The sequence below is a fragment of the Rhamphochromis longiceps genome, linkage group LG19 (genome assembly GCF_057381845.1).
Source record: "Rhamphochromis longiceps isolate RC_006_pf linkage group LG19, R_longiceps_female_GT1.1, whole genome shotgun sequence".
In the NCBI taxonomy this organism is placed as follows: Eukaryota; Metazoa; Chordata; class Actinopteri; order Cichliformes; family Cichlidae; genus Rhamphochromis; species Rhamphochromis longiceps.
In genome coordinates this window covers 32973072-33108666 of record NC_140575.1, presented here as the reverse complement: position 1 = coordinate 33108666, position 135595 = coordinate 32973072, and the positions used below count along the sequence as shown (strand labels likewise).

General features: G+C 38.8%; 3 protein-coding genes and 3 long non-coding RNA genes across 21 annotated transcripts; 2 read left to right on the top strand and 4 right to left on the bottom strand.

The window, feature by feature from the left end:
* Positions 1 to 15857: 15857 nt before the first annotated feature.
* On the bottom strand, positions 15858 to 19706 carry LOC146647218 (uncharacterized). 13 transcript variants are annotated; one of them, XR_014908907.1, is made up of 8 exons: positions 19084 to 19706; positions 18512 to 18598; positions 16989 to 17132; positions 16820 to 16866; positions 16448 to 16721; positions 16297 to 16359; positions 16184 to 16201; positions 15858 to 16089 (listed from the first exon to the last, which is right to left on the bottom strand). It is a non-coding gene; the product is annotated as an uncharacterized LOC146647218 (long non-coding RNA). The 13 variants fall into 13 exon arrangements; XR_014908908.1 differs by having other exon boundaries at positions 18512 to 18594; XR_014908906.1 differs by having other exon boundaries at positions 18512 to 18609; positions 19084 to 19705.
* A 25963-nt stretch (positions 19707 to 45669) lies between these two features.
* Positions 45670 to 51939, bottom strand: LOC146647217 (uncharacterized). The gene is made up of 4 exons (XR_014908875.1): positions 51814 to 51939; positions 50415 to 50447; positions 46217 to 46376; positions 45670 to 45997 (listed from the first exon to the last, which is right to left on the bottom strand). It is a non-coding gene; the product is annotated as an uncharacterized LOC146647217 (long non-coding RNA).
* A 20395-nt stretch (positions 51940 to 72334) lies between these two features.
* Positions 72335 to 74068, bottom strand: LOC146647216 (uncharacterized). The gene is made up of 3 exons (XR_014908801.1): positions 73939 to 74068; positions 73805 to 73850; positions 72335 to 73393 (listed from the first exon to the last, which is right to left on the bottom strand). It is a non-coding gene; the product is annotated as an uncharacterized LOC146647216 (long non-coding RNA).
* Positions 74069 to 80019: 5951 nt separating this feature from the next.
* Positions 80020 to 103602, top strand: ccdc9b (coiled-coil domain containing 9B). Of its 4 annotated transcripts, none has more exons than XM_085391415.1 (14): positions 80020 to 80273; positions 83956 to 84063; positions 84159 to 84263; positions 84840 to 84995; positions 89758 to 89907; positions 92162 to 92224; positions 93667 to 93845; positions 95714 to 95763; positions 95848 to 95895; positions 95988 to 96084; positions 97861 to 97894; positions 97997 to 98600; positions 98710 to 98792; positions 99110 to 103602. In XM_085391415.1, exons 1-14 carry the CDS (start codon positions 80262 to 80264, stop codon positions 99134 to 99136), a joined length of 1716 nt encoding a protein of 571 aa, XP_085247541.1. In that variant the 5' UTR covers positions 80020 to 80261; the 3' UTR covers positions 99137 to 103602. The 4 variants fall into 4 exon arrangements, with proteins under 4 accessions (XP_085247541.1, XP_085247540.1, XP_085247542.1 ...); XM_085391414.1 differs by lacking the exon at positions 80020 to 80273 and adding an exon at positions 80447 to 80753; XM_085391416.1 differs by lacking the exon at positions 80020 to 80273 and adding an exon at positions 80617 to 83182.
* A 2561-nt stretch (positions 103603 to 106163) lies between these two features.
* Positions 106164 to 108496, bottom strand: LOC146647214 (uncharacterized). Its single transcript, XM_085391640.1, has one exon. It carries the CDS (start codon positions 107813 to 107815, stop codon positions 107162 to 107164), a length of 654 nt encoding a protein of 217 aa, XP_085247766.1. The 5' UTR covers positions 107816 to 108496; the 3' UTR covers positions 106164 to 107161.
* A 3696-nt stretch (positions 108497 to 112192) lies between these two features.
* plcb2 (phospholipase C, beta 2) lies at positions 112193 to 133465 on the top strand. The gene is made up of 32 exons (XM_085390746.1): positions 112193 to 112276; positions 112694 to 112771; positions 113975 to 114043; positions 114843 to 114983; positions 115358 to 115437; positions 115564 to 115617; positions 115703 to 115778; positions 115905 to 116005; positions 116679 to 116839; positions 116944 to 117090; positions 117178 to 117335; positions 118209 to 118291; positions 118398 to 118482; positions 119906 to 120140; positions 120222 to 120304; positions 120382 to 120478; positions 120575 to 120659; positions 120829 to 120953; positions 121214 to 121365; positions 121685 to 121849; positions 122544 to 122643; positions 122815 to 122919; positions 123123 to 123187; positions 123326 to 123416; positions 123544 to 123969; positions 124171 to 124354; positions 124834 to 124975; positions 127014 to 127078; positions 127628 to 127687; positions 127839 to 127896; positions 130396 to 130479; positions 132510 to 133465. Exons 1-32 carry the CDS (start codon positions 112193 to 112195, stop codon positions 132675 to 132677), a joined length of 3807 nt encoding a protein of 1268 aa, XP_085246872.1. The 3' UTR covers positions 132678 to 133465.
* Positions 133466 to 135595: the final 2130 nt, after the last annotated feature.

The following is a 135595-nucleotide window of genomic DNA, read 5'->3' as shown; positions in this document are numbered from 1 at the left end:
GATTTGTGCTTAATATAGTATTTCTGCTAAATTATAGTATTTCTGCTTTTTATAGGATTTGTGCTAAAACATAGTATTTCTACTAAATGTAGTATTTATGCTTAATCATAGTATTTCTATATATTTCTGCCTGGTCCCCAGGCAGCCAATCCTCTGTGAGGACTTAGACATTCAAATTTTCAAATCAGGTCCTGCACGGTTTCCCAGCCAATCATATATGTGTCCTGAGGCATTCAAATTTGCATATTGGGGACTTCATGGCTTCTAAGCCAGCCAATCATATCTGAGGGCTGAGGAATTCAAATCCACAAATCAGGGCCTGCACAGCTTCCCAGCCAGCCAATCATGTATGTGGGCTCCAGGTATTCAAATTTGCATATTGGGGAATTCGTGGCTTCTAAGTCAACAAGTCATCCGTGTCATATATCTCTAAAAATTCATATTTTAATGATAAATTGTCAACACTTGAAGATTCCCCCATCTCTTCTGAACAAAACGGTGTAAGAATGACCGTTCTAGCTCCTACGGTTAGGAAATTATGGTCATTTGTTTGAGGGGAGTCGTCATTATGAGAAATAGACTGCAATGATCCTGTGTCTCTCTGTGCTGCGTGTGTAAAAAGGATGCACCTGTTTTGGAGGGAAAGAGTGCACAGGCTCTCTGATTGGTGGATTCAAATTCAGCAGCTCCCAGGCTGACCTAGAAACTCACTTTTCTCTCCCTGTGTGTGTGTGTGTGTGTGTGTGTGTGTGTGTGTGTGTGTGTGTGTGTGTGTGTGTGACAGAGAGAGAGAGAGAGAGAGAGAAAGGCTTTTAATGGGATGATCTCATTCTAAGATTCAAATTCAATATATTTAGACTGGTTGACTGAATTGGATCTTGTGTGTGTGTCTCTCTGTGCATGTGTGTTTTCTTATGTGTACATATTTGTGATTGTGTGGCTGTTATAGATTTTTTTGCTGATTTTTTTCATTTAACAAGTATAGTTGAGGGACCTTCAGCATGTTCATCATTTTTTCAGCTGTCCATTTTTGCTTTTCCAATTTTTCTGTTTAAGTTATTACTATTGTGCTAAATCATACTATTTCTGCTATTTTATAAGATTTGTGCCAAATACCGTATTTCTGCCAAATATAGTATTTCTGATTAATTATAGTTTTTTCTACCAAATCATAGTACAGTATTTCTGCTTTTTATAGGGTTTGTGCTTAATATAGTATTTCTGCTTTTTATAGTATTTGTGCTAAATTATAGTATTTCTACCAAATTATAATATTTGTGCTAAAACATAGTCTTAATTTAAAATTACAATATTCATAGTTCATCACAGTGTCTCTGGTAAATCACAATATTTCTGCTCTGTTGTACTATTTTTCTAAATCATAGTGTTTCTGTAATGTTTAAGTATTTTTGGCTAAATATATTCTTTCTGTTATCTTATACTATTTCTCCTAAATTCTTGTATTTTTGAGAAGTTATCATGTTTCTGGTAAGTTACAATATTTCTGCTAAATTCTGCTATGCTATTGTATTTCTGCCAAGTATTATGTTTCCTCTAAGATATTGCAGTTCTGCTAAGTTATTCCATTTTAGCAAACTTCTTTTGCTTCTGCAAAGTTTTTACAATTTCTGCAACTTTTCAGCTTTTTCAGCTAGTTTTTGCATACAGCTTCAGCTTTAAGCATCCACACTGCATTTTCGCAGGAAATGCAAATTTTTCTAGTTCTAGTTGCTTCCGTACACTTTTCGCCGTTTAACTACTTCCACAATTTTTGTGCTATTTTCACCGTTCAAACTTTAAACTATTCAGCTATTTTTGCTAATTCCTGCTACGATTTTTGCTATTTTTAACTATTATACTTTTTAAAATATTAAGCTTTTTTCCTTTAATTTGTCCCATTGAAATGAATGGGAAACTTCTGCAATTCTGCTAAATTTTGCCTGTTTTTGAAACTTAACTACTTCCTCATATTTTCACCTAGAACAACCATTCAAATTTTAAAATGTTCACAAATTATTTGGCTATTCAGGTATGATTCAGCTTTTTCAAATCTTTTACTGTTTTACTTTTATGCCTCTTAAAGTTTTGAGTTGCAAAATTGTGATTTTTCACAAAATACATGTGTTGTTATGGTTGCTATGCTCTTGGCTTCCAGTGTGCCACTGAAGGTTTTGCAATTTTCACTTCATGTCCGAACAACTTCCTGCTACTTGCTCAATTTTCACTCAACTTCCACAAATTATACATCAAAACGTAGGTATTTTTGCTGGCTTTCAGAAAATGTCACCATCATTGTTGTGGGATTTATAGAATTTTTGCAAATCTCCTCAGACTAACACAAGGTCAGAAAACTCTCCATATAAAGTCAATGGAGAGCTTGTTCAAAATCACCGCTGGATTTCTGTAATGAGAGGCATATTCGAATCGTCATATCTCCTTAACGAAGCAAAGTTAAGACATGAGGCTTGTCCCCGAATATCTTCAGACACCCCTGACGCTCACAATTCAAGAATTTCTTTCTCACCTATTACCGTTCTGAAATGAGTTGGACTTGTTTGAGGGTAGGAAATTCGTCCTTCGCTCAGATTTCTTCAGATTTCAAACTGTGGAAATGAACCACTTTTTTCTCTCGTCATAACTTTTTGTTGGATTTCCACAGAGACCTGAAAATTTCCATGATTGTTCACCAAAGCCTGCTGTCTCTTACGGTGAAAGAATGATATCGATACTCCAAATAGATTTCGAGTTAGAAAGCGTTGTTTGAGGGCAAGTCAAGGCAGTTTTTGCTTCGCTCTACTCCGTTATGGTGCATTACAAGTCAAATATCTTTAATAATTCATATTTTAATGATAAATTGTAAACACTGGAAGATCCCCCCATCTCTTCTGAACAAAACGGTGTAAGAATGACCGCTCTAGCCCCTACGGTTTGGAAATTATGGTCATTTGTTTGAGGGGAGTCCTCACTATGAGAAATAGGCTGCAATAATCCTGTGCCTCTCTGTGCTGCGTGTGTAAAAAGAGGCACATGTTTTGGCGGGAAAAAGTACACAGGCTCTCTGATTGGTGGATTCAAATTCAGCAGCTCCCAGGCTGACCTAGAAACTTACTTCTCTCTCCCTGTGCATTTTTTTGCTGATTTTTTCATTTAACAAGTATATTTGAGGGACCCTCAGCATGTTCAGCATTTTTTCAGCTGTCCATTTTGCTTTTCCAATTTTTCTGTTTAACTTATTACTATTGTGCTAAATAATACTATTTCTGCTATTTTATAAGATTTGTGCCTAATATAGTATTTCTGCTAAATTACAATATTTCTGCTTTTTATACTATTTGTGCTAAAACATAGTATTTCTACTAAATGTAGTATTTATGCTTAATCATACTATTTCTGCTTTTTATGGGATTTGTGCCTAATATAGTATTTCTGCTTTTTATAGGATTTTTGCTCAAACATAGTATTTCTACTAAATGTAGTGTTTATGCTTAATCATCCTATTTCTGCTTTTTATAGGATTTGTGCTTAATATAGTATTTCTGCTAAATTATAGTATTTCTGCTTTTTATAGTATTTGTGCTAAAACATAGTATTTCTACTAAATGTAGTATTTATGCTTAATCATAGTATTTCTATATATTTCTGCCAGGTCCCCAGGCAGCCAATCCTCTGTGAGGACTGAGAAATTCAAATTTTCAAATCAGGGCCTGCACGGCTTCCCAGCCAATCATATATGTGTCCTGAGGCATTCAAATTTGCATATTGGGGCCTTCATGGCTTCTAAGCCAGCCAATCATATCTGAGGGCTGAGGAATTCAAATCCACAAATCAGGAACTGCACAGCTTCCCAGCCAGCCAATCATGTATGTGGGCTCCAGGTATTCAAATTTGCATATTGGGGAATTCGTGGTTTCTAAGTCAACAAGTCATCCATGTCATATATCTCTAAAAATTCATATTTTAATGATAAATTGTCAACACTTGAAGATTCCCCCATCTCTTCTGAACAAAACGGTGTAAGAATGACCGCTCTAGCCCCTATGGTTAGGAAATTATGGTCATTTGTTTGAGGGGAATCCTCACTATGTGAAATAAACTGAAAGAAGCAGGTCTATGTCTCTGTGCTGCGTGTGTAAAAAGAGGCACCTGTTTTGGCGGGAAAACGTAAACAGCCTCTCTGATTGGTGGATTCAAATTCAGCAGCTCCCAGGCTGACCTAGAAACTTAGTCCTCTCTCCCTGTGTGTGTGTGTGTGTGTGTGTGTGTGTGTGTGTGTGTGTGTGTGTGTGTGTGTGTGTGTTTAGTGGGAGAGAGAGGATCCTGCCCTTATTTGACAGCATGTCATTGTAGGATTTAAATTGAACATAGTTAGACTGGTTGACTGGATTAGAGCCTGTGTTTGTGTGTCCCTCTGTGCATTTGTGTTTCAATAAGTTATTACTATTCTGCTAAATCATAGTATTTCTGGTACTTTTCGGTACTTGTGCTAAATACAGTATTTCTGCTAAATCATACTATTTCTGCTTTTCATAGGATTTATGCCTAATATAGTATTTCTGCTAAATTATAGTATTTCTGCTTTTTATAGGATTTGTGCCTAACATAGTATTTCTGCTAAATTATAGTATTTCTGCTTTTTATACTATTTGTTATAAATTATAGTATTTCTGCTTTTTATAGGATTTGTGCTTAATATAGTATTTCTGCTAAATTATAGTTTTTCTTCTTTTTATAATATTTGTGCTAAAACATAGTATTTCTACTAAATGTAGTATTTATGCTTAATAATAGTATTTCTATATATTTCTGCCAGGTCCCCAGGCAGCCAATCCTCTGTGAGGACTGAGACATTCAAATTTTCAAATCAGGGCCTGCACAGTTTCCCAGCCAATCAAATAAGTGTCCTGAGGCATTCAAATTTGCATATTGGGGCCTTCGTGGCTTCTAAGCCAGCCAATCATATCTGAGGGCTGAGGAATTCAAATCCACAAATCAGGGCCTGCACGGCTTCCCAGCCAGCCAATCACATATGTGGTCTCAGGCATTCAAATTTGCATATTGGGGAATTCGTGGCTTCTAAGTCAACAAGTCATCCATGTCATATATCTCTAAAAATTCATATTTTAATATTAAATTGTCAACACTTGAAGATTCCCCCATCTCTTCTGAACAAAACGGTGTAAGAATGACCGTTCTAGCCCCTACGGTTAGGAAATTACGGTCATTTGTTTGAGGGGAGTCGTCACTATGAGAAATAGACTGCAAAAATCCTGTGTCTCTCTGTGCTGCTGCACCTGTTTTGGTGGGGAAAAGTGCACAGCCTCTCTGATTGGTGGATTCAAATTCACCAGCTCCCAGGCTGACCTAGAAACTTACTTCTCTCTCCCTGTGTGTGTGTGTGTGTGTGTGTGTGTGTGTGTGTGTGTGTGTGTGTGTGTGTGTGTGTGACAGAGAGAGAGAGAGAGAGAGAGAGAGAGAAAGGCTTTTAATGGGATGATCTCATTCTAAGATTTAAATTCAATATATTTAGACTGGTTGACTGAATTGGATCTTGTGTGTGGGTCTCTCTGTGCATGTGTGTTTCCTCATGTGTACATATTTGTGATTGTGTGGCTGTAATAAATTTTTTTGCAGATTTTTGTCATTTAACAAGTATATTTGAGGGACCCTCAGCATGTTCAGCATTTTTTCAGCTGTCCATTTTGCTTTTCCAATTTTTCTGTTTAACTTATTACTATTGTGCTAAATCATACTATTTCTGCTATTTTATAAGATTTGTGCTTAATATACTATTTCTGCTTTTATAGGATTTGTGCTTAATATAGTATTTCTGCTAAATGTAGTATTTATGCTTAATCATACTATTTCTGCTTTTCATAGTATTTGTGCTTAATATAGTATTTCTGCTAAATTTAGTATTTCTGATTAATTATAGTTTTTCTACTAAATCATAGTACAGTATTTCTGCTTTTTATGGGATTTGTGCTTAATATAGTATTTCTGCTAAATTATAGTATTTCTGCCAAATTATAATATTTGTGCTAAAACATAGTCTCAATTTAAAATTACAATATTCATAGTTCATCACAGTGTCTCTGGTAAATCACAATATTTCTGCTCTGTTGTACTATTTTTCTAAATCATAGTGTTTCTGTAATGTTTAAGTATTTTTGGCTAAATATATTCTTTCTGTTATCTTATACTATTTCTCCTAAATTCTTGTATTTTTGAGAAGTTATCATGTTTCTGGTAAGTTACAATATTTCTGCTAAATTCTGCTATGCTATTGTATTTCTGCCAAGTATTATGTTTCCTCTAAGATATTGCAGTTCTGCTAAGTTATTCCATTTTAGCAAACTTCCTTTGCTTCTGCAAAGTTTTTACAATTTCTGCAACTTTTCAGCTTTTTCAGCTAGTTTTTGCATACAGCTTCAGCTTTAAGCATCCACACTGCATTTTCGCAGGAAATGCAAATTTTTCTAGTTATATTTTATTCTGTATTCCGTACGTTTTTTGTAATCCTACTCCTTCAAAACCGTTCAACTTAGAAAAACCATTCAAACACCGTTAGATTCCTATTCTTTTGGACAACACTGCTTCTATTTTTCATATTTTTAACATTTATATTTTTAATTTTATTCAACTTTATTCAACAAAAACTTATAATGTATTTCAATGGGGAGACCCTTCAAATCCTCATTCAACTTACTCATTTTTAAACTCTTACTACTTCCACATACATTGACATAGAGCCACCATTCAAACTTTAAAACGAAGACAAGACATTCAACTATTCAACTTGTATTTATCTTTTCAATATCTATTATACTTTTTCTTCAGTTCCAGTTTAAGTTTCATGATGTTTTTTCACCCGTTTCAGAGTTTATAATGGGTGTGTATGGGACGGAATGTTGGGGCTAGAGTGAGGCAGCTCAACTGCTAGAGTGAGAGGAGCAAAAAAATTAATCTTAAAATCTTTTTTAAAACTGCTGCTGTGTCCGCAGCGTTTGCTCTACAGGTATGATTTTACCCTCAAAACGTAGCCATGGCTGTCCTCTTTCATCCAATGTGTTTACTATTGTCCTAGGTGTTATGGTTCTTTCATAAATGTCACCAATGCACAGCCTCCTCCCTCCAACTCTTCCATAGACTCTAATGTTAAAATGGCTCAGAAGGTTCGTTTGAAAATCAGAAGAGCATGGTGTTTTTACACTGTCACCACGTCCATATAATAAGCTCCACAGGCATGAAAACTGAGAATTAGGTAGACTAGACATTGCTGTCGCTCACGGTGAAAGAATTTTGTCAATACGACTTTTACTTTTCATTTGGGAGCGATTTGTTTCGGCCTGACTTTTCTGTTCATTTTAAGCAGCAAAAGTGAGGTGCATGTCTGTGTGCGTGTGTATGGAGCCATTGGGTGCGGTCACTATAGCAACCAGGCTCACACCTGCCTGCTTAACGAGCTCTGCCTGCCACTCTGCCAAGATTCATCTTAAACACTTCTCTTTCAACTGCTGCTGTGTCCACAGTGTTAAAGCCATCATTTTACCCTCAAAACGTCGCCATCGTTGTTCTTTTTCCAACATCTTGTCTTTCAAAGCTCAGAGATGTAAACTTTTTAAACTGTGTGGGTCCAAGTGGAGGGATAACATTTGAGTCATTCAGTGATTCAAAGAATATGACCTTTTAATATTCCTTCAGATGTTTTCTTTTTTGTTTTTAGTCTAAATTTCTTTTCTCATTTCTTAGATTTTTCTCATTTACATTTAAAACATTTTCAGCTATTTTCCAACTTCTTCTGTGTGGTTTTCAGCTTTTAGCAGTTCAGCACTTTTTTTTCCGGGTACAAATTTCTGTATTTTTCATCTCATTCAACATTTTTAACTTAAAATTCAGCAATTAATTCATTTCAGTGCATACATTCAGATTCAAGCATTCACACTGCAGTTTCTTCAGAAAATGCACTTTCTAGTTAGTGTGAATGCTTGAAAAGCATTCACAGTATTGTTCTTCTAATCTTTATTATTGTGTGGATGCTTTAAGCATCCACACTATTGAGTTCCTGTTTCTCTTTATTCTTTATACTTTATTCTAGTTGCTTCCGTACACTTTTCGCCGTTAAACTACTTCCACAATTTTCAGCCGATTTTCACCGTTCAAATTTTAAACTATTCTGCTATTTTTGCTAATTCCTGCTACGATTTTTGCTATTTTTAACTATTATACTTTTTAAAATATTAAGCTTTTTTCCTTTAATTTGTCCCATTGAAATGAATGGGAAACTTCTGCAATTCTGCTAAAATTTGCTTGTTTTTGAAACTTAACTACTTCCTCATATTTTCACCTAGAACAACCATTCAAATTTTAAAATGTTCACAAATTATTGGGCTATTCAGGTATGATTCAGCTTTTTCAAATCTTCTACTGTTTTACTTTTATGCCTCTTAAAGTTTTGAGTTGCAAAATTGTGATTTTTCACAAAATACATGCGTTGTTATGGTTGCTATGCTCTTGGCTTCCAGTGTGTCACTGAAGGTTTTGCAGTCTTCTCTTCATGTCCGAACAACTGTTTGCTACTTGCTCAATTTTCACTCAACTTCCACAAATTATACATCAAAACGTAGGTATTTTTGCTGGCTTTCAGGAAATGTCACTATCATTGTTGTGGGATTTATAGAATTTTCGCAAATCTCCTCAGACCAACACAATGTCAGAAAACTCTCCATATAAAGTCAATGGAGAGCTTGTTCAAAATCACCGCTGGATTTCTGTAATGAGAGGCATATTTGAATCGTCATATCTCCTTAACGAAGCAAAGTTAAGACATGAGGCTTGTCCCCGAATATCTTCAGACACCCCTGACGCTCACAATTCAAGAATTTCTTTCTCACCTATTACCGTTCTGAAATGAGTTGGACTTGTTTGAGGGTAGGAAATTCGTCCTTCGCTCAGATTTCTTCAGATTTCAAACTGTGGAAATGAACCACTTTTTTCTCTCGTCATAACTTTTTGTTGGATTTCCACAGAGACCTGAAAATTTCCATGATTGTTCACCAAAGCCTGCTGTCTCTTACGGTGAAAGAATGATATCGATACTCCAAATAGATTTCAAGTCACAAAGCGTTGTTTGAGGGCAAGTCAAGGCAGTTTTTGCTTCGCTCTACTCAGTTATGGTGCATTAGAAGTCAAATATCTTTAATAATTCATATTTTAATGATAAATTGTAAACACTGGAAGATTCCCCCATCTCTTCTGAACAAAACGGTGTAAGAATGACCGCTCTAGCCCCTACGGTTTGGAAATTATGGTCATTTGTTTGAGGGGAGTCCTCACTATGAGAAATAGGCTGCAATAATCCTGTGCCTCTCTGTGCTGCGTGTGTAAAAAGAGGCACATGTTTTGGCGGGAAAAAGTACACAGGCTCTCTGATTGGTGGATTCAAATTCAGCAGCTCCCAGGCTGACATAGAAACTTACTTCTCTCTCCCTGTGCATTTTTTTGCTGATTTTTTCATTTAACAAGTATATTTGAGGGACCCTCAGCATGTTCAGCATTTTTTCAGCTGTCCATTTTGCTTTTCCAATTTTTCTGTTTAACTTATTACTATTGTGCTAAATCATACTGTTTCTGCTATTTCATAAGATTTGTGCTTAATATAGTATTTCTGCTTTTAATAGGATTTGTGCTTAATATAGTATTTCTGCTTTTTATAGAATTTGTGCTTAATATAGTATTTCTGCTTTTTATATGATTTGTGCTTAATATAGTATTTCTGCTAAATTATAGTATTTCTGCTTTTTATAGTATTTGTGCTAAAACATAGTATTTCTACTAAATGTAGTATTTATGCTTAATCATACTATTTCTATATATTTCTGCCAGGTCCCCAGGCAGCCAATCCTCTGTGAGGACTGAGACATTCAAATTTTCAAATCAGGGCCTGCACGGTTTCCCAGCCAATCATATAAGTGTCCTGAGGCATTCAAATTTGCATATTGGGGCCTTCATGGCTTCTAAGCCAGCCAATCATATCTGAGGGCTGAGGAATTCAAATCCACAAATCAGGGCCTGCACAGCTTCCCAGCCAGCCAATCATATATGTGGCCTCAGGCATTCAAATTTGCATATTGGGGAATTCGTGGCTTCTAAGTCAACAAGTCATCCATGTCATATATCTCTAAGAATTCACATTTTCATGATAAATTGTCAACACTTGAAGATTCCCCCATCTCTTCTGAACAAAACGGTGTAAGAATGACCGTTCTAGCCCCTACGGTTAGGAAATTATGGTCATTTGTTTGAGGGGAGTCGTCACTATGAGAAATAGACTGCAATAATCCAGTGTCTCTCTCTGTGCTGCGTGTGTAAACAGAAGCACCCGTTTTGGTGGGGAAAAGTGCACAGGCTCTCTGATTGGTGGATTCAAATTCAGCAGCTCCCAGGCTGACCTAGAAACTTCTCTCTCCCTGTGTGTGTGTGTGTGTGTGTCTGTGTGTGACAGGGAGAGAGAGAGAGAGAGAGAGAGAGAAAGCCTTTTAATGGGATGATCTCATTGTAAGATTCAAATTCAATATATTTAGACTGGGTGACTGAATTTGATCTTGTGTGTGTGTCTCTCTGTGCATGTGTGTTTCCTTATGTGTACATATTTGTGATTGTTTGGCTGTTTTAGATTTTTTTGCTGATTTTTTTCATTTAACAAGTATAGTTGAGGGACCTTCAGCATGTTCAGCATTTTTTCAGCTGTCCATTTTGCTTTTCCAATTTTTCTGTTTAAGTTATTACTATTGTGCTAAATCATACTATTTCTGCTATTTCATAAGATTTCTGCTTAATATACTAGTTATGCTTTTTATAGGATTTGTGCTTAATATACTATTTCTGCTTTTTATAGGATTTATGCTTAATCATACTATTTCTATATATTTCTGCCAGGTCCCCAGGCAGCCAATCCTCTGTGAGGACTCAGACATTCAAATTTTCAAATCAGGGCCTGCACGGCTTCCCAGCCAATCATATATTGGTCCTGAGTCATTCAAATTTGCATATTGGGGCCTTCATGGCTTCTAAGTCAACAAGTCATCCATGTCATATATCTCTAAAAATTCACATTTTCATGATAAATTGTCAACACTTGAAGATTCCCCCATCTCTTCTGATCAAAACGGTGTAAGAATGACCGCTCTAGCCCCTACAGTTAGGAAATTATGGTCATTTGTTTGAGGGGAGTCCTCACTATGAGAAATAGACTGCAATAATCCTGTGCCTCTCTGTGCCGCGTGTGTAAAAAGATGCACCTGTTTTGGCGGGAAAACATAAACAGCCACTCTGATTGGTGGATTCAAATTCAGCAGCTCCCAGGCTGACCTAGAAACTTACTTCTCTCTCCCTGTGTGTGTGTGTGTGTGTGTGTGTGTGTGTGTGTGTGTGTGTGTGTGTGTGTGTGTGTGTGACAGAGAGAGAGAGAGAGAGAGAGAAAGCCTTTTAATGGGATGATCCCATTGTAAGATTCAAATTCAATATATTTAGACTGGTTGACTGAATTGGATCTTGTGTGTGTGTCTCTCTGTGCATGTGTGTTTCCTCATGTGTACATATTTGTAATTGTGTGGCTGTCATAAATTTTTTTGCAGATTTTTGTCATTTAACAAGTATATTTGAGGGAACCTCAGCATGTTCAGCATTTTTTCAGCTGTCCATTTTGCTTTTCCAATTTTTCTGTTTAACTTATTACTATTGTGCTAAATCACACTATTTCTGCTATTTTATAAGATTTGTGCTTAATATACTATTTCTGCTTTTATAGGATTTGTGCTTAATATAGTATTTCTGCTTTTTATAAGATTTGTGCTTAATATAGTATTTCTGCTAAATGTAGTATTTATGCTTAATCATACTATTTCTGCTTTTCATAGGATTTGTGCTTAATATAGTATATCTGCTAAATTTAGTATTTCTGATTAATTATAGTCTTTCTACTAAATCATAGTACAATATTTCTGCTTTTTATGGGATTTGTGCTAAAACAAAGTATTTCTACTAAATGTAGTATTTATGCTTAATCATACCATTTCTGCTTTTTATAGGATTTGTGCTTAATATAGTATTTCTGCTAAATTATAGTATTTCTGCCAAATTATAATATTTGTGCTAAAACATAGTCTTAATTTAAAATTACAATATTCATAGTTCATCACAGTGTCTCTGGTAAATCACAATATTTCTGCTCTGTTGTACTATTTTTCTAAATCATAGTGTTTCTGTAATGTTTAAGTATTTTTGGCTAAATATATTCTTTCTGTTATCTTATACTATTTCTCCTAAATTCTTGTATTTTTGAGAAGTTATCATATTTCTGGTAAGTTACAATATTTCTGCTAAATTCTGCTATGCTATTGTATTTCTGCCAAGTATTATGTTTCCTCTAAGATATTGCAGTTCTGCTAAGTTATTCCATTTTAGCAAACTTCTTTTGCTTCTGCAAAGTTTTTACAATTTCTGCAACTTTTCAGCTTTTTCAGCTACTTTTTGCATACAGCTTCAGCTTTAAGCATCCACACTGCATTTTCGCAGGAAATGCAAATTTTTCTAGTTAGTGTGAATGCTTGAAAAGCATTCACAGTATTGTTCTTCGAATCTTTATTATTATTCTATTTTATTATTATCTATTCCGTACGTTTTTTGTAATCCTACTCCTTCAAAACCGTTCAACTTAGAAAAACCATTCAAACACCGTTAGATTCCTATTCTTTTGGACAACACTGCTTCTATTTTTCTCATTTTTAACATTTATATTTTTAATTTTATTCAACTTTTTTCAACAAAAATTTATAATGTATTTCAATGGGGAGACCCTTCAAATTCTCATTCAACTTCCTCCTCTTTAAACTGTATCTACTTCCACATACATTGACATAGCACCACCATTCAAACTTTAAAACGAAGACAAGACATTCAACTATTCAACTTGTATTTATCTTTTCAATATCTATTATACTTTTTCTTCAGTTCCAGTTTAAGTTTCATGATGTTTTTTCACCCGTTTCAGAGTTTATAATGGGTGTGTATGGGACGGAATGTTGGGGCTAGAGTGAGGCAGCTCAACTGCTAGAGTGAGAGGAGCAAAAAAATTAATCTTAAAATCTTTTTTAAAACTGCTGCTGTGTCCGCAGCGTTTGCTCTACAGGTATGATTTTACCCTCAAAACGTAGCCATCGCTGTCCTCTTTCATCCAATGTGTTTACTATTGTCCTAGGTGTTATGGTTCTTTCGTAAATGTCACCAATGCACAGCCTCCTCCCTCCAACTCTTCCATAGACTCTAATGTTAAAATGGCTCAGAAGGTTCGTTTGAAAATCAGAAGAGCATGGTGTCTTTCCACTGTCACCACGTCCATATAATAAACTCCACAGACATGAAAACTGACAATTTGGTAGACTAGACATTGCTGTCACTCACGGTGAAAGAATTTTGTCAATACGACTTTTACTTTTCATTTGGGAACGATTTGTTTCGGCCTGACTTTTCTGTTCATTTTAAGCAGCAAAAGTGAGGCGCATGTCTGTGTACGTGTGTATGGAGCCATTGGGTGCGGTCACTATAGCAACCAGGCTCACACCTGCCTGCTTAACGAGCTCTGCCTGCCACTCTGCCAAGATTCATCTTAAACACTTCTCTTTCAACTGCTGCTGTGTCCACAGTGTTACAGCCATCATTTTACCCTCAAAATGTCGCCATCGTTGTTCTTTTTCCAACATCTTGTCTTTCAAAGCTCAGAGATGTAAACTTTTTAAACTGTGTGGGTCCAAGTGGAGGGATCACATTTTAGTCATTCAGTGATTCAAAGAATATGACCTTTTAATATTCTTTCAGATGTTTTCTGACTCTAAATGTTCTTTTCTCATTTCTTAGGTTTTTCTAATTTACAATTAAAACATTTTCAGCTTTTTTCCAACTTCTTCTTCTGTGTAACCTTCAGCTTTTAGCAGTTCAGCACTTTTGTTTTCAGATTAAATTTTCTTCTTTTTTTTAATCTCATTCAAGATTTTTAACTTAAATTCAGTAATTAATTCATTTCAGTGCATACATTCAGATTCAAGCATTCACACTGCAGTTTCTTCAGAAAATGCACTTTCTAGTTATATTTTATTATTTTTCCGTACGTTTTTTGAAAGCCTACTCCTTCAAAACCGTTCAACTTAGAAAAACCATTCAAACATCGTTAGATTCCTATTATTTTGGACATGACTGCTTCTATTTTTCTCATTTTTAACATTTATATTTTTAATTTTATTCAACTTTATTCAACAAAAATTTCCCATGTATTTCAATGGGGAGACCCTTCAAATTCTCATTCAACTTACTCATTTTTAAACTCTTACTACTTCCACATACATTGACATAGAGCCACCATTCAAACTTTAAAACGAAGACAAGACATTCAACTATTCAACTTGTATTTATCTTTTCAATATCTATTATACTTTTTCTTCAGTTCCAGTTTAAGTTTCATGATGTTTTTTCACCCGTTTCAGAGTTTATAATGGGTGTGTATGGGACGGAATGTTGGGGCTAGAGTGAGGCAGCTCAACTGCTAGAGTGAGAGGAGCAAAAAAATTAATCTTAAAATATTTTTTAAAACTGCTGCTGTGTCCACAGCGTTTGCTCTACAGGTATGATTTTACCCTCAAAACGTAGCCATGGCTGTCCTCTTTCATCCAATGTGTTTACTATTGTCCTAGGTGTTACGGTTCTTTCATAAATGTCACCAATGCACAGCCTCCTCCTTCCAACTCTTCCATAGACTCTAATGTTAAAATTGCTCAGAAGGTTCGTTTGAAAATCAGAAGAGCATGGTGTCTTTCCACTGTCACCACGTCCATATAATAAACTCCACAGGCATGAAAACTGAGAATTCAGTAGACTAGAAGCTGCTGTCGCTCACGGTGAAAGAATTTTGTCAATACGACTTGTACTTTTAATTTGGGAACGATTTGTTTCGGCCTGACTTTTCTGTTCATTTTAAGCAGCAAAAGTGAGGTGCATGTCTGTGTCGTGTGTATGGAGCCATTGGGTGCAGTCACTATAGCAACCAGGCTCACACCTGCCTGCTTAACTGCCAAAATTAATCTTAAACACTTCTCTTTCAACTGCTGCTGTGTCCACAGTGTTAAAGCCATCATTTTACCCTCAAAACGTCGCCATCGTTGTTCTTTTTCCAACATCTTGTCTTTCAAAGCTCAGAGATGTAAACTTTTTAAACTGTGTGGGTCCAAGTGGAGGGATCACATTTTAGTCATTCAGTGATTCAAAGAATATGACCTTTTAATATTCTTTCAGATGTTTTCTGACTCTAAATGTTCTTTTCTCATTTCTTAGGTTTTTCTAATTTACAATTAAAACATTTTCAGCTTTTTTCCAACTTCTTCTTCTGTGTAACCTTCAGCTTTTAGCAGTTCAGCACTTTTGTTTTCAGGTTAAATTCGGGTTTTTTTTTTTTATCTCATTCAAGGTTTTTAACTTAAATTCAGTAATTAATTCATTTCAGTGCATACATTCAGATTCAAGCATTCACACTGCAGTTTCTTCAGAAAATGCACTTTCTAGTTTATATTAGACTTACACACATTTTTAGTGCCTGGCTAACCTAAAATGTGTCCACACACGAGAAGATTACCATGAAGATAGAACACGTTCAAGTGCAAATGACTTGATATGATTATTGCCATTTTTAGTTTTTGTTTTTGAGAATGACTAATTGTTATCAAAGCCCATTGATTTATCAGCAAACATTATTGAATTTCAGAAAGGATCCAACAGTTGTAATTGTAATACTTATGTGAATAAACAAGACAGTCTTCTTTCTGTATTAGTTTATTAGAGATATATCTGTCATTTTGCAGTCATCAGATAATGCTGATTCAGTGAATTCTTCATAATTTATTTAGGACCTTGTCCGCCTCCTCTTCCTTGTCCGCCTCCTCTTCCTTGTCCGCCTCCTCTTCCTTGTCCGCCTCCTCTTCCTTGTCCGCCTCCTCTTCCACCTCCATGTCCATGTTCACCTCCTTTTCCATGCTTTTCCCCTTTCCCCTGTAAACAACCGTTAGAAAATTAAGTGATTAAAAACGTATTGTAACTCAGATGGCAGCAAACTTTCAATTCCAAAAGGCTTCTGAAGTTGTACCTTTCCTTTTCCTTCTCCCTGTAAGTGATAAAGACAAATAAACTCATGAATGCTACAATATTACAGAATCAACAGAGCAAAACAACAGAAAGCACATGTGAAACTTTTCTTACTCCTGATCCTTCTCCCTCTGATCCTGATCCTTCCTTCTCATGAGGACATTTCTCTTCCTTCTTCTGACAGGAGAAAATTGCTTTATAAGTACATGTTTATAATGCTGTTTGTCCCAGGTGTAGAACAATCAAATGAAATAAAAGTACTTACTTCAGCTGCAGCTATAGTTGGAAACAAAAAACAAAGTAAAAAAAAAAAAATTAGATAAAGAGAAACCAAGCTTGATATGTGACTTTGCAAAAGAACAGGATAGATGACTGCGATCATAAGGCCACAACCAAAATTGAAAGCAGCTTTCAATAACAGAATTTAACAGAAAGGCAACTGCACAAATGGCACAAACAACACATGATATTTTCAGCTTAATCAGAGACTCACGGTCACTCATTTTGTCTTTTTAACAAGCGTTGTAGAAATTCTTTTTCTAAAAGAAATACAAAAGTTGAGAAAAATGAAACACTCTTAAACGTTCTGTGTAATCATTACAAGGAGTCAACAGTAAATGCAATAAGTGCTGCGTACCTGATAAAGAAGGCAAAAACGTTTGTGTCTGTTGTCTGCTTTGATGCCTGTATTTAAAGGGAGAAGCATGAAGGATGAGGGTGTGTTTATGAGGCACCCACACCTGCTACTAATAGATGCAGGACAGGTAAAAAGGTAACTGGCAGTTCCACCTTAAAACATGCCTTACATGCTTGAGGGCAGGGCTGTAACGGCATGGTTGTATGAAAGGAAACTGGTCGAACGTCAGCATTATGGAACAGCCTTTGTTCTGCTGCGAAGTGCTAAAGACTCTCCATTCACAACAATTTTCAACAATTTTCTGCAATGTGTGCTGCAGAGAAAACACAATTATATATCTGTTTAAACCAAATGAGAAGAATCTGGGGAAGCTTTAATGCCACTGACTGCTATTACAAAGACGATTAAAACAATAATTATAATATTTGAATGTGTGACTCTTAAAGTGCACTCTGCAAGTAGCAGTAATTCTACAGGGTGGGCCATTTCTATGGATACAGCGTAATAACATGGGAATGGTTGGTGATATTAAAGTCCTGTTTGTGGCACATTAGTATATGTGAGGGGGCAAACTCCTCAAGATGGGTGGTGACCATGGTGGCCATTTAGCAGTCGGCCATCTTGGATACAACTTTTGTTTTTTTCAATAGGAAGAGGGCCATGTGACACATCAAACTTATTGGTAATGTCACAAGAAAAACAATGGTGTGCTTGGTTTCAACGTAAAGACAAAACACAAATGTGTGATGCTAATTATGAGGTATTAGACTTAAAGATAAAAATAAATCCCAACAACTCCTAGCCTGAGATCTATGTCCCCACCCTCACCTATGAGGTGTTCTGGGCATGTCCACCCTGGAGGAAACCCCGGAGCACACCAGTACATGCTGGAGAGATATCTCTCAGCATGCCTGGGAAGGGCTTGAATGGATTGGGAGGACTGGGCTTCTCTGCTTAGGCTACTGCCTAATGGATGGATTCATGGTGTATGGATGTTTTTTTCTTTCTATTTTTGCAGCTTAAGCTTGGCTGGCTTGTTTCACTTGCATCGAGAGCTCCTTCAACCGCATCCAAATAAAAGCAACAACACCTAATATAAATTCGAGGCATTTTATCTGCTTAATTAATAATTACATGCAGTAATCAAAGAATTGCCCGACCTGCCAGTGAAACAGCCCTTGAGTAAATTGTTTGATTGGGTCCTTTAAAAAGAGGGTGGCACATGTTATGGAGCTGACAACTTAAATCAAAGTTGAGAGTCTACACATTATGTGTATGTCCATTTTGTAACTATAATTGGAATATGTTTCAATAATGAGGTACTTGTGTCAGTGTCCAAATTACTATGGACCACACTGTATATTGGCACTATAATTCTTCTCTTTTTATGCATATTTAGGGTCTGCAGAGGTAAGTGGAGCTCTGAGAGAACAGAGATATCCGCATCTCTCAGCTTTTATGTCCTGTCATACCAGTTTTTTAGCTTCCACTGTCAGTTAAGACCATAATAATAAGACAACAATCCTGTTTTTGTCTGACAAACATGTCAAACCACTCATGGGCTTGACATGGCAAGGGCAATTTTGTTCTCTCATGAAGAACACAACACAGGGTGTGCTGACTGATTTCATCCTGCCAATCAAACTCAGACATAAAAACAGTGTGAGTGCAAACTTGGCATGATACACTCACATTCAAGCCGTTCCTCTCTGCATTCATGTCTTAAAGACGTTAGGGTGTGGCGGCGTCTTCATTAATCCCATGCGGACGTACACCTATCTGGAACAACCCTGACATTAGGGATGGGTATCGTTTAGGTTTTATCCGATACCGGTGCCAAATCGGTACTTTTGAAACGGTGCCGGTGCTTAAACGGTGCTCGAACCGGTGCTTAAAGAATGGAGAACACAAACTTTGTACAAAAACCTCTCATGTTCAGCTGGTTTTTTTTGTAAAAATATAACAATGTTAGCCTTTTCTGCAGCTATGGGGCATATATGGTATCACTCTTGGCTGGAAGCAGTGCTTAAACAATGGAAAAAACACAAACTTTGTCCTAAACCTCTCATGTTTAACTGTTTCCCACTTTTTCTTTGGTCATTTTAGCCTTTTTGGCCAGGGTGAAGGGAGTATCTGCCATCAAACAAGAAGCCAGCCGCATGTAGCTATGATGATGTTTGCTAGTTCACCTTACATGCATTAATGTAATAACGTGGTTAGTGTACTCAACGTAAATTACACACGAACAACATGAAGCTACTCACGCAGAGAAGAACGGCTGCTGCTGCATCATCATCATTTCTGCTACACTGGCAGGGCTAGGGGCCAGGACTCTCCTCTTCGTGTTTTTGGGGGATGTTGCTCCGGGTCCGATAACTGGCAACCCACCCGACGTGCTCGGTGTGAGGTCTCGCAGCAAGCTATCAAATACGGCGCATTTCTCGGCTTTTAAAAAAAACGCTATGTGTCGCCAGCTGTTTCATCGGATTCTTGGTGTTACCTCCTTTGACAGTATCACAGTATCAGCTTAAAGCACTTGTTGCTGCTGAGTTTGCATCTTTTGCTGTGAAGTACAGCCAGACTTTTGACCGCTTCGCCTTGGACATTTTTAATCTGTAGCTCTGCTCTAACAGAACATACGTACCTGGCCCCGCCTACTATCCTCGGAAACGTAAAATGATTGGCTAGAAGTGTATCACAGCTCAGGAAAAAAAAAGCACCGAAATAAAGCACCGAAATGTGCGCTGCTTTTCGGTCTGGTTACTACCGTTTATGTCAGAACCGGTGCCATCATGGCACCGGACACCGGTACCCATCCCTACCTGACATATTACAAAACAATAATATGATAAACTTTTCAGATTGGAGTGGTAAAGGAATCAAATATTTAGAACATATACTAGAAGGAACAGAATTTATTTCATTTGACGGACTAGTTACACAATATGGGATCAACAAGAAAAGATTTTTAGAATATCAACAAATTAAATCCATAGTAAAAAAGAAATTTAAACCGGGTCAAGTTGAACTACAAACACCATCAAGTGTGGTTCAATTTCTTACTCTTAAAACCCCCAAATTACTATCCAAAATATACAGAATGCTTTCTAAAACAGATGAATCAATATCACTTCCTATTGCAAAATGGGAAGCGGATTTATCAGTTAACTTAGACCTAAACTTCTGGTCTCAGATTTGCTTAAAAACCTTTCATCTAATTAGAAATCCCAGTCTTCAATTAATTCAATACAAACTAGAAAAATTTGCATTTCCTGCGAAAATGCAGTGTGGATGCTTAAAGCTGAAGCTGTATGCAAAAAGTAGCTGAAAAAGCTGAAAAGTTGCAGAAATTGTAAAAACTTTGCAGAAGCAAAAGAAGTTTGCTAAAATGGAATAACTTAGCAGAACTGCAATATCTTAGAGGAAACATAATACTTGGCAGAAATACAATAGCATAGCAGAATTTAGCAGAAATATTGTAACTTACCAGAAATATGATAACTTCTCAAAAATACAAGAATTTAGGAGAAATAGTATAAGATAACAGAAAGAATATATTTAGCCAAAAATACTTAAACATTACAGAAACACTATGATTTAGAAAAATAGTACAACAGAGCAGAAATATTGTGATTTACCAGAGACACTGTGATGAACTATGAATATTGTAATTTTAAATTAAGACTATGTTTTAGCACAAATATTATAATTTGGCAGAAATACTATAATTTAGCAGAAATACTATATTAAGCACAAATCCTATAAAAAGCAGAAATGGTATGATTAAGCATAAATACTACATTTAGTAGAAATACTTTGTTTTAGCACAAATCCCATAAAAAGCAGAAATATTGTACTATGATTTAGTAGAAAGACTATAATTAATCAGAAATACTAAATTTAGCAGATATACTATATTAAGCACAAATCCTATGAAAAGCAGAAATAGTATGATTAAGCATAAATACTACATTTAGCAGAAATACTATATTAAGCACAAATCTTATAAAAAGCAGAAATACTATATTAAGCACAAATCCTATAAAAGCAGAAATAGTATATTAAGCACAAATCTTATAAAATAGCAGAAATAGTGTGATTTAGCACAATAGTAATAAGTTAAACAGAAAAATTGGAAAAGCAAAATGGACAGCTGAAAAAATGCTGAACATGCTGAGGTTCCCTCAAATATACTTGTTAAATGACAAAAATCTGCAAAAAAATTTATGACAGCCACACAATTACAAATATGTACACATGAGGAAACACACATGCACAGAGAGACACACACACAAGATCCAATTCAGTCAACCAGTCTAAATATATTGAATTTGAATCTTACAATGGGATCATCCCATTAAAAGGCTTTCTCTCTCTCTCTCTCTCTCTCTGTCACACACACACACACACACACACACACACACACACACACACACACACACACACACACAGGGAGAGAGAAGTAAGTTTCTAGGTCAGCCTGGGAGCTGCTGAATTTGAATCCACCAATCAGAGTGGCTGTTTATGTTTTCCCGCCAAAACAGGTGCATCTTTTTACACACGCGGCACAGAGAGGCACAGGATTATTGCAGTCTATTTCTCATAGTGAGGACTCCCCTCAAACAAATGACCATAATTTCCTAACTGTAGGGGCTAGAGCGGTCATTCTTACACCGTTTTGATCAGAAGAGATGGGGGAATCTTCAAGTGTTGACAATTTATCATGAAAATGTGAATTTTTAGAGATATATGACATGGATGACTTGTTGACTTAGAAGCCATGAAGGCCCCAATATGCAAATTTGAATGACTCAGGACCAATATATGATTGGCTGGGAAGCCGTGCAGGCCCTGATTTGAAAATTTGAATGTCTGAGTCCTCACAGAGGATTGGCTGCCTGGGGACCTGGCAGAAATATATAGAAATAGTATGATTAAGCATAAATCCTATAAAAAGCAGAAATAGTATATTAAGCACAAATCCTATAAAAAGCATAACTAGTATATTAAGCAGAAATCTTATGAAATAGCAGAAATAGTATGATTTAGCACAATAGTAATAACTTAAACAGAAAAATTGGAAAAGCAAAATGGACAGCTGAAAAAATGCTGAACATGCTGAAGGTCCCTCAACTATACTTGTTAAATGAAAAAAATCAGCAAAAAAATCTAAAACAGCCAAACAATCACAAATATGTACACATAAGGAAACACACATGCACAGAGAGACACACACACAAGATCAAATTCAGTCACCCAGTCTAAATATATTGAATTTGAATCTTACAATGAGATCATCCCATTAAAAGGCTTTCTCTCTCTCTCTCTCTCTCTCTCTCCCTGTCACACACAGACACACACACACACACACACAGGGAGAGAGAAGTTTCTAGGTCAGCCTGGGAGCTGCTGAATTTGAATCCACCAATCAGAGAGCCTGTGCACTTTTCCCCACCAAAACGGGTGCTTCTGTTTACACACGCAGCACAGAGAGAGACACTGGATTATTGCAGTCTATTTCTCATAGTGACGACTCCCCTCAAACAAATGACCATAATTTCCTAACCGTAGGGGCTAGAACGGTCATTCTTACACCGTTTTGTTCAGAAGAGATGGGGGAATCTTCAAGTGTTGACAATTTATCATGAAAATGTGAATTCTTAGAGATATATGACATGGATGACTTGTTGACTTAGAAGCCACGAATTCCCCAATATGCAAATTTGAATGCCTGAGGCCACATATATGATTGGCTGGCTGGGAAGCTGTGCAGGCCCTGATTTGTGGATTTGAATTCCTCAGCCCTCAGATATGATTGGCTGGCTTAGAAGCCATGAAGGCCCCAATATGCAAATTTGAATGCCTCAGGACACTTATATGATTGGCTGGGAAACCGTGCAGGCCCTGATTTGAAAATTTGAATGTCTCAGTCCTCACAGAGGATTGGCTGCCTGGCAGAAATATATAGAAATAGTATGATTAAGCATAAATACTACATTTAGTAGAAATACTATGTTTTAGCACAAATACTATAAAAAGCAGAAATACTATAATTTAGCAGAAATACTATATTAAGCACAAATCATATAAAAAGCAGAAATACTATATTAAGCACAAATTCTATAAAAAGCAGAAATACTATATTAAGCACAAATCCTATTAAAAGCAGAAATACTATATTAAGCACAAATCTTATGAAATAGCAGAAACAGTATGATTTAGCACAATAGTAATAAGTTAAACAGAAAAATTGGAAAAGCAAAATGGACAGCTGAAAAAATGCTGAACATGCTGAGGGTCCCTCAAATATACTTGTTAAATGAAAAAATCAGCAAAAAAATGCACAGGGAGAGAGAAGTAAGTTTCTATGTCAGCCTGGGAGCTGCTGAATTTGAATCCACCAATCAGAGAGCCTGTGTACTTTTTCCCGCCAAAACATGTGCCTCTTTTTACACACGCAGCACAGAGAGGCACAGGATTATTGCAGCCTATTTCTCATAGTGAGGACTCCCCTCAAACAAATGACCATAATTTCCAAACCGTAGGGGCTAGAGCGGTCATTCTTACACCGTTTTGTTCAGAAGAGATGGGGGAATCTTCCAGTGTTTACAATTTATCATTAAAATATGAATTATTAAAGATATTTGACTTCTAATGCACCATAACTGAGTAGAGCGAAGCAAAAACTGCCTTGACTTGCCCTCAAACAACGCTTTGTGACTTGAAATCTATTTGGAGTATCGATATCATTCTTTCACCGTAAGAGACAGCAGGCTTTGGTGAACAATCATGGAAATTTTCAGGTCTCTGTGGAAATCCAACAAAAAGTTATGACGAGAGAAAAAAGTGGTTCATTTCCACAGTTTGAAATCTGAAGAAATCTGAGCGAAGGACGAATTTCCTACCCTCAAACAAGTCCAACTCATTTCAGAACGGTAATAGGTGAGAAAGAAATTCTTGAATTGTGAGCGTCAGGGGTGTCTGAAGATATTCGGGGACAAGCCTCATGTCTTAACTTTGCTTCGTTAAGGAGATATGACGATTCAAATATGCCTCTCATTACAGAAATCCAGCGGTGATTTTGAACAAGCTCTCCATTCACTTTATATGGAGAGTTTTCTGACATTGTGTTGGTCTGAGGAGATTTGCGAAAATTCTATAAATCCCACAACAATGATAGTGACATTTCCTGAAAGCCAGCAAAAATACCTACGTTTTGATGTATAATTTGTGGAAGTTGAGTGAAAATTGAGCAAGTAGCAAACAGTTGTTCGGACATGAAGAGAAGACTGCAAAACCTTCAGTGACACACTGGAAGCCAAGAGCATAGCAACCATAACAACGCATGTATTTTGTGAAAAATCACAATTTTGCAACTCAAAACTTTAAGAGGCATAAAAGTAAAACAGTAGAAGATTTGAAAAAGCTGAATCATACCTGAATAGCCCAATAATTTGTGAACATTTTAAAATTTGAATGGTTGTTCTAGGTGAAAATATGAGGAAGTAGTTAAGTTTCAAAAACAAGCAAATTTTAGCAGAATTGCAGAAGTTTCCCATTCATTTCAATGGGACAAATTAAAGGAAAAAAGCTTAATATTTTAAAAAGTATAATAGTTAAAAATAGCAAAAATCGTAGCAGGAAAGAGCAAAAATAGCAGAATAGTTTAAAATTTGAACGGTGAAAATCGGCTGAAAATTGTGGAAGTAGTTTAACGGCGAAAAGTGTACGGAAGCAACTAGAATAATAATAATAACTAGAAAAATTTGCATTTCCTGCGAAAATGCAGTGTGGATGCTTAAAGCTGAAGCTGTATGCAAAAAGTAGCTGAAAAAGCTGAAAAGTTGCAGAAATTGTAAAAACTTTGCAGAAGCAAAAGAAGTTTGCTAAAATGGAATAACTTAGCAGAACTGCAATATCTTAGAGGAAACATAATACTTGGCAGAAATACAATAGCATAGCAGAATTTAGCAGAAATATTGTAACTTACCAGAAACATGATAACTTCTCAAAAATACAAGAATTTAGGAGAAATAGTATAAGATAACAGAAAGAATATATTTAGCCAAAAATACTTAAACATTACAGAAACACTATGATTTAGAAAAATAGTACAACAGAGCAGAAATATTGTGATTTACCAGAGACACTGTGATGAACTATGAATATTGTAATTTTAAATTGAGACTATGTTTTAGCACAAATATTATAATTTGGCAGAAATACTATAATTTAGCACAAATACTATAAAAAGCAGAAATACTATAATTTAGCAGAAATACTATATTAAGCACAAACCCTATAAAAAGCAGAAATACTGTACTATGATTTGGTAGAAAAAACTATAATTAATCAGAAATACTATATTTGGCAGAAATACGGTATTTGGCACAAATCTTATAAAATAGCAGAAATAGTATGATTTAGCACAATAGTAATAACTTAAACAGAAAAATTGGAAAAGCAAAAATGGACAGCTGAAAAAATGATGAACATGCTGAAGGTCCCTCAACTATACTTGTTAAATGAAAAAAATCAGCAAAAAAATCTATAACAGCCACACAATCACAAATATGTACACATAAGAAAACACACATGCACAGAGAGACACACACACAAGATCCAATTCAGTCAACCAGTCTAAATATATTGAATTTGAATCTTAGAATGAGATCATCCCATTAAAAGCCTTTCTCTCTCTCTCTCTCTCTCTCTGTCACACACACACACACACACACACACACACACACACACACACACACACACACAGGGAGAGAAAAGTGAGTTTCTAGGTCAGCCTGGGAGCTGCTGAATTTGAATCCATCAATCAGAGAGCCTGTGTACTTTTTCCCGCCAAAACAGGTGCATCTTTTTACACACGCAGCAGAGAGAGGCACAGGATTATTGCAGCCTATTTCTCATAGTGAGGACTCCCCTCAAACAAATGACCATAATTTCCTAACCGTAGGGGCTAGAGCGGTCATTCTTACACCGTTTTGTTCAGAAGAGATGGGGGAATCTTCCAGTGTTAACAATTTATCATTAAAATGTGAATTTTTAGAGATATACGACATGGATGACTTGTTGACTTAGAAGCCACGAATTCCCCCAATATGCAAATTTGAATGCCTGGAGCCCACATACATGATTGGCTGGCTGGGAAGCTGTGCAGGCCCTGATTTGTGGATTTGAATTCCTCAGCCCTCAGATATGATTGGCTGGCTTAGAAGCCATGAAGGCCCCAATATGCAAATTTGAATGCCTCAGGACACATATATGATTGGCTGGGAAGCCGTGCAGGCCCTGATTTGAAAATTTGAATTTCTCAGTCCTCACAGAGGATTGGCTGCCTGGGGACCTGGCAGAAATATATAGAAATACTATGATTAAGCATAAATACTACATTTAGTAGAAATACTATGTTTTAGCACAAATACTATAAAAAGCAGAAATACTATAATTTAGCAGAAATACTATATTAAGCACAAATCCTATAAAAAGCAGAAATAGTATGATTAAGCATAAATACTACATTTAGTAGAAACACTATGTTTTAGCACAAATCCTATAAAAAGCAGAAATACTATAATTTAGCAGAAATACTATATTAAGCACAAATTCTATAAAAAGCAGAAATACTATATTAAGCACAAATCCTATTAAAAGCAGAAATACTATATTAAGCACAAATCTTATGAAATAGCAGAAACAGTATGATTTAGCACAATAGTAATAAGTTAAACAGAAAAATTGGAAAAGCAAAATGGACAGCTGAAAAAATGCTGAACATGCTGAGGGTCCCTCAAATATACTTGTTAAATGAAAAAATCAGCATAAAAATGCACAGGGAGAGAGAAGTAAGTTTCTAGGTCAGCCTGGGAGCTGCTGAATTTGAATCCACCAATCAGAGAGCCTGTGTACTTTTTCCCGCCAAAACAGGTGCATCTTTTTACACACGCAGCAGAGAGAGGCACAGGATTATTGCAGCCTATTTCTCATAGTGAGGACTCCCCTCAAACAAATGACCATAATTTCCTAACCGTAGGGGCTAGAGCGGTCATTCTTACACCGTTTTGTTCAGAAGAGATGGGGGAATCTTCCAGTGTTAACAATTTATCATTAAAATGAGAATTTTTAGAGATATACGACATGGATGACTTGTTGACTTAGAAGCCACGAATTCCCCCAATATGCAAATTTGAATGCCTGGAGCCCACATACATGATTGGCTGGCTGGGAAGCCGTGCAGGCCCTGATTTGTGGATTTGAATTCCTCAGCCCTCAGATATGATTGGCTGGCTTAGAAGCCATGAAGGCCCCAATATGCAAATTTGAATGCCTCAGGACACATATATGATTGGCTGGGAAACCGTGCAGGCCCTGATTTGAAAATTTGAATGTCTAAGTCCTCACAGAGGATTGGCTGCCTGGGGACCTGGCAGAAATATATAGAAATACTATGATTAAGCATAAATACTACATTTAGTAGAAATACTATGTTTTAGCACAAATACTATAAAAAGCAGAAATACTATAATTTAGCAGAAATACTATATTAAGCACAAATCCTATAAAAAGCAGAAATAGGATGATTAAGCATAAACACTACATTTAGTAGAAATACTATGTTTGAGCAAAAATCCTATAAAAAGCAGAAATACTATATTAGGCACAAATCCCATAAAAAGCAGAAATAGTATGATTAAGCATAAATACTACATTTAGTAGAAATACTATGTTTTAGCACAAATAGTATAAAAAGCAGAAATACTGTAATTTAGCAGAAATACTATATTAGGCACAAATCTTATAAAATAGCAGAAATAGTATGATTTAGAACAATAGTAATCAGTTAAACAGAAAAATTGGAAAAGCAAAATGGACAGCTGAAAAAATGCTGAACATGCTGAGGGTCCCTCAAATATACTTGTTAAATGAAAAAATCAGCAAAAAAATGCACAGGGAGAGAGAAGTACGTGTCTAGGTCAGCCTGGGAGCTGCTGAATTTGAATCCACCAATCAGAGAGCCTGTGTACTTTTTCCCGCCAAAACATGTGCCTCTTTTTACACACGCAGCACAGAGAGGCACAGGATTATTGCAGCCTATTTCTCATAGTGAGGACTCCCCTCAAACAAATGACCATAATTTCCAAACCGTAGGGGCTAGAACGGTCATTCTTACACCGTTTTGTTCAGAAGAGATGGGGGAATCTTCCAGTGTTTACAATTTATCATTAAAATATAAATTATTGAAGATATTTGACTTCTAATGCACCATAACTGAGTAGAGCGAAGCAAAAACTGCCTTGACTTGCCCTCAAACAACGCTTTGTGACTTGAAATCTATTTGGAGTATCGATATCATTCTTTCACCGTAAGAGACAGCAGGCTTTGGTGAACAATCATGGAAATTTTCAGGTCTCTGTGGAAATCCAACAAAAAGTTATGACGAGAGAAAAAAGTGGTTCATTTCCACAGTTTGAAATCTGAAGAAATCTGAGCGAAGGACGAATTTCCTACCCTCAAACAAGTCCAACTCATTTCAGAACGGTAATAGGTGAGAAAGAAATTCTTGAATTGTGAGCGTCAGGGGTGTCTGAAGATATTCGGGGACAAGCCTCATGTCTTAACTTTGCTTCGTTAAGGAGATATGACGATTCGAATATGCCTCTCATTACAGAAATCCAGCGGTGATTTTGAACAAGCTCTCCATTGACTTTATATGGAGAGTTTTCTGACATTGTGTTGGTCTGAGGAGATTTGCGAAAATTCTATAAATCCCACAACAATGATAGTGACATTTCCTGAAAGCCAGCAAAAATACCTACGTTTTGATGTATAATTTGTGGAAGTTGAGTGAAAATTGAGCAAGTAGCAAACAGTTGTTCCGACATGAAGAGAAGACTGCAAAACCTTCAGTGACACACTGGAAGCCAAGAGCATAGCAACCATAACAACGCATGTATTTTGTGAAAAATCACAATTTTGCAACTCAAAACTTTAAGAGGCATAAAAGTAAAACAGTAGAAGATTTGAAAAAGCTGAATCATACCTGAATAGCCCAATAATTTGTGAACATTTTAAAATTTGAATGGTTGTTCTAGGTGAAAATATGAGGAAGTAGTTAAGTTTCAAAAACAAGCAAATTTTAGCAGAATTGCAGAAGTTTCCCATTCATTTCAATGGGACAAATTAAAGGAAAAAAGTGGAATATTTTAAAAAGTATAATAGTTAAAAATAGCAAAAATCGTAGCAGGAAAGAGCAAAAATAGCAGAATAGTTTAAAATTTGAACGGTGAAAATCGGCTGAAAATTGTGGAAGTAGTTTAACGGCGAAAAGTGTACGGAAGCAACTAGAATAATAATAATAACTAGAAAAATTTGCATTTCCTGCGAAAATGCAGTGTGGATGCTTAAAGCTGAAGCTGTATGCAAAAAGTAGCTGAAAAAGCTGAAAAGTTGCAGAAATTGTAAAAACTTTGCAGAAGCAAAAGAAGTTTGCTAAAATGGAATAACTTAGCAGAACTGCAATATCTTAGAGGAAACATAATACTTGGCAGAAATACAATAGCATAGCAGAATTTAGCAGAAATATTGTAACTTACCAGAAACATGATAACTTCTCAAAAATACAAGAATTTAGGAGAAATAGTATAAGATAACAGAAAGAATATATTTAGCCAAAAATACTTAAACATTACAGAAACACTATGATTTAGAAAAATAGTACAACAGAGCAGAAATATTGTGATTTACCAGAGACACTGTGATGAACTATGAATATTGTAATTTTAAATTGAGACTATGTTTTAGCACAAATATTATAATTTGGCAGAAATACTATAATTTAGCACAAATACTATAAAAAGCAGAAATACTATAATTTAGCAGAAATACTATATTAAGCACAAACCCTATAAAAAGCAGAAATACTGTACTATGATTTGGTAGAAAAAACTATAATTAATCAGAAATACTATATTTGGCAGAAATACGGTATTTGGCACAAATCTTATAAAATAGCAGAAATAGTATGATTTAGCACAATAGTAATAACTTAAACAGAAAAATTGGAAAAGCAAAAATGGACAGCTGAAAAAATGATGAACATGCTGAAGGTCCCTCAACTATACTTGTTAAATGAAAAAAATCAGCAAAAAAATCTATAACAGCCACACAATCACAAATATGTACACATAAGAAAACACACATGCACAGAGAGACACACACACAAGATCCAATTCAGTCAACCAGTCTAAATATATTGAATTTGAATCTTAGAATGAGATCATCCCATTAAAAGCCTTTCTCTCTCTCTCTCTCTCTCTCTGTCACACACACACACACACACACACACACACACACACACACACACACACACACACACACACAGGGAGAGAAAAGTGAGTTTCTAGGTCAGCCTGGGAGCTGCTGAATTTGAATCCATCAATCAGAGAGCCTGTGTACTTTTTCCCGCCAAAACAGGTGCATCTTTTTACACACGCAGCAGAGAGAGGCACAGGATTATTGCAGCCTATTTCTCATAGTGAGGACTCCCCTCAAACAAATGACCATAATTTCCTAACCGTAGGGGCTAGAGCGGTCATTCTTACACCGTTTTGTTCAGAAGAGATGGGGGAATCTTCCAGTGTTAACAATTTATCATTAAAATGTGAATTTTTAGAGATATACGACATGGATGACTTGTTGACTTAGAAGCCACGAATTCCCCCAATATGCAAATTTGAATGCCTGGAGCCCACATACATGATTGGCTGGCTGGGAAGCTGTGCAGGCCCTGATTTGTGGATTTGAATTCCTCAGCCCTCAGATATGATTGGCTGGCTTAGAAGCCATGAAGGCCCCAATATGCAAATTTGAATGCCTCAGGACACATATATGATTGGCTGGGAAGCCGTGCAGGCCCTGATTTGAAAATTTGAATTTCTCAGTCCTCACAGAGGATTGGCTGCCTGGGGACCTGGCAGAAATATATAGAAATACTATGATTAAGCATAAATACTACATTTAGTAGAAATACTATGTTTTAGCACAAATACTATAAAAAGCAGAAATACTATAATTTAGCAGAAATACTATATTAAGCACAAATCCTATAAAAAGCAGAAATAGTATGATTAAGCATAAATACTACATTTAGTAGAAACACTATGTTTTAGCACAAATCCTATAAAAAGCAGAAATACTATAATTTAGCAGAAATACTATATTAAGCACAAATTCTATAAAAAGCAGAAATACTATATTAAGCACAAATCCTATTAAAAGCAGAAATACTATATTAAGCACAAATCTTATGAAATAGCAGAAACAGTATGATTTAGCACAATAGTAATAAGTTAAACAGAAAAATTGGAAAAGCAAAATGGACAGCTGAAAAAATGCTGAACATGCTGAGGGTCCCTCAAATATACTTGTTAAATGAAAAAATCAGCATAAAAATGCACAGGGAGAGAGAAGTAAGTTTCTAGGTCAGCCTGGGAGCTGCTGAATTTGAATCCACCAATCAGAGAGCCTGTGTACTTTTTCCCGCCAAAACAGGTGCATCTTTTTACACACGCAGCAGAGAGAGGCACAGGATTATTGCAGCCTATTTCTCATAGTGAGGACTCCCCTCAAACAAATGACCATAATTTCCTAACCGTAGGGGCTAGAGCGGTCATTCTTACACCGTTTTGTTCAGAAGAGATGGGGGAATCTTCCAGTGTTAACAATTTATCATTAAAATGAGAATTTTTAGAGATATACGACATGGATGACTTGTTGACTTAGAAGCCACGAATTCCCCCAATATGCAAATTTGAATGCCTGGAGCCCACATACATGATTGGCTGGCTGGGAAGCCGTGCAGGCCCTGATTTGTGGATTTGAATTCCTCAGCCCTCAGATATGATTGGCTGGCTTAGAAGCCATGAAGGCCCCAATATGCAAATTTGAATGCCTCAGGACACATATATGATTGGCTGGGAAACCGTGCAGGCCCTGATTTGAAAATTTGAATGTCTAAGTCCTCACAGAGGATTGGCTGCCTGGGGACCTGGCAGAAATATATAGAAATACTATGATTAAGCATAAATACTACATTTAGTAGAAATACTATGTTTTAGCACAAATACTATAAAAAGCAGAAATACTATAATTTAGCAGAAATACTATATTAAGCACAAATCCTATAAAAAGCAGAAATAGGATGATTAAGCATAAACACTACATTTAGTAGAAATACTATGTTTGAGCAAAAATCCTATAAAAAGCAGAAATACTATATTAGGCACAAATCCCATAAAAAGCAGAAATAGTATGATTAAGCATAAATACTACATTTAGTAGAAATACTATGTTTTAGCACAAATAGTATAAAAAGCAGAAATACTGTAATTTAGCAGAAATACTATATTAGGCACAAATCTTATAAAATAGCAGAAATAGTATGATTTAGAACAATAGTAATCAGTTAAACAGAAAAATTGGAAAAGCAAAATGGACAGCTGAAAAAATGCTGAACATGCTGAGGGTCCCTCAAATATACTTGTTAAATGAAAAAATCAGCAAAAAAATGCACAGGGAGAGAGAAGTACGTGTCTAGGTCAGCCTGGGAGCTGCTGAATTTGAATCCACCAATCAGAGAGCCTGTGTACTTTTTCCCGCCAAAACATGTGCCTCTTTTTACACACGCAGCACAGAGAGGCACAGGATTATTGCAGCCTATTTCTCATAGTGAGGACTCCCCTCAAACAAATGACCATAATTTCCAAACCGTAGGGGCTAGAACGGTCATTCTTACACCGTTTTGTTCAGAAGAGATGGGGGAATCTTCCAGTGTTTACAATTTATCATTAAAATATAAATTATTGAAGATATTTGACTTCTAATGCACCATAACTGAGTAGAGCGAAGCAAAAACTGCCTTGACTTGCCCTCAAACAACGCTTTGTGACTTGAAATCTATTTGGAGTATCGATATCATTCTTTCACCGTAAGAGACAGCAGGCTTTGGTGAACAATCATGGAAATTTTCAGGTCTCTGTGGAAATCCAACAAAAAGTTATGACGAGAGAAAAAAGTGGTTCATTTCCACAGTTTGAAATCTGAAGAAATCTGAGCGAAGGACGAATTTCCTACCCTCAAACAAGTCCAACTCATTTCAGAACGGTAATAGGTGAGAAAGAAATTCTTGAATTGTGAGCGTCAGGGGTGTCTGAAGATATTCGGGGACAAGCCTCATGTCTTAACTTTGCTTCGTTAAGGAGATATGACGATTCGAATATGCCTCTCATTACAGAAATCCAGCGGTGATTTTGAACAAGCTCTCCATTGACTTTATATGGAGAGTTTTCTGACATTGTGTTGGTCTGAGGAGATTTGCGAAAATTCTATAAATCCCACAACAATGATAGTGACATTTCCTGAAAGCCAGCAAAAATACCTACGTTTTGATGTATAATTTGTGGAAGTTGAGTGAAAATTGAGCAAGTAGCAAACAGTTGTTCCGACATGAAGAGAAGACTGCAAAACCTTCAGTGACACACTGGAAGCCAAGAGCATAGCAACCATAACAACGCATGTATTTTGTGAAAAATCACAATTTTGCAACTCAAAACTTTAAGAGGCATAAAAGTAAAACAGTAGAAGATTTGAAAAAGCTGAATCATACCTGAATAGCCCAATAATTTGTGAACATTTTAAAATTTGAATGGTTGTTCTAGGTGAAAATATGAGGAAGTAGTTAAGTTTCAAAAACAAGCAAATTTTAGCAGAATTGCAGAAGTTTCCCATTCATTTCAATGGGACAAATTAAAGGAAAAAAGTGGAATATTTTAAAAAGTATAATAGTTAAAAATAGCAAAAATCGTAGCAGGAAAGAGCAAAAATAGCAGAATAGTTTAAAATTTGAACGGTGAAAATCGGCTGAAAATTGTGGAAGTAGTTTAACGGCGAAAAGTGTACGGAAGCAACTAGAATAATAATAATAACTAGAAAAATTTGCATTTCCTGCGAAAATGCAGTGTGGATGCTTAAAGCTGAAGCTGTATGCAAAAAGTAGCTGAAAAAGCTGAAAAGTTGCAGAAATTGTAAAAACTTTGCAGAAGCAAAAGAAGTTTGCTAAAATGGAATAACTTAGCAGAACTGCAATATCTTAGAGGAAACATAATACTTGGCAGAAATACAATAGCATAGCAGAATTTAGCAGAAATATTGTAACTTACCAGAAACATGATAACTTCTCAAAAATACAAGAATTTAGGAGAAATAGTATAAGATAACAGAAAGAATATATTTAGCCAAAAATACTTAAACATTACAGAAACACTATGATTTAGAAAAATAGTACAACAGAGCAGAAATATTGTGATTTACCAGAGACACTGTGATGAACTATGAATATTGTAATTTTAAATTGAGACTATGTTTTAGCACAAATATTATAATTTGGCAGAAATACTATAATTTAGCACAAATACTATAAAAAGCAGAAATACTATAATTTAGCAGAAATACTATATTAAGCACAAACCCTATAAAAAGCAGAAATACTGTACTATGATTTGGTAGAAAAAACTATAATTAATCAGAAATACTATATTTGGCAGAAATACGGTATTTGGCACAAATCTTATAAAATAGCAGAAATAGTATGATTTAGCACAATAGTAATAACTTAAACAGAAAAATTGGAAAAGCAAAAATGGACAGCTGAAAAAATGATGAACATGCTGAAGGTCCCTCAACTATACTTGTTAAATGAAAAAAATCAGCAAAAAAATCTATAACAGCCACACAATCACAAATATGTACACATAAGAAAACACACATGCACAGAGAGACACACACACAAGATCCAATTCAGTCAACCAGTCTAAATATATTGAATTTGAATCTTAGAATGAGATCATCCCATTAAAAGCCTTTCTCTCTCTCTCTCTCTCTCTCTGTCACACACACACACACACACACACACACACACACACACACACACACAGGGAGAGAAAAGTGAGTTTCTAGGTCAGCCTGGGAGCTGCTGAATTTGAATCCATCAATCAGAGAGCCTGTGTACTTTTTCCCGCCAAAACAGGTGCATCTTTTTACACACGCAGCAGAGAGAGGCACAGGATTATTGCAGCCTATTTCTCATAGTGAGGACTCCCCTCAAACAAATGACCATAATTTCCTAACCGTAGGGGCTAGAGCGGTCATTCTTACACCGTTTTGTTCAGAAGAGATGGGGGAATCTTCCAGTGTTAACAATTTATCATTAAAATGTGAATTTTTAGAGATATACGACATGGATGACTTGTTGACTTAGAAGCCACGAATTCCCCCAATATGCAAATTTGAATGCCTGGAGCCCACATACATGATTGGCTGGCTGGGAAGCTGTGCAGGCCCTGATTTGTGGATTTGAATTCCTCAGCCCTCAGATATGATTGGCTGGCTTAGAAGCCATGAAGGCCCCAATATGCAAATTTGAATGCCTCAGGACACATATATGATTGGCTGGGAAGCCGTGCAGGCCCTGATTTGAAAATTTGAATTTCTCAGTCCTCACAGAGGATTGGCTGCCTGGGGACCTGGCAGAAATATATAGAAATACTATGATTAAGCATAAATACTACATTTAGTAGAAATACTATGTTTTAGCACAAATACTATAAAAAGCAGAAATACTATAATTTAGCAGAAATACTATATTAAGCACAAATCCTATAAAAAGCAGAAATAGTATGATTAAGCATAAATACTACATTTAGTAGAAACACTATGTTTTAGCACAAATCCTATAAAAAGCAGAAATACTATAATTTAGCAGAAATACTATATTAAGCACAAATTCTATAAAAAGCAGAAATACTATATTAAGCACAAATCCTATTAAAAGCAGAAATACTATATTAAGCACAAATCTTATGAAATAGCAGAAACAGTATGATTTAGCACAATAGTAATAAGTTAAACAGAAAAATTGGAAAAGCAAAATGGACAGCTGAAAAAATGCTGAACATGCTGAGGGTCCCTCAAATATACTTGTTAAATGAAAAAATCAGCATAAAAATGCACAGGGAGAGAGAAGTAAGTTTCTAGGTCAGCCTGGGAGCTGCTGAATTTGAATCCACCAATCAGAGAGCCTGTGTACTTTTTCCCGCCAAAACAGGTGCATCTTTTTACACACGCAGCAGAGAGAGGCACAGGATTATTGCAGCCTATTTCTCATAGTGAGGACTCCCCTCAAACAAATGACCATAATTTCCTAACCGTAGGGGCTAGAGCGGTCATTCTTACACCGTTTTGTTCAGAAGAGATGGGGGAATCTTCCAGTGTTAACAATTTATCATTAAAATGAGAATTTTTAGAGATATACGACATGGATGACTTGTTGACTTAGAAGCCACGAATTCCCCCAATATGCAAATTTGAATGCCTGGAGCCCACATACATGATTGGCTGGCTGGGAAGCCGTGCAGGCCCTGATTTGTGGATTTGAATTCCTCAGCCCTCAGATATGATTGGCTGGCTTAGAAGCCATGAAGGCCCCAATATGCAAATTTGAATGCCTCAGGACACATATATGATTGGCTGGGAAACCGTGCAGGCCCTGATTTGAAAATTTGAATGTCTAAGTCCTCACAGAGGATTGGCTGCCTGGGGACCTGGCAGAAATATATAGAAATACTATGATTAAGCATAAATACTACATTTAGTAGAAATACTATGTTTTAGCACAAATACTATAAAAAGCAGAAATACTATAATTTAGCAGAAATACTATATTAAGCACAAATCCTATAAAAAGCAGAAATAGGATGATTAAGCATAAACACTACATTTAGTAGAAATACTATGTTTGAGCAAAAATCCTATAAAAAGCAGAAATACTATATTAGGCACAAATCCCATAAAAAGCAGAAATAGTATGATTAAGCATAAATACTACATTTAGTAGAAATACTATGTTTTAGCACAAATAGTATAAAAAGCAGAAATACTGTAATTTAGCAGAAATACTATATTAGGCACAAATCTTATAAAATAGCAGAAATAGTATGATTTAGAACAATAGTAATCAGTTAAACAGAAAAATTGGAAAAGCAAAATGGACAGCTGAAAAAATGCTGAACATGCTGAGGGTCCCTCAAATATACTTGTTAAATGAAAAAATCAGCAAAAAAATGCACAGGGAGAGAGAAGTACGTGTCTAGGTCAGCCTGGGAGCTGCTGAATTTGAATCCACCAATCAGAGAGCCTGTGTACTTTTTCCCGCCAAAACATGTGCCTCTTTTTACACACGCAGCACAGAGAGGCACAGGATTATTGCAGCCTATTTCTCATAGTGAGGACTCCCCTCAAACAAATGACCATAATTTCCAAACCGTAGGGGCTAGAACGGTCATTCTTACACCGTTTTGTTCAGAAGAGATGGGGGAATCTTCCAGTGTTTACAATTTATCATTAAAATATAAATTATTGAAGATATTTGACTTCTAATGCACCATAACTGAGTAGAGCGAAGCAAAAACTGCCTTGACTTGCCCTCAAACAACGCTTTGTGACTTGAAATCTATTTGGAGTATCGATATCATTCTTTCACCGTAAGAGACAGCAGGCTTTGGTGAACAATCATGGAAATTTTCAGGTCTCTGTGGAAATCCAACAAAAAGTTATGACGAGAGAAAAAAGTGGTTCATTTCCACAGTTTGAAATCTGAAGAAATCTGAGCGAAGGACGAATTTCCTACCCTCAAACAAGTCCAACTCATTTCAGAACGGTAATAGGTGAGAAAGAAATTCTTGAATTGTGAGCGTCAGGGGTGTCTGAAGATATTCGGGGACAAGCCTCATGTCTTAACTTTGCTTCGTTAAGGAGATATGACGATTCGAATATGCCTCTCATTACAGAAATCCAGCGGTGATTTTGAACAAGCTCTCCATTGACTTTATATGGAGAGTTTTCTGACATTGTGTTGGTCTGAGGAGATTTGCGAAAATTCTATAAATCCCACAACAATGATAGTGACATTTCCTGAAAGCCAGCAAAAATACCTACGTTTTGATGTATAATTTGTGGAAGTTGAGTGAAAATTGAGCAAGTAGCAAACAGTTGTTCCGACATGAAGAGAAGACTGCAAAACCTTCAGTGACACACTGGAAGCCAAGAGCATAGCAACCATAACAACGCATGTATTTTGTGAAAAATCACAATTTTGCAACTCAAAACTTTAAGAGGCATAAAAGTAAAACAGTAGAAGATTTGAAAAAGCTGAATCATACCTGAATAGCCCAATAATTTGTGAACATTTTAAAATTTGAATGGTTGTTCTAGGTGAAAATATGAGGAAGTAGTTAAGTTTCAAAAACAAGCAAATTTTAGCAGAATTGCAGAAGTTTCCCATTCATTTCAATGGGACAAATTAAAGGAAAAAAGTGGAATATTTTAAAAAGTATAATAGTTAAAAATAGCAAAAATCGTAGCAGGAAAGAGCAAAAATAGCAGAATAGTTTAAAATTTGAACGGTGAAAATCGGCTGAAAATTGTGGAAGTAGTTTAACGGCGAAAAGTGTACGGAAGCAACTAGAATAATAATAATAACTAGAAAAATTTGCATTTCCTGCGAAAATGCAGTGTGGATGCTTAAAGCTGAAGCTGTATGCAAAAAGTAGCTGAAAAAGCTGAAAAGTTGCAGAAATTGTAAAAACTTTGCAGAAGCAAAAGAAGTTTGCTAAAATGGAATAACTTAGCAGAACTGCAATATCTTAGAGGAAACATAATACTTGGCAGAAATACAATAGCATAGCAGAATTTAGCAGAAATATTGTAACTTACCAGAAACATGATAACTTCTCAAAAATACAAGAATTTAGGAGAAATAGTATAAGATAACAGAAAGAATATATTTAGCCAAAAATACTTAAACATTACAGAAACACTATGATTTAGAAAAATAGTACAACAGAGCAGAAATATTGTGATTTACCAGAGACACTGTGATGAACTATGAATATTGTAATTTTAAATTGAGACTATGTTTTAGCACAAATATTATAATTTGGCAGAAATACTATAATTTAGCACAAATACTATAAAAAGCAGAAATACTATAATTTAGCAGAAATACTATATTAAGCACAAACCCTATAAAAAGCAGAAATACTGTACTATGATTTGGTAGAAAAAACTATAATTAATCAGAAATACTATATTTGGCAGAAATACGGTATTTGGCACAAATCTTATAAAATAGCAGAAATAGTATGATTTAGCACAATAGTAATAACTTAAACAGAAAAATTGGAAAAGCAAAAATGGACAGCTGAAAAAATGATGAACATGCTGAAGGTCCCTCAACTATACTTGTTAAATGAAAAAAATCAGCAAAAAAATCTATAACAGCCACACAATCACAAATATGTACACATAAGAAAACACACATGCACAGAGAGACACACACACAAGATCCAATTCAGTCAACCAGTCTAAATATATTGAATTTGAATCTTAGAATGAGATCATCCCATTAAAAGCCTTTCTCTCTCTCTCTCTCTCTCTCTGTCACACACACACACACACACACACACACACACACACACACACACACACACACACAGGGAGAGAAAAGTGAGTTTCTAGGTCAGCCTGGGAGCTGCTGAATTTGAATCCATCAATCAGAGAGCCTGTGTACTTTTTCCCGCCAAAACAGGTGCATCTTTTTACACACGCAGCAGAGAGAGGCACAGGATTATTGCAGCCTATTTCTCATAGTGAGGACTCCCCTCAAACAAATGACCATAATTTCCTAACCGTAGGGGCTAGAGCGGTCATTCTTACACCGTTTTGTTCAGAAGAGATGGGGGAATCTTCCAGTGTTAACAATTTATCATTAAAATGTGAATTTTTAGAGATATACGACATGGATGACTTGTTGACTTAGAAGCCACGAATTCCCCCAATATGCAAATTTGAATGCCTGGAGCCCACATACATGATTGGCTGGCTGGGAAGCTGTGCAGGCCCTGATTTGTGGATTTGAATTCCTCAGCCCTCAGATATGATTGGCTGGCTTAGAAGCCATGAAGGCCCCAATATGCAAATTTGAATGCCTCAGGACACATATATGATTGGCTGGGAAGCCGTGCAGGCCCTGATTTGAAAATTTGAATTTCTCAGTCCTCACAGAGGATTGGCTGCCTGGGGACCTGGCAGAAATATATAGAAATACTATGATTAAGCATAAATACTACATTTAGTAGAAATACTATGTTTTAGCACAAATACTATAAAAAGCAGAAATACTATAATTTAGCAGAAATACTATATTAAGCACAAATCCTATAAAAAGCAGAAATAGTATGATTAAGCATAAATACTACATTTAGTAGAAACACTATGTTTTAGCACAAATCCTATAAAAAGCAGAAATACTATAATTTAGCAGAAATACTATATTAAGCACAAATTCTATAAAAAGCAGAAATACTATATTAAGCACAAATCCTATTAAAAGCAGAAATACTATATTAAGCACAAATCTTATGAAATAGCAGAAACAGTATGATTTAGCACAATAGTAATAAGTTAAACAGAAAAATTGGAAAAGCAAAATGGACAGCTGAAAAAATGCTGAACATGCTGAGGGTCCCTCAAATATACTTGTTAAATGAAAAAATCAGCATAAAAATGCACAGGGAGAGAGAAGTAAGTTTCTAGGTCAGCCTGGGAGCTGCTGAATTTGAATCCACCAATCAGAGAGCCTGTGTACTTTTTCCCGCCAAAACAGGTGCATCTTTTTACACACGCAGCAGAGAGAGGCACAGGATTATTGCAGCCTATTTCTCATAGTGAGGACTCCCCTCAAACAAATGACCATAATTTCCTAACCGTAGGGGCTAGAGCGGTCATTCTTACACCGTTTTGTTCAGAAGAGATGGGGGAATCTTCCAGTGTTAACAATTTATCATTAAAATGAGAATTTTTAGAGATATACGACATGGATGACTTGTTGACTTAGAAGCCACGAATTCCCCCAATATGCAAATTTGAATGCCTGGAGCCCACATACATGATTGGCTGGCTGGGAAGCCGTGCAGGCCCTGATTTGTGGATTTGAATTCCTCAGCCCTCAGATATGATTGGCTGGCTTAGAAGCCATGAAGGCCCCAATATGCAAATTTGAATGCCTCAGGACACATATATGATTGGCTGGGAAACCGTGCAGGCCCTGATTTGAAAATTTGAATGTCTAAGTCCTCACAGAGGATTGGCTGCCTGGGGACCTGGCAGAAATATATAGAAATACTATGATTAAGCATAAATACTACATTTAGTAGAAATACTATGTTTTAGCACAAATACTATAAAAAGCAGAAATACTATAATTTAGCAGAAATACTATATTAAGCACAAATCCTATAAAAAGCAGAAATAGGATGATTAAGCATAAACACTACATTTAGTAGAAATACTATGTTTGAGCAAAAATCCTATAAAAAGCAGAAATACTATATTAGGCACAAATCCCATAAAAAGCAGAAATAGTATGATTAAGCATAAATACTACATTTAGTAGAAATACTATGTTTTAGCACAAATAGTATAAAAAGCAGAAATACTGTAATTTAGCAGAAATACTATATTAGGCACAAATCTTATAAAATAGCAGAAATAGTATGATTTAGAACAATAGTAATCAGTTAAACAGAAAAATTGGAAAAGCAAAATGGACAGCTGAAAAAATGCTGAACATGCTGAGGGTCCCTCAAATATACTTGTTAAATGAAAAAATCAGCAAAAAAATGCACAGGGAGAGAGAAGTACGTGTCTAGGTCAGCCTGGGAGCTGCTGAATTTGAATCCACCAATCAGAGAGCCTGTGTACTTTTTCCCGCCAAAACATGTGCCTCTTTTTACACACGCAGCACAGAGAGGCACAGGATTATTGCAGCCTATTTCTCATAGTGAGGACTCCCCTCAAACAAATGACCATAATTTCCAAACCGTAGGGGCTAGAACGGTCATTCTTACACCGTTTTGTTCAGAAGAGATGGGGGAATCTTCCAGTGTTTACAATTTATCATTAAAATATGAACTAGAAAAATTTGCATTTCCTGCGAAAATGCAGTGTGGATGCTTAAAGCTGAAGCTGTATGCAAAAAGTAGCTGAAAAAGCTGAAAAGTTGCAGAAATTGTAAAAACTTTGCAGAAGCAAAAGAAGTTTGCTAAAATGGAATAACTTAGCAGAACTGCAATATCTTAGAGGAAACATAATACTTGGCAGAGATACAATAGCATAGCAGAATTTAGCAGAAATATTGTAACTTACCAGAAACATGATAACTTCTCAAAAATACAAGAATTTAGGAGAAATAGTATAAGATAACAGAAAGAATATATTTAGCCAAAAATACTTAAACATTACAGAAACACTATGATTTAGAAAAATAGTACAACAGAGCAGAAATATTGTGATTTACCAGAGACACTGTGATGAACTATGAATATTGTAATTTTAAATTGAGACTATGTTTTAGCACAAATATTATAATTTGGCAGAAATACTATAATTTAGCAGAAATACTATATTAAGCACAAATCCTATAAAAAGCAGAAATGGTATGATTAAGCACAAATACTACATTTAGTAGAAATACTTTGTTTTAGCACAAATCCCATAAAAAGCAGAAATACTGTACTATGATTTAGTAGAAAAACTATAATTAATCAGAAATACTAAATTTAGCAGAAATACTATATTAAGCACAAATACTATGAAAAGCAGAAATAGTATATTAAGCACAAATCTTATAAAATAGCAGAAATAGTATGATTAAGCATAAATACTACATTTAGCAGAAATACTATATTAAGCACAAATCCTATAAAAGCAGAAATAGTATATTAAGCACAAATCTTATAAAATAGCAGAAATAGTATGATTTAGCACAATAGTAATAAGTTAAACAGAAAAATTGGAAAAGCAAAATGGACAGCTGAAAAAATGCTGAACATGCTGAGGGTCCCTCAAATATACTTGTTAAATGACAAAAATCTGCAAAAAAATTTATTACAGCCACACAATCACAAATATGTACACATGAGGAAACACACATGCACAGAGAGACCCACACACAAGATCCAATTCAGTCAACCAGTCTAAATATATTGAATTTAAATCTTAGAATGAGATCATCCCATTAAAAGCCTTTCTTTCTCTCTCTCTCTCTCTCTCTCTCTCTGTCACACACACACACACACACACACACACACACACACACACACACACACAGGGAGAGAGAAGTAAGTTTCTAGGTCAGCCTGGGAGCTGGTGAATTTGAATCCACCAATCAGAGAGGCTGTGCACTTTTCCCCACCAAAACAGGTGCATCTGTTTACACACGCAGCAGCACAGAGAGACACAGGATTTTTGCAGTCTATTTCTCATAGTGACGACTCCCCTCAAACAAATGACCGTAATTTCCTAACCGTAGGGGCTAGAACGGTCATTCTTACACCGTTTTGTTCAGAAGAGATGGGGGAATCTTCAAGTGTTGACAATTTAATATTAAAATATGAATTTTTAGAGATATATGACATGGATGACTTGTTGACTTAGAAGCCACGAATTCCCCAATATGCAAATTTGAATGCCTGAGACCACATATGTGATTGGCTGGCTGGGAAGCCGTGCAGGCCCTGATTTGTGGATTTGAATTCCTCAGCCCTCAGATATGATTGGCTGGCTTAGAAGCCACGAAGGCCCCAATATGCAAATTTGAATGCCTCAGGACACTTATTTGATTGGCTGGGAAACTGTGCAGGCCCTGATTTGAAAATTTGAATGTCTCAGTCCTCACAGAGGATTGGCTGCCTGGGGACCTGGCAGAAATATATAGAAATACTATTATTAAGCATAAATACTACATTTAGTAGAAATACTATGTTTTAGCACAAATATTATAAAAAGAAGAAAAACTATAATTTAGCAGAAATACTATATTAAGCACAAATCCTATAAAAAGCAGAAATACTATAATTTAGAACAAATAGTATAAAAAGCAGAAATACTATAATTTAGCAGAAATACTATGTTAAGCACAAATCCTATAAAAAGCAGAAATACTATAATTTAGCAGAAATACTATGTTAGGCACAAATCCTATAAAAAGAATAAATACTATAATTTAGCAGAAATACTATATTAGGCACAAATCTTATGAAAAGCAGAAATAGTATGATTTAGCAGAAATACTGTATTTAGCACAAGTACCGAAAAGTACCAGAAATACTATGATTGAGCAGAATAGTAATAACTTAAAAAAATTACAAATATGGAGGCATATTGAAACACAAATGCACAGAGGGACACACAAACACAGGCTCTAATCCAGTCAACCAGTCTAACTATATTCAATTTAAATCCTACAATGACATGCTGCCACATAAGGGCCCAGCCAACATTTATATGTGGGGCCCATATGGTTTGGAAATGGGCTGAAAAATGGGCCCCATATAGGATTGTCCGCGGGTTCCGTAATGGCCCCATATTAAATGCCCATATAGGTGTTATGTTAGGAAAATCTGGGAACTAAATGGGCCCCAACTGGGAAAAGTACACAGAAACCCACCTGGGCCCCATCTTTCAAGTTTTTGTGGGTACCATGTAGGCACCACATAGGCTAAAAAGTGGGTTTTAAGTGGGATTGTCCGCAGGTTCCATAATGGCCCCATTTTATAAGCCCATCTCGGTGTTATATTGGTAAAATCTGGGAACTAAATGTGCCCCAACTGGGCAAAGTACACAGAAACCCACCTGGGCCCCATCTTTCAAGTTTTTTGTGGGTACCATGTGGGCACCACATAGGCTAAAAAGTGGGTTTTAAGTGGGATTGTCCGCGGGTTCCATAATGGCCCCATTTAATAAGCCCATCTCGGTATTATATTGGTAAAATCTGGGAACTAGATGGACCCCAACTGGGCAAAGTACACAGAAACCCACCCGGGCCCCATCTTTCAAGTTTTTGTGGGTACCATGTGGGCACCACATAGGCTAAAAAGTGGGTTTTAAGTGGGATTGTCCGCGGGTTCCGTAATGGCCCCATTTTATAAGCCCATCTCGGTGTTATATTGGTAAAATCTGGGAACTAAATGGGCCCCAACTGGGCAAAGTACACATAAACCCACCCGGGCCCCACCTTTCAAGTTGTTTTGTGGGTACCATGTGAGTACCACATAGGCTAAAAAGTGGGTTTTAAGTGGGATTGTCCGCGGGTTCCATAATGGCCCCATTTTGTAAGCCCATCTCGGTGTTATATTGGTATAATCTGGGAACTAAATGGACCCCAACTGGGCAAAGTACAAAGAAACCCACCCAGGCCCCACCTTTCAAGTTGTTTTGTGGGTACCATGTGAGTACCACATAGGCTAAAAAGTGGGTTTTAAGTGGGATTGTCCGCGGGTTCCATAATGGCCCCATTTTATAAGCCCATCTCGGTGTTATATAGGTAAAATCTGGGAACTAAATGGACCCCAACTGGGCAAAGTACACTGAAACCCACCTAGGCCCCATTTTTCAAGTTCTTAGTGGGTACAACATGAGGAAAACATGAGCTAAAAAGTTGGAATGGCATTAGCAGTGGGTTCTGTATTTGCATCTTATTTCTAGTTTGAATTGACTAAGTTCTGGCACTGAGTGGGCCCCATGTAGTAAAACAGTCACAAAATCAATTTTTCAGACGGCTAATACGGGTTCTGTGACACAAAGACACCAAATATATTAAAGCTGACCGCAAACAAAATCTAGTTTGTAAATAAAACCATTTCAAAAATCACGAGGGTACACAAAACAACATTTTTCACATTTATTTTGTCCAACAACTGTGATTTTACGTAACTGTATTCCAAAGTGCGTAAACGTTTAAAAACTAGAAATGTCAAACTACAGCAAAATTCCTTAGATATTTGGAACTGTAGCAACATGGGGAAAAAGTCAGATGGAAAACTCAAAAGCTTATCTTGAATCAGCAGGGTTTGTTTTTTTACAGAGCCGTAAGTCTATTTTGTACCCTTGCAGCCCTCGGTCCTCCTCTGTCTTTAGCTCCACTGAACCACTTGGACAGAGCCTTCTCTGCTTCTTGCAAGTTGACTTTTGATGTTAAATAATTCTTCAGTGCCTCTGCAAATGAAGAAGAAGAAAAACGGGCAAGCCAAAGTAAAGTTAATCTTAGCTTACTTCATTTGGTGATGATTTTCAAAGAACAATGTTTATTTCACTTTATTGCCTCAAAAAATATATACAAATTGCATGATAACCAATCTCAGTTACACTTTCAAACACTTTATTAAAAAAGTTTAGTTTTCTAAAGTTCAAATGTCTCAAGTGAAACTAACTTACCATACACAACATTAAAAAGACGCAAATCTCTGAACTTTTTTTCCCCATGTCGGCCAAGCATGTTGTACTCCACAGCCAGCTCAGGTGATATGAGGAATTTCATCATCCTTCTTGTGGCATCGTCTACACTTGTTTCCCCTGTATCTGCTACCATGGCAACCTGAGGGGAACATACAAAAAGGACAGATTAGATACTGGCATCTGGTTAGGATGCCTCCCTGGTGAGGTGTTTTGGGCACGTCCCACCAGGAAGAGACCCAGAACACCCAGGACATGCTGGAGGGACTATGTTTTTCGGCTGGCCTGGGAATGCCTTGGGATTCCCCCGGAAGAGCTGGGCCAAGTGCCTGGAGAGAGCGAAGTCTGGGCCTCTCTACTTAGTACCGGATTGGGTCGAGGGGCAGCAGCCTAAGCTTAAGATAATGGACCGGAATGGAGGATAAATGGACACTTTACATATTACTTAATGTTTACTGTGTGGTGATAAAAAAAAAAATGGTAGTAAACACAAGCTAAACTAAAAAAATTAATTGCGCTTCCTTAACCCTTTATCCCCAATAATGTTACGCAGGATAACTGGTAGGTCTGGTAGGTTTTTTCCTCTACTGTATACTATATGAATGTAATCAAGGATTAATAACAGAAAGAAAAAAGAAATTGAAATTTTGCCATTTTTACTAAAGGCAATCAAAATGTACATGAATAAAATATTTAAATTAGTCAATTCAAATTAATAACTCTAAAACACTGAACAAAATTAAGTATTTGACCCTGTGGTTTATTTTCGGACATCTCTTTTCTTCTAAAAGTCCAGGCGTGTTGGGCCCCTGGCAGAGCTCAGGTTTGACGAGACAGGTTTGGAAAAACCTGTCGCTGGCGACTTTTTGGGGGCTAAAGGGTTAAAATAAATAGGAATTGGCCAAAATTTGTATAAACTATGAAATAGCAGAACAAAAGTAAAAAAAAAAAATCTTTATCTGTTATCAGAATCAAATATTTGATTAGAATAAAAAATTTAACTTTCTGGAAGATTTCTCGTTACATCTGTCATAAAAGTAACAACATCTCAGAAAAGAAACATGATAGCAACAGAAAAATATGATAGCAGTGTGATGTGATGGTCCCTGGCCAGATTTTTACACATATTATAAGCCCTGTGACACAAAAACCACAGAACTCTGACACGCACAGACTGTTTTCCTTCGTGCTAATGAAGAAAAATGCTGGTCTGGTATGTAAAAGGGAATTTATTCTTCCAGGACCTGAAGCTCCGTAATGCAGCCCTCCAACAGCCAAACCTATCTGTTCTCTGATTGTCTTGATGCATGCTCAATCATCCAGGTAAGTAAATCTCCAAAAGTTGATTCTGTTCATCTGGACGTAGCGCTTGCAGCATTTTCTCCCACTGAAAATGCTACGTCCAGATGAACAGAATCAACTTCTGGAGATGTTCTCTGATTGGATTGTTTAATTGGTGATTGACATGAAATTGACCAATCAGCTGAAAGGAAGAAAAATAGGGTCAAAATTTGGATGTGTAAGTATAAATCCACACACAGCCAGGAAAGCCGAGCGCAGAGTTGTTTGTAGCACCAATTCAGCCAGAGTGGAGCCAGATGGATTTTCCATCCATCCACACTGTAAAGTCTATAGACCAGCAAGTGATAAATTAACAGTGTTGTTGGTATTTTCTAAAACAGTTGTATGCAATAGGAATTGCTGTTTATAGTCCTCCTGTATATCTGCATGTTCCCTCCCAATTAAAACCTGTGATAATGGAGATTCAAATTCATGTCATACCTATACCAACAGTTATCAAGTATCCAGATCGACCTTTACTGATGTGCTCTGTCAGTGCGCCCCAGGGCAGCTGTGGCTACAATGTAGCTTGCCATCGCCAGTGTGTGATTGTGTGTGTGAATGGGTGAATGACTGAATGTAGTGTGAAGCGCTTTGGGGTCCTTAGGGACTAGAAAAGCGCTATAAAAATGCAGGCCATTTACCATTTAAAGGAAAATTGTTATTTCCATGTATTTTCCTGTTCTGCCTTCAACTTTGAGGACTTCCCCCCACATTTCTAGTTGTGACAGTGCACCTACAACAAAAAAAATCTGCTGTGATTTACATTTGTTAAAAGAGCAATTTTGTAAAATAGTCTATTTTTGTATGCACAGTTTACAAATCTGTCCTGTACAGCATGGACTGATTGCATGCTAAAAAGTTGTTGCTTAAAAATAAAACAATAAATTTTTAATTAATAACATCAGCAGAAAGCCTTGTTATTAATTAGATGTACAATTTCTATAGAATACGAAACAACTCAGTTCATTTTTGATCATATCAATACCAGCATATTACACAACTATGGGATTTTCGTCTCTTTTTAGAAAGCCGGCTCTTTCGGCTCCCAACCGGCTCTTCAGGTTGTTTTGTTGCTTTAATTAATTTATTATTAACAACAATATAAAATTATGAACAAAAGGAATTACTAATGTAAAAAAAAGAAACGTGGTTTTATTTATATATGTTTATATATAAATATATATGGTGGCCCCTAGAGACAAAGCATGTACAAACTCCAAAACCCATTCCTAGCGTCAACTGAACTTCCAAAACAGAGCTATCTAGATCACTTAATTTACACAATTGAAATCATATGTGTATTTTTTGTGTATTTATACACAAGCACTCATATATATTCATAAAAAATTCCAAAAGCTGTTCATTTACCTGTTACTACCACACACCAAATCCGGTCGTTGGTACTTCCTGGCTTGTGTAGCCACTAGGTAACAAAATCTCAACACTGTGCCTAGCATCCTGGAGCACTTCTGTTGTGTTTTGTACGTGCTTTGGAGTTTGTACGTGCTATGGAGTTTTTACGTGTTTTGGGGTTTGTACGTGCTTTGTCTCTAGCAGCCACCGTAAATATACTTTTATTTATTCTCTCCACATAAAATGTAATAAATAAATCATATAATACAAAAAAAACAACTATTTACATTTCAACTTTTAACTATTTAAATTTTCAGCTTTTTCCTTTTAAACAAATTTAAAGTGAAACAACACAAAACACTGCAAACCACAACACAATTAAATATAAATTATAATATGAAAACAAACAGAAGATGCACATTCTCTGTCATATGGGCCTGCATGAATAAACTTTCTGAATCCTTTATCATCCGCAATTGAAAATAGTTGTGGATGATTACTATACCTTTGTAATGTGACGTTGTTGTCCCTGGCTCTCTTTCTCTCTCTCTCCCTCCTGCTCTGTTACTGTGCTACTGCGTGTGTAACAACCGCCCCTCCCCCCTCTTCCCAGCGCAAAGCACAAGGCTCGCGTGCAGAGTGAAGCGGAAAAAAAGTGCGAGAGAGAGGGTGAGAGAGAGAGAAAAAACACGCTTGTGTCGTTCACTTCAAAGAGCCGTTTCGTTTTGACCAACACATCACTAACAACCATGATGAAAAACGCTCATCTGCTTCCATCACCATCAGCTGATTAACATTGAGCTGCTGCAGTCAACACCATCAAACTAATTTAGTGTTTAATGTTATGTTATTGAATGCTTTTATTTTTAAATCTTTACCAGCGCTTAAAGACTGTAGATGTTCACACCTGGTGTTAGAAAACCGAGCTCACAGCAGTATTTTTTTTTATAACAGGAAATTTTAATTTTTATTGGTTACCGTGTTTATTACCACTTTTATCAGTAATGTACTTCCTATAAAATATGGATTTGATAAGTTACCGGTTTATTGAAATCAGCTAGTGAACACATCGATCACTTTATTGAACTACACGCCTTACACTCTTGTGAGCTCTGGTTACTAACAGCAGGTGTGAATGTTTGGAGTCCAAAACGCAGATAAAGATTAGAATAACAAGGCAATGTAAAATCAGTTTAATGCAGTTGACAGTAGCAGCTCAGATGGAAATCAGCCAATTGTGAGGAGAGCAGAGGACCAAAACTGTCAGAGTTGTGGGTCAAGTGAAGAGAACACTGTTGGCATTATTGTTAGCATAAAAGATGAAAATTAAATAAATGTTAAATTTTAAAATAGATCATTGCCTCCTGTGCCTAAATAAATATATATACTTAATACCAATAAAAAAAAAGGATGCCCCAAAGACCATCACTTTTCAAAAATAATAATAATAATAAGTAATACAAATAATATGAAAGTTACTTACATGTCAAAGATGGTGCTTGTGATCTTGAAGAATCTAAACGTGATAAGGAAATGAAAGAAAGTGCATGAGAAAATACAAACATTTTTGTTTTTTCCCAGGATAATTCAATATAAAAGATTCTCTTACTAATGCACAAAATGAACAGTGTAATTAAAAGTTTGAAAGGCACTGCATGTGTTTATATGATAAACTGACTAATTCAAGCAGCAAACACTAGCAGTGCAAAAATGTATCTAACTAGCTGACAGACTTTAAAGTCACAGGAAGATATATCAAAATGGTGACTTATGCCAGAACAAATGACTTGACAGACATAAATCCTAAATTCCTTTAAGTAAAAAAGGAATTACTTTTTTATAAGTGGTCCCTAGTGGTTTTCAAATTATTACATGGCTTGTTAATTTTTTATTAAATTATTAAGAAGCCAGATGAGTTCAAAACATTTACAAATTACTATAAAGCACTATCCAAACTTCAAATCAAGTGGCAAAATCTCCAAATTAAAAGTACTCGCAAACTATAAAAATTTGATTATACTTAAAAATATGCAAAAACTAATTTAGTGGAATTTTTACCTGCTCAAGAATACATTGAACATGCAATATTTAATTGAAAAGAACAAAATTTGTGTACTTTTAGAAAGGATTATTAAATATTTGGGGATACTAGACATAAAGAGGGTCTCGTACATTTACGGGCATCTAATTTCCTGGATTTAATGGTTTAAAAGTTTAATAGGTCTTTGAAGTTGATAATAAAATTGAGTCCATTATTAGCAAAAAGAATTTTAAAAAAAAAGAGCAAAAAAATGCTTAATATATAATAATTGTTTTAAACTTAAGCTTTGTAATTGTAGCAGATTTCATTATGTCTGTAATTTTTTATTTAGCCCCACAGTAGTAAAAGCCATAAATGGGAGTTAGATTTATTACTAGTATTTTACACAGCATTCAGCTATAATAACATGTTCTGCATTTTCCTACTTCACCATCTGATCTGAACAGCTGCACTCTCTTAATTAATTAATGACCTAACATTTCTCAGTAACCAATAACTAGATGGAACAGCACAGTATCTAAGAGAGTGATCAGACAGTGTTTGAGCTAAAGATGCTGTGTGTTTCAGAAAAAAACTGCCGTGTACGTTATAGTGTGTAAATTCAAAAACTGTATAGAGAGAATGGTGCAATGAAAACAGAATAAGATAAGATGAACTTTATTGAGTAGAATATAGGCAGTAAGAGTTTTTTAATTAACTTTAAATTATGTTTGCCAAAGACAATGCAAACATACCTGCTAGCTAAAGATGTTATGCTTCTCCCCCTTATACCGTTTAGGACGACTATAGAAAGTTACTAAAATAACCATTGATGAAAACGTATCAAACTTTAAGTATTTACCTTTGTCATAGTTTTCGATTCTTTGGTATCCTTTTGTCCTCCACGTTCTTAAACACCAGGGAGAGAAAAGGCGCAACAGACGAAAGACCGCGAAGACTAGACGCTAGGCGGTGCAATCTGCTCCTCCCTCTTTTTAAACGAGCCAATAGGAGCTGCTCACATTAAAAACAACTTTATTTAAAAAGTCGTTTTACACCTGATACAAAAATTTTAAAAGTCAAACAATGCACAAGTTTAAAAGAACAATTTTATTTTTAAAAGTTTTTTAAGCATAGGGATGGTTAATATGTTTTAAAAAGTAATATATAATATTTATCAAAAAGTGTCACCCAAATCAACATCATAATAAAAATATAATTAATAAAAATATAATAATGATAAGAAGAAGAATAACAGTTTACCTAAAAGCTCTTCTAACATTAGACTGGTTTTGAAAAGTTTCAATAGTGTCAATACACCATAAGGACAAGGGAGTTTCACAGTTGAAGTGTGACTGCTTGAAAGACCCCATTCCCTCTCCTTTCCACTAGTTCAAAGAAAATATAAATTATTTCTGGTTATATAATTTGAGGGCACAAGTTTGAAGAGTAACATTTTAACAGATCGGTAATATACTTCAGGAGCTTTACTGGATCTGATTAACCAAAACTTCCATCTTCCATGTAACTAACTGTCTTTTCTCTAATACAGTAGAGTGTGTCTGATCTACTAAAAATCCTCAACTGCATGTTTGCTCAAGTAAATAGTCTTAATTGTTTGAACAACCAGTAATCCTTAATTTGCAAATGCCAAATCTTGATTTTGTCTGTGTAATTCACTTTTATCTTAGGTTTTTTATTCGTATTTTTTGCTTTTCTTTTTTTCTACTCTTGTGTCCGTTTTAATCACTTATTATTGCTGCTGTGACAAGTGAATTTACCTAAGAAGAATCATGAAGTCCTTATTTTATCTTATGCCTCACCATGCAGCCTACCATGCAGAGTTCACATTAAGTACATAAAATGAAATCTAAAATTAAAAAGTAACCAGTTTCAAACCAGTTATTTGGAATAGTGTGCAGAGTGTTTTGAGTAACATTGAATGTTCAAAAACACCAAAGTTCCTATGGTCTCACTTGACAGCTGGGTTGTAGTGTCTGATAACACATAACATCTTGAGGTCTCAATGTGGACTTTGAGTACATTTGCTAGCCAAGGCTAAATACTGAGAGGGTCAAAAATGAAGGGTCAAGAACATCTGACTGTACGTAAGGATAGCAAAAGTGATAGACTGAGGTTGTGCCAAATATGTTAAAGTTAGGGTGATTTCTTAGAGAATGGTACCACATGGGTGCCGTCTGCAGGTTATAAAAGAGAGTTATGTTCATACTTTCTTTTGAGATTATTTTTACAATTTGACTTTCAGAACTCCCTGGGTTGTGCGCAATCTGTGATGGGCTTGTTTGGAATAAATCCTCCTTTATTCAAATAACACTTTCTCAGGCTCTTCACAGAAGAAGAATCCTCACATAAGCATGTGCTACCATTTTGAACCAATGTACACATTTACCATCACTAACCCAACTAGGACCTACATTGGATGCCCACCCATATGGATTTGATGTTAGAAACACAAGTGGGTCCCATATATACTAAACAATCTTGAGCCCATGTAAAATATATGCCCATATTAATTTAACACAACCCATTTGGGGCCCACATAGACATGTTTTCAGGGTCTGACTTGCATTTGCCCATGTGTGACACATATAGTTTGACCAGGTGGGCCCCACCTATGTCATCAGTACCAAAAAATATATACCGATTACCTCACTTTGCCCCACCTGGGGCACACAGCAAATGCTTTTCTTTAAATGACTGTGTTTGCCCATGTCTAACCCAGGTGAAAAACCCAAGTGGGTCCTACGTGTGTTTCCCATTTTGAAACAAGTGAAGTGTTTCCCATGTTTGACCCAGCCAGGACCTACTATATGCTCCCACTTGGTTTTGCCCATATGGCTTTCATGTGAGAAACCCAAGTGGGTCCCATATATACTAAACAATCTTGAGCCCACATAAAATATGTGCCCATATTAACTTAACATAACCCATATGGGGCCTACATAGACATGTTTTCAGGGTCTAACTTGCATTTGCCCATGTGTGACCCATATAGTTTGACCAGGTGGGCCCCACCTATGTCATCAGTGCTAAAAAAAATATATTGATTACCTAACTTTGCCCCACCTGGGGCCCACATAGACATGTTTCAGGGTCTGACTTGCATTTGCCCATGTGCGACCCATATAGTTTGACCAGGTGGGCCCCACCTATGTAATCAGTGCTAAAAAAATATATTGATTACCTCACTTTGCCCCACCTGGGGCCCACATAGACATGTTTTCAGGGTCTGACTTGCATTTGCCCATGTGCGACCCATTTAGTTTGACCAGGTGGGGCCCACCTGTGTCATCGATACTAAAACATATATTGATTACCTAACTTTGCCCCACCTGGGGCACACAACAACAGCCTATCCTTAAATGACTGTGTTTGCCCATGTCTATCCCAGGTGGAAAACCCAAGTGGGTCCTACATGTGTTTCCCATTTTGGACCAAGTTAAGTGTTTCCCATGTTTGACCCAGCTAGGACCTACTAAAAGTGCTCACTTGGGATGGCCCATATGGGTTTAATGTGAAGAACCCAAGTAGGCCCCATACAAAAAGCCCAGTTTGAGCCCATGCCCACATGGTACCCATCCAGCCCGAGCAAAAACCAGGTGGGGCCCATATATACATGTTGGCTGGGGGCAGGGTCCTCTCTCTCCCACTAAACACACACACACACACACACACACACACACACACACACACACACACACACACACACACACACACAGGGAGAGAGCTGCCAAATTTGAATCCACCAATCAGAGTGGCTGTTTACGTTTTCCCGCCAAAACAGGTGCATCTTTTTACACACGCAGCAGCACAGAGAGGCACAGGATTATTGCAGCCTATTTCTCATAGTGAGGACTCCCCTCAAACAAATGACCATAATTTCCTAACCGTAGGGGCTAGAGCGGTCATTCTTACACTGTTTTGTTCAGAAGAGATGGGGGAATCTTCCAGTGTTAACAATTTATCATTAAAATGTGAATTTTTAGAGATATATGACATGGATGACTTGTTGACTTAGAAGCCACGAATTCCCCAATATGCAAATATGAATGCCTGAGACCACATATATGATTGGCTGGCTGGGAAGCCGTGCAGGCCCTGATTTGTGGATTTGAATTCCTCAGCCCTCACAGAGGATTGGCTGCCTGGGGACCTGGCAGAAATATATAGAAATACTATGATTAAGCATAAATACTACATTTAGTAGAAATACTATGTTTTAGCACAAATACTATAAAAAGCAGAAATACTATAATTTAGCAGAAATACTATATTAAGCACAAATCCTATAAAAAGCAGAAATAGGATGATTAAGCATAAACACTACATTTAGTAGAAATACTATGTTTGAGCAAAAATCCTATAAAAAGCAGAAATACTATATTAGGCACAAATCCCATAAAAAGCAGAAATAGTATGATTAAGCATAAATACTACATTTAGTAGAAATACTATGTTTTAGCACAAATAGTATAAAAAGCAGAAATATTGTAATTTAGCAGAAATACTATATTAGGCACAAATCTTATAAAATAGCAGAAATAGTATTATTTAGCACAATAGTAATAAGTTAAACAGAAAAATTGGAAAAGGAAAATGGACAGCTGAAAAAATGCTGAACATGCTGAGGGTCCCTCAAATATACTTGTTAAATGAAAAAATCAGCAAAAAAATGCACAGGGAGAGAGAAGTAAGTTTCTAGGTCAGCCTGGGAGCTGCTGAATTTGAATCCACCAATCAGAGAGCATGTGTACTTTTTCCCGCCAAAACATGTGCCTCTTTTTACACACGCAGCACAGAGAGGCACAGGATTATTGCAGCCTATTTCTCATAGTGAGGACTCCCCTCAAACAAATGACCATAATTTCCAAACCGTAGGGGCTAGAGCGGTCATTCTTACACCGTTTTGTTCAGAAGAGATGGGGGAATCTTCCAGTGTTTACAATTTATCATTAAAATATGAATTATTAAAGATATTTGACTTGTAATGCACCATAACTGAGTAGAGCGAAGCAAAAACTGCCTTGACTTGCCCTCAAACAACGCTTTCTAACTCGAAATCTATTTGGAGTATCGATATCATTCTTTCACCGTAAGAGACAGCAGGCTTTGGTGAACAATCATGGAAATTTTCAGGTCTCTGTGGAAATCCAACAAAAAGTTATGACGAGAGAAAAAAGTGGTTCATTTCCACAGTTTGAAATCTGAAGAAATCTGAGCGAAGGACGAATTTCCTACCCTCAAACAAGTCCAACTCATTTCAGAACGGTAATAGGTGAGAAAGAAATTCTTGAATTGTGAGCGTCAGGGGTGTCTGAAGATATTCGGGGACAAGCCTCATGTCTTAACTTTGCTTCGTTAAGGAGATATGACGATTCGAATATGCCTCTCATTACAGAAATCCAGCGGTGATTTTGAACAAGCTCTCCATTCACTTTGTATGGAGAGTTTTCTGACCTTGTGTTAGTCTGAGGAGATTTGCAAAAATTCTATAAATCCCACAACAATGATGGTGACATTTTCTGAAAGCCAGCAAAAATACCTACGTTTTGATGTATAATTTGTGGAAGTTGAGTGAAAATTGAGCAAGTAGCAGGAAGTTGTTCGGACATGAAGTGAAAATTGCAAAACCTTCAGTGGCACACTGGAAGCCAAGAGCATAGCAACCATAACAACACATGTATTTTGTGAAAAATCACAATTTTGCAACTCAAAACTTTAAGAGGCATAAAAGTAAAACAGTAAAAGATTTGAAAAAGCTGAATCATACCTGAATAGCCCAATAATTTGTGAACATTTTAAAGTTTGAATGGTTGTTCTAGGTGAAAATATGAGGAAGTAGTTAAGTTTCAAAAACAAGCAAATTTTAGCAGAATTGCTGAAGTTTCCCATTCATTTCAATGGGACAAATTAAAGGAAAAAAGTGGAATATTTTAAAAAGTATAATAGTTAAAAATAGCAAAAATCATAGCAGGAATTAGCAAAAATAGCTGAATAGTTTAAAATTTGAACGGTGAAAATCGGCTGAAAATTGTGGAAGTAGTTTAACGGCGAAAAGTGTACGGAAGCAACTAGAATAATAACTAGAAAAATTTGCATTTCCTGCGAAAATGCAGTGTGGATGCTTAAAGCTGAAGCTGTATGCAAAAAGTAGCTGAAAAAGCTGAAAAGTTGCAGAAATTGTAAAAACTTTGCAGAAGCAAAAGAAGTTTGCTAAAATGGAATAACTTAGCAGAACTGCAATATCTTAGAGGAAACATAATACTTGGCAGAAATACAATAGCATAGCAGAATTTAGCAGAAATATTGTAACTTACCAGAAACATGATAACTTCTCAAAAATACAAGAATTTAGGAGAAATAGTATAAGATAACAGAAAGAATATATTTAGCCAAAAATACTTAAACATTACAGAAACACTATGATTTAGAAAAATAGTACAACAGAGCAGAAATATTGTGATTTACCAGAGACACTGTGATGAACTATGAATATTGTAATTTTAAATTGAGACTATGTTTTAGCACAAATATTATAATTTGGCAGAAATACTATAATTTAGCAGAAATACTATATTAAGCACAAATCCTATAAAAAGCAGAAATGGTATGATTAAGCACAAATACTACATTTAGTAGAAATACTTTGTTTTAGCACAAATCCCATAAAAAGCAGAAATACTGTACTATGATTTAGTAGAAAAACTATAATTAATCAGAAATACTAAATTTAGCAGAAATACTATATTAAGCACAAATACTATAAAAAGCAGAAATAGGATGATTAAGCATAAATACTACATTTAGTAGAAATACTATGTTTTAGCACAAATAGTATAAAAAGCAGAAATATTGTAATTTAGCAGAAATACTATATTAGGCACAAATCTTATAAAATAGCAGAAATAGTATTATTTAGCACAATAGTAATAAGTTAAACAGAAAAATTGGAAAAGCAAAATGGACAGCTGAAAAAATGCTGAACATGCTGAGGGTCCCTCAAATATACTTGTTAAATGAAAAAATCAGCAAAAAAATGCACAGGGAGAGAGAAGTAAGTTTCTAGGTCAGCCTGGGAGCTGCTGAATTTGAATCCACCAATCAGAGAGCCTGTGTACTTTTTCCCGCCAAAACATGTGCCTCTTTTTACACACGCAGCACAGAGAGGCACAGGATTATTGCAGCCTATTTCTCATAGTGAGGACTCCCCTCAAACAAATGACCATAATTTCCAAACCGTAGGGGCTAGAGCGGTCATTCTTACACCGTTTTGTTCAGAAGAGATGGGGGAATCTTCCAGTGTTTACAATTTATCATTAAAATATGAATTATTAAAGATATTTGACTTCTAATGCACCATAACTGAGTAGAGCGAAGCAAAAACTGCCTTGACTTGCCCTCAAACAACGCTTTGTGACTTGAAATCTATTTGGAGTATCGATATCATTCTTTCACCGTAAGAGACAGCAGGCTTTGGTGAACAATCATGGAAATTTTCAGGTCTCTGTGGAAATCCAACAAAAAGTTATGACGAGAGAAAAAAGTGGTTCATTTCCACAGTTTGAAATCTGAAGAAATCTGAGCGAAGGACGAATTTCCTACCCTCAAACAAGTCCAACTCATTTCAGAACGGTAATAGGTGAGAAAGAAATTCTTGAATTGTGAGCGTCAGGGGTGTCTGAAGATATTCGGGGACAAGCCTCATGTCTTAACTTTGCTTCGTTAAGGAGATATGACGATTCGAATATGCCTCTCATTACAGAAATCCAGCGGTGATTTTGAACAAGCTCTCCATTCACTTTATATGGAGAGTTTTCTGACCTTGTGTTAGTCTGAGGAGATTTGCAAAAATTCTATAAATCCCACAACAATGATGGTGACATTTTCCGAAAGCCAGCAAAAATACCTACGTTTTGATGTATAATTTGTGGAAGTTGAGTGAAAATTGAGCAAGTAGCAGGAAGTTGTTCGGACATGAAGTGAAAATTGCAAAACCTTCAGTGGCACACTGGAAGCCAAGAGCATAGCAACCATAACAACACATGTATTTTGTGAAAAATCACAATTTTGCAACTCAAAACTTTAAGAGGCATAAAAGTAAAACAGTAAAAGATTTGAAAAAGCTGAATCATACCTGAATAGCCCAATAATTTGTGAACATTTTAAAGTTTGAATGGTTGTTCTAGGTGAAAATATGAGGAAGTAGTTAAGTTTCAAAAACAAGCAAATTTTAGCAGAATTGCTGAAGTTTCCCATTCATTTCAATGGGACAAATTAAAGGAAAAAAGTGGAATATTTTAAAAAGTATAATAGTTAAAAATAGCAAAAATCATAGCAGGAATTAGCAAAAATAGCTGAATAGTTTAAAATTTGAACGGTGAAAATCGGCTGAAAATTGTGGAAGTAGTTTAACGGCGAAAAGTGTACGGAAGCAACTAGAATAATAACTAGAAAAAATTGCATTTCCTGCGAAAATGCTGTGTGGATGCCTTACGCTGAAGATTTCTGCTGAAAAAAGCAGAAAAAGTTGAAAAAACAAAAAACATTGCCCTGAGCGAGATTCGAACCTGGCCTTTCTGATCTATAGGCGGCGTCTCACCTTACTGGACCAAACTGATTCTTACAAAGAAGAGGTGGAGAGACTGACAATTCTGGTGAAATTAGCAGAAGCTGCTTAGTATTGTGCTAATAAGAGGTGAAAAGGCTAAACATTTAGCAGAAAAGAGGTGAATCAGAAGAAGTTCTGCTGAAAAGAGGTAAAGAAGCAAAAAGATGAGTTGAAAAGAGGTGTAGAAGTGCTTGCTGAAGATGGCTGTATGTGTAATGACACACTGGAGAGTGTCAAGAAAGCAGAGCGCATGCAAGCAGGGAACATGTGTAGCAACTGTCACAGGTAGGATTCGAAACTCTGCCCCCGGGTCTCACGGCAGCTGCCCTACCCTCTGAGCCAAATGAGTTCTGGTCTCAAGCAAATATATGATGAGAGAGAAAATGTGCACTGTGGAGCAGAAGCTCAAATTAGCAGAAAAGAGGTGAAGAGGAAGAACTTTGTTGTGAAATGAGGTAAAGAAACTGAAATTTGTGCTTAAAACAAGTGAAAAAGCTGAACTCTGAAATCCTGCTAAAACAGTAGTAGAGGCTGATATTTTTCAGCTACTCACTGAGCCAAACTGGTTCTCACGTAACTGAAAAAAGGTGGAAAAGCTTAAAATTCTAATGAAAACAGCAGAAGAGGCTAAGTGCACTGTGGAGCAGGAGCTCTAATTAGCAGAAAAGAGGTGAAGAGGAATAATTTCTGCTGAAAAGAGGTAAAGAAGCAAAAAGCCGAGTTGAAAAGAAGTGTAGAAGCAGAAGTGCTTGCTGAAGATGGCTGTATGTGTAATGACACACTGGAGAGTGTCAAGAAAGCAGAGCGCATGCAAGCAGTGAACATGTGTAGCAGCTGTCACAGGTAGGATTCGAACCTCTGCCACCGGGTCTCACGACAGATGCCCTACCCTCTGAGCCAAATGAGTTCTGGTCACAAGCAAAGATATGATGAGAGGGAAAATGTGCACTGTGGAGCAGCAGCTCAAATTAGCAGAAAAGAGGTGAAGAGGAAGAACTTTGTTGTGAAATGAGGTAAAGAAACTGAAATTTGTGCTTAAAACAAGTGAAAAAGCTGAACTCTGAAATCCTGCTAAAACAGCAGAAGAGGCTGATATTTTTCAGCTACTCATTGAGCCAAACTGGTTCTCACGTAACTGAAAAAAGGTGGAAAAGCTTAAAATTCTAATGAAAACAGCAGAAGAGGCTGAGTGCACTGTGGAACAGAAGCTCAAATTAGCAGAAAAGAGGTGAAAACAGCAGAAGAGGGTGAGATTTGTGCTGATAAGAGGTGAAACTGCGGAACCAATCAGAGGTACTGCTTCTGTCTGCTTCATCAGGCTGTGTACTTGTATGTATTTCTGCCATAGACTGTTAACCAGAATCTGAGGTCCATATTAGAAAAGCTGCTAAAATCATTAAACTTTGCAGAATTGTAATAAATTATCAATATGAATTACCGGTCTGTGATAGTGTATAAATTTGTAGTTAAAAAAAAAACATGTGGGCCAAGGTGGAATCGAACCCACGACCTCTGGTCTGAAGAGCGGTGTCATTACCAATCGCGCCACCTCTAAGGGGGCGGGCGCTTTGAAAAAAAGGGTGATGAGGAGTCAGAATTAGATCGCGGTGAGACGCGAAAAACGCCGTTTTTTGGAGTTACAAAACGTCGTGTAACTCAAAAACTAGGTGGGATAGAAGCATAATTCTTGCACTGGGTGAATCAGCGGACTTTGGTGTACTTTGACTGCGATTTACATAGCTCTTTGTATCTCCGTCGCGGAGATATGACGAGAGAAGAAACGGCTTCATTTTCGGAATTTGAAAAATGAGAGGAGGACAGATTTCCACCCCTCAAACAAGTCTAACTCATCTCAGAACGGTAATAGGTGAGAAAATAATTCTTGAATTGTGAGTGTCAGGAGTGTCTGAAGATATACAGGGACAAGCCTCATGTCTTAACTTTGCTTCGTTAAGGAGATATGACGATTTGAAAATGCCTTCAGTTTCAGTATTTCAGCTCTGAGTTTCACAACCTCCCCATAGACTTTGAATGGGGAGTTTTTAGACCATGTGTCACTTCGAGGCAAATTGTGAAAAAAACGTAACTCTCACAATAATTATAGTGACACTGTCTTAAAGCCAGCAAAAATACCTACGTTTTGATGTATAATTTGTGGAAGTTGAGTGGAAATTGAGCGAGTAGCAAGGAGTTGTTCAGACATGAAGAGAAAATTCAGAACGGACGAGTGTGCAGTGGGAGTTAATTGCATAGCAACCATAGCAACACATGTATTTTCTGAAAAATCACAAAGTTGTAACTGAAAACTTAAAGAGTCATTACATGAAAACGGTAACAGATATGAAAAAGCTGAATCACACAGGAATAGCCCAATCATCTGAGAACGTTTTAAAGTTTGAATGGAGTTTCTAGGTGAAAGTATGAGGAAGTAGTTAAGTTTCAAAGACAAGCAAGTTTTAGCAGAATTGTAGAAGTTTCCCATTCATTTCAATGGGACAAATTAAAGGAAAAAAGTGTAATATTTTAAAAAGTATAATAGTAATAAGTACCAAAAGATATAGCAGTCGAAAGCAGAAATAGCAGAACAGTTTAGAGTTTGAATGGTAAAAATCGGCTGAAAACTGAGGGAGTAGTTAAGCGGCAAAGAAACGGAGCAACTAGAATAATAAAGGATAAAGAATAAAGAGAAACAGGATCTCAATAGTGTGGATGCCTACGGCATCCACCCAATAAAGAGAAACAGGATCTCAATAGTGTGGATGCCTACGGCATCCACCCAATAATAAAGAATAAAGAGAAACAGGAACTCAATAGTGTGGATGCTTAAAGCATCCACACAACTAGAAAGATTTGCATTTCCTGCGAAAATGCAGTGTGGATGCTTTAAAGCTGAAGCTGTATGCAAAAACTAGCTGAAAAAGCTGAAAAGTTGCAGAAATTGTAAAAACTTTGCAGAAGCAAAGGAACTTTGCTAAAATGGAATAACTTAGCAGAACTGCAATATCTTAGAGGAAACATAATACTTGGCAGAAATACAATAGCATAGCAGAACTTAGCAGAAATATTGTAACTTACCAGAAACATGATAACTTCTCAAAAATACAAGAATTTAGGAGAAATAGTATAAGATAACAGAAAGAATATATTTAGCCAAAAATACTTAAGCATTACAGAAACACTATGATTTAGAAAAATAGTACAACAGAGCAGAAATACTGTGATTTACCAGAGACACTGTGATGAACTATGAATATTGTAATTTTAAATCAATACTATGTTTTAGCACAAATACTATAATTTGACAGAAATACTATATTTAGCACAAATCTTATAAAATAGCAGAAATAGTATGATTTAGCACAATAGTAATAACTTAAACAGAAAAATTGGAAAAGCAAAATGGACAGCTGAAAAAATGCTGAACATGCTGAGGGTCCCTCAAATATACTTGTTAAATGAAAAAAATTGGCAAAAAAAAAATATAACAGCCACACAATCACAAATATGGACACATATGGAAACACACATGCACAGAGAGAGACACACACAAGATCCAATTCAGTCAACCAGTCTAAATATATTGAATTTGAATCTTACAATGAGATCATCCCATAAAAAGTCTCTCTCTCTCTCTCTCTCTCTCTCTCTCTCTCTCTCTCTCTCTCTCTCTCTCTCTCTCTCTCACACACACACACACACACACACACACACACACACACACACACACAGAAGTAAGTTTCTAGCTCAGTCAAGCAGCCTTGGAGCTGCTGAATTTGAATCCACCAATCAGAGAGCCTGTGCACTTTTTCCCGCCAAAACAGGTGCATGCAGCACAGAGAGACACAGGATTTTTGCAGTCTATTTCTCATAATGACGACTCCCCTCAAACAAATGACCATAATTTCCTAACCGTAGGGGCTAGAACGGTCATTCTTACACCGTTTTGTTCAGAAGAGATGGGGGAATCTTAAAGTGTTGACAATTTATCATTAAAATATGAATTATTAAAGATAATTGACTTCTAATGCACCATAACTGAGTAGAGCAAAGCAAAAACTGCCTTGACTTGCCCTCAAACAACGCTTTCTAACTCTAAATCTATTTGGAGTATCAATATCATTCTTTCACCGTAAGAGACAGCAGGCTTTGGTGAACAATCATGGAAATTTTCAGGTCTCTGTGGAAATCCATTAAAAAGATATGACGAGAGAAAAAAGTGGTTCATTTCCAGAGTTTGAAATCTGAAGAAATCTGAGCGAAGGACGAATTTCCTACCCTCAAACAAGTCTAACTCATTTCAGAACGGTAATAGGTGAGAAAATAATTCTTGAATTGTGAGCGTCAGGAGTGTCTGAAGATATACTGGGACAAGCCTTATGTCTTAACTTTGCTTCGTTGAGGAGATATGACGATTCGAATATGCCTCTCATTACAGAAATCAAGCGGTGATTTTGAACAAGCTCTCCATTGACTTTCTATGGAGAGTTTTGCGACTTTGTGTTGGTCTGAGGAGATTTGCCAAAATTCTATAAATCCCACAACAATGATAGTGACATTTTCGGAAACCCAGCAAAAATACCTACGTTTTGATGTATAATTTGTGGAAGTTGAGTGAAGATTGAGCAAGTAGCAAGAAGTTGTTCGGACATGAAGAGAAGACTGCAAAACCTTCAGTGGCAGACTGGAAGCCAAGTGCATAGCAACCATAACAACGCATGTATTTTGTGAAAAATCACAATTTTGCAACTGAAAACTTTAAGAGGCATAAAGGTAAAACGGTAAAAGATTTGAAAAAGCTGAATCATACCTGAATAGCCCAATAATTTGAGAACATTTTAAAGTTTGAATGGTTGTTCTACGTGAAAATATGAGGAAGTAGTTAAGTTTCAGAAACAAGCAAATTTTAGCAGAATTGCAGAAGTTTCCCATTCATTTCAATGGGACAAATTAAGCTTAATATTTTAAAAAGTATAATAGTGAAAAATACCAAAAGACATAGCAGGAATTAGCAGAAATAGCAGAATATTTTAAAATTTGAACGGTGAAAATCGGCTGAAAATTGCGGAAGTAGTTAAGTGCCAAAAAGTGTACGGAAGTCCCAAGAGGAACTCAATAGTGTGGATGCTTAAAGCATCCACACAATAATAAAGAATAAAGAGAAACAGGAACTCAATAGTGTGGATGCTTAAGCATCCACACAATAATAAAGAATAAAGAGAAACAGGAAAACAATAGTGTGGATGCTTAAAGCATCCACACAATTATTGAAGATATTTGACTTCTAATGCACCATAACTGAGTAGAGCGAAGCAAAAACTGCCTTGACTTGCCCTCAAACAACGCTTTGTGACTTGAAATCTATTTGGAGTATCGATATCATTCTTTCACCGTAAGAGACAGCAGGCTTTGGTGAACAATCATGGAAATTTTCAGGTCTCTGTGGAAATCCAACAAAAAGTTATGACGAGAGAAAAAAGTGGTTCATTTCCACAGTTTGAAATCTGAAGAAATCTGAGCGAAGGACGAATTTCCTACCCTCAAACAAGTCCAACTCATTTCAGAACGGTAATAGGTGAGAAAGAAATTCTTGAATTGTGAGCGTCAGGGGTGTCTGAAGATATTCGGGGACAAGCCTCATGTCTTAACTTTGCTTCGTTAAGGAGATATGACGATTCGAATATGCCTCTCATTACAGAAATCCAGCGGTGATTTTGAACAAGCTCTCCATTGACTTTATATGGAGAGTTTTCTGACATTGTGTTGGTCTGAGGAGATTTGCGAAAATTCTATAAATCCCACAACAATGATAGTGACATTTCCTGAAAGCCAGCAAAAATACCTACGTTTTGATGTATAATTTGTGGAAGTTGAGTGAAAATTGAGCAAGTAGCAAACAGTTGTTCCGACATGAAGAGAAGACTGCAAAACCTTCAGTGACACACTGGAAGCCAAGAGCATAGCAACCATAACAACGCATGTATTTTGTGAAAAATCACAATTTTGCAACTCAAAACTTTAAGAGGCATAAAAGTAAAACAGTAGAAGATTTGAAAAAGCTGAATCATACCTGAATAGCCCAATAATTTGTGAACATTTTAAAATTTGAATGGTTGTTCTAGGTGAAAATATGAGGAAGTAGTTAAGTTTCAAAAACAAGCAAATTTTAGCAGAATTGCAGAAGTTTCCCATTCATTTCAATGGGACAAATTAAAGGAAAAAAGTGGAATATTTTAAAAAGTATAATAGTTAAAAATAGCAAAAATCGTAGCAGGAAAGAGCAAAAATAGCAGAATAGTTTAAAATTTGAACGGTGAAAATCGGCTGAAAATTGTGGAAGTAGTTTAACGGCGAAAAGTGTACGGAAGCAACTAGAATAATAATAATAATAATAATAATAAAGAATAAAGAGAAACAGGAACTCAATAGTGTGGATGCTTAAAGCATCCACACAATAATAATAATAAAGAATAAAGAGAAACAGGAACTCAATAGTGTGGATGCTTAAAGCATCCACACAATAATAATAATAATAATAATAATAAAGAATAAAGAGAAACAGGAACTCAATAGTGTGGATGCTTAAAGCATCCACACAAATATTACATAGAGTGCACTATACAGGTCATCGGATGTTCAAGATGGGCTTTACGTCTACCAACAACTGCTCACACTGCCAAACCAATTCACCGGACAATTATATCCACGCTCTTTGGTTCTGTCCACCAGTTCAGAAGTTTTGGCGCGAGATATGTGAAGACTTATCGAAGTGTCTGAAATGTAACATTCCAACTTCCCCCTTAGTGTGTTTGTTGGGCAGCTTAGATAATGTTACTTCAGAAAAGAATATAGCCCATATGGTTTTCACTGCCCTATGCATAGCCAAGAAAACAGTCCTCATGAACTGGAAAAATAAAAATAATCTTAATTCTAACCAATATAGAAATTATCTATTAGATTACATTAGTCTTGATACAGCCTCTGCCACCACATCAGATCAATTGCTCTGGGCTCCTTTGATCAGCTCCATCACCTAGTGGGGGTGGGGGGTCATAGTTTGGTCCCGCCTTCACTGTTGTGATTGGTGTGGGGGTAGGGACAGGCTTAGGGCGTTGGGGGGTTCCCCGGAGGCATCTTCCTTGGGGGGCTCAACCCGGGGTAGCGGTCATGTCCGGTTGGGGGCTCTTTTGGCTCTCGGGTGACTGTTTCCTCGCGGCTGCGTGCAGCGGGGCTAGGGGAGGGTCTGTGCTGACGGACGTGGGTTACTGACCTGGTAGCCTGGCTGCCCCTGGGTGGGTCCGGGATGGGCGTGAGGTTCTGGGGGCGCTCCGTCTCTGGGCTGGGGCCCTGGCCGGGCCTCGGGGCCTTGGGTCCTGGTTGGTGTGTTGCCGGGGTTGTGGGCGGGTGGGTGTATGGGGGCCCAGCCCTGGAGCAGGGTGCCGCCAGTGCATCGAGCCACCTGGGGGGCTCTTCAACTGGTGGGGGAGATTGTCACATCTTGCAGGAGCTTTCCTCTCCTCAGGGGCTCTCTCTGCAGGAGGGGGAGATACAGGAGAGGTGGAGGAAGATCTCAGCCTGGGCGTCTATTGTCTCATGTAGTCTGGAAGATGAGTGGATGGGGGGGTGGGTGCAGTTTTCTCTGTGGTGGGGTTGGGTGGACTGTCCCAGGCTCTGTGGGGCCGGGGGGCGCTGCTGCACTGGGCCCCGGTCTGGATGGGCCTGGGCCCCCTTTCCCTGGCGGGTCGCGGAGTATGGGGGTGCCTACTCGGGTCAGCGGGGGAGCTGGCCCCAGGGAGGGGTCACTTGCCCCTCCCTTCCTTCCCTCCCCATCTCCAGCTGCCTCCCTCTTCCTGCTCCACCACAACCACCCACACATGCAGGGCCTTGGAGTAGGGGTATGTCACCAGGGTGCAGGGGAAGCCCCCCCCCCCCCCCCTCTGTCCCCTTCTGGCTGCCTCTGCCTCAATTTTATCCCACAACTTAGACATTCACATTACTCACACTCTCATTACACATACATATAGGATCTTGGGGGTGGGCACGATACACGGACTCCAAAGTACCATCAGGGTGTACACCTCACCCCTGGCGTCGTTGCCCACCTCTCAATGTTAAATACACGTAGACATTGAGGGCTAGCAGGAGGGACCATGCGCTTACCTGCTGCTCTCTGGCAGGTAGCTCCATGCCCTCCTGGGTTTTAAATGCACCTTAGAACACACATGCATCAACACTACAATGAGCGGGTGGAGGGATGTTTGGAGTCTTCTCTCACCCCCATTTTCTGCGGCTGGTCTGGAAAATGGGGCCTCCCTGCTGCTGCCGAGTCGGGGCGGTCTGCCTCTCCCCAACCCAGGGAAAAGGGTAACACCACCTGGGTCTGGGTGCAGTCCCCCCCCCCAGCAGTCCCCCAGCAGGGGGACTGGGTGTTCAAAGTTAAATTGGGCACATAGAACCAGGCTGAATAATAACATCCTGCATTCATCAAGAATCTTATATGGAATTGCATCGTACTATATTACTGTCATCAGGTGGGGAAAATGTTGAGGGGCTGCTGCTGCTCAGATTGTAGGGTAGTCACATTTATACCTTCTCCAGAATACTGTATGTACTGTGGCCACAAGTTTGTATCTATCGTGGTGGGGATCCAGAATCCTTCACTTATTATTTATTCCTAGTGCTATAATAATAAAGTAATAAGAACAAAACAATAAAGTAATAAATAATAAATACAAAGTTAATAAAAGGACAGAGAATGTTTTGTTGCGTTGTTGTACAGTGCACACACAGCACGCTCATTTGTTTTAGTTCGTCGCTCTTTGCAAACATGTTCCTGGCTCGTAACCAGCCTGCTCTGCCGTCAAGGGTGAGCATTGGTTAATGGTCATCCTGTGACTGATGCAAGCCAAATCATTTCATTTAGCCAAGTGTTATGTGCCAAGAGATGTGGCTTTGCTTTTGGTGTTCTTTTTATCTTTCAGGTGTCAAGCCTCCACCTGTTGGCCAGTTCAAAGTTGATTGGCATGTGTTTATTGGCTGGTCTGGGCACAGTTGGCCAATCACTCTCCGAGGATTACTACAAATGAGCAGCTCCCTGGCCAGCTGGTGGCTGCTGGCTTCTGCTTTATGACAAACATTTGCGAACAGGCTTCTTTGTATTGTGTGTGGTGGGAGGCTGGACAGGTAAGCTGGGGTACCCTATACACTGGTTGCAGGTTTTAATCTGTTAGTCACACTAGGTTATGCGGTTGATGCCACTCTTGTATGTTTTCACTGACCTTTTGTCGAGTAGCTAGGTAGGCCTTTTGTTTTGCATTTTTTGTTTGAGTTAGGCCCTGGAAGCTATCGACCTCTTTTTGTTTTATTAATTTCTTTGATTTGGATCAACCGCCCAGTCCTCCTCCCCCACCTCTTTTCTGTTGTTAAGTTTGACTATCAAGGCAAGCAACCAATAAATCCGGCCTGATTCTTAACTGTTCTGTGGTCTTCCTCCTTCATTGATTGTGGTTGTCCAGTGTTGCTGTCTCCTTCCTACCTTTGCCTCCACCATGGTGGGGGGGGGGGCGTAACACAAGTGAAAGGATACGAAATTTGAAGAGACCAGCACTGAGTGTTTTTATGTTGTGAAGTTTTTTTTATTTTATTTTGTAAAAGATAGGAGGTAAATCCAGGTGAGTCAGATTCCTTTTGTTTGGCTTTCAATGAGACAAAGTTATTGTGTTGCCATTCTCTTATAACTCCCAGTTAACAAATGGTCACCAAAAAAATAACAATAGGTACAAAGACATCATACCTTTTTTAGAAGCAGCTGACAGCCACCTTCTTGAAATGCTTTGAGACGCACTGTAAACATTAACATGTTGCTAGTCTGTAAAGAATTCTTAAGATATGAGCAATAAATGATCGAAACTGTGAATGTGTTTGAATGGCCTTTGGACTCGGAGGAGGAAACTGGTCCTCTTCTTTCCTGCACAACATCTTCCAACCACTTCTTTTGCGTTTGATTTTGTGGTCATTGTCATGGTCCTGGGTCGGTGACCCAGCGCTTTTAGTTTGTTATCATTTTCTAGATGATTGTTTAGGTTCTGTGTTATATTCGGTCTGCGTCTGTATCTGTCTGTCTATGGTGTCACCCCATCTGTTTGTGAATCTGTCTGTTTAGTTCAATGTCTTGTCTGGTTCCATGTGTCTGAGTTTCCTGTTTTATTGTGAAGGTCCGTGTCGTATGTGAGTGTGATCAGGTTACGTTTCCCCTGTCCCGTCAGCCCAGATTCCTCCCAGCTGTGTTGCCCTCTTGTCTCTCATCCCCTGATTACTGGTGTGTGTATTTAAGCCCTGTATGTTCTCCTGCCTGTTGCCGGTTCGTCTGTATTACTCAGTGTCAGTCTGTGTATCCACCGTGTCTTCTCCCTGCTGTTCATCGTCATCCTCCTCTGCTCGTTTTCATTCAGGTTTGTGCTCTGTAGTTTAGTTGTTTCCCAGTTTAGTTTAGTTCGAGCCCCGTTTGCTGTTTGTCCACATTCTTTTTGTGTTCAATAAATCACCTTCACTTCTCTACGACTGCCTGCGATTGGATCCTCATTTATTCCACACGGCTCGCCTCGGCAGCCGTGACAGTCATTTTCTTTTCTGACATTGGACGGCATTCAAGGAGGGAAACCAGGCTTTTTGTGACTGTAGCTTCCCTTTTTACTTTTTGCCATCCCTTGTTTGATGTTAATGCTGTTTTTATGTTTTTTTGTTTGTTTTTTTTTTAGTTTGTAAATAAATAATCCAAATTCTTGAGTCTTACTGTATTTTAGAATGCTTTTCTGAGGGTTGTAGTCACATACACATGAATTTTACTTGGATATTACTAGAATATATTACTATAATAAATTTACAGTTACTGTCAAATTTTCACACAGTCATGGTCATTTTAAGGTTGTAATGATTGACTGCAACAATGAAATGACTGTAAATAGTAAATAGTCATTGTGTGACTGTAATATTTAGTCAGTTAAATCTTTTAATAAGTTAAATCTTGCTTCTGAAGGTTCGACAATGCCTTTTAACTTGGTCAAGGCTTGTTAACATCTTGTTAGTGATTATCAAAAGCACTTAATTAAGAATAAGATAGTCAAAGGAGCTCAGTGACGATTTGAGAAGAACTGCTGCTTTACACAAATTGGGACTCTTGGAGCCATTTCTAAACAACTACATATTCCAAAATAATCAGTTCAAACATGCTGGAACTGGTGTGTGTGTGGGGGGGGGGGGGGGAGAAGAGTGAGCTCACAGAGAGAAAGCAACAGTTCCTGTCTGGTATTTACGATAATTATACACAACTTGGTGCACACCTTTTATCTGTATGCATCCATACAAAACTAGATCTGATGTCTTGCATCGTGCAAGCTGGCTGACTGGTGTGTTACGAGACAAAAGAATGTCACCTGATATGTTTCATGATAGGTGAGAAAGAGTTTTGCAGGTTGCAGCCAAAACTTTTACAGATTTAAATGAGTTATTTATTTTCTGGGACATAGCTGCATCTGATACTTTGTTAAAAAAATCAATCTCATAGCTTTTCAATGCCATACAGAAACACATCAGAGCTGCGTACTTAAACGGAGTGAAGTTCGACTCATGCTACGTCTTGGTATGTCTGCTCGATGTGAACAGGCACAAACTTGAATCACTTACATCAGCTCTAAAGGTGCAGTCTTTAAAGTATTGTTTAAAACAATAAATGAATGTCTGTAAAAAAATTGTGTAAATGTCTGTAAATCGATTGTGGCTCAAGAGTTGGGAGTTTGCCTTGTAATCGGAAGGTTGCCGGTTCGAGCCCCGGCTTAGACAGTCTCGGTCGTTGTGTCCTTGGGCAAGACACTTCACCCGTTGCCTACTGGTGGTGGTCAGAGGGCCCGGTGGCGCCAGTGTCCGGCAGCCTCGCCTCTGTCAGTGCGCCCCAGGGTGGCTGTGGCTACAATGTAGCTGCCATCACCAGTGTGTGAATGTGTGTGTGAATGGGTGGATGACAGGATATGTAAAGCGCTTTGGGGTCCTTAGGGACCAGTAAAGCGCTATATAAATACAGGCCATTTACCAAATAAAAATGGAATATATGATAATAATAACAACAATAATAATTCAAAGAGTCTAGTTTTCGAAAATAGATATTTTTTCCTGTTTCCTTTGTTTTTCTAATCTTTCAAAAGAAAATAAATGTATTGCATTGAGATTTTCTGAATTTGGAAGCCAGTGTAATGGTGCCTAACGCTGTTTGGAGAGCCCCATTGTGAATGTTTGCCTAGACCCCAAACAGATGATCAAATCCTCACTGAACTGGGGTGTATATATCAAAATCTTGTAATCTTGTGTGTGTAAGATGTAAACATGTTGCCCAATAGGAATCGCCATAAGGAAGCTGGAAGAAGGAGGCCTCCATGAAGCAGCAAGAGGTAAAAAGAAGTCGTCCCATATAGAGAAACTTCCAAAACTGGTCTTAAGATTGTTTTTATATTTAATACTGCCATAACAATTTATGTTTGTCTTAAAGCATGTTGGCATTGATGCCCATTTATATTGATTATCCCATTTTTTAATATCTGCGGAAGCTATGCAGAACTCCTTCACTTAAGGCACTTTGTATTTCTTAGTCATGTCATTTTAGTCATCAGCAAATGGTTAATGGTTATTGTAAAAGCTTTTATGTTTTGAATAAATGTTCTGCTGTGGGCTCTGCTAGAAACTCATGTTTAAATGAACAAATTACACATTGTTTTTTATTTTAGTTTATTAAAGACATTTTTATCTCTTAAAAATGACCACAGAATAATGATTCATTATTTATTAGTGAGGTGGTGCTTTTCCTTTCCCTTGTTCTTGGCCTTTTCCATGTCCGTGTTCTTGGCCTTTTCCTTTCCCTTGTTCTTGGCCTTTTCCATGTCCGTGTTCTTGGCCTTTTCCTTTCCCTTGTTCTTGGCCTTTTCCTTTCCCTTGTTCTTGGCCTTTTCCCTGTTAACAACCATGAGAAAAAAAATGAAAATGCTTCTTGAAACTCACTTTGCAGCAACCTCAAAATTGTTTGCCGTGGTTGGATACCAAGCTTGTTTTTTATGGGAATCGGTGATCTCTTGTGAATTGGCACGCCCCACAAATCTCACCCTCACAAATTATGGTATGTGCCAAATGTGAGGTCACAACTGCTTCCGTGATTTGTTTTGGCATTTTGTGCCTTTGAGATTTTATGCACAGCATGGCCAGCACAGATGTGTTGAAGACGGAGTGCCCATTTCTGCTAGTTTTTACTGCTATTTAAATTGTATCTAAGTAAGGGGGTTCAGGGCTACAGAGAGAAATGTGACAACAACTTGCAAAGATACTCAGACAAAAGCAGTTTTGTCTGAGCAGTGACACTCAAACTCCTCTGCAGCATTTAATGCGTGAAATGGAAACCTAGCCCTGGCAACAAAACTAAACTTAACAGATTTATTTTGTGTGACTTGTGAAATATTTTATATAGAAACCAAAAAGATTCAAATGAGAAGAATCGACTTACTTTGTAAGAGAAAATTTGAATTTACCATTTCAGAGGGAATAAAGTAATTAAAAAAAGGCATCCCAACCATAGGAAGAGAAAATGTCAAAATAGCATCAACCAGTAAAGCAAAACAGCAGAAAGTACACAAGTGAAAGTTTTCTTTCACAATCTGATCCTTTTCCCAGAGCTTGCTTTTTAGAGAGGAAGATTACTTCGTTAGAACAAGTTTGTTATGCTGTTTGTCACAGGTGTGAAACAATGGAAGCCAAATTAATTCACTCACCTGGGCTTTGGCTGTATTTGGAAAAACAAAAAAAATCAAAATTGGTAACTTAAAAAATAGTAGACATAATAACAGAAATACTAGACATAATATAAGAAGCAGAAGACTTAATATAAAGCAAATGCGTTAAATAATTTTGCAGAACGACAGTATAGACAATGCTGCCTCTCAGAGAGCTGACGTTATGTTAAATAAAGAGCACACTGTTCTTAAATCAAACACTGAAATGATTTTGAACAAGAATTCAACATATAGCTGCATTTGCACATCTGTCTAATTGCAGAGTAGAAAAGTGCAAATAAAACAAATGAGCTGTGCACAAGTGCAGTGAACATACATGCAGCAGTAGCACATAGTTTTTCAGCCTAATTACTACATGTCAGTGATCTCGATATAAACAGATATCTGAATCAGAGACTTACGGTCACTCATTTTGTCTTGTTTACAAGTGCAGTGAAACGTTCTCACCTGGAAAAGACAAAAGTAGAAGAAAATTAAGTGTTAAACTTTTACTGCAATCAATCATCACAAGCAATCAACAATGCCAGTTACATACCCGATGCAGTAAGCAGAGTAATTTGTGTCTGACGTCTGTTTTCACAGCTGTATTTATAGGGCAGAGTTTGAGATGAAGAATGAGGATGTTTTAGTGTGGGGCAGGGTGTAACCTGAAAATTACAGGTCAGCTTTTGTTCTGCTCCAAAACACCAAACCTGTCGGATACAACCACCGTCTCTGCACCAAATGTGCTGCAGAGAAAACAACTCCAAATCCAGTTCAAACTTTTTTATTAGAATACTTACATGGTAGTTTTCTTAATATTATGGTGTTGTTTTTATCTGCAAATGGTCAGTATAGATAGCATTTATTTCTATTTCTGCTTTGTAAAAGGCACAACTTTTAAGTAAAATGTCATTTTCTTAGACTTAGAGCAAGACCTTAGTCCTAAAGACTAACTAAAGGGCCTCACAAAGACAGCAAAACAAAAATTGTGGTGTGTGTGCAGTTGTTTGAAAAAGCCTCGGGCCAGCCTTCATTTCTTATAATTTGCTTTCAAGAAGCCAGACGTTCTTGGAAGCGGTCTTGAGCAATAGTGATCCAGGGTTTCTGACTCTGTCTTTTTCTTTTTCTTCTTTTTTTAATTTTGAAGATTAGCTTATTTTTCCTCTAATTTTCAGACTCATTTTAAGAAGAATATTTTGTAGTTTGTTAGGCCACTTAACACTATGAATCATTCAAGCATAGCAAAGGTAGTTAAGGGATTATCTGGTCTTATGTCTACACAAAACAGCCACACCAAAACCTTTACAGGCAACCTACAAAACTCCCCAACAAAAAACAAAACAAAAATCCCGTTCATGTATTTATTTTATATATTACATCTCACTGTTTGCATATTTAAGTTTACCATTCCCATCCTATACACGTCCTTATCAAGAAACGTGTTCCTTCTCTTGTGTCTTTATGTTTCAGTTTTTCTTCTTTCTTTTATTTATATTATTTACTGTGTATGCTGTTAGGACTCTTAATTACTGCAACAATAAGGTGATTTTTCAAAGAGTTATCAAATTTATCATATAATATCATAATGTTTGCAGTTTGACCCTAAAATTGAGAAAACTGGAAAATGGGTGGACAAAACAATAAATGTCAGGCCTGATACTATCCACACCACAACAGTATTTGAAAGTCATGTCTTTAAAATGTTGTAAAGAAATAAGCAATTAAGAGATGCATCTGGTCCTTCAATCAATCCTTCTAACATTCACTGAAGTCTCATAAAGCCTCATGAAATGGTCTCAGTGTAAAGTTGGCTGTTACACAGCTAATTTTAAGGAAGGGAAACAGGGAGAAAAGGCTGGGGTGTGTCCCAAATTACTCAAGAACGTGCCTGAAAATCAGTGGCAACAGGTCTTACTGAGTGATGAATCCAAATTTGAAATATGTTGTTCAAATCATAATCAATATATAAGAGAGGAGGAGGACAGGAGGGAGGTACATGTGGTCTTGGTGGATTTTCTTTCTTTTTTTTTTACTTATATACAGTATTTGTATGTATCATTGCATGCTTAAATAAGTCACCCAACATGTTTACCATTTTCCTAGGGAAATATAATTTATAGCCTGTCAAGATTTTTGCACAGCACTATTAGTGTGCCACTCCCAGTACACACAAGATGTGTCTGGCTCCAGTTGTGGCCTGAAAAAACATCCAGAACTGAAGCTAGAAAACTGATTTTGTGTCTCTCTGTCTCACTCCTCCTTCAAGCCACTGCAGCTAATTAAATGGGACGTTTTAAACCTGTATTTTGTTATTTGTTTTGGTTTTGATAGATGTGACCAATCTATTTTCCGTTGCTGGGTTGGGTTCGAATGATGTCACCAAATCCTACAGTTTAACTGACTTTTCTTTTTGTGCGGCCAACTGACTTTTCTTTGGTTATTCGGTGTTGATGTTGGTTTGTGGGTTGTTCATTTTTTGTTTATCAACAGTGAAAAAAAGAAGAAGAAGTAGGTTTGACTGATTTTAGTTATTTTAGACAGCTTTTGTGGAAAGCCCTTCTGATTATATTCATTAATGAATATTCAGTACAGTACTGTATGCCCAACACTTCTTTAGATGCTCCTTTTCACTTTCCAAAGTGCATTGGTTCTTTCTCATAATCTGGAATTAATAATGTCTAAACCATCTGAGTACAGTGAGACAGGGTAGTGATTGAAAAGTTCTCGTCTAGTCTTGGGAGTGCAAAAAGAATCGCCTAAACACGTTGCTTTGTCCATTCTTGTTCATAATTCCACCCTCAATCTCTGGTTTGTTACATCCCTGTTGTGAAACATCACATCAGGTGATTCAAATAGACAAATATCTCGTGACTTAGGTGATGTCAGAAGAGTTTTGAACAACACACCCAAAGTTCTTAGAAATCTAAGCGATCTGTTCTCGAATGTTCTAGCCTGTGGGCATGTCTGTTCCATCGCAACATGCAGGAACTTGAGTGTTTGATGCAAACATCTTACTGCCCTGAAAATGTTACAATACTTGGTTCAGGTGAAAAAACAACAACAACAAAAAACGTTAATGAAAACCTCAAATAAAATTTAATGTATTGACATCCCAGTACTGTTTTTTTTCTCCAGAAGAAAAAGCAGTGAAACATATGTAGAGGACTACTGTCAGTGAAAACAAATGATGAAATAAACACATGAAAGTGGAAATAAGACAAAAGCACATGAAAACTGAACGACTCTTAAAAATGCAGTTGTTTATATTTATTTTATCAATGATAATAGTAATTTATATTTCTTTATTATTTATTTTATTCTTTATATTTATAAATGTTTGTTTTCCCAATACTTTTCATAGCGTGCTTGGTTTTTCTTTACCTTAAATATTTCTCATCAAAAAGTGTTTTGGTTGAATAACCTGCATCTCATTTCTTTTGATATGACAGGTCATATGGAATGAGCTTTAAGACCTCAAGAGTCTACGATACATATTGATTTTGATTATATATAGAAAAGCGCATCTGAAATGTAAAAGTGAGGTCTGAGGTCAAACTATAGTGTGATATTTAGAAGCCCCATTAAGCAGTATCATTTCCTAAATGTTGCCAATGCAGGGGTCCAAAGCAATGCAACTTTTAAAATCCCCATGTATCATTCTCTATATGCCTTTATGTTATCAATCCAGCTTTGTATAGCAATATTATCACTTTGACCTTCATATTACTCTATTGACCTTGAAAGAGAGGTCACAGGTCAAATGTGGCATTATATTTTAAATCTTTACATGGCACTTTAGATATGCTGACTATGCATACCACACAATTTACTTTGAAATAATTAACTCGGCGTCTCGTCTCTTGATGCATGACTCGTGTTGATGATGATTTGGCTCCACCTGGTGAACCTGACACCAAATTGCAGCCTGTCTCTGCTTTAAGCCATGATTACGATGAGTAGTGCTGCTGGTTTTCCGTCTGTTTTGTTCAAGACGAATCACTGGAATTTTCAGGGAAGTCTTTGGAGTCAGGTTTATTTACCTTCATCTTATCTTAGGCTATCAAAGAGTCCCATGATGCTTTAAGCTAAGTGGTTAAATGTTGCATTTAAAGTCTTAAACCTGTGTCCCTACATGTGCAAACTGAACTTTAGACACGGGAATTATAACCGAGTGCTTTCATTGATCACTGAGTCTAATTTAGGCACAGCATCTATAAACCGCTCCTGATTCATTTAATGTTTATTCATTTTAGCTTAGGCCGTTCCAGTAAGGGTCCTAAGGCTAGACCCCCTATGCTAAGCAAGCCTACCGCAGACATGAGCGAGACAGATAAATATGAAGGCATGCCGCCTCGGACGTCGCCCGGATCAACAAGGTCCGCGTCAGGTGTTGAGGAACCAGGGCACCCTGACGAAAAGTGGGCTACTGGAACAAGAAGGCATCGGTGGGCAAGAGACGAAAACAGGGCGTTGTTGGAATGCTACTATGCAAGTAACCCCGGCGGAAGGGGCTACATGAATAGGATGAGGGACCTATGGATATATATATATATAAAGATATATATATCTTCTTCCTCTACCCCCCCCTAACCCTAACCCTGATTATTTCACATTTTACTTGTGAGCAACGGCACATTTAAATCTTACAAATATAGTTATTTGGCTTATATCGTGATAGATATCGTTATCGCCTGAAATGAAAAAAGCATATCGTGATATGAAAAAATCTTATATCGCCCAGCTCTAATTCTGTGTAACATGTCATATGATATTTTAAATCGTTAAACACCACTTTCTAGATGTTGACAATACATACCACACTTGTGAGAATCACAATCACTTGTGAGGGTTTTTTTTGCCAATTTTTCAGGCAACAAGTCATTAAATTGACCTTGAAGACCTTGTTGGATGTCAGCCATGTGATTTTAATGCATTGTTATCATGACCCACTCTACACTCCTATAGAGTTTTATCAGAATCCATTCAAAACCTTTCGAGTTATCGTGCTTACAGACAGAATGATCACACACACTCGTGCAAACGCTACCAAAAGGACGTAAGAATGATTTTCTATGAATTTATTTTCAAATCAATAACTCGTCTCGCCTCGTGGAACTTCGCTAATGTTGACGGTGATTTGGCGCCACCTGGTGGACATGACGTCACATTGCAGCCTGTGTCTCTGCTGTTATCCTCGATGGCGGTGAGTTCTGCTGCTGTTGACATGAGTGTATTTTTCTGTCTGCCTGTTTTAAGCATAGCATTTGAACTGTCAGGCAAGAAATTTATAAATTTGCCTTTTAACTTACCCCGTATTTGCCATTTAAGCTTTGACTTTCAAAGAGTCTAACGATGCTTTAAGAACCATTACTCATCTCACACATTATATTTTTGTATATTTCATTATATTAATGTTTTATTTTTGTATTTTTTTTTATTTCAGTTTACAGTGGGCTTCTTTTTCCTGACTTTACTTGTAAGTAACTAACTGTAATAATCTTGCAGTACTACGGTGTTTTTATATTTTACATGTGACTGTTGCATTGTGGGTCCTCATTGGTTTGACATTTCTGATTCTACTATGTTTGGTCCTTTTCACACCAGTGACAGTAAACATAACCCTTAAATTATAATACAGTGTCAGTGTAAGGCTTCTCTCTGATCTGATATTGATAACAGCTTGCTATTACACTTGCTTGCAGTCATTATAATATTTAACAACTTACTTCCCCATTTAGTAGAATAGTTTTGATATTGATATATTAGGGGCCTTAACATCATATATATTTATTTATTCTAAAATATATATATTTTTGCTCATTGGCAGGATTGATATGTGCAGAATTAAAGCTATGTGGACTTGAATATGACAAATATGCAACAGCTCCCAGTGGTAACTTTCAATGGTGTTATTGTTTCCACAATGCAGTGGAAATATCAGAGCACTGACTCGGAGTGTTAAGTGACCGACCTCAGTGCTGTAGCCTTTCTTCAGCTGCCTGTGTTATTTGTGTGCCAGGCTGTTGCATGTCTTCAGCGCTCAAACTTTGGTAGAGGCAGCGCTCGGCGTGTGAAGAATGGTGGGAAATGCAAGCCCCCCACTCCCCCTGCAGTGCACCTTTCTTTAGGATGCTTCTTTAGTACTCTCAACGTGTAGTCTTGACATCATGGGAAAAAGAGCTACTGAAACCACAGTGGGAACAAACAGCACGTGCATCATATTTCTGTGATGCCTGGATCCACACAGTGGTATGATAAGCTAGGAAAGGAGTTCTGTTTAAAAGGTTAGAGTAGTATTTTATGTTTTAATAAACCAAATTGTGCCAGTTTTGGAATCAGCGAGTTTTAGTCTACATTTTAGATAATAAAGGGGAAACTGTTCTTATGTTGCCAGTGTCTGAAGCATAAAAACATACGAGAAATCAGACAGATTTGTTGCCAAGCATGTGGCGTTCTATTCACTTATAGGAAAAAAAGGTGTTTCTTATTTTTGTTTATTACAGTGTCATTTGAGCAATAGCGCTAATTTCAGATTCACAGAGTGCGTCGCATGATCGGAGGGTAACAGGTTTTAACCGGCGTGCCTCGAGCAGAAGATAAGTGAGGAGGGGAAAGAGCAAGTGCTTTATAGGGGGAGAGGGAGGGTAGGAGGGAGTGAGGACAAGCGGGTAGGAGGCTTGGAGAGGGAGAGCGAGAGAGAGAGCGGGTGGGCGCTGTGAAATCCGTTAACAGGGGAGCTCTGTGCATTTGTTAGACGTCTTGGCTGCTTGCCCAACTTGGCTCATTGTAATCAAGGCATGATCGTCGACTCCAGCCAGCCCTCTCTGCCGCCACGGCTGCCTTGCGCCTGGACCCAGCCCAGCTCCCAGCGCTGACATGGAAAGACCAGTGAGTGCCTTCTCTCTTCTTCCCCCTCGCTCTCCCTCTCTTTTTTTAGTATTAGGTTCCCCCTCGTTTCCTCTTCTGCTCTGTCGCAGTTTCAGCTGTGTCTCTGGCTCTTTCTCTCCCCTGCTGTCGCTCCCGTAGGTGGCAGGATCGCCGGGTAGGAGGTGGTGTGTGTGTGTGTGTGTGTGGGGGGGGGGAGCCTTGGCAGCTTTCTCCCTACAGGCTGCTTCCTCCCCCTTTTGCCCGTCTGTCCGGGCATGGATGCCATCCGCTGGCAGGGTCTGTGTGCCGTTTGATCGCGTGAGGGTGTTAGCTGTGCTGCTGCACTGTCACAGGTCTCCAGGAGCCAGAGGTTTGCCATTTCTGCAAAGATTCTCCCCACTTTTTGGTTCGTTGAAGCGGGCGTTTGCTTCACTCTCCGCCATTGGCCTCCCTGAGAATCGGAGTCGACAGCGAGTTTCTCTGTTGCGCCTATTCTTGGTGGTATGTCCTCATGGTCTGTTGTGTTTGGGTACCCTGACAACTAAGAGCAGTGAGGTAACCACTTTCCAGCCTGTTCGCCCCTTTGAATGACTCCAAACTTTTTTCACAACCGCTGAGCTTTTTGCAGCTTCCCAGACGATTTCAGGATATGTAGTTGCCGTCATTTTGCAAAAAATCAGACCGATTTGAGAGCTCAGTGTGAATTCAACTATTCAGCATCCCAGTGGCAGCCATTCCTTGCAGTGATGGAAAAAAAACATGAATAGATTCCTTGCGGTCCTCATAGTGAGTCATCGTTATGTGCTAGAAACCTTGACTTGTATGTCGTCAGTGAAGCAACAGTGGAGGATGACTGACTCACTTTGGCACATCTACGTCCTATGCATGTCAGGATGGTCTGACCCCTCAGAGTCACTTATGCAGAGAGTGGAGAACAGGACACTTCAAAATGAATTATGTTTTCCTCACAGATGCAAACAAGCAGAAGTGGCAAATTCTCTATTTGCCGGCGTTACTGTCACTTCTCCAGAGCTGTGAATAACAACAGATGATGCCGACAGTGATTCAAAGAGGGAGACACATAGCTGATTGATTTGACAGTGAATGTTGTTCATTCAGATTTAATCCCGTACTGCTGTTTATGTTTGAATTCTTTCTAAGAAGAAAAATGGTGTTGGCTTGCTATAAGAGAAGAAGTACTGATAATTGAAATAGTCTTGAAATGACAAGTCTGCTCTATTTTAGCTTTGGCACATATTCTATTCTATTCTATTCTATTCTATTCTATTCTATTCTATTCTATATTTGTGTATCACATCAGCCACACTCAAACTTGTGCAGGACTTTATTGTGTCTTTTATTTTCAATTAAGCCACGGTTTACAAAATCAACACAATGTTGTGCTACATAAGAGTTTAAGCAAGCAATTGTAACAACAAACTCATATTTGTGACCTACATTTAGGTCATAAATAAATGGATTATTTGGAACATTTTCTCACAGACTTCTATATAATTTGCCTGATTTTGGAATCGTCCCCCCAGTGGCGATGAGAAAGATTGCACTTTGCTTTTATCAGCTTCTGAAGCTATATCCTTGAATTACTGTTTGCTTTAAAGAAGGTAGTATAGCCTCTTTTAGCCGCTGGGCTCCAGAGGAGTGCTCCTGTTTCACCAGTTTTCTGAGCCACACTTTGGACCCGGGAGTAAGGGAGGGAGGGAACAGGAGGCTAAGCTGCTGCAGGTTAAAGGAAATTAGCTCTTTTTCATGCAGAAATCTGATGCTTCACTGTCCCTGCTCTGTGAACATCTGTGCACATTTAAGAGTCCTTTAACTTAATGCCTGCCCTTGCTTTTACAGTTACAGTTGGTATAATATGATAAAGTGAGGTTCTCTCTGAAGGAAGCAGGCTGTATGAGAGCACATGGAGCACATTTTCAGTATGGAGCCTCTATTTGTGCCCTGCTGATTGCATTGGGGTATTTAAATTTGGTCTGCATATGCATTCAGCTCGTGTAACTGAGCTTCATGATGAATGCTCCATCTGTGGTGGGTGTGAGGATCTATCAGTGTTATTAGTGTGTTATTAGTGTGCACACTGCTGCACACTGATGTACACAGGTGCCTTTTTAAAATAATTGTCAGTCCAGCTGATCAGCTGATGGTTACTTCACCTGTCAGCCTTGGTTTCTCCTCTGCTTGTAAGCAGGTTTTATATTGTTGCAGTTGCTTATTTAAATGTCATTGTAATTATGGTCAAACTCACAATATATACAGAAACACAAGAATAGAGCTGAGTGCTGAATGTAGGCATTTTGTTCTTTATTGATAAATGTGTCTAGAACAATAATATCAAATTCTTTACACTGCTAAAGCAGGTGTGTATGGTTTGGTTTGTAATCTTATTTGCTCATTGCTTAGTATAGATCAGTTGTAACAAAAGTTTTTCATTTCTAGACTATTGTTTGCGGTGCAAATTAAATTTGTTAAGTAATGAAAGTGTTTCACACACACCAAAAAACAGCTTGTTATAAACAGTGATGATTCTCCAGGGCTCTGCAGTAAAGTGGTCCAAGTGCTAAAAGGCATGTAGGCAGTTAAAATAGAGTCAAGAGAGTTTATGGAGGTCTCAATGGAGTCCTTTGAAACTTGTACGACAGTATTTCAGTTAGAGGTCTGGACATTGCTACAACACCTTGGTTCTTTTAATTTTTTCAGCCATTCTGTGGTAGATTTGCTGCTGTCTTGTTGCATGAGCTTTATACCTTTATCTATCAGACAGATGACCTCACATTTGACTCTAGAATTCCTTGGTATATAGAGGAGCTCGTGGACTTCAAGGTGTCCAGGTTTTATAGATGAAAAACAGGCCGAAGACATCAGCCCTCCACCACCGTACTTGACAGTTGCCATGAGGTCCTGGTGTGCTGGTACGTGCAGTTTTGTATTATGGCCAAACATCTCCACACTAATCTTCCCTGTCCAAAAGACATTGTTTCAGAGGTCTTGTGGTTTGTTCAGATGTAGCTTTGCAAAGCTAAGCTTTGCTGCCATGTTCTTTTAGAGAAAAGATGGCTTTCTCCTCTGTACTGTCACAAACTTTAACTTTTAACATGTTAACTGAGGCCTGGTATTTTTTCTGAGCATTGTATAGTTTGAGCTTGAGGTGATCCATACCAGCTAACGGCCAAAAACCCTCTGCTTCTATAGAGGTGGACACATTTGGTGATGTTCTTTTTAATCTAGTGCATTTGATTGGCAGCAGCTGGATTCTACTTGTAATTTGTGGGGAAGCAGTAAGTGTTCTTTTTCACACAGCTGTGTTTGGAAAATAAGAAACCTTTCACTGTCAAAATGACTGCAATTTGTCTCCTAGGTTCCCACACAAATGTTTAAAGAAGAAGTGATGCAACAAAGTGGTAACATTACTCCAGTCCTAAAAGAATTGTGAAACCTGTTGGATGCATGAACTTCAACATGAGACTGGGTTATTTCTGAGCTTGTGCCATATCCTGTTTGTTTTATTTCCAGTGAACAGTAGGGTTCAGATCATTTCATTCTGTTTTATTTAAATTTCACACGGCACCCCACCTGTGAGAAAACCAGGTTTAATGAAGCCATAGAAGCCTCAAAATAAGATCAATCTGATGAAATGTAAATGTTTTTATTTTTCTAATGAATACCTATAAATGTCTCATCCCAGACCTCCAGTGACATGAGGCCTAAGAGGGATCATGAGAAGGACCTGGAGCTGGACAAGAAGATTGAGGCTCTCCGCAGGAAGAATGAAGCTCTCATGAAGAGGTACAAGGTGAGAAGAAGCCTTCACATATAGAAAAGCTTCTGAGGTTTTATGTGTGGAGCTTGCAACTCTTTCAGGTTTCCTAATTACTTTATTGTTTGTAGGAGGTAGAGGAGGACAGGAAAAGAGCAGAAGAGGAAGGAATGGCACTGCAGAGCCGGAAGGGCAAAGCCGACGATCTTACCATCACAATCAGCAAGTCCGCTAGTGTGAGTGTCAGCAAAAATAATGATAATAATAATTTTATCTTTAATTCAAAATCCCAACACGTCTCAGTTTTACTACCTGAATAAGAAATGCTGCTCTATTTAATAAAGGAAATCTGTCAGCTTGACTCTTTGGGCTTAAATTATAAAAAATACATGAAATAAGTTAAACTACAGAAAACGTTCTGGTACATCATTCCTGAAGTGGAAAGTTTTGTTAATGTGCAAAAAAAGAAAAAAACAGGAATTTCTGTTATTTAAATGTTTATTTATTACTTTGGTGTTGTATGAAAGACTGTGGGGGAGGTCTCCATCAGTAGGAAATGCTGTACAATTTATGAGAATACAATTAAAAGGAACATTTTTCAAAGATGTCCAGTGGGCCGGTTTGGAGTCTCTGCCCCCCCCCCCCCCGGCCTTATATTCGACACCCCTGGTTTTTTTTAAAAAGCTACATTAACTAATATCCCACAGTGTTGTCTTTGCATTTGATAGAACCCATCTGTTCTATCAAATGCTGTTAACTACATCAATATTTCATATATTTCATAGACTGTCCTTTTCTTTGATTGGAAGCAGGATAGTCGTGTGGTGGTGACAAAGCCATTCAGTGGCGGTTCACCAGCTGGGAAGGGACAGCAGGAAGCCGGACCTGACAGAGGGGGAGAGGCTCCTCCACAGACTGCTGGCCGAGGACACAGGAAGCAACTAACGGTCACCATGGCTGGCAAAAAGGTAAATTAACTACAAGGAAAAAGTGACAAGGACCCAGTACAGGAGAGCCAAAACCCCATTAGCTTAAAGTCTAGTTATATTGTAACAAGGAAGAATGCCACAAAATGTTTTTATAAAGATCTGTAATTTAAGAATTACAAATATTTCTGGTAGTTTTTTTTTCTTTCCATGAGCTCTTCTTGCATAGGCAAGAATGTGCATCCAAAAGAGTGTTGGCGCATTTAAAAGACTCTACTCTGTAAACCATGGGATGGCTGTGTGGGAAAATCTCAATGGACTTATTGAACAATGAGGTGGAACCATTTCATAGCAGGATGAAATAGATCTCTTAGAACAACTTTCTAAAGATGTCCCTTAGAAGTCTTGGAGCCACACCGGGCCAGCAAATCAAAATATAACACAACAAAGCAACTGGATCTCCATCCATCCATCCATACATACATACTAGGGGTGCAACAATACACAAAATTCACAGTTCGGTTCGATACTTTGGTGTCACGGTTCGATATTTTTTCGATACAAAAAAATGTTCATGCTTTTTTAATTTGTCATTTATTAAAATTATAAATATATATTTTAACTCAAACGTACAGTTTTTAAATTTAATGTTGCTGAAACAACAAAATAAAAAAAATAAATCTATCTGATCGAGAAATCGCTCATCTTTGGAAAAGAGAGTTTATTACAGAGAAATGGCTCTTATAAAATAAAAGCTCTACTATACGCTTCTTCTGGGCTATATTCTCAGCAGCATATTAAACATATCAGGTCCCCATAAGGAGAATCCTGTGCTAACGGCTGTCTAAATGACTCGGGTAAAGTTTGTAGCATGCATGCTTGTTGTTTTTGTCTGCTTCCACTTGTCTTTGCACTAGGATGATGTCGGAGTAAATGTGCAGTCATATTCGTTGTGTTCCCACTAGTGCTGTCAGCGTTAATCTCATTGAAATGACCTTAACGCCACAACACGGCAAATCTCCGTTAACGAGCTACCGCGGATCGCCCCGTGCCTGGGGCTGGACGGCCAACACGTTAACGAGCTAACTGCACTAACACACTAGCTCCCACCCATGTAATTGAGCACTGTGTGGCACATCCAACATACAGGGAGTGCAGAATTATTAGGCAAGTAGTATTTTTGAGGAATAATGTTATTATTGAACAACAACCATGTTCTCAATAAACCCAAAAAACTCATTAATATCAAAGCTGAATGTTTTTGGAAGTAGTTTTTAGTTTGTTTGTAGTTTTAGCTATTTTAGGGGGATATCTGTGTGTGCAGGTGACTATTACTGTGCATAATTATTAGGCAACTTAACAAAAAACAAATATATACCCATTTCAATTATTTATTTTTACCAGTGAAACCAATATAACATCTCCACATTCACAAATATACATTTCTGACATTCAAAAACAAAACAAAAACAAACCAGTGACCAATATAGCCACCTTTCTTTGCAAGGACACTCAAAAGCCTGCCATCCATGGGTTCTGTCAGTGTTTTGATCTGTTCACCATCAACATTGCGTGCAGCAGCAACCACAGCCTCCCAGACACTGTTCAGAGAGGTGTACTGTTTTCCCTCCTTGTAAATCTCACATTTGATGATGGACCACAGGTTCTCAATGGGGTTCAGATCAGGTGAACAAGGAGGCCATGTCATTAGTTCTTCTTCTTTTATACCCTTTCTTGCCAGCCACGCTGTGGAGTACTTGGACGCGTGTGATGGAGCATTGTCCTGCATGAAAATCATGTTTTTCTTGAAGGATGCAGACTTCTTCCTGTACCACTGCTTGAAGAAGGTGTCTTCCAGAAACTGGCAGTAGGACTGGGAGTTGAGCTTGACTCCATCCTCAACCCGAAAAGGCCCCACAAGCTCATCTTTGATGATACCAGCCCAAACCAGTACTCCACCTCCACCTTGCTGGCGTCAGAGTGGGACTGGAGCTCTCTGCCCTTTACCAATCCAGCCACGGGCCCATCCATCTGGCCCATCAAGACTCACTCTCATTTCATCAGTCCATAAAACCTTAGAAAAACCAGTCTTGAGATATTTCTTGGCCCAGTCTTGACGTTTCAGCTTGTGTGTCTTGTTCAGTGGTGGTCGTCTTTCAGCCTTTCTTACCTTGGCCATGTCTCTGAGTATTGCACACCTTGTGCTTTTGGGCACTCCAGTGATGTTGCAGCTCTGAAATATGGCCAAACTGGTGGCAAGTGGCATCTTGGCAGCTGTACGCTTGACTTTTCTCAGTTCATGGGCAGTTATTTTGCGCCTTGGTTTTTCCACACGCTTCTTGCGACCCTGTTGACTATTTTGAATGAAACGCTCGATTGTTCGATGATCACGCTTCAGAAGCTTTGCAATGTTGAGACTGCTGCATCCCTCTGCAAGATATCTCACTATTTTTGACTTTTCTGAGCCTGTCAAGTCCTTCTTTTGACCCATTTTGCCAAAGGAAAGGACGTTGCCTAATAATTATGCACACCTGATATAGGGTGTTGATGTCATTAGACCACACCCCTTCTCATTACAGAGATGCACAGTAGCCTATACAGCTTGGAGTAAGACAACATGCATGAAGAGGTTGATGTGGACAAAATACTCATTTGCCTAATAATTCTGCACTCCCTGTACTGTTTTACTTTAGTCCATGACGCGCTTACCTTCAGGGTCATACGTCACATGAAGACCAAAATAGTTCCAAAGGCCAGATCTGAATGAGGGTGGGGGAGGTTCAATTTGCAATGTTGCTACGAGAGCTTAACTTCTGTCTCGCTAGCTTGCCCTGCGCTCAGTGAATCTGCGTTCGACTACTCCGCCGAGGCTACACTGTCGAGCGCAGATCCACAGAGGGCTCAACACAGACAGCAGAAGGAAAGTTGATAAAATAAATTAAAAATGTTGTATTGTTCGATACATATGCATACCGAACCGAAAGCACTGTATAGAACGGTTCAATATCGATACGAGTATCGTTGCACCCCTAAGACATACATATCTAATTCAGAGTTGGTTTCTCCTTAACCTAACTCAGTGAGAGGTCAACATGCTTTAACCATGTATCCTTAGTTCACATGCTAAATTGACACAAATCTGCAGCTTGTATTTACGATGTTTATATTATTATTTAGTATAAAATAGAGATGGCACGATACCACTTTTTTATGTCCAATACCGATATCATAATTCTGGATATCTGCCGATACAGATATGAATCCGATATAGTGTATTTTTAATCAATAAAACTGTTTTTTTAATATCTTGCTGCATTTTGTATAAGTTCATACTCAAGTTTAAATAAACAAAACACTAAAGCTATTCTGTTATACTGTATGTAAAAAATGCACTGCACCCAAAATATTTCATAGTTCAGCAAAACTGATCAATCTAATAAACTTAAACCTGCTCCATCCTCCCTATTCTGGTATTTTAAAGAGTACTTAGCAGAAATATTAAGCAACCTAACCAATAGGGCTGCAAACTCCCAGCAAAAAAAAATAAAAAATAGGGACCCACCCCCCACCCTCCACCTCATGATGCTTAATCGACGTAATCAACTTTAATTTGATGCAGTGTGAAAAAAAATGCACAGAAATCAATTATTTTTCAAGAAATATTAAATAGATTCAACATCTTTCTTCAACAGAACTGCAGACTGCACAGATGGTTCCCAAAGGAAAAAGTAGTATAGCTTACTAGGGTATATTAGACTTAATAGTTACTATATACAGTAATGGACTTCTATACATTTTACATCAAATTAAAACTTTGGGTGTCAGATAATTATTTATTAAAAGCTCGACATTTTAAATGAGAATAAGAAAGAGAAGTATGTCTTTGTGCCCCCTTTTCCCTGTTCATGCCCTATCGGCCCCCCTGGCTAAACTTTGCTAGATCCGCCCCTGCACAGTTACCAGCCGTCAGCTGTAGAAAAAGATCCTCGAGTAGAAAGTAATAATAAATACATTCTAACAACAGCTGATCAAGCTTAAACGTGCTGCTGTTGTTCAGCCGCTGGTTTCTTTCTGGTGCAAAGTGGGCCAAAAACAAAGAAGAGAGACGGACTTGCGACAGAAAAGCCGATCAGCTGATCATTGATCAGCTTCATGATTGAAGTAACAGCAGGAAGAGGCAGTCGCTCCATATATCAGTTGATAAGCTTAACATGGGAATGCTTTACAAATAGAGATGAACTTACACACTTGCTTTACTTCTCTGGGATCACTTCCTCGGAGATGAAATGCTGGTTTGAGGCTACAAATACACACAGCCGCTCTATCACGTGACCACACTGCTCCTACGTGCTACGGTTATGAGCCGAGTTACGCCATGTCGCAAGTTTTGTGAGGTGCTTTTTTGATATTTAATGGATCAGATTACATTTTTTATTTCTCTCCGATATCCGATCCAGTAATTTACGTCAGTATCGGACCGATACCGATACATAATATCGGATCGGTCCATCTCTAGTATAAAATAAGACATGCTGATTGGGTCATTCATTGGCTAATTAGGGCTAAAGTACAGCTGAGACTTGTAGTTAGTTTTCAATGAGATAAAAGGTAGTGATGGTGCTAAAGTTGGGGACATCACAAAAATTTGTCAAATTTTTAAAGCGTATGAATGACTTCACCAAACCCACAAACTAGTGTCTAAGTACTTGTAACTGAGAATCCTTAAATGAATGTTTCAAATTGTAGTGCAGAGCACATACTGACACTTATGTAATGCTAATAATATGAGTAACTGACTCTCCAGGGTAAGAGGGTGGTGAGTGAGAGGCCTGAGAAGAGGCCGGGCCCTGTGGACGTCAAGAGCCCCGCCGATGATGGACAGGCGAGGCGTGTGGAGTCAGCGGGGAGGGCGAAGCAGCCATCTCACATGACCAAGAGAGACTCAGCACCACAGGTCCGACTCACGCACACCGAACACTCCTGCCTGCTTCCACTCTCACTCCCTCCCCCCTCCCTTTGTTTATTCTCACATGCTGCACCGACGTGTTTTACATAGATATGAGACATGTTGTCTGGCCCATCCCCTCCATCCCTGTGATGGAGCATAATGGTTTGTTGACAGGAGGTGGACCGGGCTGTGACTGACTGGTGTGATATTAGGAAAGGAGAGGGTGGCTAATAGAGCTGTGGGTTGAACAGATGCTCTGCATAACTAAGTTTTCAACCTTTTTGAGCTGTTTTTACACACACGCTGCAGCTCTGATCTTCTCTAGATGTCACTCGACAAAGGTACGTGTGAAAAATTCAATTCAGGCAACTTCCTCGAGTAAACCGCATGAAGAATTTCCTGTCATCTCCTGCTGTGTGTTTCACGTGTGAAAGGGAAACTGAGGAATATACCTTGACCCGAATCTCCCAAAATCATCCACAGTTAACTTTTACAAGTTACTCCGGTTTGCTTGAGATGCCATATTTAATGCAGGCAGGGACTCGTGTGCCCCTGCCATCGTCTGTGAAATGCAATGTGACCTTAGCCTCCCCTCCCACCCCCCCAGAAAGTCTGGAACAGCTGCTCTGCCTCAGTCTGAAGCCTGACGCAGACACACACACTCACAGACTGAAATAAATAAGCTGATGCACAGGCAGCTGATCCTCGCCACTGTAAACACAGACACAATCTGGTCATAGGGTGGGGGTGGGGGGGTGGGAGGGAGGGGACATGAAAGCAGGAGTTGCAGAAGTACAGGTTCAGTCTAAAATGTGCATCTCTGCTACCGATTGGCCGATACACTAAGTGCTGCTCACTGGGCGTCTGGGTTAATGTGCACTGAATCTATGGGCTGAACACATTGTTCTTTTTGCCTTTATTTCTGGCCCACTAGGTCTGTGCCCCCCCCCCATTTATCATGTGGACTGAATCAGCACTTGAACAGTAGCCAGGGCTCCAGTGCACCAGTCATCTGTGAATCCCAGAGACCTGGTTTACGTAACCTGTGTCATTTCACTAGGTTTATATGAGAGCAGCGGGGGAGAAAGCTGCTAAAGGGTGATACCGTAGGAGAACATACCATGGATCCATCTGGCAAGCTTTAAAAAAATATTTGCGTTGGTTCACGCTGAGGTGCACATTGCTACTGCACTGCCCTGCCTCTGAAATAATTATCTGATGGGTATGTGTGTGTGCGACAGAGCGAGAGACACCCTGGAAATAAATAATGACTCTTTGAGAGACAGGGGTGTGGCTGTGCAGCGGTGTCTCATGCAGCCTGGAGGAACCTCATGACCAGACTGCTCACGCTCACGAGAGAGAGAGTGACAGGGGTAAGGAAATGCAGTCGGACGGAGAGGAACAGAGGGGAGGGTGAGAGAGAGAGAGAGAGAGAGAGAGAGAGAGACACTTGGCAACCGTGCCATCTGTTTCAATCTCCCCTCATTTCTTTTTCCTGAAACTTTAAGTGGTCCACACTCCTCTGGCACGATTGTTTCCCTATTCCCACCATCCTGAAAGGGCCGATTTGATCTAATTAACATTCAACTGCCTTCTCACTCTGAAAAGGCTCATTATGCGAAGAGACAGACCTGGCAAGGTGCCAAGAAAAAGGGAGAGGAAGACGGAGTAGTGGGATGAGAGAGAAAAGAGGTACCCGGGGGTCTTTGTGTATGTGTGAGCTATACTCTCTCTGGATGTGGGCGTGTGAATGATCGTGTGGGCGTCCCAGCCCGTAGGTGTGTTACCAGCCCACTCGCTCTCCCCGGTGCCTATTGTCCCCCATCCTCCCTCAGCTGTTAGAGTGTTGCTGTTAATAGCAACATGACTCATCCTCTGTGTTCACCAGAGCGCATCATTGAAATCAGAACTACACCAGAATAGAAATTAGCACAATTCTGTACCTCTAATAAGCTGTGTTTGATTTGCAAACCGCCAGGTGGTTTCCAAGGTCAGCTACCTGCTAACTGCAGTCTGCCCCTGTGCAGAGTGGACAGAAATTACATTATAATTGAAGCTGTTGTGCCAAGTTGTGCCATTACACTTTAAGACCACTGGGTGGCAGTCTAGACCTCTCAGTCCTTCCTAATGGATGAGTCAGTGGCCTGATTGTGACAGCAGCAAAGCGATTCTTTACAACAGTGTTTAATTAGCGAGCAACAAGTTGCTGTGTCACACTTATAACTGCTAAGCTCATCTTTTAATTTCTCCTCTCTGACAGGATGAGGTCAAACAGGGGCAGAAGCACACTGAGGAGCATCACGGGGTGTCAGAGCAATGCCAGGTAAATTAAAAAAACCCTCATACACAGATGTAAACATTTAGATGCTGTGTGTCTAACCTCTCTCAGCTCAAAGGACTGCAGTTTCAGCTCATCGTGACCACGTAATTTGCTGATGATCAGTCAGTGAAAACAAGGTTTTCACCAACACTACGTTAGCATACAAAGCACAGAGAATAGCAAATGCAAATATGCGCTCTGTCCACATCACAAACACACGCAGACAGCACAACACGTTGCCGTGCACGTGCCCCTTTTCCTAGCGCTTCTTCCCATCTGCCTCCCGCTGGCTTGCATGTCAGCCTTGCTGCAGTAGCTCAGAGCTGTCTCACAGATCTGGTGTGCGATAAGCAGCCTGACTGGGGAGGCAGGAAGGATTGGCTTCAAAGGCACGGCGGATTCTCCACATGACAAGTGATGCTGTTCATGCCTCTCTGGCTGCTGCAGTCCTGGCCTACACAGATTTCAAGGAAATACCATGTAGATTTTTTTTTCTCATCATGTTGTAAAGTGTGTTACACTTTTGTGTAACAAATATACCATATGGACCTAAATCAGTGCAGCTTTTGGAAGCTCAACTGTCACTGAGAGTAAGATTATGATCTCAGCAACTGGCCAGGTTCACTTTGTAATATCCAACATGCCTTCTTTGGCTCCTGGCAAAAAATTAAAAAAAATTTTAATTAGCAGCTGGGGCGGCAGCAGATCATGGCCTGTTGGAACATGTGAAAACCGTCTTCCCGTGTGACCCCTGATGTCCTCTGAGGGCCAGCACAGAGCAAGGAGAGACGAGGTGGAAAACAGGATGAGGACAGATGCCATGTTCTCCAATAAGTGTAGGCAGGAGGGCAACATGTTTACTTCGATTTGATTGGCCCTCACCTGAGGGGAAAACATGACCTGTCATAGCTTCTTACCAGCACTGTGTTGCATCTCTTTTTCTCTCACGGTTTTAGCTGCTGCTTTGAGCTTCAATACAGATTTTTATGGTCATTCCTGGTACTCAGAAATCCAACAAATGTATTTTTTTTCTAGACATCAGCACGCTCTCTCAGAAACTGCTGGTCTTTTTCGTGACATCTCTAGTCTTGGTTTGCTTGAAGGCTTTATAACACAAGCAGCTTCTGCCCTTTCTGATGTGTTAATGAGCCTGTATCAGATCTCCTTTTACTATTAGCCAGCAATCCTCTCTGCTCTCATCACAGTAATCAATAAATAGGTTAAGAGGGGAATGGAGGAAGAGCTTCTAATTGTATTTGCTATAAACTGTACTTTTCCTGGAACACTGATCGGTATTTACCCAGGGAGGCAGTGGTTAGCACTTAAAGTTATGCAAAATACATCAACGTAGCAGAAATACACACATTTGTGGTTCCCACAGATCTGTATATGTATCCATTATTATAAGTTTATACACTGAAATGCTGTCTTTTGCATGCGCATAGGATATCGAGAACCTGCAGGCCATCACAGACCTCAACGTCCCCACATCGAGAGAGGAGCAGGAGGAATATTTAAGGTGGAAGAAGGAGCGTGAGCAGATTGACAGGGAGAGGGTGGCACGCCATAAAAATGCCAAGGGCCAGTGGAGACGAGCGTGGGACATGGATAAAACTGACAATATGTAAGACTTTTTAAAGAGTTAAAGGTTTACATTCATATTCCCATTGGCTGTAGCTGTTAAAGCTGAAGGACTAAAAAAGAAATAAAATAATAACATTTTAAACCAAAATATGGCAAAATATGAAGTTCAGAGATCAGTGAAATACTGTGGAGCTGATTTTCAGATGCATCTTTGTTCTAGCACACCTGAATTAAATGAATGGCTTGTTACCAGGCCTTTGCTAAACTTGATTGCTGAAGAAGTAATTCCACCATTTGATTCAGCTGTGCTGGAGTAGGGATGCATCTAAAAGCTGCAGGACAGTGGCTCTCGAGGACTGGAGTTGGAGACCCCTGATTTACAGGATGAGTAGCTGCATTTTGAACCATCTGTGACTGAAAAAGACTAGAATTGGGTAATCCTATAAATAGGGAGTTACAATAATCCAACTGGGAGGTGATTGAGTCGTGGATAACTGTTTCTATATCTGTAATTCTGTGATGGTTTAAAGCTGCTGTTCACAAAACTACTTCTTTGTTTGTTAGAGGCTGAACTATCCAGGATTTTAAGTTATAGTTTAACTATAGCGCTTGATAAGCCAAATAAAGTTTTGCTGTCATTTAGTTGAAAATGTTGCCAGGACTCCAGGATTTTAGATTGTCCAAACAATTCAACTTAATTGAATTTTATTTATATAGCACCAAATCACAACAACAAAGAGAACCCCAACAGTCAGACCACCCACTATGAGCAAATACTCGGCAACAGTGGGAAGAAAAAACTCCCTTTTAACAGGAAGAAACATTATGCTTTGTAAAGAGAGTCTAGGGGTAACATGTATAATGAAATGGAGGTCAAGTAAGCAGTACAAATTCCTTTAAAGAACAAAAAAGTCCATGTTGGGTTTGGAGGTCGAACAGTGGACTGTCACTTTTAAGAGAAGGCTTTTTCAGTACTAAGATATTTTCAGTATGCAGTACCATGCAGGCTAAAAATGGTCTTATTAGCACTAAGGCCTTTTTTTTTTTTTTTTTTTAAGTTATTAGTTTTGTAGATTTCCCCTTTTCACTTTTAAATTCTTCCTTCACTGAAAGGCTCACTTCACTTAGGCAGATGAAGAGGAGAAAATAACCCCGGAGAACATTGTGCCTCTTTGTAGTTAAATTATTCAGTGAAGAATCCATTAGATGAGGTTTCTGGATGTTGTGCATGTTCTAACACATGATTGCAAGGCTGATTGTCACCAAGTCACAGGACGATGTTACACAGCTAAAACATTACCAAACAGTTACTTATGTATGCCTAATATAACTTTTTTCATGTGAAGGAGTTCATGAGCTACATTTCATACAGCGTTGCAGGCTGCTGCCCGCATTGGTGGGGGAAAATCACACGATAGCACCCCAAACTGACCGCGGGAAAGAAATACAACTCGTTTATTGTGAACTGTTTGTTAGATTTCAAACAAACTGAGCTGTGGCTGTACAAAGACTGACCAAGTTGCAGAGTAAATTAATGTGCTGTTTAGGGTAGTATCCAAATGTAAAGGCACAAGGAAAGAGCAGCTATTTTTAGCTGGGGGGTTAGGGATGGAAATGCCTTGCCTTATTTGGCGAAGCATTAACAAGGCTCCCGAGAAAGAACAGAAGAGGAAATGTGTTTTTGATTCGACAATTTACGCGGTTTCAGAGGATGTCGAATGTAGGAATGGAATCTCTGCACAATCTTAAACTCTAGGCCCACAATGATATACTGAAATGTCCGTTTATGTTGTGCAGATGAGATGTTATAGTGCCTGAGGGGGGAAAAGATGAATGATTTTGGAACATGATAGAGATATTAGTCACACTGGGTTTTGTTACTGTCTAAAACTAAACCTCTGCTTCTAGGTTTTCAGACAAATCCCTCTCTGACAGAGAATGGGGGCCTTCCAGCAGAGGTAAGACAAAAGACACAGACTGAGAACGTAAGGAGTAAGACGCTTCATAACAAATCATAAAAAAGACATATCACATTGCTGCAGGAGGAAGAAATGCTAGAAGAGGACCCAGGGCAGGCAGCGATTCAAAAGGTATTCCCCACATAATTTAGTGAACAGTTAAATCCCATAAAATACTCTTATAGTGTTTAGACTTTTAAACTTTTGGTATTTTTCTGACCTAGCTCATGACAAGCGAGGCAAAGACAAGGGAGCTAAAAACGTGCAAGTGATGAGCAGTAAAGCAAAAGGCAAAGATCGCCTGACTGGGCGGGCCAGAAGGTCAGTAACAGCTAAACACAATGGGCTGCTGGCAAAGGTGATTCAACCATCAGAGCGTTTTTCAACATAGCTTCAATTAGCGGTTACAAGAAACATCGGCATGACTAATGCAGTACGTAAAACGGATGTGGAAAGACATGCTGTTTTTCTGCACTGTGCCCTAATGTACAAATTCCCCTGGATGTCATGAGACTTAATTTAGAAGTGGTGGCAGCTGACTAAATAACCCAGAAGGTCGCATTCTGTCCCCCCCTCCACAGTTTCTCCTCTGCTGTGAAACACCACTTGATGGTGAGCAGGCCGTCTAGCCAATCTGGAGCATGCAGCCTGTTGACATCACATTTTGGGGTCATCTCAGATTGCTTAGAACCCCATCAAGTACTAAACAAATACCTGGTACTAAGTACTACACCTAATGAGAAAACCCTAAAAACCAAGCTGAGCCGATCTGAGTAGGTGCTGGTGGAAAAGGCCATATGTGCGCTGTAATGCAATCATAATGTCCAAAAAATTCCACAGCCACAGAGCTGAAATTGAGGCACTGTGTGGACTTGGAGTGAGAAAGATTATTTTATGTCTCTGTAAAAGTAGGTAAGGGTAAGGATTTGGAGGGGGGCTCTGTAAAACAGCACTCGGGTGTGAGATTCCTGTTATCAGGCTGTGCTGCTGTTACAGTTGGCAACAGATTTGAGTGTGGGCAAAGGCAGCCCACAGGCCACCAAAGCCATTTTCACACATACACTGCAGCTCTCGATGTTTCTGGATATTATCCAAATGGAGGTGCGTGTGAGAACTTTGTCTGATGTAGCTGAATTAAACATGAAACAGTGTTAAACAGTCTTTAGCTCACCAGTTCCTTAGTACAAAGTTGGTGCGATTTCCTATCGCTGATGTGAGGAAAAAAGGGAAAATGTAATAATTGGCTAAATTCACAGCTAGCAAGTGGTCATCTCGTGCTCTGCTGCATGCTCTACCCAGACAGCACCCTTACCTAAAACACACAAAATCCAGTACTGAGTCTACATGTGACAAAGGGCAACTGAGGACAGTGTCCCAGCCTGAGTCTCTTGACACTGTCTGGAGTTCATGCATGAAAAGCCATTACAATCACAACAACTGAGACCGGTGTGTGTCTGTGCCTCGGAAGGCTGAGCCCCAACCTCAAATCACAGCTCTTGCTTTCCACATGTCCTTGGACAATCACCTGATATGACTCCCATTGGTCATTACCTTTCATGGTGTAGTCATTGGTTTTTGAGCAAGTATGTGACTGAGAAGCAAATGCTGTTATAACACTGAAATGGCCTGCAGCAGTCTCGTCTGACCCGTTAGGTTATACTCGTGGAATCTCTGAGGGCGACCTGTAAATAGGGCTTATTGCTGCACATCCCACAGATGCTCAGTCAGACCATTTGAAGGCTAACTGAGAGCTTTGTGCTCTTTTAATGTCAAAGAAAAAAACTAGTCCTGAACTGTTTTTGCTTTGTGGTGTGACATGTTGTCCTGCTAAGGGTGAGATGCTGTGGTGCCATTGTAGAAAGCTTGTGGGGGTGTGCTTCTTCTGCGGTAATGTTTAAGTGGACGGTATGTGGCAAAGTACCACACGAATGCCAGGACCTAAACTTTGCCAGCTGAACGTTGCATTGTGATAAAATGATCTGTGTTATTTACTCTTGTTGCTGATTGTTATATACAATATTGCAGCATGCTATAACTTGCAAAGAAAAAGAGATTCACAACACACTGCTTTTTTGTTTCTGAATACCCTTTTTTCAGATGGCAGGCAAATGATGATGGAGAGAACCTGCAGGTGAGAGGTGAAACCTCTTTTGACCCTGCTATAAAGTGAATAATAAAAGACATCCATTTAGCAAGAAACACTCCTGTTTTTCGTTTTGATCTCATCTTTTAGATGCCTGAGACGACGCTGGAGGAATTCCTTGAGGAACTTGATGCCCTCACAGACGCTAATGCAGACGAGCTGAAAGATCAGGACGCAAAAACAAAGCAGTCACCGAGCCCGGATTCACTGAGCACGCCCGAGGAAGTGAGTGAATCAGCAGCCTCGGTGTCGGCTGCTATCCTTAGAGAGGACACCCCGACTCAGGAGAAGGCAGAGGCTTCGTCCTCTCGGGGTTTGGAGAAGAAAGTGCGCTTCTCTGAGGAACTCATCCAGGGGGCTCATGCAAGGCAAACCACGGGGTCTCAAGAGTCAGAATCCAGAGGTCCCAGCTCTTTGAAAGCTTCCTCACCTAAAAAGAACAAGCATGAAATGCAGAGGCCACGTCAGCCTCTTGAAAGTGCCAAGCAGGATGATGGGAGTCTTCAGGATAAAGGAGGTGGGCCAGCTGCACCTTCTTTTGCACAGCAGCAGGGATCTGAAACTGATTGCACTAAAAAGGACAGCAGCCCACCCACAGCTCCCAGCTCCCCCCCTGCTGAAAAAGCCTGCACCCCTCTACATGAGATCCAGCCTGTGGAACTTCCTAAGTGCAACATCAGCAACACAAACACAGGTACGCCTGAACTTCAGCGAGCCTGATTTTTAAAATTTATTTATTTATTTTTCTCCTGGCTGCGTGTGTGGATGTTCCAAGTAAACTAACCGTGCTTTTGTTTTCACAGAAGAGCTGATAGACTCTGGTCTGTCTGTTCTGAGCCTGGAGTCTGGAGAAACACACCCAACACACTCCACCAGCAGTGACAAGGTCAGTGTGAGAATCAATAGATGTGCAAATGGAGGGAAGTGCAAATGGATGGGGATTTAAAAGGATGAGGAGAGCAATATATCTGCACTGCAGCTGCGTATTATCCAATTTTAATTCAGCCCCTCTGAGTCTTGATGGAGTGCAGGAGAAATAGTCTTGTGAGAATGGTTTTTCATTTCATCTTCCACCTGAACAGATAATGTATGATCGTTCATACTGAGGAGGGAATGAGAAAATACAGTAAATGTAAAATACAGAAAGTTGCAGTTGGTAATTTTTATCCTTTTCTCTCTCTCTTTTTTTGTTTGTTTTTGCAGGCACGAGAACATGGGAAAATTGTTTAACTGACGTTTTCTGGATATAAACACTGAAACCAAAACACAGCATTTGGATGCATTATTTTTGCTTCAAAGTAGCTCGTTTGCAATACTGTTTATAGCTTACAGGCAAAACTGTGGGAGCTGAATTTTTGTCTCAAATGTGACACATGAATGGTGAGACACCTTTTTCCCGCTCGATTATTATTAGTGTTTTTTAAATTTTTTTTAACATCAGAGCACTTTATGTGTACAAAAACATGTGTACTGACATCTCTTTCTGTATGGAAGTACGCTGCTTGAGTGCAATATCACTGAATGTTTACACCTTTGTATGAAAATGTTGAGGTACATATCAGGAGGCTAGCTAATCGGTTAAATTTAGATAGCCCTTGACATTAAACCAAGCCACAGTCTAATTACTTAGTGCCTGATTCTGCCTTAGAGGTATATTTTTTTAATTTATTTAGCTTATTTAGCAGGGACGATGCACAATAAATATATTGTACCGGATATAGCTAAAAGCTACTTTTCAGCTGTAGTCCCTGAGTAACTTTTCAGTAACTGAATAAAGATTGTAATATATGACGATACATAGTTGCAGACCTCCAGTAGAGTTTTTATTTCTACATTTAAAAGTAGTAGACAAATGGATATTATTAACTGCTTCCAGCATCCATAAATAGCCTTTGGGAAGTATGAAATCAGTATATTGTTAAAACGCACATTTGAACCCTAATGTCTTTGGCCAGTGACCAAGACAGTCCAAAGTTTACAAAATGTTACTACTGACATGCTGTAAATGTTTCTGCTATTAAGAGCATTGAAAGGAGCGCGCCACTGATTTTTGATATCAAGACAGGAGCCTGATGATGTCATACTCTGGTTAAGATTATCTGAATTTGGGGATGACAGCTTTGCAGTCATGAAACCTCACAACTCTGCCCATAAGTGGCAGAAATCTACTTGATTTAAATTTGGCCTTTTTACTTATCAAGGTCGTCTCCTTGTGCAGCTCTGAGCCACATCCCCTGCGCCTGCTGTTTTTACATTGCTTTGTGGTCCGACTACTTTTCACTGGGGAAAATAGAGGAAGTATACATTTGTGTCACAGTGTGGGGGGATCAGCACTGGGGAACTGGATCTATGTCCCAGAGAGCAAAGGGCAGCCTGAAAAAGGAAAATTTACCCTGTCAGAGCCTTAAGGCAGGACATCCAGAACATGCTCGTTTCTTCTTTCTTTCACAGTCATGAGCGTTGTGCACCATGAATATGTCCCCCACACTCAGACGATCGGCACAGAGTTCTACTGTAACATCCCGAGGCGTCAGAAGTAAAACATTCAGTCCAAACCACTGGGACTTGGATCAGATGGCGCCCTGAAAATGCCTTTCTTTTTCTAAAAGCCTTAACTCAATTAAAAAAGAAAAACGAAAAGAAAAAAAGCAGCCATGCTGGAGTAGCTTGCAGCGCTGCCCAAGGAGGCCATCTAGAAGAGCCAATTTCCTCATTCTGTTTAATGCAGAACTAGGTTTAGAAAGAAATAAATGCGATCCAGTTGTAAGATGACATAACTCACTAGTGTACTCCTTTATTGTTAAAATAAAAAGCCAGCTGACGGTAAAGCATAACACATTTGGATGTTTAAATATTGATTTATAACACTGCAGAGTAGAAACCTTGCACACTATTGTTGTGTTCCCTAAAGCACAGTTTTACAGCTGAATCCCGATGATCCGGTCTTCCTCACTCTTCTTATGTTATGTTTTGGCACTTAATTTAGGATTGTAATGTACTATGTTAGCTGATTCTAAACAAACAGTGTACAAATTCTGGTCTTTGGGCCCCTGTGAGTGGGGGGAAAAAATATAATTCAAGCATTTTTTGAGTTGGGTGAATTGAGAATGCCGGGATTCAGCTAAAATTCCCTTTTGTATTATTTGTTCTGTATTATGTTTGTGAAAGAGAGCCTAATATCTTTCAAGCTTCCCTTGATTAATATCTTAGCCAGTTGTTGTGCCTTGCATATTGGCTTCTTCAGCTATTGAAGGTGTACTTTAATTTATGGTTTGTATATTAACTGCCTCATTTATTTTATTTATTTGCCTATCCATTTCGGACAGGAGAATGTTACCAAGTAAATCTCAAGCTGTGTTTCTCTGAGTCGTATTTTTTTTTTCTCCTTTTTAAAATTTATTGCCAGTCTTTGATGCTATTTTGGTAAGAAGCGACAGTTATATTAAGAAGTTTTTGGCTTTCGTCAATGCCACCGTGTAGTAAACAGTTATGTAACTGTAAGTGGAAAACACAGCAGACATGCTCTGAGCTGCGGTCTTGTCTGTGTCTACGGAGGTTACATAAAATCAAAAAAGCAAGAAGCGAGCCACAACGTTTGAAGCCAGTCCATCCGTTAAGAAAGAAGGGGCCTTATTTTGTATTATATGTGGATAGCAATCTATCAGTAGAAGGAAACATCTGTGTGAAAAACAGGTCACTGTTTCCCTTTGAAGTATTTTTTTAAATCTCCCTGTGAGATTTCATGTAGTGGAAGAAACACAATCATAGAGCATTGTGTTTAGTCCTTGTTCATTCAGTTTGTTTAACATCTGCACTGTCACCTTCCTTAAATGTCAAGTTTCTGAGGTGAGATGAGTTGGTTGGCGGGGAGTATGCAAGTACCCCCCACGTGTGTTCTCGCACTGTTGTAATTAGATGTGCCTGTGTATGCGTGTGTGCTGCATTTCAAGGTGTGATCCCAGCCTTTTTTGCTGCTCAGAGTACTCGCTCTAATTTGAGTCCATGTGCAACATGTCTTCATTTGCTGAACCGCTCGGAACGAAGCATACGCCACATGAATAAAGATTTTCTGTGTTTCAAAGGCTCCGGCTGGCATCGTTTTGTCACCCTGTTCACTTCACTTTACTCGTGCACCTGAGCAAACGCACAGTAGTCGGTGAATTTGTTGCGTGCAGGTTTTTCTTTTGTTTCGTCACTCTTAACACGTTATCGGAGGACCAGTGCGATAAAGACAGAGCACGCTGCAGCACCAACGGTCCATACAGTTTGACTTCTTGCCTACAGACTCTGCTTTCATGTTTAATTTGATTAACTTCACACGGGTTCTCTGAAGAGTTGTTGCATTAGACACAGCTTTCTCTCAGCCCTGCAGGTGGGATCCCATAGGTGCTACTGTTTTAATTATCTCCTCACAAGTCTGTCTCCATGGCAGCGCTCTACCTTTGAGGCCTTTGAGCTTGTGACCTGCTGTACACTGTTTTTACTTTTTAACACAAGAGCACAAAAAATAGGTAGCTGTAACACTTCTGGATCACTTTAATGCTATAAGCTAACTAATGGTTTGAAGGGTTTGACACAATAGCGCACCAAATTGGGGGTGTTGATATTATGGAAATAAGACCTGTAGGCTGTGTAGAGGATTGAAGTGCAGTGTGGGATTATGTCAGCTGTGCACTGCAGTGGAGAGAGGCTTACTATCCTGAGGAAAATTTTTTAAAAAAGAGATCAACATTTGGTCCAAGCAGCTTTAAAGCAAGACGATGTCGAGGCCTGTCATCCTTTTTTGGTTTGCAAAAACACCCTTCTGTTTTGGTGCTTTGGTTTGGCGTTTGCCTATGAGAAAAGAGTCGCTACTCCAGGCTGTTTCATAGAGGTAAAAGCAGTACTTCTACTAGTTCTTCTGGGCAAATACAATTACACCTAAACATCAATACTAATCTGTCAGTCAGCAACATGCTGGTATACCTGCTGCTGATTGACTCCATTCAGTTTGGCAACTTTAGTTTATGTGAAAGCTGAAATGTGGGAACAAGATTGTGGTTTGTTTGGGGTTTTCTTTTTAGGAAAAGTTTGGGAAAGTTTCCTGACTGGGGTCAGTAACTTCCTGAAGTCTCAGTAAGTACTAGGTAATAAAACATAAACGCTCCTTAAAAAACACAACCTTTTGCACAAATGAATCAAACAAGATGTAATCTGTTACTTATTGACCTTTGTCTGTGGTTACAAAGGTCAGCGTCACTGAAGAATAAACTTAAACAAGCAAATTGCTCAAAATATAAAACTGTGTGAAACTGTTTTGTTGTCTATAAGGCGCTCCTTTGCTTTACTGCTCGTGTCAGCAACGCCTCCTATTAGCCAAGGTTTTTAACAGTGATTTAACAGTCGGAGGCTCTCAAGGTGTTTCATTACAGCTGATGGATGTCGGTCAAGCGGAAGTGATGTCCAGTCTGGACCTGTGACCCTAACACAACCTGACACGGTGTCTGTTTCCGCTGGGTTTGTTCATCTCCCTCCAGCCCGGTCATAGTTAAGCATGTAACAACCACGCCTCGGCAGCTGCCGTGATCAAGGAGAGTGCCCTCGCCCCTCCTCTTTCTCCTGGCCTGGAAACAAGAGGCCTGGGGCGACAAGGTGCACATATGCTGTTTGTCATATTGATCTGAGGTCAGCTTAGCATCATGCAATAAATCTAGTTAAAACCCTCTGGTGTATTTGTCTTTTTTAGTCTCGTGACATTGTTTGAATCAGCTGGTGGCTTTTTACCTACACACAGCTTCATTTTCCTTTTGCATCAGCTCCTAATAGAGCCACACGTTTGCCCTTTTGTTAATGGAAGAAAGCTCTTGCTTTCTTCCTTCTCATTGTCACTACTGCAAAACAGCATCTCCTTTCTTTTGTGATGGTGTCTTGTTTAAATGCTGCGTTGATGGAGCTTTCATTCCCTAAGGTTATTCTTGGAAAGGTCTCTGCAACTAACCGGGTGCTTAACATTCACCATGCAAAATGATGTTTGTGAGCCTTTTAAACACTAAGTACCACTCTGACATTCATCTACAGAACGTCTGATAAACCTAAATGTGTTAAAAAGATCACTTATGGTGGCAGCTTCATGTGGTCCAAGTTCAGTGTTTTAGCTAGTCTGCCCCCCCCCCCCCCCCCCCTTAAACGCTGGTTTAAGGGGGGGCCCTTAAACCAGCGTTCTTTTGATTGGCCGACCTTTGTAAACAGACGTTTGAGCAATAGATGGGTGAGTTTTTGAAGATGCCTGAAATAACTAAATTAGCTATTTTCCCTCTGATTACTAATACAGGAGTTAACTAGGAAAAAACACCAGCAAAGAAACAGAGCATTTAAAGCAGTTCATGCAGGTAAAAATCTTCCTTAAGGAGAAGAAAGGAGGGAATGTGTTGAAGAAATGCTATCTTGGCCTTAAGACAACCATTCTGATGGCTAAAGATCCAAACGGGACACAAGAAAAAAAGAAATGCTATCTCGAAACAATTGCCTATCATCTGGAGTCAGTTAAGCACTCTGCTTTTTTAAAAAACAAAAAATAAATAAACCCCCAAATATTTGTGCATATCACACAGGGATGGCCCCCAAAACATGCTTGTTGCACTGATAGACTAACTCCACTGCATTGGGTTCAGTAGTTAAACTGTTTATGTGAAAGCTATTTTGGGTTCAGTAATAGAGAAAATGTAAACCCTGATTTTTAAAAAATACATTTTTAGACAGTTTTCTAGAGAAAAGGAGGACACTGTCAAACAATTTCCTTTTCTTCTTACCAATGTTTTATGCATATATTCCTCAGGCTTTTAGCAGTAATAGTAATTATATATACAGCTACAGATATATATAATATATATATATATATATATATATATCTCTCTATATCTATATATATTCTATATATATATATATATAATATATAATTAATATATATATATATATATATATATATAATATATATATATATATATATATATATATATATATATATATATATAATATATATATATATATATATAATATATATATATATATATATAATATATATATATAATATATATATATATATATATATATATATATATATAGAGAGAGAGAGAGAGAGAGATATATAAAATCTCAATGATTTAATAGCTGCAGTTTCACTTTCCTGTGGTTGTGCAAACCATTATTTGATTTCAGTCACAAGACAAATTATTCTCATATGACACTGTTATGTAACATGTGACTGATTTCACTTTAGATAATGTGATCATCTACCTTGGTGAGGGGTCGGGGGGTTCAAGAGTCATGAGGTCAGATGCTGTGTCCTGACTCAGATGTAGCTTTCCTGCAATAACTGTCACCACAGATAAACTCCTTCATCAATAGGCTACCCGCTGCTCCTTTCATATATCACAAAGCCATAAGAGGCACTGGAAACACATTTGCCAAAGTCATCCTATAAACTAAGGCCAGTGTCACTGAGTTATACACTCTGTTGTCTTCCTGTACACAAGGCTTGCTATGTGATTGTGTGTGTGTGAGTCTGCTGTCTCCCATGATGAATGGGCTTCCCATTTAGCACAGCGGCACACATACCTCAGCTTCTGGTTCTGAAACTCTGTCACATTAAGAAAACAGTGCATGTCATCACCGTTTACATCATTATAGAGGTACTGGCTGCACGGAGGAAATCAAGTGGTTTTATTTTCGGTGTGATAGTGAGTGACGCTGGTCACAGCCAGCACGGAAACCTTTCAGCCAAACAGGCCTTTTCAGAGGGAGCTGGATCAAAATAGCACCGAACGGCATTGTGTAATGTGTTCTTCTCTCTTTTGTACAATGTAACAACAGAGCTTGCAAATCAATACACCTCCCTCACATGCTGCTGAGAGAGCGCACGGGGTGGTTGGTCTTATTTCCACTTCATAGTTCACCACATGTGACTGTGTGAAGTGGTTTCAGTGAGAGCTGCAGCATACCAAAACTGTGGTAGACTGCGAGGCGAAGGCTTCTCTTTCTCTGAGAGAAGCCGACAGTCCCTCTGATCACAGGCTGGACGGTTCACTCGGGTGATTCAAAGAGCCCAAATCTGATTAAACCCCAAGAACAAAGGCTGACTCTAAACTGAGTCCTCTTTGCGCCGGCGCTGCTGTTACTTCTGTCGAACCTACGCCTTCATATCAATCAATAATTATACTTGCACTCCAAAGAGTTCATGTAAATCACTCTCTATATGAAACACAGTGTAAGATGTTAGGAAAAAACTATCATTTATTTGAATCTATAGTATCCATTATGGCTCTAAATAAATAAAATATTGGTAACATACAGGATAATGTCAGTGAATAATTTTTTAGTTACATACATCTGTTATAAAACCATAGAAATGAATCATTTTAGGATGTTTATTTGTAACCTTGTGATATTGTTCCTCCTATCATACATACTATAGCTTTAATAAAAATCATCTAATTATGCTAAAAGTTAAGTCAAGGCCCAAAGATGTATGCCTGCCTTATATGTACACAACCAAATACAGAATACATTTACATGGTTATATGCACATACCTGAGCATAACTCAATAACGTAGGTCCTTCTACTTGGTGTCCTGGGTTTAATCCATGAAAGGAGACACGGCCTATGTGTTAAAAATGCAATAATGTAGTATTGATTTAAACTGGCTGAAGAATGGCAGTGATGTTAGGAGCTGTATGCCTGCAAGACATATTTAGGTCCTGCAAAACCAAAAGCATCTCTGGAGCCTCTTTCCTATTCATTTAACAATATATATGTAACACACACAAAAGGATTCTACCATCTTACATATATATTGTTAAACGAATAGGAAAGAGTGTATATATATATATATATCAGTGTTGCACACATACAGGCAGGTTAGTGGCCTCAGAAGCTGTCCGAGGTAAAGTAGACACACACTGATTTAAGGCATACAGATGGCCTAAAACAAAAGAAAAAGGAAACGCATAGTTAAGGGGGTACAGGGTCCACGGGGGAGCTCTCCTCTTTTCTCGGTAATAAAAGCAAGATGTCTGTTAACATGTGCAGTTCAGTATCCATACGGGGCTCTGCAAATTCACTTGAAAGACGTGAGTTATCCGACCTGCGGTACTGAGGATGTAAACCACTCCTTTTTGGGGGTGGGGGGTAGCTGTTTTAAATATGGGGGGTCCTAAGGGTGGTGTGGTGATGGGGATTAGGACCGACCAGTCTCTTCCATGGCCACCTCGGCTCACCGTTCAGGTCGGAGGAAGAGTGATAGCGTCTTCGGGATCGCGCTTTTCTGTCACCCCGCGCGCCTCCCTCTCCCCCTTGTCCTCAGCGACAGACTCCCTCGCGGTGCTCGACGGGATGTAGTGGCTCACGCGGGGTTGAGAAGACCCTTGCGTCTCTGTACCCAAAGCTCCCGACCTCCCCGCGCTCGTGTGACCGTGGGAAGACGCGTAGAGTCCTTCGTCCTGTTGCGAGTGCGCAATTTCTGCTCCCGCACCCCGCGGGGAAACCGCCACTCTCTCCGCTCTGTCACCCCACTGAATCGCCGGACCGTGCGGGGTTGTGCCCTGCCTGGTCTGGTTGAGAGATAACAGCCGTGTTTGCGTAGAGTTCCACTCTGTCATGTTGTCGTTTGTGGACATGTTAGTTGAGATATTTGCAGTCGGAGTGGGCACCACCAGCTTCCCACCAGAAGAGGATGCGCTGGTTGGCTTCCAGATCAGGCTATAGTAAATTGCCAGGATAATGGCTGCTAAAGACACAGACAACACATATGCAAAAACAGTGGCTAGTCTCACCCACTTCTTGTTAGTCTTAGCAGCCATCTTAGCCTTTTTGTCCCCCGTATAAGTAGCAGGTTTGCCCCTCTCCATATTGGGCATGAAGTCCCGCTCTCTCATATTGCCCCTGTTTTTTCCTCGATGCTCCACCACCCCCTCCGTCTTGAAGGCTTTATGTTATCCACAGTCCAAGAGAAGAGGAAGCAGGAGGCTCAGAGGGAAGATGCTGGACCACCTTGAACCGTCCGCGCCGCAGGAAGATGTTGCACCTAAACAGATTTCCCGTAATTCATTTGATCTCAGAGGAACTGCGCCTCATATTGTGCAGCCAGCGCAGCACTGCGTTTCATAATGGACATCAAGCATCCACAGGCTGACTGACTGCGCGTTTCAGAATCCGACAGCGGCGGGACAAATGTCCCCCCTCCTCCTCCTCCTGTGCGAGGTCTCCAAGGAACAGCTGGCCGCAGGCCCACGGCGAATCCGCAGTATACTATTTGATGTCATTTATTAAAACGATTAAGTGAGATCATACGGTACACAACTGTCTGTCTTATCCAGCAAATGAAGTGGCTGGCTCAGCTAAAAATACAGGAGAGGGGGCGGGTGGTGGTTCTTAAAGAAGCAGCAGCTGTGCAGCAACCCGAGAAGAAACCGTAAAAACAAAACAAAAAGAAAAACGATATCTCCTTCACATCAGCACGCGAGAAGTGCACACGGAGAACAGGATGTCGCGGAGGGGATAAACACGGTCAACCGTGTGTTTTAGCTTCACTGCGTTCACCCGAGTGGAAAGGATGGTAGTCCATGTGCTCCGAGCAATCAGAGAGGGGGGGGGGGGGGGGCTTCATTTATGTTGATGTCTTACGTAATCACGTGTTAAACTCGTAGCCAGACCCATACACAACGAGTGGCTTTCATGCCGCTTATGATGTTTCCTACCTGTTGGCTGCTCCACAACGCGCCTTTTCAGCACAATGGACAGCGACCCGAATTTGTCATCGCTCGTGTCCTCCGGGAAGGTGAAAAAGGTGAAGCGACAGATTTAACAAGCGCGTGAAATCCAGTTTTCAGCATAAATCGCACAGCAGTTAAAAACAAATAAATGAACACATTATATAACAAGTACCTTCTGTTTATTATACACTCACTGGACACCTTGTTAAGTACATCCAACTGCTAATTAGCACAAATATCTAATCAGGCAATCACTCGGTGTATTTGGGCATGTGCAGGTGGTCCACGTGCTGAACGAGCCTCAGGATGGCATAGCTTCAACTGGCGTGGTTGTTTGTGCCACACAGGCTGCTGTGAGTGTTTGAGGAGCTGCTGATCTGGGATTTTCCCAAAAGGCCATCTTTCGGTGTGGAAATGCCTCGTTGATGCCAGAGATCAGAGGAAAGTGGTTTGAGCTGATAGGAAAGCAGTGACAATTCAAGTAACCACTTCGTCATACGTCTGTGAAGGTTCTCAGTCATCCAGGTCATCGTAGTCAAAGGAGCTTGCAAAGAAAAGCGTCTGGACTTCTTTAAGTTGCTTGAAGGCGTTTCACCTCTCATCCGAGAGGCTTCTTCAGTTCTAAGGTCAAATGGTGGAGAGTCCCAGATTTAAACCTAGTGGGAGTTTCCCCCCACAGAGGGACAAAAGGACCCCCTGATGATCCTCTAATCGCCTGAGCCAAGGTGGGAAACTGGGTGTGGGTCCCAATCAGCCAGAGTTTCGGGTGTGTTCATTGTGAAACCTGGCCCCACCTTATCATGCGAATTCCTGAGGTCAGATGGCCCAGGATGTGAGTGGGCGTTAAGGCGTCTGGGAAGGGATCTTCGTCATACATTGGACCTTGAAGCAGATTTTCTACAGGAGCACCTCAGTAACAGGAAATTGTTTGCATGGACTCATCACAATTGGACAATAGAATATTTTTTTAAGTCTTTATTTGCTGCAAAATAGGATCAGAATTTGGACTAAACAGCAGGAACATGAAACATGAAAGCATGACTCCACCTTCCCTTTTATTAATAGTTCAGGTTGTTGGTGGTGAAATTGTGTGGGGCAATTGGGGAAATATTTTCTTGGCACACTTTGGGCCTCTTTGGACCAAATGTTGTTTAAATGTCACAGCCTACCTGAGTACCATCATCCATCTCTTTATGACCACAGTGTTCCCATCTTTTAATGGCTGCTTTCTAGCAGGATAAATGTCACAAAGCTCAGGTCATCTCAAACTGGTTTCCTAAACATGACAGTGAGGTCATTCAAATGGCCTCCACATTCAGTCCAAAGCTCAGTCAGTATCTTTGGTATGTTGTGGAGGAAGATTTGCATCATGGATGTGCAGCCAGTAAATCTGCAGCACCCGTGTGATGCTGCTACGTCAACATGGACTAAAATCTCTGAGAAATGTTTCATCTCTGGGGCACTGTGTTGAATATATGCCACAAACAATTAAAGACACTTTAAAAGCAAAATGAAGTCCAACGTGGTGCTAGCCATCGGCTCCAATTGGTCACAGCAAATAGGTGCCCCTCCCTGAGCCTGGTTCTGCTAGAGGTTTCTTCCTGTTAAAAGGGAGTCACCAAGTGCTTGCTTGTTTGATTGATGGGGTTTCTCTTTTTTTTTGCCTGTCCCGTTTGGCTCTTTTGCCATCAGAAGTATTGTAAAATACATCTATCGATCACCTGGATCACCTGTTGAGAAAGAAAAAAGAGAAAACAAGCAGAAGAAAAAAAAGAGCAACAGAATAAACAACATCACGATGATCTATGGGAATATGACAGTAAATACTAAATATTAAACATTATTGTGCAGCACATAAGATCAACAGAACACAGTGTGCTTTGAGGTAGGAGCCAAAAAGGGTGTAGTTTGTGGGTGTGATCACCCGTGTGTACACCTGTGAGCATGGACGCGCTTGTTTTTAAAAGGTTCCTTCATGTAATGATCTGCTAGAGGGTGTGGGGGGGCCACAGCCCCGTCCTCCAGGGCATGAAGCAGGTATGGAGGAGATCAAAACTCCAGACATCCAGAGGCCCCCAGAACACAAGAGACCAAGGAAGACCAACAGAGGGGGTTTCTCTATTGTTTTAGGGTCTTTAACTTATAAAGCACCTTGAGGTGGTTGACTATTATGTGTCATGCTAAGTTTACAGTTAACATTACATTTTTGTTACATTGATACAAAGTGGAAAAATGACCTACATTATAGTGGCTTGGCTGCAGAGGTGAAAATGACTTGTTTTGCAACAGCCAATCCATTTCTAAGGATGAGCGTCAGCACAGGTTTCTACACGTGACGGGTGTGACAAGCCCTGCTCTAACAAACATCTAATGGGGGTTGTTTCTAATGACTGCTTTCATTGCAATGTTTTATGGTATGGTAGGGTATGGGAGCGAGGTGGCCAGGTGTGATGTGAGTCTGATAAGGTTGTGTGTAGCAGTTTTTCATTAAAAGGTTTTATTTCTCCATTAAAATCACCAGTATAAACTGATCCTGTGGTTGGTTCACCAGAAGTCACTTCTTTGGTTCTTCAGTGGCTGACTGTTTGCATCAGATATTGCGCTGTCTGAAGGTTTATTTGAATGTTATCCAAATGGCCTGGCATCTTTTGTTGAAACAGCACTGCCCTGAGTAATAAATGACACCGTGACCCTGGACAGGTCACAATTTCATAAAATATTTAGCCAATAATGCAAAATTAAGCACTAGTATGTGATCAGATCAGGCATTTATTCACAACATATAGCAGAAATAATCAAACACTTAGTGCAACAGATGCTGCTTCAACTATAGTTTGAGGCATACATAATGTGATATGCTGATATAAATAATGCTAACTCAAAATCATTGTGTAAAGAAGGAACTCATTAACAAACCAAGTGTCAATTCATGGAAGCTAAAAGAAAAGCAAATCCTCATTATCTCCAGTTGTGTCTTGCCATTATGCCACTTATGAATTCATTTGGGGCTTAAAAACTTTGTCACTTTTTAGAACCCAGAGGATTACCCTATTATCACTTTTTAAAGGAACTATTTCCTCAGTAAAAAGCAATTTCAGTTATTGTTGTCACAGCAACAGTTAATGGGGGAGCTGGATGTTAAAAAAAGAGTTTTAAATATCTAATTTCTGCCTTTTATTATTTTATCTTTTTATTTTATAAACACGTGAATGCTTTTACTTTAAGTGAATGACAGTTAGAATCATATACTTATGTAACCTTTATCTTACATATATAAACTGTAATTTTATGGGCAACAGATTAACCTTCAGTCCTGTTTTTTTCTTTTCTTTTTTTTCATCTTAATTTGCAATGCATATTTTCTTGGGTGCGTCCTGGACACAGGCAGGTCAGCAGAGTTCCAGTTTAGTGCATCTTTTGGTTGCTAGTGTTGGAATAAGCTGGTTAATAGTTCTGACCATGGTGGAGAATCAGATAGTGGATATATTTTAGCAATAATAGGCTATTTAACTGAAACAAAGTCCACTCTAGAAGGACAAAATGAATAAGAAAAGATACTTTCTGGATCCTCCAGAGATCAAAGACTACCTGGTCAAAGGAGAAAGGTTTACCAAGTGGTCAGAGGTGAGTGAATATTGAAAAAAATTAAGCTGTTGATTCTTGAATATTAACCAGAGTGATTAGGAGTTTAAATATACATCAGTAAGTGTTGCTTATTTTCATTCTCCTGTGAGCAATACAGCCTTCTCTGTGAAATTACATGGTTCTCATCTGTTTTTAAAACACTAATCATTAATTTCTTATCTAATAACTTAAATATAGCTACAAATGCAGTTTAAATATCAGGTTCAGTATCGGCACATCGCCAAAAAGCATCTCTGTTTCACGGGTTCCATCTCAAACAATTACCAGAACCACGTCAAAGATTATTCCTCTATAATGTTGTACGGTCTTCATCTTATGATGCACACTACCCTTAGATGACTACTGTTGTCAATCAGCTCGATACAAGAAGTACTGAATAAATTTGTCTCTATCAAGGACTCAACCAAAACCGTTCCTGTCACCATGAAGATGGATCCAAAAGGGTTTTTCGTCTACTGGATTAACCAAAGCAAGGTGGGGAAAAGCCAGCAGCATTCTGATGTGTGGGTAAAATATATGTGATTAGGATCTGCTAAAGGTGTGAGATATGTAAGCGCATCATTCACCACCTTCTGGCCTCAGCAGTCTGTATAGATTATCGATCAGTGCTGATGTGGGCTCACTGTCCTACTGTGCTGTGCAGCTGGACTGTGATGCACTCAATGAAGGTGTCTAGCTGTGTTTACTCTTCATCTCTCTTTCTCTTCTCACTAAACAGGCAAGGTCTTCTTTAAATGTGCTACCACAGTTAACCAAAACTAAATTTTAAGATAAAATAGGTGTAAAAAGCAAATGTTGGCTGAAAAAATTACAGGTGCTCAAAAAACTAAATAATATAAAAGAAATGTCTTTGCTTTCTTTTTCTTAATTTGGTCATACTGGTCACCACAACTAAAAGCAGGAGGCAGTGATATAGGAAATCATATTGTTATTGTGACTGTGATGTCTACATGTTCTTCACTTTGTCTTGTGATATCTTTCATAATAGCTTCTCAAATGTTCCCCCTGATGATGCGCCTCAGATGAAAACAAAACAAAATGGAAAAAGGAAAAAAATAAATAGAGTCAGGAAAATATAATATAAAATATAATAAATAAGAGAATACATTCAACAAACAAACAAAAATCCTTAAGTAGCACTTTGCGGATCAATAATAACAGAGATTTAGTTATTACCAAGTAATAATTCTGTAATTACACCAGTATTAGCTATAATACTGGGAAACATGCTTAGCTAAATGTCACAGTTTCCCCAAAAACCATCTAATTTGTTTACGGGTAATAACAGAAGAAAAATGTAATATCTACCTCTGGCACGCTGACCCTCCTCATGATCAACACACAATATTGTTAAGTAACCATGTTTCATGACCACCCCATCACTGCTGCTATTACAGATGTATTGTCTGTTGAAAGTGAACAGGAAACAACAAGCTATCCCTACTTTGTAAAAATATCAGAATGAACTTGGCATTTATTTACTCATTTATAGGTTAAAACAGCCCTACAATATTCCCAGCCTTAAATAGCTTGTTTATTAACTCACTTATTTTACTGATGGGCAACGTGTTTTTTTTTCTACTTTGCTAAAGGGTGAGTTGTATCTAATCCATATCTGGAATGGTGCCTACACGTTGAATTTAGTATCCACGATGATTTCTTGTCTCTTGTTTCTAGGAGACAACATTCCTGGATGTTGCTACCATCAGAGATACCAGAACAGGAAAATATGCAAAACTTCCCAAAGTAAGTCCATTTGTATTATTTAATTTGTGGCGTTCACTTTGATTTAATTGAGCTTAATGATTGTGCTCTGTGTGGAGGAATCTCTCCAAGCATGCAAATATATCTGTCGAGTCCTTTGTTTGTCCATTAATATTGACAGACATATTTGCATTGCAAAGAGAGAGAAAAAAGCGCCGTGGACGCATGAACCCAGGCTACTCCTCCACAGAAACACACAGATGCACTGGCACGCAAACAAACATAAACACACACCCTACGACAGGCTGAGTCATGGCGGGAGATTTCTGTGAGCGAGTTTCGAGTGAGCTCCAAAGCTGTCAGCTGTAGTTTCGTCTCTTTTCCCACTCCTCGCTGGCCTCCGCAGAGAGCTGCATTATGCAGCTGTCATCATCCCTTACGGGAGGGAAATCTGAAAAATCTGTTCTCCTTAGGGAGAATGCATCATCACAGATGGGGTGCTGCTGAAAGCACATCCTCATCTTTTGGTCCCTTAGGACTTTTTGGGAAAGCTGCTCCAATGCTGACGTCAGGCGTGCATAGAGAGGTGATTGTAAAGCATCATACACAGGAAGGCAGCACATGTGTGCTTGTGCTCTTCATGACCGCCTTGTGTGTGCGTATATATAAGCAAGTGCGCGACTCTCAGTGTGTTGTGCATATGTTTGCATATGCTGGTCAGCATATTTGCATGTGTCGAAGCACCTTTCAGGTGTCCAATCTGTGCAGACAGCAAAGTGCTGCAGATTTAGATTTGTTTAGTCAGCTAAAACATGAAATAATACATTTTATTTGTCCACAGCACCCAAAGGTCCGAAATGTGTTTAATTTGGATTTCCCGGACAGCAACCATCTCGCCAAAACCCTGACTATCGTCTCGGGTCCAGACACGGTGAACCTGACCTATCATAACTTCTTTGCCTCAAAGGAAAAAGTGACACAGGTAATAAACTGCTGTATCTGTGTAGCAGCTGTTCCCCTTTGACTGTTCAAACACAGCCAAAGGCCTCTAGCCCTTATACCACTGGAGCCTTTGCTTCTTCTCCCTCCCAACCCCTCCGACCCCTCCCTTTCAGTCTAAATTAGACTCTGTGACTCCAACATCCAGATTTAATCTGCTGTAATGAAATCTCAATAGTGCTTTGTTCAAATACAACATTCACTGCTCTCATCTCCTAACCTAACTCTGCATCAACACCCTCTAGTGGTGAGCTTGTGCATAGACGCTTATGACCTTTTAAGCCAAACTCATGCAGACACCGAATTTCATGCAGCACCTCTGTTTATTTTTGTGAATTTAAAAAAAATGCACATTAGAACTGGGCGGACGACATTCTTGCGATCACCTACAACGCTGCAAGAAACAACGCGTGCAGGCAGGTCTTCCTGGATAAAATGTAAGTGAACATCATCACGTAATCTACAGCTTCTAGATGATGAGGGAACATAATACCATGCAATCACATCATGCGCTGGATAACACGTGCTCTGGGAATTCTAATGGAAATACTATTAAATCTTAGATATGTCCGGCTTTCTCTTCAGACCAACAAAGATGGGAAGATCCCAGTGAAACAGTAAGTTTCAGGACAACCACATACTGGTTCATTTGTTCAGCAGATACCTGTGTTTCCTACTCAGTTGTTCACTATGTTTTTTCAGTATTTACAAGATGTTCCCTGCGGATAAAAAGAGGGTAGAAAGTGCTTTGGCAGCAGCACAGCTCCCCAAAGGAAAGGTCAGAAAATAAATCTCCTTTCGAGTGGAAATACATTTTAAATTTGGACTTTATTCTTATCTAACTTAATGAAAACAGTTTGCGGTTTTCTGACAACCCGTCTGCACATTTTGTTTTGTTCTTCAGTATGACACCATTAAGCCTGATGTTTTCACTGAGACTGCCTTCAGGAGCTTTATGACACACCTCTGTCCTCGGCCTGAGATCTATGAGATCTTCACTTCCTAGTGAGTAACCTGTAGAAGTGTCCTTAACTGATCATTGTACAGCCTGAATATCACACACCTACTGTAGCTGTAGTTATGCTTTATTCATAATTAGTTTGTTATTGCATTTACGTTTTGAAACTTCCACAAATTGTCAAGCAAAAAATAAATAAATAATAATAAATTTAATGGTTAGTGGTAAACCTTCTTCATCTGGTGTTTAAATCTACTCGTTTCAAAAATGATGTCATTGTCTGTTCAAAATGTATGAAGCAAAAAATTGTCCTAGTTTGACAAACTAAAGTTAGAGGTGCCTCATGTAATATGCTGGTCTTGCACTGCCAGTCTGTGCTCCAGCTCGTGCCTCAGCAGCCTTGCCTGAGCTAAAATGGCAGGAAATTGGCCGTGATGGGGATGAGGAACCTTATGGGCATCGCTGATGCTTTTATTTATTTATTTACTTGTATTTAATCATGAAAAAAATCTGTTTTAAGAGAGTGTCCTGGCCAAGAAGGACAGCAGTGCAATCATAAGTTGCATAAATTAGTTGCACATACGCACGCATGTATCCAAACCCATACAGCAAGTAATAAAGAATATCAGAAACAAAGGTAATAATATTCAGGCAAAACACTGCAGCCTGAAGTAAGTGCAAGTCCAAGATGTGATTGTCTCGCTGTGCCCCGCCCTCCAGCTCCACCAAACCCACCATGACGAAGGAGAATTTCACCAAGTTCCTCAATGAGAAGCAGAGAGACTCTCGGCTGAATGAGGAACTGTTTCCGCGTCTCCGGCAAGATCAGATCAAGGCACTGATTGACAAGTATGAGCCCCTGTCCAATAATTCTAACAGAGGTGAGATTCAGCGGTGGTCACTTTGCTATGCTGAGGATGGAATAATGGGCACAATCACCCTCCTTATGTTTTTGCTTCAAATGGTCTCTTGTTCCCATCTCCAGGTTTGATTTCTCCAGAAGGTCTTTTATTCTACTTGATGGGTCCAGAGACATCAGTGGTCATGCAAGACAGTCTGGCCAAGTCTCAAGACATGACCCAACCCATACCTCACTACTTCGTCAAGTCGTCACACAACACATACCTAACAGGTCAGAAAAAAGAGAGAAATGGATATGATTTCTTTAAGATGCTGCTTAACAATGTGCCTTATTTTTCATTTTTCTCTCCCTGTGCAGCTGGTCAGTTCTCGGGCGTGTCCTCCCCAGAGATGTACCGCCAGTGTCTGCTCGCCGGCTGCCGCTGCCTGGAGCTGGACTGCTGGAAGGGTAAACCTCCAGATGAAGAGCCCATCATTACTCACGGCTTCACCATGACCACTGAGATCCTGTTCAAGGTTGTTGAACATACTCATGTGCCCTCAGTCTCCCACCCTCCAAGTATTTGAAATTTTTCCTCTGCAACTGTTCACATTACCATATTAGGAATATTCCCACCTTTTTAATGTCGTGCTGAAATGTTAGTTTTGGGGTTACTGGAATTTTTTGGCCACAACTAATGACCATCCACCAGTGCATAGAGCTGATGTAGTTAAGTACACCTACATTATTATCTTTTCTTGTCTTCTATATAGTATAGAAGATAAGGAAAAACGTAAAGGGTCCACTCTAATATTTTGCAGCCTTTACAGAAAGGAAAGAATGGTAACGATAAACAAATTTAATATTCAAATTTCTAGTATTATTTTTTTGGTGTTAAAAATTGTGATCAGAAAGCGACGGCTGAGTCCAAGTAAATGACCGTCACCATTTTCCTGCCAGCACATCTTGAATGTGCAACATCTAAGCTTCTTGCACACCAAAAAGCTGCTCACACTTATCTTTAATTCATGCTGAAGAGCACATTCGAAACACGAAAGTGTAAGTACACAGTAACACACAAACACACTGATAGGCCATTCTCTTACACTCAACACTTCCATATAAGGGCAGCAGGAGATGAACAGCCCCAGGCCGAGGCACAACGTGCAGGTTCAGTTCAGCAACATCACAGCCTCTGCAAGAAACACCTCTGCAGTTTGACACAATGTTCATGTTTTCATAATTTTTATTTTAGTGAGCTTGTTTCTTTTTTGCTCTGCGTCTCATTAACTTCTTGAAGTTTTCTAATATGCTATTGCCAGTTTCATTTCTTTAAATTTAAGTCCAAAAGTAAAAATCCACTTTTACAAAATAACAGCTAAAAGGCCTCTTTTTGTGACACTTGACAGGACGTGATAGAGGCTATTGCAGAGAGCGCCTTCAAGACCTCACAGTACCCCGTTATCCTCTCCTTCGAGAACCACGTTGACTCGTAAGAGCCGAGCTTTAAATAAAGCCGTGTCATAACATGCCATTAATGCTGCTGTTCTGATGCACGTATCACGAATAATAACAGGCATTAATGTGATTTCTTCCAGGGTGAAACAGCAGGAGAAGATGGCCAACTACTGCAAAACCATATTTGGTGATGCCCTGTTAACAGAGCCACTGGACAAATACCCTGTGAGTGAGTACACTGCTGCAGCACAGCCAGCTGTCAAAATAACAGATAAAGTTTAGATGCTATCATGCTACGCTGGGTGACTCGGATGAGTTTCGCTATTTAATCACAACGACATGAAGGCAATAAATGGCAAAGTTCAAGTTTCACTGGTGTGTTTGTTGTCCTCTGTCTTGTATCTGCTGTAAGAACCTCTCAGATTCCCAGAAACAAACTCTGTCAGCTCCTCTTAGGCCTGCATGTGTTTATATTCCTGAGGCTGTGTCTGTTTAACTATCTTAGATGGTATTAGGGACAAAACCAGTGTTTTAGAAAGGAGGTCAGCAGACAGTTTGAATCCAGGCCTCAATTTTTGAAGTATGAAAAAAAAGATGTTTATTTTATATGTTGTTAATTTTATGTTTGTTTGTTTGTTTGTTTTTAAAAAGGTTTAAGTAAAGGCAACAAGCTAAATGGGAGAGTGACCATCCGGCTTTTTATCAGTGTGCAGACAATAAAGGCAGCTTTCATGATGGTATTTGGGCTAAATTATTGAAGTGAGGTAATGTCAGTGAATGCAACATTAATGTAGAGGATGCATTCAGGTTTTCGATGCATCCAAATGCCTGAATGCTTTTTTCTTTTAGAAGGTCAAGCAGTCCCTGTGGCCATGCATATGATCACATGATGACCTGACTGTCTTAGGAAAATTAAACACAAGCTTTTAAAACAAATTCTTCTACTATTACTACTATTAAAATAATAGCTATTATTGTTGATTATGTGTAGAAGAAAAAGGTTAAAGTCTGCACCTTTCCATTTACTATTTTGTATTCTTTTTTGTTTTCTTTTTTTTTTTTAATTTAATTGTAATTCTGAAAATTTGGAGGAGTATGTTTTTGAAAATTGAGCAAAAGGCAAAATAAAAAAAGGTAAATAAATTAATAATAATAATAATAACAGTTTTATTGTATTTTACTGTTAATTAAAATACTAAACAGTCTCTCCAAAACGCAGCCCAGGATAATAAATAAAAACTGCATAGCAAAGAAATAGGAAGATGTAATAGGAGTATGGCTATACCATATAGTCCACTATGTGAATGTCTTTTTAAGTTAACCTGTCAATAACAGCCATTCATTTCATTTTTTATTTAACTTTTGTGTTTAAATTACACGTATTTGTGCATATGCAATGTTAATAAATGAGGGCCATTGCTTTCCACTCAAAACAGCTTTCCTTTAATGACAGACTACATTTGTTTCATGCTCAACAGCCAAACAAAAAACAGACTAAGTTGATTAAATTTAGCAATGACACTTTGAACATTAAACAACTTTGATGTAAATCCCTCTGAAACAAAAGTAAGAGTATAAGTTTGATGTTTTCTGAATATAATCGATTTTGTCATTGTTTAAACTTCTTGTTTGTGTCTCTAACATTCAGCTGAAGCCGGGCCAGCAGATCCCCAGCCCGTCTGAGCTCCTGGGTAAGATCCTCATCAAGAACAAGAAGGGCAGCCATGAGAAACCGGCCCAGAATAAGAAAACTGCCGCAGCAGCCGCTGACCAGACCGCAGCCGCAGCTACGAATGCCCAGGCCCCGAACGCCACTTCCCAGGATGAGGCCAACCCAGCAGCAACCACCCCGGAGAATCAAGATGAAAATGAAAAACCACAAGGCAAATTCAGTTATACTCCAGATTTAGACGTGTGATTTTATTTCCAGGTGTCACTGACACTGTTTTTATGTGTTTCACCAGAACCGGAAGCAACTGTGGAGGAAAATGAGGAGCAAGAAGACACAGAGGAACAGGATGAGGAGAAAATGAAGACATCAGATGAGGTAAATACTTGTTTTACATCATTTGTTCCAGCCAGGAGAGTCCAAATATAAGTTAACCTCCTTTTGACGTCCCGCAGGGCACAGCTGGACAAGAAGTAACAGCATATGAGGCCATGTCATCCATAGTCAACTACATCCAGCCCAACAAATTCATCTCCTTTGAAAATGCCAGAAGTATGTCTGCAAACAACAAATTTAACCTAAATTCAAACAAAACAGGTACAACTCGATGTAACCTTGGTAACGTGTCATTTTCTTCTCCCTTCACAGAGAAAAACAAGAGTTACGTCATCTCTTCTTTTGTGGAGACCAAAGGGGAGGCAATGATCGCCAAGAGTGCCGTTGAATTTGTTGAGTATCCTTTAGGAGTGCATCACATGCTGTCATGCTCGACAAAAATGAAAACCATTTAAGTATACGACAAATTTATTCTATGCATTCAGTTTATTGGGGTCGGGGGGGGGGGGGGGGGGGGGGGGGGACACAGAAATATAAATAAATGATTCCCTAACTGTCTACCTAAGATATAATAAGAGGCAGATGAGCAGGATTTACCCCAAAGGAACAAGAATGGACTCCTCCAACTACAATCCCCAACCTTTTTGGAACGTTGGTTGCCAGATGGTGGCGCTCAACTACCAGACGATGGGTAAAAATGGAGATATCACACTTTAAAATGCTCAGAAATATACCCTTTGTGAATGTTTGGAACCGTCTACCGTTCCTGTTTAAATACAGTTTTCTGACACACTGATGACACTGTGTGTTTTAGTCATTTAAAATCTATTCTGTTTATTCGCCACAGCAGGTCAGTGTTGCACCTTTTTGTGCTGCACAGGCCTCTGTTCGCTGCCTCCCTTTAAGCTGAAGACAAGTGGCGTGAATGGGCTGTTTGTGTTTCACTTACAGATTTCCCCATGCAGCTCAACATGGCCCTGTTTGAATTCAATGGCCGAACGGGCTACCTCCTCAAGCACGATGTGATGCGTCGCAATGACAAGAAGTTTGACCCTTTCTGTGACAGGATTGACACCGTTGTGGCGAGCACACTGACCATCAAGGCAGGTTCACGACCCTGTTATTACAGAGTGTCTCTTTCTTTAACCATCAGTGTGGGCTCCTATTATCTGTGGAAGCTGAATGTCAGAGTAATTGAGTTTCAAGCTCCATCTTTTCATCATTCTGCATGCAGAGAAACTCATGAAGAATTAGTGCAGTATGTGTATAACAGATGGCTGTTTTGGCTTTGGGAAGTTTGTCCATGTTGTCCTTGTGTGATATCTTAATAAAAACATAATTTGCTTCATATAGGAGTCCAGCTGTTCAAAAGTCCAGACTTGTATATATAAGTCGTCCAATCATATCTACTTGTCTCCATAGATCTATTCGGGGCAGTTTCTGGCTGACAAGAATGTAAAAACAGGGGTTGAGGTGGAAGTGATTGGGCTGCCAGGAGACCCTAAGAAGAAATACCGCACCAAGTGGTCCACGACACCCAACGCCATTAATCCAGTGTGGAATGAAGAGCCATTTGTTTTTGAGAAGGTGAATAAAATACCATGTAAACATTTTCAGCCACTCCTCAGTCTTCATATTTTGATGTGAAGGCAAAAACAGAGCTTGTACAATTATAATGAGCTTGAAAGTCAGTATTTGGTATGAGCACCATTTTTCTTCATCACATCCTGAACTCTCTTTGACAGGAATAGTTCTTCAGGCTCCTTGAAGGACATTCAAAACTCTTCTTTGGATGCTGCCTGCCTTTTGTTCCGATCTCTGTTAAGACGATCCCACACTGCTTTAGTAGGGATGAAGGTTCAAGACTGATAGTGTTTTATTGTGTGTTTGGGGTCATTGTCATGCTAAAAAAATGAAGCCATTGCCATTTAGATGCTTACCAGATGTTGCACCTCCCTCCTGACCTCCTCCATCCTTTTCACACCTTGAGTTAGATACCTGTATTATGCTTGAATGGTTTATACATCAGTGTTAAGCATCTTAACAAAAACACATATACACACAAAAGCATTCCTCTGAAAATGCCCAGGTACAAGGACAGGATCGAAAAGGAGTTAAAAAGCAGCCGGTGTCCAAAGAAAAATGTTGAAAGAAATTCAGAAAGCCTGGAGAAATCATACTCAAGACCACTTTAAAATATTACAAGAAATTCTGGCTCCTTGATGAATAAATGAATGAAATGATGTGTCACTAACATATCTGTTGTTGTTTACATGGTTAGATCTTGCTGCCAGAATTGGCATCTTTAAGAATCGTTGTCCATGAAGAGAATGGCAAATTTGTGGGACACAGAATCATCCCTCTTGATGCCATCCAGTCAGGTCAGCGAAGCTGAGAATATTTGAATTCATACTTCATATAATATACATAATTAAAGCAATGAATCACTCTAGGCCTCAGAACATTTGCCAGCTTGTTTTAACCAGCTTCTGCATCAGGCAAGCTGCTGCCTTGCTTTTATTTCACCAAGGTTTTATTTTCATGTCCTGCAGGCTTCCACCACATCTGCCTGCGCAGTGAGAGCAACATGCCCCTCACTCTGCCTGCTCTCTTTGTGTACATTGAGGTCAAGGACTACATCCCTGCTGCCTTTGCGGGTGCTTAGCCTTTTACTTTGTGTTTTTGCAAAAGAAGAAAACCTCTGCTGCGAGTGAATCCTTGTTGCCAGAGTGACAGTTAGAGAAGAGAAGACTAATGTAGTTTGGAAGCATTTTTGTTTTCTTCTTTGTCTTCGTACCCACACTTATGTTTGGTTTAAGAATAAATCATTGTACACTCATTAAAATGGTTTGTTTTGCAGATTTCACAGATGCCTTATTTAATCCAACAAAAGGCACAGAGAAGACCACAAAGCCTCCCAAACAGGTAAAAAAAGAGAGAAAAAACATCATCAGCAATACCTTTGGATTTCCAGTAAATCCTAACAACACTAATTGAGTTCCTGGAATATAACCACTTGCTAGATTGTTATGTTCCTGTCCTTTTCTTCTTTTACCCCCACAGTCATCTTCTGACTATGTGTCTCCCTATGAGTTGCCTCTTGGAGCCCAGCCTCCCGCAGACCAAGCTAAAGAAAGTGAAGCCCCTGCTGCAGGTAATGAAGCTTTAGAGGATGACACTTCAGATCTTGCATTGCAAAGATTTTGAGCTTGTCTGTGGCTCACACAATTGGTCTCAATGCTGGTGTATTTGAAGGTGCATTTAATCACTTCCTCCTCTAGAAAAAGCTGCATCCGAACCTACACCGCCCGCTGATGCCACTGACCAGTCTCCACCAGCAGCTGGTGCAGAAGAAGCTAAAAAGGAGGAAGAAAGCAAGGCAGAGACCCCTCAAATTCTCGATGAAGCCCCAGCCGATGCAGCACCAGATACAGGAAGCTCCAGATCTGAAACCCTTCCTGAAGCCTCTCCTTCACCCGAGGAGACCAAAGCAAGCCCGGAGCCTGAAGCGGCTCCTGAAGCCAAAGAAGAACCGAGCACCGAGTCTTGCACAAACCCCGAACCTACATCTGATAAAAAAGAGGAAGCCAGTGCAGCTGCAGAACCTGCTGAAGCGCCTTCTGCTGCGGCCGTTCCCTCTCCAACAGTTGCAACCACCGAGTCTGCAGGATCAGGTGACTCATCTCAGCCGCAGACGGGCAGTGAAGGTAACACTGCAGCACTTCATGTGCTGCACTCATCATAGTTTTCCTTTTGTCAATACACTCTGGATAAAAGCGCTCTGACAAGGATAATACAGAACAATTTAGAGTTATTTTTTGTTGAATAGATTCATTATAATTGCATATCCAGTGCTGAAAAGTAAGAAGACTCCACAAAAAAAAATCCCCTTTGTGTTTGTGCTGCAGAGCCTTCGACTGTGACTACTGAAGAACTGACACAGCACAAGAGCTATCAGAAGGTCATCAAGCGTCAGGAGAAAGAGATAAAAGAATTAGAAAAGAAGTATCAGAAAAAAGGCGAGGATCTGATTCAGAAATACTCCGACTCTTTCAAGGCCCTCAAGAAGAAGGTTTCAGTGAAGAAAAAAGAGTAAGGGGATGTTTTCCTTCCCAAATTTGTTTTCAAAGAGCTTTCCAGAGTGAATCTGCAGCTATATATTTTAGCTAGGGTGCTTGACAAAAGAGCTTTTGATTATCCCGCTGGAAGGAGACAGTCCTGTTTCCTGCAAAGCAGCGCTCAAATCTCCACAAATTAATAGTGACTCACTAATAATGTTGCTGTTTTTGGATTAATAAGACTATATTTAGAAACATGAGGAGTACAGCTACAGTTAATGTGCGTTTCTAGCTGACACTGACTATTAAGATGAGGATGAAGAAAATGAGTGTCTGCAGTGTTTGTCACTGAGCTGTCAGAGCAAACCAAGTGTTACTAAAGGCCAAATAAGCATTTTGTATAGTATTTTCTGGAAGCTCATGGTTGTCAGCTATGAAGGGCAGTGGCTGTTAGTCAATAAACTGTATTGCCCACACATACTGATTTATTGTGTCATGTTATTTTTTCACCAGGGGAGGTGACAACACCCCTGAGTCCAATGGGAAGACAGAGCGGGTGCAGGAGCTGAAGGAAAAAATGACGTCTGAAATAAAAACACTGTTTGCTGAGCAGTATGATCAGATGAAGAAGAAGAAGGAGCAGTGTGCAACAGAGGTTAGTGACACTGAAGGTGACAATAAACACATTACACACATTGCAGCCAGATACTGTGCTTAAAGGCGCACTAATCAATACTGTCATAATTAACAGTGAACCAAATGATTACTGCTGCAAGTGAAAGGTCCCCTCAGCTCTATGGAATATTTCAGGATCTTATCTGCTCATTATTTTGGTTTTATGACTCACAAAACACCGTGTTTGTTCAGTGGCTTACTCGCTACGTGACACAGGCAGCTGTTTTCAACTCCAATCAAATCTATTGTGTTCCACCTGCCCAAATACCAAACATGAGCCAGACAAGTATAATCACTAAATACTGTAAAGCCATCGTTTCTATGTGTGCTGGAAGACGGTGAATTAGGAGATAAAGGAGATTGGCTATCAGGGTTATACTAACTCAGTTGGACAGAAACATTAGTCCAGAGAAACATGACACGTATGTCTCTTGATTATATGAATACAGTTACCACTTTATAAGGCACACACGTCCTTTTGCCTTCATATTTTCGTCTTGTAATAGATTCAAAAAGACATTTAATCCATACTGACATGATAGCATGACACAATAGCTTCAGATGTCTCAGCTGCACATCCATGATCTCCCTCACTGTTATGTTCAACCAATAACCAGTTTGAGATCATCTGAGCTTTGCGACATTGTGCGGTATCCCGTGGGAGGCAACCATGCCGATCACACTGTGGTCACATATCCCTATAGGGATGGACATTGTCAGCCACCAAGTGTGCAAAGAAAATATCCCCCAGACCTTCATCACTACCAGTAGCAGCCTCAACTGCATCATTCAAGTCAGGATGGATCCATGTTTTCATGTTGTTTATGCTACAAACCAACAAATATCTGAGCAGAAATCAAAAGTCATTAGACCAGGCAGCATTTTTCCAATCTTCTGTTGTTCAACTTTGGTGAGCCCATAAAAATTCTAGCCTCCATTTTCTGTTCTTAGCTCATAGAAGTGCACCGGGTGCAGTTTTAGGCTGCAAATGCTCTCCTGTATGGCTTGCTTGAGATGAGCCGTTATTTGAGTTATTATTGCCTTCATTTCAGCTAAAAACTGTCTGGCCATTCTCCTTCGCCCACTGGCATCATCAAGTTATTTCCACCCAGAAAACTCACTGGCAGATCGGCATTTTCCGAAATACTCACCCTTTCCATATTTAAAGTTACTTAAATCACATTTTTCCACATTCTGATGCTCAGTTTGAACTTCAGTAAGTTTTTTTGACCATGTCTGCATGCCTTAGTGCACTGAGTTGCTGCCATGTGATTGGCTGATTAAAGTGGCTCGTGAGTGTAAATCAGTTAAGACATGATTTACCCCAATTTAAGTAAAAATCAGGATGCTGATAAGACATCATGAACTCGTTCGGTGATATTATTTAAACGTAATCTGCTTTGAAAAATAAAATATTATTTTTATTTTGCACGGTGATACCTGTGAGGCCTGTTTCCAACGTTAAAAGAAGTAGGCTTATATGGTAACAATGCTATGCATTTAACACTATTACTAGATCTATAATGTTAATGTTTGGAGCTGTTGCCTTCCTACTGTTGTAAAGTGTTTCTAAAAGGCATCAAACGGGTATGATATTCACATCCTGTCCTTACAGTACAAAGTGGCTTATAAAAGTAACAACTGAAAGACAAACTCTTCTCTGTGTGCTCTGGTCACCCCTACAGCCATTAGTCTCCTCACTCTGAAATCTCTGTTATATATTTACCTGTTCACCTCAGATTAATGTCCATGATTCAGGATGTAGTCACTATTTCCTCTATGGGCTCTCCTCGTTGTGTGTTTGGGATCATGGACAAGCAGAGGCTTTATTAATTACACACCAACTGGATTGCTGTTACTAATAGTAATCAATCTATATATAAAGAATCCGCTTGACCCCAGTTTTTGCACAGAAGCAAACATTTTCATTCACATTGTTACTCACAGCTATTCACATCTCATGAGTTGGAGCTTCATCCTTACTGTGACTGCACCATCTTCTTATTGTGTTGTGACAGAGACTAGCCAAACTGTTGGAGATGGCCATGGAGAAGCACGCCATTGAACTGAAAACCCTGGAGAGGTGTGAGCACACATGCAACACATTCAGGACATGATGCGCACATGAAGGAGCAGAAGGCTTTGCTGAGTCCATCCAATCTGCCCCTTCAGACTTTGCCGTGACAGTCTGTGTGTGTGTGTGTGTGTGTGTGTGTGTGTGTGTGTGTGCCATTTGAGGTGAAATATTTGACATTTAGCAAAGAGAATACCTCAAATAATGAATGAATCACCTCAGCAGGCGGGTCTTCCAATGTCCTTGGCTGGGCTTATGGTGTTATATCTGTGTGTGTGCATCATCCCAAGTCCCCAGCTGGCAGATGGTTATCTCAGGACAGCCATTATCCAGCAGGTGTTTAAACAGCAGTAGGGAAGCAAAGGCAGGCTTGATCATCTACCTGTCCACTCAGGCACAAAAACACAGCATTCAAGCGTTCCTTTCACTATAAAGATAAGGTCACATAAGACACACACAGCCCTACAACTCTTGATTAAAGGAGAAAGGGTGTTTATAGGGTCACTTTTCAGTGTCAGATTTGAGATCCTCACATGTTCCCTTTGTCTTGCTCTGCAGCGAAACCAAAGAAAACAAGAAAAAAGCCAATATGAAATGTTCGTCCACAGACAAAGCAAAGTAAGTTCACGACATTCAGGTTTTATTCATCACTCTAAGTTAGTTACAATTTATTTTAGAAAGACAAAAGAATTAAGAGAGCGAGAGTGAAGATCTGAATTTTTAACATTTTGTACAAGATGATTAATTAAAGATAAATTTATTCATTCAGGCTGAAAAAGGCAATGAGCACTGAGATGCTGGATGAAGCGAGTCAGTCGAATGCTGCCGTGAGTACAGAAGTTGTTTCAAAGTGATCTAACACAATCAAACTTTTTTTTTAGTTTGTGTGCAAAATAAAAGGCACTGTTTGACATTTGTGGTCATCTTTTTGCTAAAAGCTAAGCTGAACGTAACACTACAACCAGAAAAAGGGTTACCGTAGCCTAGAAAAAGGAAAATGAGGGAAACACTTTACAGAGGTTCTCAAATTTACATTAATCAGTAACTGGACTTTTTTTTAGTTTTGTCATTCTAATTAGTTTATATTTTTATTTTGTTTTGACTTTTTGGTTTTAGTTCAGTTTATTTTGAGTTTCAGTTCTTGTAATTATTTGTGTATTGAGGACAAATGTCAGAGGCAAGATGTAAGAAAAGCAGAACAGATATTACATTAAAAACAGAACTTTTTAGAGCAGTTGACTCAAAGTCTGATACATGTCCAGACTCTCAATAAAAAGCTTCATAAGGTAAGTTTTGAAAAATAATTTCACCAAATGTACAAACACTAAAACTAAAAGGACATTTTCCCTATATTGTTATTTTATTTTAGTTAATTTGCTAAGCTTTATTTTTTTAAAGATCTAGTTTTAAGTTTCATTTTAGTTAACTATAACAGGCTTGCACTAGTAACCTTTCTTGTTACCTTTAAACAAACACCTGCTAGCTGTTTCCGCTGTAATCTGTTGTTGTCTTATGCTAAGTTAAACATTTAGATTTTTATGCTAAGCTAAACATTTAGCCTTTTATGCTAAGCTAAACATTTAGCCTTTTATGCTAAGCTAAACATTTAGCCTTTTATGCTAAGTTAAACATTTAGCTTTTTATGCTAAGCTAAACATTTAGCCTTTTATGCTAAGTTAAATATTTAGCTTAGTTGCAGCTTTACTGTACATCTGTGGGCACTGGCTGAGACAGGCTAAAGCTGTGACATTCAAATCATGAATGTTACTTTGTAAAAAAATATATATTTTTATTTTTATTATTATTAAAGGAAGATAAAAGCAATGACATTGGAAAAATAACAAAATAACACAACACTGGCAGCAATGCAACTTAGTAATGAAAAATGCTCTCTTTCAAGGTAAAAACCTTAAGGATTTTCTACTTCTGGAAATAAAATTTGAAGGTTGAGTTTTACTGTGGCTTTCTATATACTTGCTAACACACTGTTGGCTAGTAACCGCTGGCATTCTGGCAGGAGATAACCCTGCAAACCATGTGAGAGTGCCAACTGTTGTACTTTCTAGCACTAAAATAAACATGAAAGGAAAGAAGCTTATACTGCAAAAAAGGCAAACAGGAGAAGGATCGGTTAGAGTTTTGCTATGTTCACAGATGAAGAGGTCATTGCTTTGAAACTGCAGAGCCAGAAACCTAGGGGGCCTTATGTTTGACTGGAAGGCTGAAAAATTTAAAGGAAGACCTTATTTTCACAATTTTACAGTTTTTCCTATTAATTAAGCTCTCCACCATAGCCACTCTGTAATTTTACACATCTATCATGTAGAAAACTAAGATGTATTATTGAAATTGTACTATTGCAGGGACCTAATGTGTAGTTGAACATAGACAGAAAGGGGAGTTTCACTCGTCTGGCCCACTTAACCGCAGGCTTTATGAGGCACACGGTGTAAAATGAGCTTAACATCCCTGTTTTTAGTAATTTTCATGTACTCACGCATTACCAGTACCAGATCACATATAATTTAGCTGTGTACCTATTGTTAAGAATGCCAAGATTTGAAGAAAGCATGGAAAAATAATACCCTAGGCATGCTAAAGCCTTTCTCTTTCACACAGCTGTAGGTACACCCACACACGCTTGAACATGCACACACATTAACTCACAGCAGGCCACGCATACACAAACTTACACACGCTTTCACCCAGTGAGTAAAGTGCAGCGGGCCCTGACCATAGGCCAGGCTTGTCCATTACTCAGAAGCTGTTTACAAGCTAATCCATGTGTGGTCGATGACTCACTGAGCTTTGCTTTTGTTCCTCCGTTGGCTCATCAAGATTCAGGCATGATGCATCGGGGTTAAAGACTCAGCTATTTCACTCTGCTCCTCTCAGATCGACTCAGTTTAGATGGCAGAAATCCCCCCCTCACTTTCATCCCTCCACACATTTGGGTCACATTGCAGCTGGTGTTGATCTACTTAATCAACATTTCCCCATTAATTACTGCAGATATTTATAACACAATCACTTGTTTAATCAGCATAGGCTCAGTATTGAATGCACAAGTCCAGTTGGGGGATCTGTAATCTAACTCGACAAGTGCAACCTGTGACTTAACTGTATTGATTCTCTCTCTCAGGTTGCATCCATAGATCCCACGGGTACATATGAGCAGATGAACTGCTTATATAGACACGCTAACAGTCTTTATCGCAAACTTGATACCACATGCACATTCCCATTTGCTCGCACACACTTCAAAACCACAAATCGATAGTGTTTTCCACTTGCAACATGTTTTCTGCTTTGTTGTATTGTTACAGTCTTCAGATTACAGTCCGCAGCAAGAGGCTCTGATGAAGAAACAGGCTGCTACACTGGAAGAAATCAAGACCTTGACCAATCAGGTACACACAAGAAATTCAATTAAAACGGAAATTATTGTTTTTGACAGTCCCATTCCCCTGGACCAGCTAACTAATACACTGGGGTCCTATGCCAGCCATCTCTCTTATACCGTTAGAAATCTTGGAGTAGTCCTGGACAGCTCACTCAAGTTAGACAAACAAGTTGCCTCAGTTGAGAAAACGGGTTTTTACCAGCTACGTCAAATCTCCAAGGCAAAGCCCTATATTCCACATAAAGACCTTGAAAAGCTTATCCATGCCTTCATTACTTCGAGACTAGACTATTGCAATTCTCTGTACATGGGCCTCCAATTCTCTCTCCTCCAGCGTTTGCAATTAGTTCAAAATGACGCAGCACGCCACTTAACTGGCACCAGAAGGCATGATCATATCACCGCAGTTCTAGCCAATCTACACTGTCTCCCTGTTAAATACTGTATCATTTAAAATCCTTTTGTATACTTTTAAAATGTTAAATAACTTGGCGCCCAGTTACCTAACCTTCCACCGTGTCTGCAGTTGTGCAACTCTAACTGTTTTTAATTGTTTTTAACTTTTTTTGTTGCCTTTGATGTAATCTGCTTTGCTACCTTGTGTGAAGCACTTTGATGGACACTGTCCTTTTGAAATGTGCTATAGAAATAAAATATTGATTGATTGATTGATTGACACAGTAACACCAGGGCACACTGGTTTTATTTTTTTTCTCTTAGAAAAATGAAACTACACTTGCACACCTTATTCGTGTTTCCACTAAATCTGCATATTTGTAAAAACCTCTGACGACAGCCAAAACAGTCATGTTTACCAATAGAAACTCTGAGAGGTCCTTGACTCCTGATCTTTAGAAATGACTATACTTTATTACCTGATTTTTGGGGGACTGTCACAGAAAAAATAAATACATGTCCTTGCATTCTTTGGCAGTTCCAGAGTCCTTTAAAAAATTATTCCCAACGCTGCATAAGTTCTTACGTAGGTCTGCCCATCAGTGAGTAAAAATTAGAGCATGTCGCTTGTGTGTGAGCTAGCATCAACCAAGGGTACTCACCCATTATTCCATGTCACGCACACTGATTGGGAATAACCTTGTGACCGTCTGCCTAATTTTGTGCTGGTCCCGCTTTTGCAGCCAATACAGCCCTGACCTGTGGATGCAACTACAATGGGTTGTCGACCAGTACCCGACCTTGATAAAGATAATGATAGAGATTTAATGTTTTACACTGTACTTGCAAAATCACAGAGAGAATTTACACAAACCTTACCTTCACTGTACCAAGAGTTTTTTGGATTTTTCTGTCCAAACAAATGTAGTGTAAATCTGACTACATTGATGGACTTATAGGCATCTATAATCCAAACTGAGCCAACCACCAAATTTTTGTTTTTCAACCACACTGCCAACCACGGCCATCTGTCCTTTCAGTGGATGTACGTAATGCTGCGGCGTGACACATCCAGTTTGGGGGATGCAGAAAGTACACATCAAGCTCCCACCGCTGTAAATGATGTCAGAATGTTTTTTATGACAATACTTTGCTTAGGATTGGTGAAATGTTGGCAGTTATTATTGTGAAAAGAGGTGTGAGAAGACAGCTTAGACACTGACGTGCGAATGCCAGATGGACAGTGTGTTTTTATGTCTCACTAGTAGTATTAGCTTGCAGATAGAGTTTTCAATATTGCGAGAGGCGGGGGAAGGAATTCAAGTGAGGCTTTAAAAACAGATGAATGAAGAGAACTGAATGTGAGCTAATGTATGCAGCTGTATTTAACATACTTACTGAATATTGAGCCACTTTTTTTCCATATTGGTAAATCCCTCACTCTTATTTGCAATCAATCAGTCAAACTTGGGTATAAGCCAGTTGAGGTCGATCTTTACTTTACTTGCACGAGCACAGAAAATCATTCTCTAAAGATTATGATAAGCACCTGCCTAAAAAGAAAAATGTGTGAAATCATGAAAATGTCAGCCCATTCTCTTGATAATCCTCTGACTAACCTTTGGCCCCTTGTGTTGGCAGCTCAATCAAGAGGCCCTGAAGGAGCACGATCAGAAAACAAGATCGCTGGCACGAGAAGTGCGAGAGGCCGTTAATGTATGTGTGGGGGCGCACTTCCCTGAGTTGGTCGACGAGGTCGACAAGAGTGGGGGGGGAGTGGGCTTCTATGGAGATGTCTTCCTAGGTTAGATGTGCCTTTTGATTACCTCTCTCTGTGTAACTCTGCTATAAATGTTTTTTTAGTTTTTTCACTTTTATATCTGCTTTCAAACTGTTACATAACCTATAATCAGGGCGCGGATATGAAATCGTAGAAGATTGCTTAATGAGAGGTTCTCAGAGTGAAGTTGCAATTTAGTTGTGCTAATTCATAGGTGGGTGTATACTTTGGGGAGCTGATAATGAGGTTTTCACAAATGTCCAGGTACTCCAAAATTAGATGATTTTGAAAAAAATTTTTTTAGTTTCTATTTAACTCTTTATTTCTGTTTCTTTTCACCATTAAAAAACCCCCACCCTAAATTAGGCGACAAAGTGACAAATATCTTGCAGATGTGGGCTCTGTAGCTCTAAAAGCCTTAGAGAGGTGCTTGTGGTCTCCTTTCTGTTCTCTTAAGTTAAAAATGGGACTAAATGTAGATGCAAAAATGGGTTATCAGAGTCTGCAGGGCTGAGCGAGAAAATGGCACATCAGTTTGCATGTGTGATAAGTGCTCGCTTGGACTCTGTGATGTAGCCACTACATATGTTTTGCAAAATTAAAAAACAAACAAAGGTAAATTTGCTTTGTAACAAGCTTGAAGCTCCTGTGACATCAATTCCACGTATACGGCACATCCTGTATTGCATGTAAAACATGAAAGTTTGGAAAATGTAGACGATTGCTTATAATGTGGCTCAACCTATTTTTAGTGTACTCTTTGGATTTTCTCCTATTCTATTCCTGTGATGAATCGATGATTAATAAACTTACAGTTACTCGAAATATGTGTTATTTTTCTATCACTAAAACTGCTACATCTTTGAGGTTGATTTGTTAAATTTCTGAAGGGGAGGTTTGTCTTTCTTAGCTAATCCCTGAGATATTATATTAACTGTAATTTGTTGAAGTTAAGTGATTATCATACTGACACATAGCAAAATGATATGAATCATCATATGAAAAGCAAATGAAGCTGAATCAGTGACTGGAACTTAAGTAAAGAGGTGATGGGAAATGAGGTTAGGTATTGTCTGCCAGTAACCCTTTCTCTTTTCTCCTGTCCACTGTCTCTCTTACTCTTTGCGCATTGCTTCAAACCTCAGTGTAATTTTGCACATTATAACCTGATTCACAATACCACATAATTGCTATGTGATGGATCACGTGCTCTCTTAAAACCAGAGCTATAATAAAGGCACGTGAATCAGAGATAATGCAGGTAGTCTGGGTAAAACTAAATAAATAAATAAATCCGGAAATTGCAGGGTTTCAGCTTAAATTTCAGCTACTTATGCACTGTATCCTGTGAGAGTCATTTTTTCCCCTCACGTGTTTACACGCATATGAATGCATTTATTAGTGAATGCAGCTTTTCTCTGACTCATCATCCCGTGCAATCTGTCCATTCATTTGATTTCCTTTTCCACGCGACACCCTTCTTCTGAATCAAATGACATGAGCGACATTTCAAAGTGGGGGATCTGGATAAATCTCTAGGAGACACAGCTTGTGCCCGAAAGTCCTGCCACCTCATGCACAACACAGATGAACTGTTAGCTTTCGGGTGTGAATCCAGTCAGCCCTGAATCACTGGGCTAATTATCTTACATAAGGATGAAGACATCTCCAGCAGGTTTGTCTCAAACCAGCTGGAGAGGGATGGCCTGAGCAGGATCTCTCACCGACAGGAAACACATGGCTACTCAGTGACACTGGATGAAAAGCCAAAAGGAGGAGGAAAGCGTTTCCGTTCGCACACATAAATGAATCACAGAGTAGCTGCAAAAGCAAAAGTTTTATACTGTTTTATTTATCTGTGAGATAAAAGTAAAGGTAAAGAATTTCCTAAGAAAAGCTAATTAGATCCTAGGTGGTTTAAATGAATGGCATATGGTTGACCTGTCGCCCCCAACCAGTTGAGGTAGACGGCTGCCTGTTAAAGGGTTTTTTTTCCTTCTCACTCTAACCTAGTGCTTGCTCATAGGGGGTCCACTGACTATAGTGCCTTTCTCCCTATTATTGTAGGGTCTTTAAATTTAATAGAATCTAATTAAAAAGTCTTGATATGTCATTTGGTATGCAATATACTTTTTTCTTTTACTTTAACCTCAATCTTTTTTTTAATTTTGAGAAATTATATCACTTGAAAGCACAAAAAACTGTTAATAGCTACGATCAGTGAAATTGTACTGAATCCTGGCAGTGGCTGAAAAGACAGTACTAGCCTTTGTCTGTTGCCGTCTGTGCTCAGTTGTGCCTCCCCTTGCAAAAGACCAGAGAAACCAAATTCTGCAATCAAAAGCAGAATTCTGCACAACAGCCATATGAAACATTGAACATGCAAGGTTAAACGAACAGCTGACAAGAGATTTGGTATTTTTCAGTGGAATAAGCTCTAAAAATAGGGGTACTGCGAGGTACATGCACATTTTTTTTCTACTTGTTATTTCCTGTGTGAGGAAGCAGGTCTGACCCACAGGAGGTGGAGTCAGGATCCGTAGCCCATCTTGGCTCGAAGTGGATGCCATCCTAGATGAATATTAAGCACCCACACCACCCACATAAACACCACCCACATAAACACCACCTGCCGAGGCTGCACTGTTCACAGCCTGTTTGTGGAGGATTCTGCGAGCTGCTAACTGCACTTTCTGTTTTTAAAGAGAGTACAAGATTTGTGAAATTGGTTGATTTCTGTTCCTGGGTGCCCAACATAATCTCATTAACATTATAATTCTGGCATGGGATCAGCAGCCCAATGAGTGTGGCTCATCGTCGTCGCAGTCACCCTCTTCTCCACTGTATCGCATGAGCGCTGAGGGCCTGTGAGAGGCACCTCCACCTCCTCAGAGATGCAAATTTGAGCGTCCTACATGTGTTGATGATATGGCCCTTTCACTTAAAC

Bases quoted from the DNA above. Each gene is read 5' to 3' on its own strand.
- ccdc9b (XM_085391414.1), top strand. From the start codon at position 80,532: ATGCCATCCGCTGGCAGGGTCTGTGTGCCGTTTGATCGCGTGAGGGTG. The intron at 80,754-83,955 runs GTATGTCCTCAT...GTCTCATCCCAG, and splicing joins TGTTGCGCCTATTCTTGGTG to ACCTCCAGTGACATGAGGCC. The intron at 97,895-97,996 runs GTGAGAGGTGAA...CTCATCTTTTAG, and splicing joins ATGATGGAGAGAACCTGCAG to ATGCCTGAGACGACGCTGGA.
- LOC146647214 (XM_085391640.1), bottom strand. From the start codon at position 107,815: ATGAGAGAGCGGGACTTCATGCCCAATATGGAGAGGGGCAAACCTGCT.
- plcb2 (XM_085390746.1), top strand. From the start codon at position 112,193: ATGAATAAGAAAAGATACTTTCTGGATCCTCCAGAGATCAAAGACTAC. The intron at 116,006-116,678 runs GTGAGTAACCTG...CCCGCCCTCCAG, and splicing joins TATGAGATCTTCACTTCCTA to CTCCACCAAACCCACCATGA. The intron at 127,079-127,627 runs GTGTGAGCACAC...CTTGCTCTGCAG, and splicing joins GAACTGAAAACCCTGGAGAG to CGAAACCAAAGAAAACAAGA.